At 41.7% G+C, this 137,828-nt stretch overlaps 3 protein-coding genes and 2 long non-coding RNA genes across 8 annotated transcripts; 3 read left to right on the forward strand and 2 right to left on the reverse strand.

Moving 5' to 3' along the window:
• Nucleotides 1-4,971: 4,971 nt before the first annotated feature.
• On the reverse strand, nucleotides 4,972-27,772 carry ZFP62 (ZFP62 zinc finger protein). 4 transcript variants are annotated; one of them, XM_038551663.1, is made up of 3 exons: nucleotides 27,369-27,772; nucleotides 25,388-25,484; nucleotides 4,972-8,815 (listed from the first exon to the last, which is right to left on the reverse strand). In XM_038551663.1, the coding sequence occupies exons 1-3, from the start codon at nucleotides 27,672-27,674 to the stop codon at nucleotides 6,036-6,038; spliced, it is 3,183 nt and encodes a 1,060-aa protein (XP_038407591.1). In that variant the 5' UTR covers nucleotides 27,675-27,772; the 3' UTR covers nucleotides 4,972-6,035. The 4 variants fall into 4 exon arrangements, with proteins under 4 accessions (XP_038407591.1, XP_038407592.1, XP_038407593.1 ...); XM_038551664.1 differs by lacking the exon at nucleotides 25,388-25,484 and having other exon boundaries at nucleotides 27,365-27,771; XM_038551665.1 differs by lacking the exon at nucleotides 25,388-25,484 and having other exon boundaries at nucleotides 27,369-27,501.
• An 11,861-nt stretch (nucleotides 27,773-39,633) lies between these two features.
• On the reverse strand, nucleotides 39,634-45,482 carry LOC111097912. Its single transcript, XR_005366465.1, has 4 exons — nucleotides 45,398-45,482; nucleotides 44,747-44,820; nucleotides 40,731-40,834; nucleotides 39,634-39,859 (listed from the first exon to the last, which is right to left on the reverse strand). It is a non-coding gene; the product is annotated as an uncharacterized LOC111097912 (long non-coding RNA).
• A 179-nt stretch (nucleotides 45,483-45,661) lies between these two features.
• LOC111097973 lies at nucleotides 45,662-52,135 on the forward strand. Its single transcript, XR_005366464.1, has 3 exons — nucleotides 45,662-47,361; nucleotides 48,098-48,184; nucleotides 51,174-52,135. It is a non-coding gene; the product is annotated as an uncharacterized LOC111097973 (long non-coding RNA).
• A 2,145-nt stretch (nucleotides 52,136-54,280) lies between these two features.
• Nucleotides 54,281-55,440, forward strand: LOC100687092 (10 kDa heat shock protein, mitochondrial-like). Its single transcript, XM_038551672.1, has one exon. It carries the CDS (start codon nucleotides 55,045-55,047, stop codon nucleotides 55,351-55,353), a length of 309 nt encoding a protein of 102 aa, XP_038407600.1. The 5' UTR covers nucleotides 54,281-55,044; the 3' UTR covers nucleotides 55,354-55,440.
• Nucleotides 55,441-64,261: 8,821 nt separating this feature from the next.
• BTNL9 (butyrophilin like 9) lies at nucleotides 64,262-103,285 on the forward strand. The gene is made up of 11 exons (XM_038551673.1): nucleotides 64,262-64,478; nucleotides 68,977-69,111; nucleotides 70,653-71,000; nucleotides 72,273-72,554; nucleotides 78,955-79,083; nucleotides 79,302-79,334; nucleotides 79,632-79,652; nucleotides 97,751-97,771; nucleotides 98,004-98,030; nucleotides 100,738-100,764; nucleotides 101,784-103,285. The coding sequence occupies exons 2-11, from the start codon at nucleotides 69,000-69,002 to the stop codon at nucleotides 102,407-102,409; spliced, it is 1,626 nt and encodes a 541-aa protein (XP_038407601.1). The 5' UTR covers nucleotides 64,262-64,478; nucleotides 68,977-68,999; the 3' UTR covers nucleotides 102,410-103,285.
• Nucleotides 103,286-137,828: the final 34,543 nt, after the last annotated feature.

Genomic DNA, 137,828 nt, shown 5'->3' on the forward strand with positions numbered 1-137,828 from the left:
CTTAATGTAATGAATGATTCCCTTTATCTGTAGGAGTACATCTCTTTATGACTTAAAGTATCTATTTCATCTAATATTAGAACTACAATAGTTTCTATTGGTTACTGTTTGCTTCAAATAACTTTCACATTCTTTCACTTTCAAATGTTGAGTATCCTCATATTTGAGGTGAGTCTCCTGTATACAGTATACAGTGGAGTTTTATACTTCTGTCCCATCTCCTACAGTGTGAATGTTTATATTTCCCCTAAACTCACATGTTGGAATCTGAATGCCCAGTGTGGTAGTATTAGGGGGTTGGGCTTTGGGAAATGAAGTCATGAGAGTGGAGCTATGATGAATGAAATCAATGCTATTAAATGAGACCCCAGGGGATCCCTGGGTGGCTCAGGGGTTCAGCATCTGCCTTTGGCCCAGGGCATGATCCTGGAGACCTGGGATCGAGTCCCCATCGGGCTCCGGCATGCAGCCTGCTTCTCCCTCCTCCTGTGTCTCTGCCTCTCTCTCTCTATGTCTATTATGAATAAATAAATAAAATCTTAAAAAAAAAATGAGACCCAAAAGAACTTCCCAGCCCTTTCCACCACATTAGGGTACAATTAGAAATCTGCAATCTAGAAAAGAGAGCCTTCACCCAACCATGCTGATCTCCAACCACTCTGATCTTAAACTTCCAGCCTCCAGAACTATGAGAAATAGTTCAGCTGTTAATAAGCCACCCAGTCTGCGGTATTTGTTATAGTGGCTTGAATAAACGAAGTCATTGTTTGACAATCTTTGTCATTTAAATTAAATGGAAATATTATTTTTGGATTAAGATCTAACACTTTTTTCCTTCTGCCACTCCATCTTTTACTTTTTTAAAAATTCATTTTTTCCTCTACTAGTATTAAAAATATACATTGTATTTTATGATTACCCTAGATTTTACAATATGTAGGAGATTAACCAAAATCTCACTTTATATAATAAATTCTTTTGACTCTCTCCCGACAGATATTATTGTTGTCTGGTATATTGAGTCTATTTTAACAACTCTAAATCTTTATTGTTTTGTATAAAAATGCTCATTTACATTTGCCTACATATCTCTTACTCTTTGCTCTTCCTTTTTGCATCACAGAACATCATCTAGGATCACTTTCTTTCGGTATTAAAATGCATTCCTTAGAATTGCCTTTAGTGAGGGTCAGCAGGGGAAAAAGAAACAAGTTCTGTCCTAAAATGTGTTTATTTTGTCCTCATTCTTTTTTTTTTTTTAACTTTTATTTATTTATTTGATAGTCACACACACAGAGAGAGGCAGAGGGAGAAACAAGCTCCATGCACCGGGAGCCCGACGTGGGATTCGATCCCCGGTCTCCAGGATCATGCCCTGGGCCAAAGGCAGGCGCCAAACCGCTGCACCACCCAGGGTTCCCTTTGTCCTCACTCTTGAAGGATATTTCCACTGGGTGTAAACATCTAGGCTGACAGTTATTTTCTGTCTTTATACTCAGGTTTTCATTCCACTCTTTCGTCTTCTATTGTTGCTGGTAAGTCTGTTGTTCTTTGAAGTAATTTGTCCTTAGCTGTTAAATTTTTCCCCCTTTTTCTACAGTTACACTATGATGTGTCTAGATGTGATTTCTGTAAATGCACTCTTTAGGCTTTTGAATCTGTAGACTTGTTTTTCATCAGCTCTGGAAAATTCACAGCCCCAGTTGTGAATTTTTGGCCCTTTTCTCTGTCTGTCCTTGCCTTCTGAGACTGTGACTTTACATATATGTAAAACTTCCCAGTGAAATCCTACCTTCTCTATTTTACCATATTTTTAAATATATTTTATTGAAGTTCGATTTGCCAACATATAACACCCAGTGCTCATTCCATCAAGTGCCCCCCTCAGTGTCCATCACCCAGTCATTTTTCTAACCCCATGTTGTCTGTGTTCTGGATAATTTCTTCACCTTCATCTTTCAGCTCACCAATTCTACTTCTAACTTTGTCACAATCTGTAGCCAAATACATCTTTAAATATTTTACCAAGATATTTTTACAAAAACCCAATACAAAAACATGTATCTGATAACATGCAAAGCCCATGTGAATCTTTTCTGCTGATTGTGTCATATTGCCTTTTCCCCTCGTGCCTGATTATCTTTGCTTGCTTATTAACTGCTCCTGAAAAATTACCTTTAAAAAGTTTTCCTGAGGTCTAGATTGAAGAAATCCTCTACCAAAGATGCCTTGTGTTTGCTTTAGCCAGGGCTCAGGTTGTGTTTACCTGGATCATAAGGGTTGGTCAGTAACCTACAAGGTGTTAGGGGTATTTTCTTTCCCCCCTTTTTAAAAAGATTTTATTTATTCTTGAGAGACACACACACAGAGGCAGACACAGGCAGAGGGAGAAGCAGGCTCCCCACAGGGTCTGATGCAGACCAATCCCTAGGACCCCAGGATCATACCCTGAGCCAAAGGCAGCCAATTATCTGCTGAGCTACCCAGGCATCCCTCTCTTCCCTTTCTATTGCTCTGTTCAGTTACAAGGCCACTGTCTCTACATTCCCTTGGGTCTGAAGGATGGTTTATCTTGAGGATGTAGCACTTTGGGAAGCCAGCTTAACTTCGGAAAGTTCTCATGTAAGATTCACCTCAGGTGGGCCTGGCCCTGACCTTGTAGTCCTCACTCCCTATGGCTGGTTAAGTGGGACCCAGCTGTGCAAAATCAGCTAACAGTGTAGGACATAAGTTGCTTTGGTGTTCCCTTCTCTGATGACAGGATCTCATTTTTAAACTGTCTTGTTTAAGCGATTTTTTTTATTCTCAATGCTTTCTTGAGGGGAAGGGGCAGCATGCCATCTAGATTTTTTTAAATGCAGCTTTTCATTGTTGTTGGTATGAAATTGAGCCTTTACCAGAAGATACTGTCCTGTCTTTTCAATATTGGTTTTTCTCTTTTCCAGACTTTGAGGTTTTCCAGTCCAGATCTTTAGATACTTGACTTCCATCCTTCTGGTTTGCTCATGCCACTTACCATACATAGTTAACAAAATAAAGAGCTAAGAGCATCCTGACCTCCTCAGAAATAATACAAGCACTTTAGGCCACTTTCATGCAGATCTTCCAGCTTTCAATTTACCTACTATTATCTAATATTTCAATTCTATCTTTAAGTCCTCTGTATTAGACACCGCTTTAAAAAAAGTGTTTAAAAAATAAAATAAAATAAAATAATAGTGTTTTGATTTACCTATATGTTGCAAGTTTAATTCTCTTCTTGCACATCAGGCATTTTCTCTATAGTGGTGGGGGATGGTGTTCACTAAACAAGCACAAGTGAACCTGAACAGGTGCAGCTGCATCAGCTCATTGGATCTGTACCACAAAGTCCACCTGGCACAACTGGAAATTTATTTGAGATCTGCTTGAGCCATATGCTATTTAGCCCTAGGTGGGCTGGAGGCCCATTTCCTGTGGGTCAGAGTCAGTGGAGGTCTCAGTGGGAGCATGTCCCAGTACTCAGCAGACTGGGGCACTCAGAATCCCCATTTAAGTGGTTGCCATCTTCTCCCTTGTTATTTACCATTTCTCTCCCAACTGCAGGTGGTACATTAGGTCCAGGTGGAGCTCAAGTACATGGGGGTGTGTGCATGGAGGGATGTTCAAGCCAATGGTGGCCTCAAGTAAATGAAAGATCGATACCTGGCTACTCCTTGAAATTGATATTCTACAGCCTTCCTTTCTGCTTGTGATGCACCAACCCTGAAACAACCAGCCCCTTTTGAGGATATGTGAGCTTTTCGAATGCCTTTAATCAGACCATCCTACTTCCCACTCCTCCCTTTTTAAAAAGCAACTGTCCCATCACTGCCTCCTCCTTCCCCATTGATGGTGGTCACCTTCCTCTCTACACTCACTTCAGCCTCCATTAGTGTGGTTTTGCTTGTGGACTTTCTCCGTTACCTATTCTTTATTCACTCCTGCTGCCTAGTTGCTAGGACAGGGGATTGTGCCTGGCAGATCATCAACAGAGTATTTGCTGAATCCATTAATCCAAGTCTGTGGAGAGGGTCAGTGTTCCATGTAGAGAAGGAAGTGCTGTTGTGGTGTTCTTAAGTGGAGCTGAATGGCAAAAGTACTCTTTCCCTCTCCCTTTCCTATTTCTGTCCCTCTCCTTCCATCAAAACTTACTGGTGGAAGACAAAGTGAAAGAATTATACCCCTAGAAAGGAGAAAAGATGAGTGGGAAATATCAGAAAGGGAGACAGAACATGAGAGACTCCTAACTCTGGGCAACGATCTAGGGGTGGGGAAGAGGAGGTGGGCAGGGGGTAGAGGTGACTGGGTGACGGGCACTGAGGGGGGCACTTGATAGGATGAGCACTGGGTGTTATTCTATATGTTGGCAAATTGAACACCAATAAAAAATAAATTTATTTTTTTAAAAAAGATTTATACCCCTAAAGAGGAGGCATGGAAACTATGTAGGGCCACACAGCAAGGCAAGAGACAAACCCTAGAAGGCCAGGAAGCTATCTAGCTCTCTCTGGTAAAGAGAGTGGATTTTGGAGCCAAAACACAGGACTAGAATTCAGCCTCTAAAGACAAGCCCCACCCAGAGTATTCTTGGACAGCTTACTTAACTCTCAGAAGACTCTCCTTTTACCCTGTGAGCCACCTAGTTAACAGCTTTACACATAAAACATTTGTTAAATTCTGTTCCGAAGAGAACTATTTCTATGAGGTGACAGATCAGTCCCACAGCATGCCCACTCCCAGGAACTATGATCTAGGTCCAGTATGAGGATCAATCCATTCTTCACTTCTTCTGGTGGAGACACCACCTAATTTCTTGTGAAACCTGAGCTACTAGCCCTGTGGGATAAGCCCCCTTCCTGTTTTGCATCTGGTCTCACTTACTCTACAAAAGATGGGACACACAAACTGTGTTCTATGCATACTGCTCCATCTAAAGTCAGTCAGAGCCTGTTTACTTTTAAGTAATTTTTTTATTGGAGTTGCACCTTACCTCACCACAACTATCTTCCTTTTCATGGCCAAGACAGAGTGAGCCCTGAACAAAGTATTCATAACATTTTATAACAGACAATACACACATGTAGTACATGAAATCTTTACAATAACACATTCCAAAACAATCAAACATTTAACAGGATTATTAAGGAGCATGAATTTCTTCCAATCCCTCAATTGTCAATAGCTACTTAGCTTTCTAGCTCTTCTAGTAAAATGACCTTCTCAGCATTCCTATTCATAGGAATCCCTGAATCAATTATTTTTGTATAAGTGCAAATTCACATTGAAGACATGTTCCATTAGTTATTTAATGTGCTGAATTTCTGTAGAATCTCATAATTGTAGCATAGGTAGGGTTTTCACTCATCACACTTCATCATTCACTGAAGGGGTTCACTTGAAATTTTTTAAAAGTTTTGCCCATTCAACCAGTGTATCACATTACAACCATAGTCCAATCAACTTACGTTTTTTAAATGACTATTTCCTGCTAGATTCATGTCTATACTTTTTACTCTTCCTACAACAAAATCCAATTGTTTCAAATTTTATCATCATCCCTCACAAATAATTCAATTATATCAAATTTATACTTCATGATCACTACTATTAAGTTTATATTCCCTGAAGCCTATCTCTCCCTGAATTTGCCTGTTGGGAAGCCCTTCTTGTATTTTCTCCACTAACCAATGTATAATTAGGATTCAAAGCTATGCCTGAATTTCCCCCATTTCTATTCACAGAATTTACTCAAATATGAACTTTCTGATGGTAACTATATGACTTCTAAGTCCTTTCCTCATCCATGTGTTTTATGTCCAGAAATGTCTGCTTATTTTGAAGGTTTTTAAATCACTCTGTCACTTTCATAGGTTTTAACCCCAGTATAAACTATTTTGTGTTTCATAAAGGTTCAACTACCTTGACACTGGAGGCTTCCTTGCTGGCTATGATGAAGTTCACACCAAAGAGTACTCATAGTTACATATATAAATTACAAGCCATGAACAAAGAGCTCAGATATTCATACACTCATAAGGTTTTTCTTCCATTTGAGTCGAGACTTTGTAAGCTCTGCCTTGTACAGATATGCTCATCTTGGTCCCATCCAGAGCATTGCCTCCCTCATGAGTTCTCTTCTGTGATGTGTCACTGTGACTTCCCACACTTGTCACATTTAAAGATTCCTCTCCAGTATGGGTTCTTTTATGCTTGGTGAGATTTGATCTGATATTAAAAGCCTTCCCACACTCATTACACCGGTATGGCTTCTTTCCAGTGTGGATCCTTTTGTGTTGGTCAAGAACTGATCTATAATTGAAGGATTTCCCACACTCACAATTATAGGGCTGCTGTCCACGGTGGATGCTTTTATGGTTAATAAGACTTGAGTGTGAGATGTATGCCTTCCCACACTCATCACATTCATAGGGTTTCTCGCCTGTGTGAATCCTTTTATGTACTGTGAGACCTGAACTGTTCCTAAATGCCTTTCCACATCTATCACATATGTAAGGTTTTTCCCCTGTGTGGATCCTCTTGTGTTGAGAAAGAAGTGAACTGTAATTGAAAGATTTCCCACACTCAACACATTTGAAGGGTTTCTCCCCAAGATGGACTCTTTTATGGCTTATAAGAGTTCTGCTTGAGAAAAAAGCTTTTCCACATTCATCACAGGTGTAGGGTGTCTTGCCAGGATGGGTACTTTTATGGTTAATAAGGCTTGAGTGTGAGATGTAGGCTTTTCCACACACATCACATTCATAGGGCTTCTCCCCAGTATGGATTCTTTTATGCACTTTAAGGCTTGAGTTGTTTCTGAAGACCTTCTCACACCTGTCGCATTCATAAGGTTTCTCTCTAGTGTGGACCCTTTTGTGTTGAGAAAGGAGTGAGGTGTAATTAAAAGATTTCTCACATACATCACATTTATAGGGCTTCTCCCCAAGATGAATTTTTTTGTGGTTTATAAGGGTTCGATATGTGATGAAGGCTTTTTCACACTCATCACACTTATAGGGCTTTTCCCCAGGGTGTACACTTTTATGATTTATAAGGCTTGAGAGTGAGATGTAGGCTTTCCCACATTCTTCACATTTGTAAGGTCTCTCCCCAGTGTGGATCCGTTTATGTACTTTAAGGCCTGAATTATTTCTGAAGGCTTTTCCACACTCATCACACCCAAAAGGTTTCTCCCTTGTATGAATCCTTTTATGTTGTTCAAGGGCAGAGCTGTAATTGAAAGATTTCTCACAATAGGTACATTTATAGGGCTTCTCCCCAAGATGGATCCCTTTGTGGTTTTTAAGGCTAGAGCGTGAGATATAGGCTTTCCCACACACATCACACTTATATGGTTTTTCCCCAGTATGGAGCCTCCTGTGGACTTTGAGGCCTGAATTGTTCCTGAAAGTTTTCCCACACAAATCACATACATAAGGTCTCTCTCCAGTATGAATGGTTTTATGTTGAAGAAGAAGGGAGTTATAGCTGAAGGATTTTCCACACTCCTTACATTCATGAGCTTTCTTCCCAGGGTGAATGCTTTTATGAACTGCGAGGCCTGAGCTATAGCTGAATGCTTTGCCACATACATCACACTTGTAAGGTTTCTCTCCTGTGTGGATCCTTTTGTGTACTATAAGGCCTGAGCTGTTCCTGAAGGCCTTCCCACATTCATCACATTCATAAGGTTTCTCTCCAGTGTGGATCACTTTATGCTGAGTGAGGAGAGAGCTATAATTAAACGATTTCTCACACTCATCACACTTATAAGGTTTATCTCCAAAGTGGATGCTTTTATGGTTTAGAAGTGTTCTGCAAGTAATGAAGGCCTTCCCACATTCATCGCATTCATAAGGTTTCTCGCCTGTATGGATCCTCTTGTGCACCCTAAGGCCAGAGCTATTACTGAAAGTTTTCCCACAGATGTCACATTCGTAGGGCTTCTCCCCTGTGTGAATCCTTTTGTGGACTCTGAGACCAGAGCTGTTCCTGAAGGCCTTCCCACACTCACCACATTCATAGGGCTTCTCTCCTGTGTGGATCCTCTTATGCTGATCCAAAACAGAGCTATAATTGAAGGATTTCCCACACTCATCACATTTACAGTTCTTCTCCCCAGAATGGGTGCTTTTGTGGTTTATAAGGCTGGAGTAGGACATGTAGGCTTTCCCACATTCTTCACACTTATACGGCTTCTCCCCAGTATGGATCCGTTTGTGGACTCGAAGGCTCGAGCTGCTCCGGAAAGTCCCTCCACAGTCCTCACACTCGTAGCGTTTTTCCCCAGTGTGCATAATTTTATGTTGAACAAGGCGGGAATTATATTTAAATGATTTCCCACACTCATCACATTTGTGTGACTTCTTAACAATACTGGTTTTCTGCTGTAGACCAGGATGAGAGGTTCCATTAATGTTCTCCATACATTTGTCTTGTTCACTACTTATCTGTTCTACAGAGACAGTTTGGTGTATAACATGTTTTGAGCTTGGATGTAGGCTTTCCTCAGATGCCTCGTCTTCCTGTTCTGTCTTTATATTTGCTGCGTTCTTGGCTTTGCCAATCTTTTCCCTCATGCCACTTTTGTCTTCCTTCATTCTTTTTCCCTCAGGATTTTCCAGTTGATTCTCTACCTTGCTATTCCAATCACAAGTTTCACCAACCTTAGATTCCAATATATTATCCTTGTGAAGACCTTCCACTTTTGGCCACATAGATTCTGCATTTCCAACATTTTCATACTTTTCAGTTGATTTCTCATCCTCAGTGCCCCTCGTCTTCAAATGTGACACTAAACCAAGAAAATGAAAATGATACCTGTTCACTTTATTTAGAGGAAACTGGAAGAATTACATCCAAATTTACTCATATACTTGACAAGTGTTTATTGACTGCATGGTGTGTGATTAAGTACCATTTTTAACTGCAGGGGACACAACAGGGGGCATGCCAAAATTTCTGCCCCTGTGGAGCTAAAGTTAAAATGTTAGAGCCCTGGATTTTCAATAGAACAAAGAGTTTTTCTATTCTTACATAACAATTTAGCATGAGGGCAAGTTGAAATGGGTTGAAAAGATGCACAGAATCAAGGACAACACTGATCAGTTTTTGGAAACAATCATTTAGTCATGAAAAAAGAGTAGAAGAAATCTCTGAATAAAAGAAACAGAAAAATTAATAAGTAAGGCAGAACTACATAGGCAAAACTAAAAAAGGGAAGAAGTCAATACCCAAGTTGTACTATTGGGGTGATGGTAATGAAAGCATAAAGACAGTCACGACAGACATGAGAAATAAAGCAAACTGCTGCTTCCTGGAGTTGGTTTGGCTTCCTGGACCTCCCCTCCAAAGAAAACCGGATCCTGGAAAGTGAGTAGTGAGGGAGGAATTCTATATGGAAGAGCATGCTCCAGCATGCCAGGCAAAAATACTTTCTATTCTCACTTTATAAACAGGCTAACTGCAATCAGAGCATATCAAAGATTAGAAACCACAAGCAAAGGAAATACTACTTGGGTTCAAATACCTAGCTGCATGACCTTGAGAAAATTATTTAACTTCTTTGTGCCAGTTTTCTCATCTGAAATGAGGTCAATAGGGTTGACATGAATATAAAATGAGATAATATAAGTGTTGCCTACTACTTGGTGAGTGCTATATGCATAATTATTACTATTTATTATTTGAGGTCTGGTTATTTGATCAAAGTTGGAACCTGGTATAAAGCACAGGACTTAGGAAAGGTAAACTTCTTCCTAAAACAGATTTTAGGGCTCAGGCAGGGATTCTTTGTTTCCTCTGAAAGCACTCCTCTGGTCTCTACTACTTTGGGCAGAGCAGTCCATGTTGCTTAAATGTGAGGGCTACTGGACAGGCAGTGGAATTCCATAACCATCAAGAGTAACATGGCTTTTATCTGTGCTCTGAATCCTGCTCCCATACACATCAGGGACCATGCTCTATTCATTCTCTTTCACCTCGGTCCCTCCACATCTATTCATCCTCCACCCTCAGGAGAGAAAGATGTTCATATTCCTACAGCCATAACAGCAAATCTTCTAAAGTAAACATACGACCTGGTTGGTTTAGCCAGTACAACATGCAACTCTTGGTCTTGGGGTCATGAGTTCAAGCCCCATGCTGGGCATGGAGCCTAATTAAAGTTTAAAAAATAAACACACAAAAATTGCTAGAGAGAAACAGAAAAGGAATGCAGAGACTAGTCACATTAGGTATTAAAATATGCCACAAAGCCTCTGATAACTAAAGCAGGATGGCACCAATGTATAGACAGACAAATGGAATAGAATAGGAAGCCCAGAAATAGTCCTGATTACACACAGAAATCAAGCATATGATAAAGATGACATATCAAATTATTGGTGCAAAGATGGTCTTGAGAATAGTGTTGGAACAACTATAAAGCCATTTGGAAAAATATAAAAATAGATCAGTCTTTATACCATATTTAAGAATAAACTCCAAATGGTGCAGAGTTTTAAATATAAAAAATGTGACACTATATAAATATTAGAAGAAAATACAAGTGAATACTTCCATAACCTAAGTATAGAAAAAGTTTTCAGGGATGCTTGGGTGGCTCAGCAGTTGAGCGTCTGCCTTTGGCTCAGCACATGACACTGGGGTCTGAGATCGAGTCCCACAACAGGCTCCTTGCAGGAAGCCTGCTTTTCCCTCTGCCTGCCTCTCTCTCATGAATAAATAAATTCTTTAAAAAAAAAAAAAAGAAAAGAAAAAGTTTTCAAACTATGACTCACATGCAATAAGAGCAGATGGATAAATTTGACTGTATAAATTACATGGCAAAAATGCTATAAGCAAAATTGAGAAATGACAAAATGAAAGAAAATATTTGCAACGTGCATCATGTATAAGGGCTAATAATCCCTCATATAAAATTTTTTCAGGAGTTGAGAATAAAAAGACTAAAATTCCTATAGAAATTCCAACAATACAAAAAAGTTATGTACACAAAGCTATTCACAGGGGCATTATTTTTAAGTAGAGAATCTGGAAAAATTAGTGTCTAAGCATAGAAGACTGGTTAAATAAACTACGACACATATATACAATGGAGTACTAAGAATGGGGAACAACTCTATTGATTGAGAAGAAACAATTTTCAGGATACATGAAAAGAAAAAATTGTGTGTGTGTGTGTGTGTGTATGTGTGTGTGTGTATATATATATATGTATATATATAATCACTATACATATACACAATCATAAGATATATGATATGCCTTATATAGAGTACATATATGTAAGATATATCTTATATTAAAAAAGTATGTATATACTCTTTATATAGAGTATATATAGATATAGATAAATATACATATATATATCTTTATATAAAAAAGGCACATATAAGAAAACAAGCATGTAACTGCTTATCTTTACAGTAATGAGAGAAATCAGAAATCAGTAAAGTCCCATTATCTCTAAGTGGTGAAATGGGGAGAACAGAGCAAAGGGATAGGGAAGAGAGACACTCTAAGTACAGCTTTTTGCACAGTTTTTTACTTATGGAAGCATGATAATGTTCTACATATTCAAAGATAAATGGGAATTGGAAAAAGGAAAAGCAGCTAAGCCAGAAAAAAAATGGCAAAAAGAGTTCATTTGTGTTTCACATGGATTCTATAACCACAGAAAGAAACAAAAATTTAAAAAGTACAACCCATAATTTAGGCATGTATCACAGAATATGTAATCATATACTATATACTCTCAGTCTTGGGGAGGCTGGAAGAGGATGGTGAAGTCCTAAAAACAACTGTACTCTTTTTAAGCAGGTTTGTTTTTTGCAGAGGTATGGGCAAGGTGATTTTGAAACAATTTTATATGTATTAGGGGACTAAGTAAATGTGTTCATTTAGTTGCAAGCCAGGGCTCTCCTGAAGGAAGAAACAAAAATATGGAGTAAGGGGAAGGCAAGAAAAACCGTGAGGAAGGCAAGAAAAACCCTGTGAGGAATCAGAAGCATTGGTGTGAATTCATGATTTCTAAATTATGTGTGTGCACATATTTGTGTTTGTGTATGTATAAATATTTCCAACCTCTTTCCTGAAAAGCTAAGAAGGAAAAAAAACTTAGTGGTAATAAGCACATCCGGCACCCTGGTCTTGGTCTCTACGCCCACGCCTACTAAAAGGAACCAGAGCTCCTCAGAGAAATGGCAGACTCTAGGCAGGGGCAGAATACACACAAGATGAGCTGGGGCATCTTGTTCCACCAATAAGTAAAAACAACAGGGGCATGTCACAAGACCACAAGACCATAAGCCAGCTTGACCACTCAATTTAGGTTCCATAATAATTATTTATAATATGAATTATAAAGCATTGCAAATAGGATTTCGTGAGTCCATACATATATAAATGGGAGAAAGAGAGGCTGCTTACTTACAGCAGAATGCCAGGGCCAGTTGGTAAATGTGGGGAAAATAGTAGAGTTGAAAAAAAAAAAATCAGCATTTTGTTACTATCTGAGCAGACTGGATTAGGGGAGAATTATCACTGAATTCTAAATGTGGGGAAAATTTTGAGAAGGGGCAGTATATATGCATGATCTTAAAATATTCCCCCCAGAATGAAAGGGAAAAAACAATAACTACACAGTGGAGAAATTAGTGCCTCATTTTAGTGTTCTAAATTAATATCATCAATGGTGGCAGTGGGACATCATATGCTTCCAGAAGTGACATCCTGTGAAAATTCATCACCTGAGCTTCAGAATCACAAGCAAACATCAGGTAAATCCAAAATGAAGACTGTTCTACTCCAAGTACTATTTGTATTCTTCAAAAATAGCATTTTCATGAAAGACAAGAGAGGCTATAGAAATGTTCCGGATTAAAAAGGGCTAAAGAGACTTGAACACTATACCTGTAGTGGGTCTGTACTGGAAGGAAAATTATAAAAAAAGTAATTGTGTCAACTGACAAAACTGGAATATAGATCACATAGTATCAACTTTAAATGTACTGAAGTTGACAGTTGTACTCTACTCATGCAAGAGAACATCCCTTATCCTTAGTAAATACATACTATAGTATTTAGGGGTAGGAGGCCATGATGCATGCATTATTTCCAAATGGTTCAGAAAAAAAAAAAAAAAGTATGTATTATGAAAGAGCAAAAGAGAAGACAAAATGAAGTAAAATGTTAACTATAGGTAAATATGGCTAAAGGCTATCCTTTTACCATTCTTATTCTTGACATTTTCCTATATATTTAAAATGATTTTCAAATAAAAAGTTTTAAAAAGGTCAAAATGTAAATTAAAAATTCCCTCAACTGGGATGCTTGGGTGGCTCAGTAGTTCAGTGTGTCTTTGGCTCATGGTGTGATCCTGGGGTTCCAGGATCAAGTCCTGCATCTGGCTCCCTGCCTGTGCCCGCTTCTCCCTCTGTCTTTGTCTCTGCCTCTCTCTCCGTCTCTCATAAATAAATAAAATCTTAAAAAAAAAAAAAATCCCTCAACTATACCTTCCCCTCCAGATACTGCTTTTGCCATCCTGCCTCCTGCTCAGTTATCTCTTGAAAAAGTCATCTTCACATCTCACTTTCCCTCATGCCTCCTCTACTAAATCTTATTTCTTTCACCCACACCACCCTGCATTAGCTTCTTTGGGGCCAGGAACAAATTCCCCACCTGCTGTCTCTTAGATGTTCCTGGCCATCATGTTCCATGTTAAATCTTTCTTCTTCTGACTCTACATATTCTCCCTGGGCAGTCATTTCTATATATGTGGCTCCTACCACTCTTACAAGCCACCTCTCGGATCATCTCTGGCCCAGACTGCTCTCTTCAATTATAGGCCCTCATGCCCATCCCTGTCCTCCCCTTTACCTAAATCAGAAGTGAGCACTTGTCTTCTCCTCATCCTTCCACATCCAAAAGAGCCCCTAAGACTAGCTGATTCTATTACCTCAATAGTTCTCAAGTCCCTACTCCTAATTTTATTCCTACTGCTAAAGGCCTTAGTTTAAGCCTTCCTAAATTATACTTTGAACTTCTGCCATGGTCTCCTTACCTTAAGTTTTGAAAGATGCACACCTGGTCATTTCCCAATATTAAGTCTTCTCAGGCTTTTAGTATGACACTTGAAGCCTTCTGCATCTGGCCACCTCAAGTGACTTGCTGGACACCAATGCACCATGCTAACCTACCCACTACCCATCACTGCTACTATATTCACTGATCCTTGGCCCAGCTGGACCCTTTTTCCTGACTTTCTCTGATAAGCTAATTCTTCATCTACTTCATACTCTCTGGGATTCCCTGTGTGGCTGCTGACTGGTCTGGTCTGCATGAAATCACAAATATTTCATGTCTAACTCCTGGTGTAGGAGTATCCCTATTTCAGCCTTACTTAAATTAACCTCTTGTTTGGATGGAGGCACAGTGTATTATCACCCCACATAGTTCACCCAACCTCTTGGGTGAAATGACTGAAATCAAAGCAGATTAATATAAATGTGCCTCTTTACTAAAAATTGATGGTTTGCAATGAGATTCGTATGAATCAACACCAGTCTAAGAAAAGATCAGTCAAAACACAGGCAGAAAAGTGCCAAGACATAAAAAGCCAGCAATAGGATAAATGCTGCTGCTATAGTCTGAATGTTTGTGTCCCCTCCTCCCAAATTCATGTTATAATCCTAGTCCTCAAAGATTACAGTACTGGGGCAGAGGTGAGGGAGGTGGGGCTATCAGACATGCTTAGGTCAGGAGAGCAGAATCTTCACGAATGGAATTAGTGTTCTTATTAAAAAAAAAAAAAGTCATCACCTCTGTGATGACCTTCTTTGGTGCCTTGATTTCTTCAGTGCCTTAATATTGGACTTCAGGGAACCCTGGGTGGCGCAGCGGTTTAGCGCCTGCCTTTGGCCTGGGGCGCGATCCTGGAGACCCGGGATCGAATCCCACGTCGGGCTCCCGGTGCACGGAGCCTGCTTCTCCCTCTGCCTGTGTCTCTGCCTCTCTCTCTCTCTCTCTGTGACTATCATAAATAAATAAAAATTTAAAAAAAAATATTGGACTTCATAGCCTTTGGAACTATAAGAAATATATTTCTGCTGTTTATACATCATCCAGTGTATATTTTGTTATAGAAGCCCAGATAGACCAAGACATCTGCTAAAATATAAAGACAATCAAGAGTTTTCTAACAAGGGGATCCCTGGGTGGCGCAGCAGTTTAGCGCCTGCCTTTGGCCCAGGGCGCGATCCTGGAGACCCGGGATCGAATCCCACATTGGGCTCCCGGTGCATAGAGCCTGCTTCTCCCTCTGCCTATGTCTCTGCCTCTCTCTCTCTCTCTCTCTCTCTCTGTGTGACTATCATAAATAAATTAAAAAAAAAAAAAAGAGTTTCTAACAAAATATTAAGTTATCTTTACAAGAAACAAAATGTATTCTAGTATCTATTACCTCTGAGGTTTAATGTTGCCCAAAGAATTTAGATTATGATCCATATCCTGCTTTTTTTCCCCAGGCATTGGGCTGGTCCTGGGGATTGAGAGATAGGTAAGATCTTGTCATCAAGGAGCTGGCAGACTGCAGCTAGTGGATCTGCAGGCAATAAAAATCTGGCAAAAAAAAAACAAACCCGGAACAAAACAAAAAAAACAACACATGATAAAAATAACAGACACAGGACACAGATGAGAGAGGAGAGGGAGAGGACTGACTCTGCTTTGAAGGATTAGAAAAACTTCAGAAACAGAATACTTCCAGCAGAGGGAAGAAGAGGTGCAAAGGAACTAGTTCCCTGCCCTCCCCACTGAGCAGAGTCTGACATGGGGCTCCATCTCATGACCCTGAGAGCATGACTTGTGACAAAAATCAAGAGTCTGATGCTTAACCACCTGAGCCACCCAGGCTCTCCATCCATTTTGAATTTAGTTTTATGTATGGTGTAAGAAAGCGGTCCAGTTTCATTCTTTTGCATGTTGCTGGCCAGCTTTCCCAATACCATTTGTTGAAGAGACTAGACTGTCTTTTTCCCATTGAATATTCCTTCCAGCTTTGTCAAAGATTAATTGAGCATATAACTATGGGTTCACTTCTGGGTTATGTATTCTGTTCCCCTGACCTATGTGTCTTTTTGTTCCAGTACCATACTGTTTTGTTCACCGGAGCTTTTTAATATACCTTTAAATCTGCTCAGTGGACAATCTGCATGAGATTTTCTCTCCCTCTGCCCCTCCCCGCACTTGCGCATGCTCTCTCTAAAATCAGTAAATAAATATTTTTAAGAAATGGATGAAAGACCTAAATATGAGACTTGAGACCATAAAAATCCTAGGAGAACACATGTAGTAATTTCTTTTGACATCCGCCAGAGCAACTTCTTTCTAGGTATGTCTCCTGAGGCAAAGGAAACAAAAGCAAAAAGAAACTATTGGGACTTCATCAAAATAAAGAGCTTCTGCACAGGGACAGAAATAATCAACAAAACTAACAGGCAAACTACAGAATAAGAGAAGATATTTGCAAATGACATACCTGATAAAGGGTAAGTGTCCAAAATCTACAAAGAATTTGTGAAACTCAACACCCAAAAAACAAATAGTCCAATTGAAAAATGGGCAGAAGGCATGAACAGACATTTTCCCAAAGAAGACATACACATGGCCAACAGACACATAAAAAATGCTCAACATCACTCATCATCAGGGAAATACAAATCAACAGTACAATGAGACACCACCTCACACCTGTCAGAATGGCTATAATTACCCATACAAGAAACAACAGGTGTTGGTGAGGATGTGGCAAAAGGGGAACCCTCCTACACTGTTGGTGGGAATGAAAACTGGTGTAGCCACTCCGGAAAACAGTGTGGAGGGTCCTGAAAATGTTAAAAATAGAGCTTCCCTATGACCCAGCAACTGCATTACTAGGTATTTAACCAAAGAATATAAAAATAGTGATTCGAAGGGGCACATACACCCTGATGTTTATAGTAGCATCATTTACAATAGCTAAGATATAGAAACAGCCTAAGTGTCCATCAACTGATGAACAAGAGGTGGTGTACACACACACACACACACACACACACACAGAATATTACTCAGCCACAAAAAAGAATGAAACCTTGCCATTTGCAATGACATAGATGGAGCTAGAGTATTATGCAAAGTGAAATAAGTCAGAGAAAGACAAACTGCCATATGATTTCACTTATAAGTGGTATTTAAGAAACAAAACAAATGAGCAAAGGAGGAAATGAGAGAGAGGCAAACCAAGAAACAGACTGCTAACCTCTTAACTATAGAGAACAAACTGATGGTCACCAGAGGAGAGGTGGGTGGGGGAATGGAGGAAACAGGTGATGGGGATTAAGGAGGGCACTGGTTGTGATGAACACTGGGTGTTGTATGATGTGGTGAATCACTATACTGTGCTCCTGAAACTAGTATTACACTCTGTGTTAACTAACTGGAATTTAAATAACTTACCAAAAAAAGACTGATGACTGATGTTATAGCTAAGTCATATATCCCCTACGACACAAGAAAATAATCATTCCAAAAGCACAACTCCTGCAGAGCAGTCTAGAAAGGTTTAATTTCTTAAAAGTTCTATAAGCTAGATGGGAAACTGATCTCTAACTCTCTAGTTGTCAGCAGGAAGCATGATCCAACAGCCTGGTTACATCAGTCAAAAGTGCCAACTTTAGAATGCCATCCACTCCTTTCAAATTACACATGTCCCACATCTGGACATCTCTGCACTTGCTGTTCATGTTTTACTGTCAATGCCCAAAAAAGCCTGGGTACATAGTAAGACCCTGCCCCTAGTTCTCACTGTCCCTGCCCCAGGAGTCAGGGGCCACTTCTCAAGAGCCTGGATAACTCACAAAAGAATTCTGGCTCACTCCAGCAAAAAAGTCCTGCCTATGAACAGGCTGCAACAAGCAACACATCAGCAGCTACTCTGGATGTCCAGATTACCAAACATAATCAACAAATACGATACCTGGATTTGGTACCTTAATTCCTGGATATTATATTTGAATTGGAAATGACTAGAGAGGGAGGGGCAAAATGGCAGAAGAGTGGGGTCCTCAACTCATGTGGTTCCACAAACTTACTTAGATAACCTTCAAAACATCCTGAACACCTATGAATTCGACCTGAGATTTAAAAAAAGAACAGCTGGAATGCTACAAAGAGAAAAGTTTTTGCTTCTAACAAAGTAGGAAGGCGAAAAATAAAAATAAAAAAAGAATAAAGTGGGGGAGGAGAACTGCAACTAGCAGGGCTAAAGTGGAGGGACAAAAGCCTCTGGGGCAGGAAAGCCAAGGCCGGGAGAAGCGGGAACTTTAAAAATCCACGCCAGAGTTTTCCCTGACTGAAAAGTGTGCAGGGAAATTGGGAAAAATCACAGGAAGGGCAGTGAAGCCTTAAGATTTCTGGAGTCACTATTAGAGCAGGGGGCACCTGGGGGAAAGCTCACAACAAACCGCGGTCCAATCTCAGTAAAGGGCTGGAGCGCCACAACCTTCTAGGGCATTTGGGAGAAGCCAGTCAGTTAGGTGGGACGGCTCCAGAGTGGCCTTTACAGTAGAGACCGGCAACAGACAGAGGTGTTCCCTTCGGGAGAGGCGGTCCCTGGGAGTGTGGGTCCAGTGCCACAAGATCTCAGGGTGCCAAAGCAGACAAAGCAGCAATCCTCTGTTCCCCCTAGGACAGACAGAAGCAGAGAGGGCACAAGAAAGCGAGAACTCTCCTGCCACTGTGCACCCCACAGCTGTACAGATCAGTGCACCTGCCCCTGACCCCAAGCACATCTAGGCCAGTGTGGACCGGGAGACTTCGGTTAGTTACTCCTAGGGAGCTCCACTCCAGAGCTGGAAATCTGGCTGCCACCATTTTTTTTCCTCTTTGTTTCACCTTGTGCCTGGGAGAGGCGGAGCCTCAAGGGAACAAAGGCCTCACAGGATAAACAGGTCATACTGGGCCAGGAACCTGGCCAGGGGTGTAGGGCATCTCTGCCCAGGCACAGACACCTGAGAATCAGCACAGCACACCCCACTCCCAGAAGAATTGCTGGAAGTACAAGGGAAAAGCAAGTTTCCTAACAAGCAGCACTGACAAGCTCCAGGTTGAGGGAAAATAGTATATAGAACTAGAGGGTCCTTTTTTTTCTTATTCCATTAAGACTCGTTTTTATATCAGACTAAAAATTTCCAATATTTTTTCTTTTCCTACCTTATTAACTACAGTATTTTACTAGCTCTTCATTTTTAAGTTTTTTCCTTTTTGACTTTCATATTTCTACAAATACATTTTAGATATATGTTTCACTTCTAGATTCCCTTCAACGTATTCAATTTAATTTTGATAGATACACGAGAATGGAGATTTGTTTTTTCTGCCTTGTTTTGTTCTACAATGGTAGAAGTTAGTACCTTCTAACACACGACCAAATACACCTAGAACCAAGTGGAATACAGTGCTGCTTCATTCTGTGAGATTATAGTCTCTTCCTTCCCATTCTGTCCCCTTCTTTTATCTTGTTTATGTTTTTGTGGTCAATGTTGGGGCTTTACATAAGTATTACTGGTTTATATAAATTTGGAATTGAGCATCTTCTAACATATATAACAAAATGCACTCAGAACCAAGAGGATCACCCTCTAGGACCCCTCAGGTAGACTACATTCTCTTTTCACTACCACTTCCTCACCACCACCATCCTCCTCTTTTCCTTTTTCTCTTTTCTTTACCTTTTTTTTTTTTTTCCGTCTTCTTTCTTTTTGGTTCTTGGCTTGTTATTTTTACTACTTTGTTTTAAAATTTGTTTATCACTTTAGTGGTCCCTTTGTTTTACTTTGTTCTGTTCTTCTTTTTCTTTTATTTTCTGGTCTCTGACCTCTTTGGAATCATCTAGGGTGCATTTTATTTACGTTATGGTTGATATTTTTGACTCAGCCCCTTCATACAGCCACTCTGCAGAACAAAATGACTAGAAGGAAAACTCACCAAAAAGAAAGAACCAGAAGCAATACTCTCTGCCACAGAGCAACAGAATTTGGATTTAAATACGATGTCAGAAATTCAGTTCAGATGTACAATTATAAAGTTACTGGGGGCTCTGGAAAAAAGCATAAAAGACTCTAGAGACTTCATTACTGCAGAACTGAGATCTAAACAGGCCAAAATTACAAATACTTTATTGAGATGCAATCCAAGCTGGATGCTCAAACTGCTAAGGTTAATGAGGTGGAAGAGAGAGTGAGTGACATAGAAGACAAGTTGATGGTAAGGAAGGAAGCTGAGAAAAAAAAAGAGAAAAACAAGAGCCCACAAGGAAAGGCTTAGGGAAATAAATGAGAGCTTGAGAAGGAAGAATATACATCTAATTGGGATTCCAGAAGAGGCTGAGAGAGAGACAGAGAACCACAAGGTATATTTGAACAAATCATACCTTAGAACTTCCCAAATCTGGAGGAGGAAAGAGGCATTCAGATCTAGGAGATAGAGACAACCGCCCAAAAATCAATAAAACCATTCAACAACTTAACACTTAATAGTGAAACTTGCACATTTTGGAGATAAAGAGAAAATGTGTAAAGCAGCGAGAGACAAGAGATTCTTAATTTATATGGAGAGAAATATGAGAAGATTAACAGCAGACTTCACAGAGACCTGGCAGGCCAGAAAGGGTTGGCATGATATATTCAGGGTACTAAATGAGAAGAACATACAGCCAAGAATACTTTATCCAACAAGGCTGTCATTCAGAATGGAAGGAGGAATAAGATCTTCCAGGATATACAATGACACTAATTCCTATCTTTCAATAGTTACGCTGAATGTGAATGGGCTAAATGATCCCATCAAAAGATACGGGGTTTTGGAATGGATAAAAAGGCAAGACCCATCTATTTGCTGTCTACAAGAGACTCATCTGAGACCTAAGGACACCTCCAGCCTGAAAATGGAAGGGGTGGAGAACTATTTACCATTTAAAGAGTCCTCAAAAGAAAGCTGGCATAGCAATCCTCATATCAGATAAATTAGAGTTTATACCAGCAGTAAGAGATGAAGAGAGACACTGCATCATACTTAAAGACTGTATCCAACAAGACTTAACAATAGTGAATATTTATGCCCCTAATGTGACAGCTGACAAGTATATAAATTAATAACCAAAGTAAAGAGACACTTTGATAATAATATACTAATAGTAGGAAACTTCAACAGAGTGGTCTCAGCTAAAGACAGATCTTCTACGCAGAAGATCACCAAAGAAACAAGCGCCTTGAATGATACACTGGACCAAATAGACTTCACATATATACAGAACTTTCCATCTGAATGCAACTAAAATCACATTCTTCTCAAGTGCATATGGCACTCTCTCCAGAATAGACCACATACTGGGTCACAAATCAGGTCTCAACCAATACCAAAATATTGGGACTGTCCCCTACATATATTCAGACTACAATGTTTTGAAACTAGAACTCAACCACAAGAGGAAATTTGGAAGAACCGCAAACACAAGGAGGTTAAAGAACATCCTGCAGAAAGATGAATGGGTCAACCAGGAAATTAGGAAGAACTAAAAAGATTCATGGAAATTAATGAAAATGAAGATACAACCATTCAAAATCTTTGGGATACAGCAAAAACGGTCCTAAGAGGGAAATACATCACAATACAAGCCTCCTTTGAAAAACTGGAAAAACCACAAATACACAAGCTAACCTTAGACCTAAATGAATTGTAGAAAGAACAGCAAGTAAAACATACACCACGCAAAAGAGATATAATAAAGATTCGAGCAGAATTCAATGAAATAGAGACCAGAAGAACTGTAGAATACATCAACAGGGAGGCCTGGGTGGCTCAGTGGTTGGGCATCTGCCTTTGGCTCAGGTCGAGATCCTGGGGTCCTGGGATTGAGTCCCACATCGGTCTCCTTGCATGGAGCCTGCTTCTCCCTCTGTGTCTCTGCCTCTCTCTCAATGTCTCTCATGAATAAATAAGTAAAATCTTACAAAAAACAAAAAACAAAAAAAACAAAACCAGGAGTTGGTTCTTTGAAAGAATAAGATAGATAAACCATTACCCAGCCTTATTAAAAAAAACACAGAAAAATTCAAATTAATAAAATCACAAACAAAAGAGGAGAGATCACAACCAATACCAAGGAAATAAAAACGATTTTAAAAACATTATTAGCAGGTACATGCCAACAAATTGGGCAATCTAGAAGAAATAGATCCATTTATGGAAAACCAGAAACTACCAAAATTGGAACAGGATGATATAGAAAACCTGAACAGAACAATAACCAGGGAGGAATTGAAGCAGTCATCAAAAATCTCCCAAGATACAAAGGTCCAGAGCCAGATGGCCTCCCAGGGAATTCTATCAAACTTTTAAAGAAAAAATAATACCTATTCTACTGACGATGTTCTGAAGGATACAAAGGGACACGATACTTCCAAACTCATTTTATGAGGCCAGCATCTCCAAAACCAAAGACCCCACCAAAAAGGAGAATTATAGACCAATATCCCTGATGAACACAGATGCAAAAATTCTCAGCAAGATACTAGCCAATAGGATCCAACAATACATTAAGAAGATTATTCACCGTTACCAAGTGGGATTTACCCCTGGGATACAAAAGTGGTTCAACACTCCTAAAACAATCAACATGATAGATCACATCAACAAGAGATAAAAACAAGAACCAAAAAAAAAAAACAAGAACCATATGACCCTCTCAATAGATACAGAGAAAGCATTTGACAAAATACGGCATCCGTTCCTGATCAAAACTCTTCAGGGTGTAGGGATAGAGGACGCTAACATTCCTTAGCATCTTAAAAGCCATCTACGAAAAGCCCACAGCAAATATATTCTCAATGGGGAAACACTGGGAGCCTTTCCCCTAAGATCAGGAACAAGACAGGGATGTCCACTCTCACCAATGCTATTCAACATATGACTGGGAAGTCCTAGCCTCAGCAATCAGGCAACAAAAAGAAATAAAAGGCATTCAAATTGGCAAAGAGGAAGTCAAATTCTCCCTCTTCTTAGATATGTTACTCTATATAGAAAACCCAAAAGATTCCACTCCAAGACTGCTAGAACTCATACAGCAATTCAGCAATGTGGCAGGATACAAAATCAATGCCCAGAAGTCAGTGGCATTTCTATACACTAACCAATGAGACTGAAGAAAGAGAAATTAAGGAGTCAATCCCATTTACAATTGTACCCAAAAGCAGAAGATACCTAGGAGTAAACCTAACCAAAAAGGTAAAGGATCTATACCCCAAAAACTACAGAACACTTCTGAAAGAAACTGAGGAAGACACAAAGAGATGGAAAAAAATTCCATGCTCATGGATTGGAAGAAATAATATTGTGAAAATGTCAATGCTACCCGGGGCAATTTACACATTTAATGCAATCCCTATCAAAATACCTTGGACTTTCTTCAGAGAGTTAGAACAAATAATCTTAAGATTTGTGTGGAATCAGAAAAGACCCCGAATAGCCAGGGGAATTTTAAAAAAGAAAACCATAACTGGGGGCACCACAATGCCAGATTTCAGGTTGTACTACAAAGCTGTGATCATCAAGACAGTTGTGGTACTGGCACAAAAACAGACACACAGATCAATGGAACAGAATAGAGAATCCAGAAGTGGACCCTCAATTCTATGGTCAACTAATATTTGACAAAGCAGGAAAGACTATCCACTGGAAAAAGGACAGTCTCTTCAATAAATGGTGCTGGGAAAATTGGACATCCACATGCAGAAGAATGAAACTAGACCATTCTCTTACACCATACACAAAGATAAAATCAAAATGGATGAAAGCTCTAATGTGAGATAAGAATCCATCAAAATCCTAGGGGAGAACAAAGGCAACATCCTTTTTAAACTTGGCTACAGCAACATCTTTTAAGACACATTTATGAAGGCAAAGGAAACAAAAGCAAAAGTGAATTATTGGGACTTGATCAAGATAAAAAGCTTCTGCACAGCAAAAGAAACAGTCAACAAAACTCAAAGACAACCTACAGAATGGGAGAAGATTATTTGCAAATGACGTATCAAGATCTATAAAGAACTTCTTAAACTCAACACCCATGAAACAAACAATCCAATCACAAAATGGGCAGAAGACATGAACAGAAATTTCACTAAAGACATAGACATGACCAACAAGCACATGAGAAAATGCTTCACATCCCTTGCCATCAGGGAAATACACATCAAAACCACAATGAGGTAACCACCCTCACACCAGTGAGAATGACTAAAATTAACAAGACAGGAAACAACAAATGTTGGAGAGGATGCGGAGAAAGGGGAGACCTGTTGCCTTGTTGGTGGGTTGTGAAGTGTTGTCACCACTCTGGAAAACCGTGTGGAGGTTGCTCAAAGAGTTAAAAAAGGAGTTACTCTATGACTCAGCAATTGCACTACTGGGTATTTACCCCAAAGATACAGATGCAGTGAATTGCTGGGACTCCTGCACCCCAATGTTACAGCAGCACTTCCCACAATAGCAAAACTCTGGAAGGAGCCTTGATGTCCTTTGAAAGATGGATACAGAAGATGTGGTCTATATACAGAATGGAATATTACTCAGCCATCAGAAAGGACGAATACCCACCATCTGCTTCAACGTGGATGGAACTGGAGGGTATTATCCTAAGTGAAGTAAGTCAATTGGAGAAGAACAATCATTACATGGTTTCAGTCATGCGGGGAATACATGAATTAGTGAAAGGGATTATAAGAGAAAGGAGGTAAAATTGAGTGGGAAATTTTAGAAAAGTGACACATGAGACTCGTATCTCTGGGAAACGAACAAGAGGTAGTAGAAGGGCAGGCGGGCAGGTGGATGGGATGACTGGGTGAGGGGCACTGGGGGGGGCACTTGATGGGCTGAGCACTGGGTGTTATACTATGTGTTGGTAAGTCGAACCTATAGAAACAAATGTAAAAAAAACAAAAACAAACAAACAAAAACCTTAAAAGACCAAAGAAAGAAAAAGAAAACAACACATGTGAGCACAAAATGCTTACCAATTCAGAATAAAGCATACATAGAAAGTTACAGATGGGATTGGTGAAATATAGAACCAAGGTGAAGTGAGAATGATATACAGATGAAAGGAGAGCATATGGTGTGTGCATTAGTGATTACTGGCATTTAGTTTCTTTATACCCAGAAGTATAAATGATTAACATGAGTTGGTTCTATTGCTTAAAAGTAGAAGTAAGGATTAAAGGTGATTTTTTTCCCTTAAAGTAAAAAATGAAACAGAAAATTCTCATACCTGGTAGCAATGAAGAGTCATCTTGGGGGATAGGTAGTAAAGGACATTCTGAAAGGGAGGCTGAGAGATTTTCTGAAGCTAAAGGGGCAGACAATGGCTGGAAGGGAGTCATTAATAGAATTAGTTTATTAGACTAGTCTGGCCAAGCATCATAAACACAAGATCCAGAAGAGAAAATCTATTTAGTTTTATTTGTTCTTTAAACACTCTATAGGAGCTATTACAATAATGATTGGCATATTTAACAATTTGCCAATAAGTGGCTAAGGTAAGACAAAAATTATATTGGCTGATGCCTTCTTTAAAAACTCTTGATGGGACGCTTGGGTGGCACAGGGTGTGATCCTGGGATCTTGGGACTGAGTCCCACATCAGGCTTCCTGCATGGAGCCCGTTTTTCCCTCTGCCTGTGTCTCTGCCTCTGTGTGTCTCTCATGAATGAATAAATAAAATCTTTAAAACAAAACGAAACCAAAAAAAACTCTTGCTAAAATATGTCCTAGGAGAACATCATTGAGTGCACCACTGCTGAAGTAACAACAAACTGGAAACAACCTGAATGGCTCTGAATAGATCGAAAAAATTAAGGAACATTAAAAACATCCAAACGATATGCGGTGCACTACCACAGTGCTGCTTCTTGTTTTTGTTTTTTTTTTAATTTTTAAAAAAATTTTTATTTATTTATGATAGTCACACAGAGAGAGAGGCAGAGACACAGGCAAAGGGAAAAGCAGGCTCCATGCACCGGGAGCCCGACGTGGGACTCGATCCCGGGTCTCCAGGATCGCGCCCTGGGCCAAAGGCAGGCGCCAAACCGCTGCGCCACCCAGGGGTCCCTGCTTCTTGTTTTTTAAGCTCTCTGTGTGGTGATGATCCTTTACAATACAGGGGAAGAAGGACTAGAGGAGATAGACTTCTGGAGAGTATTCTGCCACCTGTGTGAAAATAGGGGAACTGACTGTATTCAATAGGCCAGTATTTGCATAAAGAACTAGACGGGGAGCCTGGATGATTCAGGGTGTTCAGGGTTAAGTCAGCCTTTGGCTCAGGTCATGATCCCTGGGTCCTGGGGTCCAGGGTCCTAGGATCAAGCTCCACATAAGGCTCTCTGCTCCTCAGGGAGCCGGCCTCTCCCTCCACCTCTCTCCCTCTCTCTCATGAATTAATAAATAAAATCTTAAAAAAACAAAAAACAAACAAAAAAAAGACTGGATGGCTACATTCTCACGAAGGTGATTATCTAGGGGCTTGGGCATGGGAAGGGACTGAGCGGCAGCAAACTCTGTCACTGATACCTGCTTATATCTTAAACACCTGAACCACATGAATATTAACCATATTCTTAAAATGAACAAAACCAAACCTTCGTGTTCTCAAAAAGGAAGCGGCCCGCGGCCGCAGTCCGCACATCTCAGGGCGCTCGGCGCCCACCTTCCGCATCCCGAGGACACCTGCCCCTCCTCCTAGCGCCCCCACCGCAGGTGCACACGCGGCCCGGGAGGGCTCGCCAGGGCTCCATTCGCACCGGGGCAGGAGCCGCTCACATCACCCCTAGGGGTCCCTCTCACGCTCCACACTCTCGAGTCCGGGGGCCAAGTTCACTAGGAGCTCGGGGCACGCTGGGGCAAGGACTGGAGAGCCCGCGAGGCTCGGCTCCCCTTCGGCCCGAGAAAGCAGCGAACAGTACCGAGCGCCGAGAGCCAGGCCTCGGCCTTCGTCCGGACGCTGTGCAGCCCCTACCCGGCCCAGCCGCTCGCGCCTCCAGAGCTGGGGCCCAGACAACCAGCCGGCTGCAGGGCACGCCGCACACCGGCTCCGCTCCCCCGGAACGTGCCTCCCGAAGTGCGGAGGGGGGAGGGGGACGCTTCCCCCAGATCCCGCCCGAGACCCGAGGGGCAGCCAAGACCTGGCCGCCCAGGGAAGGGCGTGGCAGGCGAGGGCCGGGGGCGGGAGCGCGGGCAGCCGCGGACTCACGTACTGGCTGTGGCGCTGGCGCGGAAGCCCGGCCGCCGGCGGGACAAAAGCGCGGACGGCCCGGCCGGAAGGGCCCGCGCCGACTCCCGGGTACTTCCGAGTCCTCTCTGGGAGGCGGGAGGACGGACTCGATGATACTTTCCCGTCCAGGCACGTGACCCGAGGGGCGCTCGGAGGGCTTGGGAGACGGGGAGGCTGGCGTGCGGGCTGGTTGCCGAGCGCCGGGCGGCGAGCGCGCTTGGGCCTGCGGGCGGGAGGGTGCGGACGAAGCTTCCAGTTTCCCTGGACGTTGTTCTCCTGGGTGGGGCATACAGTAAGGCGAATGAGCCCCGAACGACCTGTGTACCTAAACTCGAAGCACTTTTCGGCTGGAGCGTGCGGGGAAGCCCGCGGGCGGGGGGCGGAGCGGAGCTGGGGCCTGCAGGCCGGGTCCGCCCCCGCCCTGGGCCAGCGCGGCGGCCGGGGAGCCCCAGCCCGCGGGGGGCGGCGGGCGGAGCGCAGGGCTGCGGGAGCGCGGGGCGGGGGCGGGAGCGCGGGGCGGGAGCGCGGGGCGGGGGGGGGGGGCGGGGCGCCGCGGGGCGGGGGCCGGAGCGCGGGGCGGGGGGGGGGGGCGGGGCGCCGCGGGGCGGGGGCGGGAGCGCGGGGCGGGGGCGGGAGCGCGGGGCGGGGCGGGAGGGGCGGGGCGCCGCGGGGCGGGGGCCGGAGCGCGGGGCGGGGCCGGGCGGCACCCCCCGGACTCGGCCCCAGCCCTGGCCTGAAAGGATTTTAAAAAGTGACCCCTCTTTTTGAAGGAACATCTAAATGTCTTTCCTCTTAAGTTTAAGTAATTGCAAAGAACATAATTTGGCACATTGTGAATGCTGGCACTTAAAAAACAAAATCGCTCATTTCAGATGTCGACAACGGACTCCAAACCCACGATAATTTAATATTATCGTTAACGTTTAACAAATTTTACATCATTTCGGATTTTTCCTTGAATCTTTTTATTTTATATCTCTCACAAGATTTGTATCTTAACCTGAAATATTTTCATTCTCACTGAATGTTTACCTAACGTAAAATAGTTAATTCTTTAAGTTTTGTTGTTTACTGTAGCATACATCTCTAGTGGAATTCAGTTTATATGTTTTCCTCACTCAAATGTTCTTTTCTCAATTATTAATAGAATTATGTATATTGCTAAATTTTCATGTCAGTTTTTAAGAGGTGAAATGTTTGGAAGTAAACTTTTAATAAGATGAATTTTTAAAAAACAGTCCAAGTTATCAAAGTGTTTGGATGAATTTCACTTCTGGCTGGAATGGACCCTTGTTCGTCAATTCCATGTCTAAGTTTCATTTTTTATATGTGTAGATGCAAGGTAAATACAGGGAATAGAAGGGCTTTCCTTGCAGCAATGGATTATTGATTACATTCAGCTCCATGTCAGAACTGCATGCATCTCAGTGTGAGTCTGAGCCCTTGTGAAGTGTGTGTGTTCTGTGTTGGAGGAGACCCGGGACAGTTAGGAGACACCAGAAAGGAGCAGAGACCCAAGCCCTTCTCAAGCCCTGCCGTTTTAGGCAAAAGCACATGCAGGGATTGGAGGCTGGGAGTGGATCCCTGTAGAGCTACCCCAACAGGTACCCTGGCCAACATGTAGTTGTATGGAGCACTTGAGATGTGACTAGTGCAGCTGAGGATCTAAGTTTTTAATTAAATTGTATTTAAAGAGGCACATGTAAGAGCGCTTGAGTGTCTCAGTCCCTTAAGCATGGGACTCTTGGTTTTTGCTGGGGTCATGATCTCAGGGTTGTGAGCTGGAGCCCTGAGTGATGCTTCCACTCTCCCTCTCACCTGTGTTCCTCCCTGACACTGGTGCTTCCTCTCTCTCTCTCTCTCTCTCTCTCAAATAAATAAGCACATATAGCTACTGCCCTCCATATTGGATAGCACATGTTGCTTCAGGGAGTCCTCGCCATGCTGCCAGAAAAATTCACGTGATTAAAAGTTGTGGTGTTGGCCATGGGCGGCAGGGAAGATGGTTTTTCACTTTAGGCAGCAAAGTGCTTAAAGTTTATGTCCAGGGTGAGAAGTTTTGCTCAATGAAAGGTTGTATGCATGTAGGAGAAATCATTGGGAAGCCACATAAAATCACTAAAGTGATTTTTATTTTAGGTGGTAGTTTTTCCTCCATGAGGTTGGTCATACTTCAGGCACCTTTTGTTTGGCCTTGTGTCTACATACACATGCTAGGTTTTCCAATACCTGTCTTTTCTGGATATCTACAAATCAGAGCAGAGCATCTAGCCTGCCACTGATCAGTATGAAAGCCATTATTTATATATGGGTGTTAAGCATGTGAAATGTGCCTGGTCTAAATTGAGATGTGCTGTGAATATAAAATCCACATCTGATATCTAAGACTTGGTAGGAAAGGAGAATGTAAAATAATATTTTAAAATGTTGATTACATGTCAAATAATATTTTGGTTTTATAGGGTTAAATATAATTTTTTAAAGATTTTATTTATTCATGAGACATAGAGGGAGGGGGGGAGGGGCAGGGACACAGGCAGAGGGAGAAGCAGGCTCCATGAAGAGAGCAGATGTGGGACTCCAGGATCATGCCCTGGGCCGAAGGCAGGCACCAAACTGCTGAGCCACCCAGGGATCCCGAAATAAAATATCATTAAAATGAATTTCACCTGTTTCTTTTTATTTCATTTGCCAAAAAATCAGAAATCATTTATAAGGATCACATTACATTCTATTAGTGCAGCTGTAAGAGTCCACAGGTACAGCAATAACATTGTTCTGAATTTGCTCTTGCTTTGGAGTTCATCTACTTCCTCTAAATTAGTTCAAATACAGATTAATGTAAAGCCCCAAAAGGGCTTAACTCCAACTCCACTTTTAGTCATTGAATTTGGTCATGAATTATTAAAAGTCTCCCTCCCACTATAGCATATATATCAAGCTCAATATGTAAAATTTGGAAAAGAAAGAAAAATTAAAACTAACCACTTTTAATCCTGTTACCTAGTGACAGCTACTGTTAACATTTAAATAAACTTCCTTTTCTATTACCAATTTGCAGATGCTTTTCAGATGGTTGTAATAGCACTATATCTGCAATTTTTATATGCTGTATAAATAAATACTATAATAAATAGGGTATAAAGGCTTTTTCCATGCTTTCCTTGGAACAGTTGGCAAGAAGAATAGAGAATCAGACAAGGATATAACCCATCACTATCATTATTTCCTACTGCAGCTGGATAAAGGAAAAAAAAAGCAGACTATAAATAATGAAAAGCAAGAATATAACCTATTTGTAGGTAAAAGGATTTTATTTATGGAAAGCCGTGACACTCATGAAAAAAAAAAAACTCTAGAATAAACAAAAAAATTCTGTAAGAGGTGTTGGTTTCAAAATTATCATAAATCAATATTTTCCTTTTGTACAAACTATAATTAAAATAATGAAAGGAAAGAATACACTTAGAATAGAAGCAAAAGACCAGGGATCCCTGGGTGGCGCAGCAGTTTGGCGCCTGCCTTTGGCCCAGGGCGCGATCCTGGAGACCCGGGATCGAATCCCACGTCGGGCTTCCGGTGCATGGAGCCTGCTTCTCCCTCTGCCTGTGTCTCTGCCTCTCTCTCTCTCTCACTGTGTGCCTATCATAAATAAATAAAAAAAAAAAAAATTAAAAAAAAAAAGAAGCAAAAGACCAAATGCCAGGAATGAAGAAGACACATCTACGACCTATGTGAAGAAAAGTTAATGCTCTAGGAGTCACAAAAGATAGACTAAACTTATGGAAAGATTCTTGGATGCACTATTTGCATCAATGGAAAGACTTGGTATGAAGAACAATGTTATATCTTTCAAAATTAATCTATAACTGTAATGATCCCAATAAACAATAGCAACAAAATCTTCAACAACATACAATTGATTCCAAAGTTCTCATGGAAAAATAAAGATCATTTGTTTCTAGCTAGAAAATGTCTAAAAATAAAGAAATACAAGTGATGAGGGGGCACTATTATAGCATATTAACCAGCTAGTGTAGTTCTGAGACACAAAGTCTAAAAATAAACCTAGTCAGATATTTTGTATTTGATAAAGGTAGCATTACAAGTTGGAGAGAATAGATGGTGTAAGAACAACTATGAAGTATTAAGGAAAAATAAGGTTGAATTTAAACCTGAGTCTTTATCAGGATAAATTCCAGATGTATCAAAGACATAAAATGTACCCACATTAATGATCCATAAACATAAAAAAAATACTGCTGTTTCTACTACCTTCATAAAAGTATTAGGGGACAAAAAAACCCCACACACATACACAGGAGGTATCTTTGATCATTTTGGAGTGGGGAAGGTTCTGTTTTGTTTTCTCCGCTATAACACAAAATACAGAAATCATAAAAGTAATTCATATACATAAAATTTTTTGTATGGCAAAATCACCATAAGCAAAAAAAAAAAAATACTGGGAAAAAATATTTAGATCTTATATCAAAAAGGGTAAGTTGAAGGGGCTTGGGAAGATGTCAGACTAGGAGGACCCTGAGCTCACCCCATCCCACATTTACAACTAGATACTATCCACATCCAAGTCAATAAACCAGAAAGCAATCTGACTAGTAGAACAAACTCCACAACTAAATATAAAGGAGAAGCTGCAAGGTTAGGAAGTTCAGTAACGTAGAGGGAGGCTGCCTACATGAGAGATGGAACTGTGTGTGTGGAGGAGACAGAGAAATGGCTCCTGTCACCAGGGAGCTCACATGGGTTAAACTAATCCCTATGATGTCTGGCTGCAAAAACCAGAGGGGCTGAATTCCATGAGTTTGTAAAAACAGTGGAACTTGGAGCTGAGTGTGGATTTTTAAAAGCTCACTCAGGACTGGTCAGGCTGGGAGGGTGAGTGACAGCTGGGTCACCGCCCTTACAGAGACAGCAGACTGTGTGGAGAAGCAACATAAAAGTGGAGTTTGCAGAATGGTAGGGGCAAGCAGGAGACAGATCTGTTTATACGAATTTCAGAGAGTGTTGGGAGACTTCTCCAAAAAAAGGGGGGAGCTGGCAGGTGCCATTCTCCTCCCTCAGTCCCCAGCATAAACAGAGCCATCTAAGGGAGGTGGGGCTGCCCAGACACTTGCTACCTGACTTGCTATCAGTGCACCAAGCCCACCAGTTCTAAAGATTCACCCACTCCAAGCCCACTAGCCTCAGCCCTAGGCTTGGGGTACATTGTTTTCAAAGCTGTGCCAGCATCCCAACAGTCACCTAGTGCCCAGCTGCCACAGCACACCCTGCCCAGCCTCCGTGCCACACCCAGCAGAGCCTCCCCAGCCACCATCATGCACTGTGCCCAGCTATTGATGTGTACCACAACCAGTTTCATGCACATGGCTGCCTTGGCACACAGTCCCCACCCACTGTAGTGCTTTGGGGGATCTGGCATAGAACTAGTAGCCCAACTCAAGTTTTGCTAAAACTCTGGCCCCACTCCAAATACTCCCTAAAACTCTGGCCTCCTCAGAGCTAGTCTACCCTGATCCTACTAATACCATAGAAAGCAAGCGCATCCCACAAGAGGAAGACAGCACAGACAATAGTACTGAAAGAAAAAGTGATTCACACATAAGAACAGGGTGTAAGTAACACACATAGGATACTCTGCTGAAGTGCCAAGTTCTGGTGAACAGAGGACATGGCACTCCAGGACCTCTTCTTCATAATGTTATTACTTTCAAGAGCAGAAGACAAACTGACTTTCTTAGCCTACATAAACAGACAGACAAGGAAACAAAAATGAGGAGATAGAGAAATTTTTTCCAAATGAAAGAACAGAACAAGGCCACAGTTAGAAATCTAAATGAAACAAATATAAGTAAAATGCCTGATGGAGAATTTAAAACAATGATTATAAGGAACTCACTGGACTTGAGAAGAAAGTGCAAGACAGAGAGATAAGTAATATCAAAGCAGAGATAAAAGGGCACAATAAACAAAATGAAAACACACTTGTTGGAAGGAACAGCAGGCAGGCAGAAGCAGAGGAATGAATTAATGATGTAGAAAAGAGTAATGAAAAGAAATGAAGTTGAACAAAAGTGAGAAAAAAGAATTATGCAATATGAGAATAGACTTAGGGACCTCAGTGACTGCATCAGTGCTATAACATATATTATGGGAGTCCCAGAAAAAGAAGAAAGAGAGGTCCTGGGTGGCTAAGTCTGTTAAGCATCTGGTCATGATCTTAGGGTCATGAGATTGAGCCCTACATGCTCAGCGGGGATTCTCTCTCTTCCTCTGCCCCTCCCTGCTCTCTTTCTCTCTCTCTCTCAAGTAAATATATTTTTTTAAATGGGCAAAAAACATAAATATGTATTTTTCCAGAGAAGACCTACAAATTGGGATCCCTGGGTGGCGCAGCGGTTTGGCGCCTGCCTTTGGCCCAGGGAGCGATCCTGGAGACCCGGGATCGAGTCCCACATCGGGCTCCCGGTGCATGGAGCCTGCTTCTCCCTCTGCCTGTGTCTCTGCCTCTCTCTCTCTCTGTGACTATCATGAATAAATAAATAAAATCTTTAAAAAAAAAAACAAAAACAAATGACCAACACCCACATGAAAAGATGCTCAACATCACTCCTTATCAGGTAAATGTAAATCAAAATTATGAGTAAGTAGGGCAGGTGATGTGATGAGCACTAGGTATTATACACAACTGATAAATTATTGAACAGTACATTGGAAACTAATTATGTACTATATGTTGGCTAATTGAATTTAAATTAAAAAAACTACAATGAGATATCACCTTACACTTGTCAAAATAGCAAAAATTAACAACACAAGAAACAACAGGTGTTGGTGAGCATGTCAAGAAAAAGGAACACTCTTGCACTGTTGGTGGGAATGGAAACTGGTGCAGCCATTGTGGAAAACAGGACGGAGGTTCCTCAAAAAGTTAAAAATAGAGTGATCTTGGGGCACCTGGGTGGCTCAGTCAATTGGGTGTCTGACTCTTATTTTCAGCCTAGGTCATGCTCTTAGGGTCATGAGATCAAATCCCGCATTGGGCTTCTTGCTGATGCAAGCATGGAGCCTGCTTGGGATTCTCCCTCTCCTTCTCCCCCTCCCCTTTTCATTCTTTCCCTCCCTATCTTAAAAAGAAAGAACTACCTTATGATCCAACAATTGTACTACTGACTACCCAAAGAATATGAGAACACTAATTCGAAGGGATACATGCACTCCTGAGTTTATAGCAGCATTATTTATGATAGCCATGGTATGGAAGCAGCTCAAGTGTCCATCAATTGAGGAGTACATAAAGAAGATATGGTGTGTGTGTGTGTGTGTGTGTGTGTGTGTGTGTGTTTGTGTATGTGTATACATTTATATGGAATGCAATTTTATTCAGCCATAAAAAAAGAATGAAAGCTTGCCATTTGCAATGACACAGATGGAGCTAGAGTATTATGCTAAGCAAAATAAGTCAGAGAAAGACAAATACCATATAATTTCACTCATATGTGGAATTTAAGGCACAAAGCAAACAAGCAAAGTGGGAAACATTAAAGAGAGAGAGAGAGAAATCAAGAAACAGACTATTAATTAAAGAAAACAAACTGATCGTTACCAGAGGGGAGAGGGATGGAGGTGGGAGGATGATGGGGATTAAAGAGTGCATGTCTCATGATGAGCACCAGCTGTGTATGGAATTGTTGTCACTAAATTATACACCTGAAAATAATATAACACTATATGTTAACTAATTGGAATTAAAAAATAAACTTTTTAAAAAGAGTGAATGCCCCTGATACACAAAAAAACTCTTCCAAAACTGATGAGGAAGACCCACAACACAATAGAAAAATAGGCTCACAGAAAGATATTCAAATGACTTATAATAAAAAAATGCAAATTTCAAAGCACAGAGATACCATTTTTCTCTTATCAGGATGGCAAATATCCAAAAGTTTGATAACAAATTGCATCATAAGAGCAGGGGGAAGACTCTCTCCTTGCCCTTGGTGGGACTGCAGACTTTCTCAACCTCCAAGGAGGTACTTGGCCATATGGATCACCACACACACAGCCTTTGCTGCATTAATTCTTTTTTAGAAATTCACCACACTGGTGTATTTACACACCCATGATATGGTGTATGAAAATGTTATTTACTGCAACATGTTTTGAAGTAACAATTGAAAAAATCTCTAAAAGTCTGAACTAAAGAAGTGATAAAAAGAAATGATTATAATTCCATGTGTATCAGTTTTCCAGGGCTGCCATAACAAAGCACCACAGACTGGTGGCTTAACCAATGGAAATGTATTGTCTCAAAGTTTTGGAGGCTAGAAGACTAATATCAGAGTCAAGAGGTCTGGTTTCTCCCAGGGCTGCAAGGAAGAATCTCTTCCACGCTTCTCACCCAGCTCACAGTGGTTTGCTGACAATCTTTGGTGTTCCTTGGCTTGGGTATGTAATGTCCCATCTCCACCTTCGTCTCCATAGAGCATTCTCCCTGTTTGCATGTCTGTGTCCAAATTTTCCCCCTTTATAAGGAAACCAGTCATATTGGATTAGGATTCCAACCCACTCCAAAATGACCTCATCTTAAATAATGGTGACTGCAGTGACACTATTTCCCACTAAGGTCAAATATGAAATTTTGAGGGGAATGATGCAACCTGTAACACCATGCAATAGACTAATATTTGGCCATAAAAAGAAGGAGGAGTCTCTATGAAATGGTGTGGGAAAATCTCTAAGATGCAAAGAAATCAATATTCCAAATTATAATATGCTATACTTTGTGTAAGAAAGGATGAAAAGGATATATACAATTTGTATACATTCATAAAAATATCCCTGCAAGTTTACACCAGAAATCACTAACATGGGTGTCTGTGGGGAGGTACCTGAGTTGCTGGAGGAGGTTGGGAAGGAGAATTTTTAGTGCTTACCTTTTTTTATACTCCTTGCATTTTGAACCATGAGAATGTACTATTTATTCAAAAAATATATTTAAGCGTAATAAAACAAATCGAATCAGACTGCTAACTACTCTCAACAAGAATTATACCAATTTATGAGGTCCCCAACCATGAGTACACAGTGTTTTACCCGCTCATCTCCCCAGGATTGGGTTTTAGCAGGTTTATTTTTTCCTGAATTTGCAGACAAAAGAAAAAAATCATATTTGATTGTTTAACTTGCTTACCATTACAGTGATATCCCCAGGAGCCACCTTCCCTTCTTAGATCAAGCACAGTCTTAACATCTTTTGTGGAATTTTTGTCTGTCATAGGAACACATTCTGTATCAAAGAAATTCATCTTTTGAATTTGCATTAAATGTTGCTCATGTTTTTAACGTCAGTGAGTTCCGTTCACACATGGAAGATTTTTTTAAGGTGTTATTTATTTATTTATGAGAGACACAGAGGCAGAAACACAGGCAGAGGGAGAAGTGAGGTCCCTGTAGGGAGCCGGAAGCAGGACTCAATCCCAGGACCCCAGGGTCACACCCTGAGCCGAAGGCAGATGTTCAACCCTTGAGCCACCCAGGTGCCCCCACACATGAAAGATTTAAAGGGATATGTAAAATCTGTGTGTGACCGGTACACTGTTGAGCTGCCAGAAGACAGGAATGCACTGGGAGATATTTGAATTATCAGTGGTTCGTAAGGATCACTCACAATATCTGGAAAAAGATCTAGAGGGAATAGCAGCCCAACTACCATTCAAATTTTTGGGTCCTGTGTAAAAGGGGATGTATCTTTTTCCCTGAAGTCCTGACTGAAACTGGCATCTATGATGATACTTAACAATAGTGAGCAATTAAAAAAAATTTTATTTATTTATTTATTTGACAGCACACAAGCAGGGAGAGCAGTAAAGGGAGAGGGAGAAACAGGCTCTCCACTCAGCAGGAAGCCCAACATGGGGCTTGATCCCAGGACCCTGGAATCATGACCTGAGCTGAAGACAGATGCTTAACCAACTGAACCACCCAGGTGCCCCAATACTGAGCATTGTTATGGTGCTTATTTTCTGCCAGATTCTATTTGAAGTGGTTGACATATATTGATACATTGCTTCTTAACAACCCTATGATGAAGGCACTGTATATATAACCCCATTCTACAACTGAGGAAACAAAAAAGGTAGGCAATTGCCCAAGGACACACAGTCGGGAAGTTCTTAAGTTGGAATCTTAAACATCTTTCAAGGTGCCTGGGTGGCTCAGTCAGTTAAGTGGCTGACTCTTGATATCAGTTCAGTAATGATCTCAGTGTGGAAAGATGGAGTCCTGTATCAGGCTCCACTCAGCTCGGAGTCTGCTTGAGATTCTCTCCTTCTCCCTCTGCCCCTCCAACACCCCTCCTCTGTCTCTCTAAAACAAACAGACAAATAAACAAGCAAGTAAATAAGTAAGTAAGTAAATAAATAAATCAATCTTTAACATCTTTGGCAACTGCCGGTCCAAGCCCAGCTGCCTGGTCTCTTGGAGATGCCATTCTCCTCTGGTTTTCATTCACAGTCCACAGGGCACCAAGACCAAGGAGGAGGCCACTGAGATGCCATGCAGGCCTCTGACAACTTTGCAGGGGGAGGGAAGTGTTTTTTAAAAAGAGGAACTCCCTGTAGTATACATGGACTAATTCACAGTTATATAAGACCTTGGGGAAGCTGAAAATCAAGGGAACTGTACTTCATTTCCCTAATTTGGAGAGTGAATTCTTGGAAAATGGTATCTGCTCTAAGATATTTCTCTTAAATTAATGTAGGTCTCTGGCCACATTTCTCATGTGGCTAGGTAGCTGTGTAAACCTTAAAATTGGTACTTAACTTCCCTGGGTGTCAGCTTCCTTTTGAGGAAAACAGGTAACAACAGTACCTACTTTATAGGGTTATTGTGAAAATTAGAGTAGTATATATAAAACAGTATATATATACTATAAAGTATTATATATAAAGAACAAGGCCTGTCATACAATAAACACTATCTCAGTATTAACTACCATTGTTACTGTGGTCACACTCCTGCAGACATTGGGTCCTGAGGAGAGTGGATCATCCCCCTATATCCACTGGGGAAGAGACAAGACCCAAAGACTTGGAAGAGAGACTTAATACTGGGACATAGGTTGACTTCTTCTCCCTGGATCTTGTTTTCTTGGAGTCCAGAGAAGCACTTAGGGGAGAAGGCCGGGAGCTATCAGGAGGTACCCTGTTGGGACCCCTTAGGACTGCCCAGGGTCTGTGGGTGTTGAGTATAGCCAGGTTGTTCTCCCAATACTGAAGTCTTATGAAACATCGTAGCCTGGTCTTGGCTATAGAAAATCATGGGCAAGCCTCAGGTCCATATCTGTACCTGTGTGGTGAGCACTACAGTCCCTACAACTATGGTGATAATCTATATATACAAAGAACTGTAACTAAGCTGGAGGGGACAGCAGTATAGACACACACACAACCTGGACTGGCCCTGGGGAGTATATGGAATATATCCCCATGACCCAGAAACAGATACTAAAAAGGCACAGAACTAGAGGCACTCTAAGTACTACTACAGATACTAGAAAGAGGCAATGGTTTCATCAGGATGAGCTAGACTAGGTGGCAGTAACAAACAAACCCTTTATCTCAGGGGCTGAATGCAAGGTCTATTTTTGTTGCTCACATAAAGTTCTACACAGACCAGACTGTCCTCCTCCACCTTGCAGCTATAACATCTGGAACATGTGGACTTCAGTGTTGTTACTGTAGGGGGACAGAAAGCTAGAAGATCCTATGGGATATTTTCAAGGGGGAAGGCCTAGAAGTGCCTTATATCACTAAGGCCCATGTCTCTTGGTCCAGAACCAAGTCACAAAGCTCCATTCTAACTACAAAGGTGTTTGGGAAGTGGAGGAGCTTGTGGATATTTGGTGGACACTAGTAATCATGCCACAGTCAGGAAATATCAACAAGGAAGAAAGAGAGAGGCCCTATCGCCACACTGAACTCTTGCACCCTGAGCTGGCATCATCCAATAAGGTGGTCAGTGAGGCCCCATCTATTACACAGGCTGCTGACACTTACATTCAGGTACTCAGGAATCTTTCATTAGTCTTTAGAGGGTTCTTTCCCCGCCAAGGCCCACTTATGTTGTATTTTATTTTTTTTAATAGTTTGCTGTTTAATCTTTGTATTAGTTGTGTTGGTGTCTAACATACTACTTCTCAAAACTTGATGGCTTAAAACCACAAACATTTATTATCTCACAGTTTCTTTGAGTCAGGATTTGAATGCGTCTTAACTGAGTGGTTCTGACTCAAGTTCTCTCATGAGACTGCAGTCAAGATGTTGGCTGGGGCTGCATCCATTTGAAGGTGTGGATGGAGATCTGCTACCAAGATGGCTCCTCACATGGCTGTTTGCAGGCAGCCTCAGTTCCTCACCATGGATTTCTCTATGGACCTTCTTCAGTGTCCTCCTGGCATGGCAGCAAGTGATCAGAGAGAGAACAGGCAGATGCCATGGTGCTTTTTATGCTCTAGTCTTGGAAGTTGCACTATGTTATTTGTTAGAAGCAAATCACTAAGTCCAGCCCACCCTGAAGAAAAGGGGATTTAAGCTCAATCTCTTGAAAGGAAGAATATAAAAGAATTAATGAGCATATTTCAAAACCACAATAGTCTTCATAGAATTCATTTTAGAATATGAATTTCTCTCCCTTTCAAAGAGCTGATTGCCATATTGTTTATATCCCCTATTGATTTGAAATACTTTTTTATCATATAAATTATTATTGAGAGGGGCACCTGGGTGGTCTAGTTGGTTAAGCATCTGACTCTTGGTTTCAGCTCAGTCATGATCTCAGGGTCATGAGATTGAGCCCTGTATTAGGCCTCATACTCAGTGAAGAGTCTGCTAGAGATTCTCTCTCTTCCTCTGCCCCTCCCCTGCTATAATAAATAAATAAATCTTTAAAAAAAATTATTATTTAGAAAAGAGTCTGTTATGGACATTGACCTGTCTGCCGTTTTCATGTTTAGGTAGTATTAATTATTGCAGCAGTCCTAAAACTAACCCAGACCAAAAATTCCTAGTATTCTAGGCTTTAGACATATAAGTGATTGCAACATACACTACTAAGTGCAACAATGAAGTGGTAGCATGGGGAATTGAGAGAAGTGAATAGTAAAGCCTCCCCAAGGGAGAAAGTTAACACCAACTATCCTTGATGGAGCAACAACTAAAGCAGCCCAGGCAGTGATCATGCCTAGGGTGGGGTGAACTAGACGTGTGTATGTGTGTGTGTGTGTGTGTGTCTGTGTTTTGAAGGAAGAGCTCCACAGACAGACCTTGGTGATAGATCAGACAGACTGTGCGGAAGGTGGCGGGAAGAACTGCAGCTGGACTCCATCTTTCGTTCGAAGTCCTAAACTTCAGGTCCTGGGATTTCATTCTGCAGGTGTGGAGCACCATAAAATATCCAAATCATGAAAGCAGCAATGTCTCATCTGTATCCCACAGAAATGGCCCCTGGTCCAGTCTAAGACAGGGCACTGGGTCCAAAGAGGGGCTGGTAGGGGGAGAGAGGTGGCAAAGGCATCACCTGCAAGCACATCCAGGCCATTTGCCAGAACCAGATGGGAGGTGAGGTCAGAGTCTTCTGACTGCAAGAAAGCAGGGACCTGCTCTGGAAATTAGTGATTTGCCCTGGGATCTGGGAGGATCCACAGAGCCACCAAGACAGATGGTCAGTGGTCAGTGCCAGGACCCCCATCTTCCACTTTGAGAAGTTTTGATTCAACCATGCAAAGGGTCCACAGCAAGACACCCTCACCCAACCCCAAGAGACACAGAAACAGGAGAAAGAAGGCTGCCATAAGGGAATTAAAATATTAAAGTTCAAGCATTATAAAGAGAATCAAGTTTTAGAAATAGGCCAAGAAATTATCTATAAAATGTGATTGAATTTATAGACGTCCCAAACCCTAAAGATGCCAAGAATACAGTCTCAGAGAGGCAGGGCTACATTGGGATTCCTATTTGTGAACTATGTCTGATACTGTTGTATGCCCCACTCCCTCCCTTAGTCATTCCATCTCCTTTCTTGGCTAATAGAGCCCCCAGATTATAAGGGGTAGCAATACACCCAATCCAATGATGATTACTGTAAGATGGCCAAACATAATGGTTCTTACTTGCCTTTTCCTGATATCCAATTTCCCCTCTCCCCCCCCCCCCCTTCTTGCAGCCAAGGGCCAGGTGACTATTTTGGGCCATTGAGGTGTGTGAGGAAGTCTTCTGTGGACTTCAGGAATGGTTTTTCCTTCTTGCTTGCTTGCTTTTTTAATTGAATTAGCCAACCTATAGTCCATCATTCGTTTCAGATGTAGTGAGGAATGGTTTTTCTTAAATTTAAAAAAAGAAAAAGAAAAAAAGAAAACCAGCACAGAAGAGAGCTGGCTAATATTGCCTGTTCTCTCTTTTTCCTGCCTCAAGATACATTTGATGCCTAGAGCTCCTCCTGTCTTCCTGTAACCATAAAGCAGTGAACAGGAGGATCTAAAGACAACTTGCTGGTGATGGGTGTGGTGTAATGGTTAATTTTGTATCAAATTTGTCTAGGCCACAGTGTGCCCAGATATTTGGTCAAACATTAATCACATGAACGTGTGTTTATTGATGAGATTCACATTTTAATTAGTAGACTGAGTAAAGCAGATTATCCTTCCTGATTTGGGTGGGACGCATCCAATTAGTTGAGGTCTGAATCCAACAAAAAGGTGAACCCTTCGGTAAATAAGAGAATTCTTCATGCCTGATGGCCTTCAAATTAAGACATTATCCTTTTCCCCTATTTTGGATTGAACTGAAAGTGTAGCTTTTTCTGGGTTTCAAGGGTGATTTGTGCTACAGGTCTTGGAACTTCCTGGCTTCCATAATTGCATGAGCCAGTTTCTTTCTTTTTTTTTTTTTAATAATAATAATAAATTTATTTTTTACTGGTGTTCAATTTGCCAACATACAGAATAACACCCAGTGCTCATGCCCTCAAGTGCCCCCCTCAGTGCCCGTCACCCATTCACCTCCACCCCCCACCCTCCTCCCCTTCCACCACCCCTAGTTCGTTTCCCAGAGTTAGGAGTCTTTATGTTCTGTCTCCCTTTCTGATATTTCCCACACATTTCTTCTCCTTTCCCTTATATTCCCTTTCACTATTATTTATATTCCCCAAATGAATGAGAACATACACTGTTTGTCCTTCTGCGATTGACTTACTTCACTCAGCATAATACCCTCCAGTTCCATCCATGTTGAAGCAAATCCTGGGTATTTGTCGTTTCTAATGCCTGAGTAATATTCCATTGTATACATAAACCACATCTTCTTTATCCATTCATCTTTCGTTGGACACCGAGGCTCCTTCCACAGTTTGGCTATTGTGGACATTGCTGCTAGAAACATCGGGGTGCAGGTGTCCCAGCGTTTCATTGCATCTGAATCTTTGGGGTAAATCCCCAGCAGTGCAATTGCTGGGTCGTACGGCAGGTCTATTTTTAACTCTTTTGAGGAACCTCCACACAGTTTTCCAGAGGGGCTGCACCAGTTCACATTCCCACCAACAGTGTAAGAGGGTTCCCCTTTCTCCACATCCTCTCCAACATTTGTGGTTTCCTGCCTTGTTAATTTTCCCCATTCTCACTGGTGTGAGGTTGTATCTCATTGTGGTTTCGATTTGTATTTCCCTGATGGCAAGTGATGCAGAGCATTTTCTCATGTGTGTGTTGGCCATGGCTATGTCTTCCTCTGTGAGATTTCTGTTCATGTCTTTTGCCCATTTCATGATTGGATTGTTTGTTTCTTTGCTGTTGAGTTTAAGAAGTTCTTTATAGATCTTGGAAACTAGCCCTTTATCTGATACGTCATTTGCAAATATCTTCTCCCATTCTGTAGGTTGTCTTTGAGTTTTGTTGACTGTATCCTTTGCTGTGCAAAGCTTCTTATCTTGATGAAGTCCCAATAGTTCATTTTTGCTTTTGTTTCTTTTGCCTTCGTGGATGTATCTTGCAAGAAGTTGCTGTGGCCAAGTTCAAAAAGGGTGTTGCCTGTGCTCTCCTCTAGGATTTTGATGGAATCTTGTCTCACATTTAGATCTTTCATCCATTTTGAGTTTATCTTTGTGTCTGGTGCAAGAGAGTGGCCTAGTTTCATTCTTCTGCATGTGTTTGTCCAATTTTCCCAGCACCATCTATTGAAGAGACTGTCTTTCTTCCAATGGATAGTCTTTCCTCCTTTATCGAATATTAGTTGCCCATAAAGTTCAGGGTCCACTTCTGGATTCTCTATTCTGTTCCATTGATCTATGTGTCTGTTTTTGTGCCAGTACCACACTGTCTTGATGACCACAGCTTTGTAGTACAACCTGAAATCTGGCATTGTGATGCCCCCAGATATGGTTTTCTTTTTTAAAATTCCCCTGGCTATTCGGGGTCTTTTCTGATTCCACACAAATCTTAAAATAATTTGTTCTAACTCTCTGAAGAAAGTCCATGGTATTTTGATAGGGTGCATTAAATGTGTAAATTGCCCTGGGTTACATTGACATTTTCACAATATTAATTGTGCCAATTCATGAGCATGGAATATTTTTCCATCTCTTTGTGTCTTCCTCAATTTCTTTCAGAAGTGTTCTATAGTTTTCAGGGTATAGATCCTTTACCTCTTTGGTTAGGTTTATTCCTAGGTATCTTATGCTTTTGGGTGCAATTGTAAATGGGATTGACTCCTTAATTTCTCTTTCTTCAGTCTCATAGTTAGTGTATAGAAATGCCACTGATTTCTGGGCATTGATTTTGTATCCTGCCACGCCGCCAAATTGCTGTATGAGTTCTAGCAATCTTTGGGGGGGGGGGGGGACTTTTGAGTTTTCTACGTAGAGTATCATGTCATCAGGGAAGAGGGAGAGTTTGACTTCTTCTTTGCCAATGTGAATGCCTTTAATGTCTTTTTGTTGTCTGATTGCTGAGGCTAGGACTTCCAGTACTATGTTGAACAGCAGTGGTGAGAGTGGACATCCCTGTCTTGTTCCTGATCTTAGGGGAAAGCATGAGCCAGTTTCTTAACTCTCTGTCCCCCTATTGGTTCTGTTTCTCTGGAGAACTTTAATACATCAGGTAAGCCTGATTCCCCATTGACGCAAAGATAAAAATGTAGGTGGAAATGTGAAAGCCACAGAAATAAGTGTTGGGAGAACAGACCAAAGTTTTCCATGGAAACACAACCCCAGACTTTGCAGATACTAGGGAGCGCTCTAGCATTCTGATGGGATGCATTTGGCCTGTGAGCTTAAAAGGAATTTAGGACTCACTTTGACTTGGTAACTATGGACCACACGTGTCAAGGAGGAAAAACCTTTTCCTTTGTGCTTTTAAGATTTAGCGCCTGGGGAAAAAAAAAAAAAAGATTTAGCGACTGGGAACATGTGAAGTTAACTCACAAAAGACAGACTCATAGGAGAAAACGGCATGAAATCTTATTCAAATTTTACACACAGTGGAATACACAGAAAAGCGAAATCGCATCAAATTAGACTCCGGAACTTCTATATGAGGGAGACTAAGTCTGCTTCCCTCACATAGAAGCACACCTTCAGGGGAGGAAGGTGCACAGTGGAGGTGATCTCAGCACACAGCAGCTTGAACACTCTGCACCGCAAATGTAGGGGGGTCGGGGGCTGCAAGGGCCAACCAAGGGAGAGTTCCATCATCTCTTCTACCTTGTACCTCCCTCCCTTATTTGTTTATTTTTAAAGATTTTATTTATTCATGATAGACACAGAGAGAGAGGCAGAGGGGGACTTGATCCTCCTGTGGGGAGCCCGATGGGGGACTTGATCCCAGGATCCCAGGATAGGGACCTGAGGGAGGGCAGACGCTCAACCACTCAGCCACCCGGGAGCCCCCTCCCCGGTCCCCCTTTAAACGACTCTTCCACTTTCCCGAAGGTAAAATAAACCAACATTCCACCCCGCCACGTGTGAAGTTTCCTCCGACTGGGGCGCCGAGGAGCGGGCACCACAGCTGTGACCTTCAGGACGCTGAGCAGAGGCGCGGAGAGGGCGGGGCAGAGCGCGCCTTCCGGCCACGCCCCCGCCCCCGCCCCCGCCCTCGGGCAGAGCGCGCCTTCCGGCCACGCCCCCGCAGCCCGCCCCCGCCCTCGGGCAGAGCGCGCCTTCCGGCCACGCCCCCGCAGCCCGCCCCCGCCCTGCGTCTGGCCCGCCCAACCCGGAGGCATGTTCCCGCCCGCTGCGCGGCGGCTGGGTCCAGGCCTGCGCGTCGGACCACCGGTGGTCCCTGGCCCGGGTTTGGCGCACGCGGAACTGAGGCAGAGGGGCTGCGGCGGAGCAGCGCTCGTGAGGCCCCCCAGCGCGGTTCCGATTCCGCTCTAGGAGGCCGGGCGGACCCTGTCTCACTGGTTCTGGCCGCCCCGCTGCCCTTTGACCCAGAGAGCTTAGGTTCCTGCGGCGAGCTCTAGCTTAAGATGTCTTACAGCTAAACCTAAAACGGAGGGCAGGGCGGCTGTAATACTGTTAGGAATGGTAACGTAGATGGTGACCACGTGGGGAGCGGGGAGCGAGGAGCACCTGGAGAGACCGTGGAAGCTCCTGCCCTTTCCCCCACACTTGGTCCTGCGGGTCTTGTCCAGCTGGCTGTTCCTGAGTTCTATCCTTTAGTAGTAAAGCGGAGATGTAGCAAAGAGCGTGTGTCTCTGAGGTCGGTGAGCGCTCAAGCAGATTAATGGAAACCATGGAAGCTGGCGTGGGACCCTTTGGTCAGAAGCACAGAGCAAGTATCTAGAACAGTACTAAGTACCTGGGAGCTGTGGAGCCTTTTTGGATGACTCAGTGGATGACCAACACTTGAACACCTGCAGGAAGACCCACCTGGAGACCCATCAGTCTGTGACGTCTTAGTGGACTCCCTTCCTGCCGAGAATTTCATGTTTACTCTTAGCTGTCTGATAAAAGCTGTGCTTGAACATTTCCGAACTCGTCTACCGTCAACTCATCAGAAAGATACCAACTCCTGCAAAAGATACCAACAGACCAGAACTGAGTCTACTTTTCAGAGATGAATGCTGATGGTGTGAATAGCCCAGCCTTCCTTCAGGTGGCTCAGATAGAACTTTCAAAGAAAACAGGCTGTGGATCTGCCGCACAGGATAAAAAAAAAAAGTATCAAGTATCGTATCATTTAATAAATTGAAGATACGAATTGACCACAAAGAGAGCTGCGTAAGGTTTCAGGCTTCATTCTCAGAGAACAGTGTTTGGAATGAAGAAGATGGTGACCAGATTATGTCCTGCAGGCTGGGGCACACCTGTGGGATAGGAATCTGTCATGTGGACAAGGACCTAGACACACTCGAACACACTCAAGAGACATTGACTCTTTGGTAGACTGGAGTAGCTCTCTATCTGTGGTGACACTGAAGGCTCTGAGAATCTTGACCTTGGGAAGAAACTGACTGCAGGAGGTATGATTCCACAAGAAAGACCCCACCTATGGGAGTTGCACAACATCAGAAACGGCATCATGCTTGAAGAGACGCCAGGGCCCTACTCAAGTTCCCTAACATTTGAAAGCCTGGTTTACCTCGTCCGTTGCAAGGGGAGTGACAATGCTTACCTTAAATGGGATTTTATCATCACAATGTCAGAGGACATGCCAAGGAAATTCTGTTTGATCTTTGGGTTGGTTCTCTTACACCTGAATTGAGCAAGGACTCTCTCAGTGCTCAGTATCATCTTTTCATCTTTCTCAAAGAATGACCCAGGGAGGGTTTAACAATGAATCTGAGGAGACAGTGGAAGCTCTGGCCTCATACTTATACTGGGTCTTCTCCTAGCAACTTGTCCAGTGTAGCCATCAAGACAGATGAAGAGGAGATTGCTCCAGAGTCCTACAAACCCTGGTGGAAAATGTTTGTCTAGATTTCTAATTACGGACCCCTGCCTCTCACATTGAAAGGAGCATTTTAGCACTGAATCCTGAAATGGGAGGGATATTGCAAGTCCTAATTATAGCCATTCCTTTGCTTGCAAAGTCAGGGAGAGATAAGGAAAGGTGCCTTTGTGGCAGTATTAGGACTGAAAACCCTGTCCCTTGTCTCCCAGACAATGTTTTTAGTCACTGCACCATCTGCTTCCCTACAGATAGGGGCAAATTAGCTTTCAAAACACTACACCCTGTAGGAAACTGACTTTAGGGTCAATAGTATGCATGCATTGACTTAAGAAGTAGTTAAGCTACAGAAAAGTGTTGATGCTAGTTTTCTTTCCTTGACATATTTATTAATAATTTAGGCTACCAGGAAAATAGGATGCCTTCTGGCATTGATATGAGTTGTACATTTTTCTATGTCGGCTAGAAAAGTGAAATTAAGCCAAGAGATTAAGATGTTAGATCGTGACGTTAAAATAATGTTAGATGTCCCTTAACATAGGCAAATAATGCAAGGTGTGGGGGTAATGAAATACCTGTAAGTCATTTTTGCTTTTTACTGTGGCTTTTGATTATGGTTGGCTTATAGTAGTTATGTTTTTATCGTCTTTAAAAAAAAGTTACCCAACTCCTCTATCCAAATGTACATTTCCTTTCAAAGTAGATAACTTGTAAGGTCCTGTACTTATTCCAGTAATGTTTAAAATGTTCTTTAGGGGCACCTGGATGGCTCATTTGGTTAAACAGCAGCTGCCTTCTGCTTGGTCATGATCCCAGGGGCAAGTTGGGCTCCCTGATCAGTGGTAAGTCTGCTTTTCCTTCTCCCCCACCCCACCCAACCCCACTCATGCTCTCTCTCTCCCTCAAATAAATAAAATCTTTAAAAAATAAAAAAAGAGGGGCAGCCTGGGTGGCTCAGCGGTTTACTGCTGCCACCTTTAGCCCAGGGCCTGATCCTGGAGACCCGGGATCGAGACCCATGTCAGGCTCCCTGCATGGAGCCTGCTTCTCCCTCTGCCTGTGTCTCTGCTTCTCTCTCTCTCTCTCTCTCTCTCTCTCTCTCTCAGTGTCTCTCATGAATAAATAAATCTTTTAAAAAGTTTTTAAAAATTAAAAAAAGGGAATCATAAACAGGAATGGAGAAGTGAAAGGGTTGTACATGAGAATGACTATATAAATTCCATTCTGTGCACAAAGAAACCAGGGGTCTCCCAGAAACATGAGTGCCTGGTACAGGCGAGAGGAATGAGGATCTGCCGGAAGCGGCTCCCTTTGGGCCAACTGATTTGTGCTTTAGCAAGAATTATAAGTGCAGTGGACTAAAACACATCTAATATGTTTAAATCCACCAATTTATAATGGCACTAAAAAAAATACCTGACACCTCATTTTGGTGCCACGTCATTCTTTAGAAAACCAGTAAGTAAAGGGAGAAAAAAATCAAGCATTTATCCTGTACATTAGTATAACCAAATACTTAACCAGAAGTTTCTTTTAGAAATGTTTTCCTAATGATCAGTGGGGTAAGGATGAGGTTAGGATTGTCACTGAACAGTGTCTGCTGCTTGGGGTGCTTCAGCCAGTAGTTCTTAGTTTGAGCAAAAACTTTTATTGCTTGCCACAAGTAAGGAAACAGGGAGATGGTTCTGAAAGCACTGTTTCCCTTTGGGGTTAGTGCAGGGAGCTTTTATTCAGTGTGTTGGGGGGGGTGGGCATGGTGCTTGATACATTATTTTAAGTATTTTGTTACTTAGGCACTTTGATTCACTGTGCAAACTTAGCATGTCAGCATGCTAATATATACACTGTATGTTCAAAAAATAGCAGAAAACCCTACCCATAGAAGGAGATCTTAGTATGATAGGTTCTAAAGGAGCCTTCTGCCCAGGTCCTCAGCTCCAAACTGGCTCAAGTAAGGGTGTATCAGTTGGAACACCTGGTTATATGTCTCCTTGATGGGAGCTTCTTATTCTGCAAAACAGATACATTCTTTCCCTGCTTTTGTCCCTTCTCCCTCCTCCCTTCTGCAGATAGCCTTCTGATCTAAATATCCCTCCATTGCTTCCTAGCTAATAGGATGTCTTTGCCATTGCTAATAAATGGATGGTTGTAGGCCAAACAAAAACAAAACACAAAATAAACCAACAAAAAACAACCAACCAAACAACAACAACAAAAAAACCCTGAATCTTATCAAGGCTCTAGACCAAGTTACCAATTTTCAGGAAGCATAGGGACAGAGAAACATGTTGAAAGTGATTTAGCCAGCAACATACAGCCCAAGAAACTACCAGAAAAAAATGTCATTTTCTTTCAAAAAAAATTGCAAGGAAAAATAAAAGGAGAGAAAACTAACAGAGTAAGAGATACTTAAGAGATAAATCAACTAATTACAATTTATTATAAATTTGGAAATTATTTGCATGCTGATTATGCACACTGACCAAAGACAGTTGTAGAAATCAGAATAATAACTGGATATCTGAAGCTAGAAAGTAGGTATTACTAATTTTTTTAAAGAGACATTTATGGTTACTATCACATTATATCATATCTTTAGAGATAATACTTTTAGAGATAAAAACTTAAATAGGGGATCCCTGGGTGGCGCAGCGGTTTAGCGCCTGCCTTTGGCCCAGGGCGCGATCCTGGAGACCCGGGATCAAATCCCACGTCGGGCTCCCGGTGCATGGAGCCTGCTTCTCCCTCTGCCTGTGTCTCTGCCTCCCTCTCTCTCTCTGTGACTATCATAAATAAATAAAAATTAAAAGAAAAAAAAACTTAAATATTTGTGGGTGAAATGATGTCTGCAATTGGCTTCAAAATTATATGGGAAGTTGAGGGGAATAGATGGGAATTTAGGTGACAGTAGATGACCAGGAATTGGTGATTTTTGAAGCCAGTGGATAGGAATACTAGGGTTCATTATATTTTACTTTGTATGTTCAAACATTTCAAAATTAAAAGTTAAAAAGCAGCAGAGGGAAGGTGTGGTTAGGGGAAGGCACTAGCCTTTGCCCTCACTGCTCAGCAGCCAAGGGAAGCACACAATTCAGGTCATTCTCCGCAGGGGATGATGAAAGTGAAGGCTTTTCCTAAGTTCAAGAGCATCAGAGGGTGTGTTAAATGAGAATGTTCTCAATCACATTTTGGAAAGAGGAAAACAGAAATGAACGTATTTGGTGGATACCTAGGCTCTGCAGCTTCACCCTCCAGGGTGGGCCTCTGGGCCTCTGCTCTCACAGCCCCTTTCAAATCCACAGCAAGGAGTGCTCTTGTCCATGCAAAATGAACACTCCATTTAGATTTCTAAAAATAAAGGAAGAGAGTTTTATAAGATCACAAGCTCAAGTGAGGACAGTGACCAGAAATACACAAATTTCACAGAGAGTGCTCCAGAGAAAGGATGTTTAATCCCGTTTATATATGGGGTTGGGTTTTTTGTTTATTTTTGTTACATCAAGAGTTACAAATCATCATGATGAAGGACCTTTCAGACAATTACAAACTTTATCTTTTGTTTTTAGTATGTGCAAGGTTGCTAGCTTTGGAAGTGTGGGAATAGAATTTAGGGAGATTTTTACTCTTATCTTTAGCTTGGAACATTTCTTTTAGGTTATTGGCTAATGAAGAGATGTATGAGATGTAGGATGTGTGCTCAGAGCGGAAAAGAGCTCATACTTTGAAGTTTGGTGAAGACATCCTGACCTTAGTAAAAGTATAGCTTCCCTGGGAGCCCAGGGGCAGGGCCCACAAACATTAAAACTTGAAAATTTCCTTTATTACTTTCAGGATTCCAGCTGGCAGATGGTGCCACATCTGTGCAGGAAAGGAAAAAACCAAAGAGACGGTGAAGGCCATGAAGGATCGTACAGGGGTTCCCGTGCCCTGGTTCAGAGACCTTAGAACAAGTGACATAGGCAGATCTGATCCAAGGACCCAAAGGGGACACACAGGACCAGCAAAGAGGGTCCTTGACTTCACTCAGGATAGAAATCAAACTTGAGCCAGGAAGAAGTGAAAGTAGGGTTTATTAAATCGTGTAAGTGATACAGTATAGCAGGTGATTGTCTGGGAGACTTGGAAAGGAAGGGAGTGTAAGTCTCTTTGTTGCTTAGGGCTAGGAGTTTATATTGGAAAGGGGTCCGGGGTACATGTTCATTCAGGAATCCAGGGTAGGTTCTGATCAAGGGCAAGTGACAGGTAAAACAACAGGTGTTATTTTATAAATCATTGAAGGAAGTGGGTATTGATGACATTTCCAGCTGAAATTTCTTTGAATGTCCTGGAACATGTTTGGGATCTAGTTTTTAGATGTTACCAGGTGTTTGGGGTCCTCCATGAAACTTAGAAAATGATTTAGCTTTCTTGCTTTGCTTTTGGAGTAGGAACATAGTTTCTTTGGTTTATTCAGATGCAAGGTGAAATATAGAACACGAGTGGGGCCTAGCATAGAAACGACAGAGAGAGAGCCTTTCTAAAAATGGAGTTCCTTCAGTTTCCCTACCGCACAGCAACAGCATTCTTCAATCTATGGCAGCCTTCCTGTTCCCAGAAGGGACACACAACCACAGGAGCATGGCCTTTTCATTCAGATTATGTGCCCCTTCTTGGATTCATGGTGCCATTAGTCTAGTCATGGATCTGAAAATCCTGCAGTAACTAATTTTTTTTTGACTGTCTTCCTCTTTTTTTTTTTTGTATATTTTTTTGTTGGAGTTCAATTTGCCAACATATAGTATAATACCCAGTGCTCATCCCTTCAAGTGCCCTCCTCAGTGCCTGTCACCCAGTCACCCCATCACCCTGCCCACCTCCCCCTCCATTACCCTTTGTTCTCAGAGTTAGGAGTCTCTCATGTTCCGTCACCCTCTCTGGTATTTCCCACTCATTTTCTCTCCTTTCCCCTTTAATCCCTTCTATTTTTTATATTCTCCATATGAATGAAACCATATAATGTTTGTCCTTCTCCAATTGACTTACTTCACTCAGCATAATACCCTCCAGTTCCATCCACATTGAAGCAAATGGTAGGTATTCGTCATTTCTAATGGCTGAGTAATATTCCATTGTGTGTATATATATATATATATCACATCTTCTTTATACATTCATCTTTTGATGGACACTGAGGCCCCTTCCACAGTTTGGCTATTGCTAACAAGCACATGAGAAAATGTTCTGCATCACTTGCCATCAGGGAAATACAAATCAAAACCACAATGAGATACAACCTCACACTAGCGAGAATGGTGAAAAATAAGACAGGAAACAACAAATGTTGGAGAAGATGTGGAGAAAGGGGAACCCTCTTGCACTGTTGGTGGGAATGTGAACTGGTGCAGCCACTCTGGAAAAGTGTGTGGAGGTTCCTCAAAGAGTTAAAAATAGACCTGCCCTACGACCCAGCAATTGCACTGTTGGGGACTTACCCCAAAGATACAGATGCAATGAAACAGCGGGACACCTGCACCCCGATGTTTCTAGCAGCAATGTCCACAATAGCCAAACTGGAAGGAGCCTCAGTGTCCATCGAAAGATCGATAAAGAAGATGTGGTCTAGGTATACAATGGAATATTACTCAGCCATTAGAAGTGACAAATACCCACCATTTGCTTCAACGTGGATGGAACTGGAGGGTATTATGCTGAGTGAAATAAGTCAATCTGAGAAGGACAAACATTTTATGGTCTCATTCATTTGGGGAATATAAAAAGTAGAGAAAGGGAATAAAGGGGAAAGGAGAAAAAATGAGTGGGAAATATCAGAAAGGGAGATAGAACATGAGAGACTTCTAACTCTGGGAAACTAACTAGGGGTGGTGGAAGGGGAGGAGGGCGGGGGTGGGGGTGACTGGATGATGGGCACTGAGGGGGGCACTTGACGGGATGAGCACTGGGTGTTATTCTATATGTTGGCAAATTGAACACCAATAAAAAATAAATTTATAAAAAAATTTTGTCCATCGAAAGATGAATGAACATTTAACTGTTTTCCAATTTTTTTCTCATAGAAACCTCTTTTACATAGAGCACCCATTAATACCTCTTTACCCCTATGGGCATCTTATCTGAATTCACCTCCCCAATCCCCACTCTGCCACAATCCAGCTTGGGACTCTCCTTTAGTTTCTCCTTAACACATATCAACACCTGACATCACATTAGATATTTGTCTTTTTTGCTTTTCCCTAGTCTTCAGGAAACAGCCCTACTGTTGAACCAGTTGGTCAGGTACCAAACATGAGCTGCTTTCTTTCTCTCATACCCCAAGCACAATCTATCAAAACATCCTGTAAAAAGTGTGAGAATAAACTTGCAGCCTAGGTCAAAGCTCCCATTCCATTTCTGTGAAGTGCACTGATACCAGTTTCTGAAACAGCATGTTTCTGTAATCCCCAGGCATTCTGAAGACATTCAAGGTCATGCTAGAACTAAAGGTGGGAACATGAGGTTTACGCATGTATGTATTTTTAAATTTTGTAATAAACAATCTTTTTATTTTGAGGTAATTGTGGATTCATGTGTAGTTATAAAAATAATACAGCAATATCTCATATACACTTTATGTGCTTAACCTAATGGTAACATCTTGCAAATCTATAGTACAATATCATAACTGGATTGTTAATATTGATACAGACAAAACACAGAACAGTTCTATCATTAATAAGGATTCCTCTTGTTGCCCTTTCATAGCTGTAGCCTCTAAAACCCTGACCAGAGCATGTTTCCTAGCAGTCCTCTCTGAGCCAGGGCTTCTCAGGCTTTAACATGCATACAAATCACCTGTGGAGCTAGGTAGAGACGGATTCTGCTTCAACAGGTCAAGCTGGATCCTGAGATTCTACATTTCTAACAAATTCCCGTGTGATGCCAGTATTCCTGGTCCATGGACCATACTTTGAATAGTGAGGACATTTTAACAAAATACCCACATGATTTGCATGAACAGCAAAGTCTGAGAAGCTGTATAGTACAGCTGAAGCTGTAGGCATTAAGGAACTTTTAGGAATATCCTGAGAGCTATGGCATGATAAGCTGTGGGCTAGTTTCTGGGAATAAGTCATTTTCTCAGGGTACAGATGATGCCATTATGTGCATACAAACATCGGTAGTTCCCCAGGGTAGCAGACAAAGGATTATAATATGTGGGAAATATTCAAGATCAGCTATATTTGTTACTTAATCCTCACATTAACTCTGAGGCAGGGACTATTATAATTGCCAACTTCTAGATGAGGCTAATGGTTATGGTCTCAGATTCTACAGCTAGGTTTAAATAAACTTGTTGTGTTCAAAGTTCACAGGTTTAAGCTGTCCTGAATCCCCTGGTTCAGCACTCTGACAACGATGAGAGAAGCAGAGGGGTCTCCATCGTGCAGGATGGCCAATGACCTTGTGCTAGCATTCATGCTGGGCATTTCTGGGTCATCTCTCCCCTGCACTTGAAGCTGAAGAGCTAAGCCTCCCTGCTCCTGCTGTCACAGGCCCAATCCCCTTTCCCCTTCCCTTCCGGTTCTGCTAGACTTGGCTGACACCTGAGCATCAGAGGCTGGAAGGAAAATGCAGGCTACTGAAAACCAAAGAAAGGGACTGCGGGTCTCCTGGCGGCAGCGGCGGCGGCGGCTCCAGAGCGGGTGGGACTGCGGCGGCCAGAGGCATGGCAGGGCAGGCGTTTAGGAAGTTTCTTCCCCTCTTTGACTGGGTTTTAGTCGAAAGGAGTGCAGCTGAAACTGTAACCAAAGGAGGTATCATGCTACCAGAAAAATCTCAAGGGAAAGTGTCGCAAGCAACAGTAGTGGCTGTTGGATCGGGTTCCAAAGGAAAGGGTGGAGAGATTCAACCAGTTAGTGTGAAAGTTGGAGATAAAGTTCTTCTCCCAGAATATGGAGGCACCAAAGTAGTCCTAGATGACAAGGACTATTTCTTATTTAGAGATGGTGACATTCTCGGAAAGTATGTGGACTGAAATCATTCTTAAAACGGGATGAAGCGAAACTGCCCATTCCAGTGAAGTAGTGAAATCTTGCATCATTGTAAATAATTTTCATGTCTCTCTTTTATAATAAACTAATGGTATTCAAACTAATGATAAAAAAAAGTGACCACCTCCCTTCCTGACCCTCACATTCCTGACAACTTGCAAACACCAAAATGTTATGCATCACTTTTGTATTCCAAGAATACAAAAACAATTCAGTTATGTGCATTGTATATAGAAGATAAGTCCTGTACATATTTTGGGAGATTTATATCACGGTATTTCTCTTTTCTTGAGCAGTTGTAAGTGGTACTGTATTTTAAATTTCAGTGCCTACATGCTTATTGAGACATAGCCTAAGAAATCTTGAGAAAGAAGAACAAGACTGGAGATTACCACAATCCCAGATTTCAAGATATACTACAAAGTTATAGTAGTCAAAACATTATGGTACTGGCATAAAATAGAACATAGATCATAGAACAAAATTGAGATCCCAAAAGTAAACCCATGCTTATATGGCCAACTAATTTATAACCAAGGAGGCAAGAATTTTTGTTCCTTTGTTCCTTTGTTAATCTATAACAAAGGACGCAAGAATATACAACAGTCTCTTCAATAAATGGTGTTGCTAAAACTGGACAGCTACATAGAAAAGGATAAAAACTAGGCCACTTTTTTTAAAAACTGGGTCACTTTCTTACATGATACACAAAAATAAACTAAAAAATGGATTAAAGACCTAAATATGAGACCTGAAGCCATAAAAACTCCTAAAACAAGACATAATTTCTTGGACATAAACCTTAGCAATACTTTTCTAGATATGTTTCTTCAAGCAACAAAACAAAAGCAAAAACAGACTATTGGACTACACCAAAATAAAAAGCTTTTGTACAGTGAAGGAAACCATTGACAAAACAAAAAAGTAACCTCTTGAATGGGAGAAAATATTTGCAAATCATATATCTGATGAGGGGTAATACCCCAAATATATAAAGAACTTATACAACTCCACACCAAAAAATAAATACATAAATAACCTGATTTTAAAATGGGCAGAGGACCTGAATAGATATCTTTCCAAAGAGGAAGTACAGATGGTCAACAGACACATGAAAACACTCAATATCACTCATCACTGGGGAAACACAAATCATAACCACAATGAAATATTACCTTACACAAGTCAGAATGATTAGTATCGAAAAGACAAGAAATAGCAAGTGTTGGTGAGGATATGGAGAAAAGGAAACACTCATGCATTGATGGGAATGTAAATTGGCACAGTCACTGTGGAGAAGAGTATAGAAGTTCCCCCCCAAATTAAAAATAGAACTACATATGATCCAATACTTTTACTACTGGGTATTTACCTAAAGAAAATGAAAACACTAAATCAAAAATATTTATGCACCCCTATGTTCATCACAGCATTATTTACAGTAGCCAAGATATGGAGGCAACCTAAATGTCCATCAATAGATGAATGAATAAAGAAGGTGTAACACACACACATGGGCATATACACACATACAGGAATATTACTCAGCCATAAAAAATGCAGTCTTGCCACTTGTGACAACATGGATAGACCTAGAAGTTATTACACTAAATTCAGTGTATAGAATTGTCAAGTCACTATATTGTACACCTGAAACTAATATAACACCATATGTCAATTATATCTCAATAATGATACAAAATGATTTTGGAAACTACTTTTAAGTAGACATAAGTTTTTGTTGAAATAAGGTTTGATAGAATGACTTTATTTAATTAAAGTCAAATTTATAATTTTATAGTCTTATACACTTAACAGATATAATATTTGCTTATCTGCTTAGTAAGTCCAAGTAAAATAAGAATGTATGCCTGTATTTTATGTAATGCTAACAATTAGGAAGACATGGTTGTTTTCTAATGAAACCTACAATATCAAAATAATCTTTATCAAAGATTTACTCAAATCAAGTGAATTTGAAAAATAGTTCTATATTCCCAGGAATTTTAGGAATATTTAATTTATATAAGCACTTACTTTTATCTAAACCAATGAAGATAGAGTTTCTTTAAGGAATTTTATAAATTAATTTGGTAACACCATCTGGAGGTGGGAAAATATCACATATACATACAGATAGACATAAGTAGAGATTCTGTGGTTTTCATTCTAAAATTTTAACCAGGAGTCAGGTATAAATACAGAATACAAAACTCCCTACTGTGTATAAGTGTTTGTCCTTGCCCCTGCCCTTCTTTATATTTTTATCTAAATTGTGTTTCTGATAGATGGAAGAAGTGACAGTTACAGGCTCAATATGGGGGCTAAAACTCTTCACTGTATTTGTGGGAGGAGAGTTTTAAGATTGTCATTGCCCCAATATGTAATCTTACAGAAGCTGTGGAGCTAATCTGGGCTAAGGGATTGAGGAGACACTAGACATTTGGGTGTATCCAAATCCCATATGAGTGGGTAAAATAGCCAGTCTACCTCCAATTAGTTTTTTTCCTTTTCAGCAATAAGTGATTGCTTTTGGGATCCCTGGGTCTTTGAGACCCCTGATGGGGGAGCATAGAGTTTGAGTGATTACAAGGAGTTGAGGAGCTAGAATGGGAAGGGAAGGTCTGTGAGCAGAGGGATGCAGGAGTTAGCGGTATGAAGGGTGACATATCAAAAGATCTAAGGGAGCTGAAGAGAAGATTGGAGGTGATAAAAGGATGAAGGCATGAAGGGATGAGAGAGGATACATCTTGGGACGCCTGGCTGGCTCAGCAGTCGGGCGCCTGCCCTTGGCTCGGGTGGTGATCCCGAGATCCGGGATCAAGTCCCACATCGGGCTCCCTTCGAGGAGCCTGCTTCTCCCTCTGCCACTCTCTCTCTCTCTCTCTCTCTCTCTCTCTCTGTGTCCCTCATGAATAAATAAATAAATCTTTAAAAAAAAAGAGAGAGAGAGGATACATCTTAGATGAGACAGTTTGGGGAGATACTAAGTTTCCCAAAGGAGCCATCGAAATGGCAAATTACCCTTAGTAAAGTAATGCCAACAGAAAAGGAAGTAAATAGAATGAATTGCCATACTGATGAAGCATATAGTTAGTGAGGGTTTGGGAAGGAGAAATTTCAGTTGACTGAAAAGCTGCCATATTCTTAATGGTATCTAGCAAACAAAGAAGCTTGCCTTTAACACAGGCTTTATGTCTTCTGAACAGAGAAGTCTGGGACTCTAACCCAGATTCTAATTCAGCTTCTAGAATACACTCAGAATCTTATGCATAAAAAAAAAATGTTCTCTTACTGGCTTCAATAGACCTATTTTTCAGAGCACTGGATCAGGAGTCAGACTCACCAATATATTCCCAATCAGTAAATCAGGAATGAAGACAAAGCCTTCAAAGTTATGCAGCTGGGGTCACTAGCTAAGTCACTTACACACAAAATCTAACTTCACATCCCAGATCTGGTTGGAAGCAGGAAGCTCCTTTGTATTTTTCTTTGTATTTTAAAAAACTTATTCTAATGAAAGTAAGGCAGGTTCATTTCTGAAGAATGAAACCGGGAAAAAGCACTGTGATAAAAAGCAACAGTCCCCTAACCTCCTTCTCTCCTTCTCTCTTCTACCCATCTCATTCTTTTCGCCCAGAGGGAGAACTTTGTGGCTTTTAATTTTGATTTTTCTGTAGTTACTTCCTTATGTGTGTTGAATGAGAAAAAAGGAAGAGCTGAAATAAAACAAAAGCATTTATTTGAGGTCTCAGAATTACATTTTGGGAAGCACAGATTTGGGAAGCAATACAAATTGTGCCCCCCTAATGAACAAAAGTCAGCGATTTTCAAAAGACAAAGTGAAATGTTTGTATGGGTTGTTTCCAAAGACTCTTGGTTTCTGTTGGCAGCAGAAAACTCATTTTGGTTGGTGAGGCTATCACTAAGCAAAGTCTCTTACTGTAGCAAGTTGCAGGTGTTTGGGCAGAGTCCTTGGAATATTTACAGTTTAGCTCATTTCAAAGTTTATGGTTTCATCTGGTAAGAATGTGCATAAAGCCCAGCTCCTTGGTGACCTCTAGTGGCCTCTCAGGTCTTTTAAAAAACTCCTTAACCTAAGTGACTCCTCCATTTCACTTACCTCTCACATGTCTAAAGTATGTGTTTACATAACCACTCCCTGTCTGTTGACTCTCTGCTCTGAGGGATGAGGATCATCTCCTTTATCCTACCCTGTAACTTCCCACTCCTCTTCCCACTTGACTCTGTTATGATCTCTTTCCTCCCATGGTCACATCTACATTTTTAAGCAATCATCTTCCAATTAAGAGAGTGAAAGAAAATCTTCAGAAATGAAGAGAATCGGAGAAATTATATTTCCAAAAGAAATTTATAGAAATAAAATACTGGCGGATTTTTTGAAACAAAATAAACCCAAGGAAAGATGGACAAGTCATGTAACAGGAAACCAAGATGAACAACAACATTTCCCAAGTGGTGATTGTTACCATAACTGCTGTTAATGTGGCTGTGATTTTTAATGTAATTTCTAGAAAGTAGTTCCTAAAGTAGAAGGTAAATTATATGCAAGAGCACCTGAAATGAAATTTTCAGATGGTTTCCACAAACCTAGGAGTTTGGAGGAAGAAAAGCAGAAAATAAAGGAAGAGAAAGAAAGGCAAGCTCAATATTTTGTCTCATTCAGAAGTTACCATACTTCTAGACATTGAGAAAAAATATATAAATGTATAAATTATTAAGGAGAAGTATTGATAAAAATAGATTATAGAACTTTCAAACCACTAGAAGGGGCAGGAAGAAAGAACTCCATGACCCATCTAGTCAGGAAAGACAATACACAAAAGAAAGCATGTTTCATAGAAACATAAAATAAGGGAGAATAAGTCCAAGAAAATCAGTAACCACAACAAATGTGACAAATTAAGGCACCCTATTAAAAGATAGGCTTTATCTTCCGGAAGAAAAAAATCCCATGTGTCTTATAATAGATCATAATAATGATGAAAAGAACAAACACTGGGATGCCTGGGTGGCTTAGTGGTTGAGTGTCTGCCTTCAGCTCAGGCCCTGGTCCCAGGGTCCTGGGATCAAATCCCATATCAGGCTTCCCACAGGGAGTCTGTTCCTCCCTCTGCCTGTGTCTCTGCCTCTCTCTGTGTGTCTCTCATGAATAAATAAGTAAAATCTTTAAAAAAAGACCAAACACTTATTATGTGCCAGACATTATTCTACATACATTGTATATAGTAACTTATTTAGAGTAATATCTAAAACAAGATCACAGAGAAAGTTTATTTAAAAAAAAAGTAGTGGACATTCAAAAAGTATTCTTCTAAGTAATTCTTGCATTAAAGAGGAAAAGAGGGGCGCCTGGGTGGCTCAGTCAATTAAGCCTCCGACTCTAAGTTTCAGCTCAGGTCATGATCATAGGGTCCTGAGGTCAAGCCCTATGTCAGGCTCCCCACTCAGAAAGGAGTCTGCTTGTTTCTCTCCCTCCTCCTGCTCTCTCTCAAATAAATAAATAAAATCCTTTTTTTATTTTCCTCTTTTTTAAAAAGAGGAAAACAAAACTAAAATTACAGCCTACTTGATAATAAACAACAATGAGTAAACTATATATGGGATGTGGTCTAAGAGATACACAGAGAATAATGACTTGTCTTATGTGTACTTATTAGAAAGCTCTGATACAAAATAAATGAGATCATGGGCATATCAACCAAAATGTCAGAATAAGGATAATAAAATTACTTCCTCCAAAAGAAAGAAAAGAAAAAATCTAAGATGAAAATAGCTATCAGAGAAATAATGAAATAGGCTCAATGAAAACAATAGCTTTTTATCCAAAAAGTGAATAAAGCAAACTTTTAAGCAGGACTTCAAAAGAAAGAAGGAATTTAAAAAGGAACACATTAACATCAGAAACAATAGGTATAGAGGTTTACTCATCATGAGATTACCACACATAGTTTAAACCAATAAATGTGAAAACACTGGCAAAATGAATAATTTTCCAGGAGAATATAAAAGATCCAATATGATTTGTTTGTGTATTCTGTATCTGAATAGACACTATCAGTATACAGTTTTACAATAGTTACACATCTATTGTCCCCAAAGCCCATGTCCAGATGGCTCTGAGTTAATTCTAAACAACAGTTCTGTGGCACATAAAAAAAAGTTCTTAGCAGAGAAGATGGAAAGTTTCCGTACTTGTTCTAAGACAGCTACACATTCCTTTTACTTTTTTTAGGATTTTATTTTTAAGTAACGTCCACACCTGACATAGGGCTCAAACACATGGCACTGAAGTCAAGAGTTGAATCCTCCACCATTTGAGCCAGCCAGGTGCCCCAGCCACACAATCTTTATTCCAAACTGAATGAGAAAAACGCTGGGGGTGGGGAGTGGTGAGAAAGACAAATGAAAGGAAATTATATCCTACCTCACTGATGAATATAAAAGAAAAGCTGATCTTAAATATTAGTATGCAAATAGAGAATATTGTAAAAGTACTGCACTATGACTAAGTAGAATTTATTCTAGGAATACGAGAATGGCTCAGCAATAGTGTAGATGACATAATGAAGCCCATTTGGAGCTGGGGTAGGAAGCACAGATTTGGTGCCCATGGTGTGAAGCACCATCTTTAAGAACAGCCTAATCTTTTTTTTTTTTTCATTACAATCTCTTTATATAATTCACTCTCTGTCCAACTGTAAGCTTGAGCTGGCCCTCTCAAAAAGCATAATCAAGGTATACTAACCGGAGTTCATCCACTTCCCTCCTCCAAATAGAAAGAACTCATGTGAACACTGTTCTCATAGGGCCTACATTCAGCTGGGGGCTTCTTTACAATCAAGTCTCGTTCTACACCGTTCTGCATATTATGATAGGGTGCTGGCTAGCTCTACCACAAAGGAAGTCTTCTGAGGTGGGAGTGCTCAATGCTGATGCCTTTGGGCAGCACACTCCAAATCATCCCAGAAATTCCCATTAACCTTGGACACTTTGCTGGTTGGGCAGTGTGTGCAGCCCTTGTTGCTCCACACCTCACCCCAGGACCCAGCTAAAGATGTGCACCTGCAGCTCTGAGAGCAGACAGTGTACTTCCTTCACTTTCTCAATGCGTGTGTGTGCAATATTTACTGTTAGTGGGACAAAAGTACAATGGTGGGTGTGTGCCAGTTAACAGGCACAGGAGTTTCAGTCTGAGCTTGTTGGAGAACAACAAAGGAAGTTATGTAATGAGGAAGCTCAGAGGACCATGCTTTGGGCTGAGAGGGATGGGGAGAGTGGGTGATGAGAAATTAGCAAATCTGTTCTTTCTGACCGTGAACAGTACAGAGCAAAGTGCATCTATGTGATAACTGTCTCCTCTTTTGTATGTCAATCCATGCAACTGACTAGTCTCCTTTGAAAGCAGTAATTTGCTGGTGTATGAGAAATGCCAAAGGCTAAGGAAACTTGATCCCTAAATTCCAAAATTGTAGATGAAAATACCACCACACAAAGACATTTGCCAAGTATGCCCCTATTAGGTACACAAGTTCAAACTCTAGGGGCAACTTGAAGAATGAGAAAGAAGAGATGTGTACACAAAGAAAGGTGGAGTTCACCCATGCAGACACTGGAAGAAGCAGTTTAAATAAGGATCTTGGGAAAAGAGTATGGATTAGCAGAAAGAAGAGATGGGTAGAATGCCATATGAAAGAGCATGATGGCTGCAGGTGCTGCCTGGTAAAGATCAGGGGTGGGAATAGAGAGAGAAGCACTGAGAAGAGAGGTGGAGATAGGCATGACACACAGTTCTCCATGAAAATTAGGGAAAACAGGTTTTTTCAAACTCAGGAGAGGAGATGACTCCCCAGCCTTCCCAAGCCTGCCTCTGTACTCACAAGTTCATGCTAAGCCCCTCTTACTAACATTTCTTCTGCCATCTTTCCTGGGCAGGGAAGGATTAACTCATCCACTTATTAGTTAAGCATGACTTTTTGCTCCCTCTCCTCTGGGCCCCATGCTGTGTTTGAGGATGATCCTCGTGCTGCAGAGGGGGTTCTCTCACTGCCCCACTCCCAAGCTCCTTTAGACAACCCCCTAGGAAGGGCTAGTGTAAGCCAAGGAGAGTTGCTGTAAATGACACGATGGAGAGGGTTGGATAGAGTAGGTTCTCTACTGTCCAAGGGCAGACAGAAATCCTTCCCTTCCCACTGAGAGCCCCCCGGGAATTCAGACGTCATTCTCTTTTTGGAAAAATCAGGCAATTCTGGGAGTCTTTGAGAGTGTCCTGCATGTGAATGAACTACACTGTGCCGCAGCTCCGACCTGTCCCCTAGGAGAGATATAAGTCTGGGGTTCAACCAGGTGGCTGCACTGTGGCCTGTGGCACTGTGGTGGTGTGAGGTAGTGCTTGCTTCTTTGCTGAGCTCCATTCCATTAGAGAAATCCCACTACAGTGCCCCTACCCTATTTCCAAGTTGTATATGACTAGCTCTTGCAGGTTTTACTTATGGCAATACTCCAAGGCGATCTTCCTTACTTCCCTTACCATGCCGAGAAGGGCATAGCTGGTTAGGAGTTGGGCACCAACCCTTCATGCATAGTCCAGTCTAGTCTCTACATCTTTCACTGTGACACTGAGGAGAGAGGGGCTAGCTGGGGATGGCCATCCTCTCCCTGGGGTCCCAAAGATCCCAGGAAGCCAATTGGAGCATTTTCTCCCGGCTCAGAGTCTCTGCAATTCAGTGTCTTCAAAGCTTCCAGCTACCTTTCCTCTCCTTCTAATACCTTAGGGATATATTGTCCATGGAAATTTAATTCATGACTTCTCTTACAGAGACAGGATGTGACAGAGACTTCCTTGTTTTGTTCTGACCACTTTGGTTTTTATAGCAAAAGGCAGAGCAAGCAGTGTGTGTCTTAAGGTGGGGGGGGGGGTGGATAATTCTGCCACAGATGAGTTGGCTCCCTGAATTCAGTTGCCAGCTCATGTCCAGGGGACCTTAATACCTGGGACCAAGACGTTTTACTACAGCCTTGCCTTTGCAGGGAGTTGAGCTCACCAGGAACCATCTGCCACTTCAGACCCCTTGCTGCTACCTGCCAGGTATGTGGCTCACTCTCAACACCTGTCTAAACCTCCACCTTTCAGGAATGGGAAGCAGAAAATGATGGCTTTGGAGAGAGGACAAGATGGGTTGGCATCACCTCATAGGCTGAACCTGGCTGCAGGATGGGTTGTTTCAAGTGTGGCTAAGGGGAGATATTCATTCAGGCAGGTTCACCCGAGAAGGTAGGATTCTGACATACCCCATTTTCCCTCCAGCCTCCCTGAGGTTCCTTCTTGGGGCAGTTCATCTACCTTTGAGACTAACAGTGGAAATCCTCTTCTGGACCAATAGAAATCAAACCAGAGTAAGCCAGTGAGCATTAACTGAAAGCTTGTGGAGGGCAAAACATTGCAGTGGATACTGGAGGGGGAGAGAGTGGGAGAGTCCTCTGCAGGTGTACAGCTTAGGAAGCAGGAATGGGAGAAGGACAAACGCTCTGCTGTTACACAGCTCAAGGTCACAGAAGTGGAAAGAGCAAAAAAAAAAAAAAAAAAAAAAAAAAAAGCTTTAAAGAGATACCCAAGAGCTCAGGGACTGCAAATTAAGAGAGTGTAGTTCAAGAATTGGAGTTGCGAAAAGAGAAGAGTGGAATGGGGTTAGAGAGATGCCAAGGAGAAAATGTAAAGGAACAGGATTCCCCTGAGTGGAGGGTGGCGGCTTTTCCTCATCATCAGTGTGTATGACCTTTATTGCTCTGTATCTTCAAGGGACATTCCAGAGGCTCCCAGAAGAGTATAGAGAATATGTGTCCCCCGCCCCCCCCCCCCCGCCCCGGAAAGGCTACCTCCAGTCTGAGACCTCTTTCTGGCTGTCCTTCTCCTCCCTGGGTCTCCATCTCCCCCCAGTATCCAGTGGGTCCAGACTCTGTCCCCAGCAAAACCTCTGCAGCAGGTGGGCAGGAGGGGTCCCTATAGGGTACAAAGGAGCACTCAACCCCTCTGAAATCACTTCAGGAAATCATCAGTCTCCTTCCAAGTTAAAAGCTTTTCAATACCTGTGCATTGGAAGCAAGGGGAACACAGCACATGTACGTCCTATCCAAGAAGATGCTGTTGGTAAGGTCTTAGGGAGACTTCAGTTTTAAGTTGTTTTATCAGCAGTAGGAGTTTGGGATTTTTATTCTTTTGCAGGCTGGTTGCTCATGCTTGCTTGTTTGGTCTTGTGGCTGAGACCCAAGCACTCAGTCTGCTTCTTCAGTGCATGTGAGATGCTCTTGGGGTGAGTGCTGTCATCTGTGGTCAGGTGTTCCCTAACTCGAGTCATGTTCTGGAGGATAGGAAAACAGGAGGTGAATCCAGCTCTGACACACAGCACAGCTGGTGAGGAATCTGTATCCGCACAAGTGCAGAGCTTAGGAGAAACCCCTCTCCACCACCTCCTAGCTGTATGTGTGGGCAAATTGCCTAGCTTCCTGTGCCTCAGTTTCCTTGTCTGTGATCTGGACCTGTTAATGATAATAATAATAATAAATACTTCTAGTATAAGTAAGTGCTTGGCAGATACTAAGTGCTCAACACATATTAGTCTTTATTACTGTGGGCATAAGCACATGTAGGCCTGTGTGTATATGTATTCATGACCTCCTTCCCCTGCAACCTCCTCAGTGATAGAATTCACATAGTTGTATCACAATAGAAAACTGAGGTCCCACTAGTAATTCCAGGGTCTGAAATACACGGATTGTCACCCAGGAGCCTCTTAGCCCAGGGAAGTGTGGTGTGTGCTCCTCCTGTGAGACACACCTGCCCCCACCTGTGAGCCTGTCTAATGTTCTGTCACTGTGTGGTAGGAGAACCCAACTTACCATCTAACACAAGTCTTGACTAAATCTTCAAAATCTGACTTATCTAAATGGATTCATAAATGCCCTCTGAGCCCCTCTTGTGTTGAAAAGTACTAGCTGGTGCTGATATACCATCATGGCTTTTGCCTTCATGGGGCTCTATCTTGAAAGTCCAGAAGAAAATACCGAGACATAAAAGAGAAGAGAAGGAAACAGGGAGAAGGAGAAAAAATGCAGAGCCAGGTGGTCTTCCTGCTCTGGAGTCCTTTGCTGCCAGTTTCTTGACATCAGGCAAGAGAGGCTGGACTGTCTTCTCGGAGTCTGGAACTTGATGATACGTCATTTGCAAATATCTTCTCCTATTCTGTTGGTTGTCTTTTAGTTTTGTTGACTGTTTCTTTTGCAGAAGCTTTTGCTCTTGATGAAGTCCCAATAATTCATTTTGGCTTTTGTTTTCCTTGCCTTCATAGATGTATTTTGCAAGAAGTTGCTGTGGCCAAGTTCAAAAAGGGTGTTGCCTGTGCTCTCCTCTAGGATTTTGATGGATTCTTGTCTCACATTTAGATCCTTCATCCATTTTGAGTTGATCTTTGTGTATGGTATAAGAGAATGGTCTAGTTTCATTCTTCTGCACATGGCTGTCCAATTTTCCCAGAACAATTTATTGAAGAGACTGTCCTTTTCCCAGTGGATAATCTTTCCTGCTTTGTCAAATATTAGTTGACCATAGAGTTGAGGGCCCACTTCTGGGTTGTCTATTCTGTTCCATTGATTTACGTGTCTGTTTTTTTTTATTTATAAATTTATTTTTTATTGGTGTTCAATTTGCCAACATTTAGAATAACACCCAGTGCTCATCCTGTCAGTGCCCACCTCAGTGCCGTCACCCAGTCACCCCCACCCCCCGCCCACCTCCCCTTCCACCACCCCTAGTTCGTTTCCCAGAGTTAGGAGTCTTTCATGTTCTGTCTCCCTTTCTGATATTTCCCACTCATTTTTTCTCCTTTCCCCTTTATTCCCTTTCACTATTTTTTATATTTCCCAAATGAATGAGACCATATAATGTTTGTCCTTCTCCGATTGACTTATTTCACTCAGCATAATACCCTCCAGTTCCATCCACATCTGTTTTTAAGATTTGTCTGGAATCAGAAAAGACCCCAAATAGCCAGGGTAATATTAAAAAAGAAAACCATAGCTGGGGGCATCCCAGCAACTTTTAAAGTCTTTCGTCATGGGAAATATCAGAAAGGGAGACAGAACATGAAAGACTCCTAACTCTGGGAAATGAACTAGGGGTGGTGGAAGGGGAGGTGGGCAGGGGGTCGGGGTGACTGGGTGACGGCACTGAGGTGGGCACTGATGGGATGAACACTGGGTGTTATTCTATATGTTGGCAAATTGAACACCAATAAAAAATAAATTAAAAAAATAGAATTATATACATTTTTGAGGTAATAGAGAGCTTGTTCATCTTCACTGAATAAAATAGATTAACCTGAAAAAAAAAGTCTTTCGTCTACACCCTGGCGATGCTGTTGCTGTGTGAATAGGACTTTGCAGCCACAGGACACCAAGAACATGTTTTTAGGAAGAGGAGAATGAAGGAAAAGGGTGAGGTGGCAGAAGAAGGGAGAAGAGGAGACTGGGGGTTGAAGAAATCTGCCTTCCCCCTGTGGGTGCTATGATGGAGAGAAAGGGGAAGTGTGCAGTCTCTAAAAGAAGATGGAAAGCATGTTTGGAAGGTAGAGGCAGAGGCAGAAGGTACTGGTTTTTATTGATTAAAGAGCACCTAGCCAACCTAAGGAAGGCTTAATGACCTCCTGAATTGGAACCAATTTCTTCCATTGCTTGGGCAAAGAAATCAAGGTTCAGTCAGTTATAGAATCTGTCTAAAGTCCCAGTACCAAACAGAGGAGAAATGTGGAGAGGCTTGAATGTACCCCAAGACATATGGGCTGCCCATGCTCACTGGCTATCAGTCTGTGAGATGTCACCACAGGTCCCAAGGGGGTTTCAGGATTGAAAGGGGACGGTCCTTGCCTGTGCCAGGGCTGGGTCAAATGGACCACAAATGGGGATATAGCTAGATGGGACAACTCTGTTAATGTGGCCTAGAAGAAACAGTCTTGCAGGGAGAGGGACAGACCCTAGATGACCTCTTGGAGGCTCCACCTGAGGTTTCAGGCCTAGAGGAAGGTGTTTCAGCTGTGGTTGGAGCTGGCAGGCTGCTGCCAGGCAAGCATCCCCCTTCTGAAAGGTCAGATCTCTGCGTGCGTTCCTCTGTTTGTGAACTTCATGTTCTAGGCCAAAAGGAAGTGGAGCAGGGAGAACAAAAATGCCTCTGAGAGTCCTTATAGATTTCCTTTTGTTTGGGAAAAGTCACTTAATCTCAGCTGAACTCACACACAATTTGTGGATCTATTCCTGGCTCTAAACAATGCAAAGTTAAGAAGTTGCTTCCTCTGGGACCCTTTGGCCTTGTACCCTTGGAGCTCCATGAGTCCAAGCAAGGTCAGACACACCACTAGCAGTGACACCTGGTAAAATTAGATGCAGCTCTCACATCTGGCTATAGTTTAAAAGAAGCCAAGCCCTGGGATTGGTAAGAACTATTATTTTAAAAAATTGAAGCAGCACAGACATTGGGCCTGCTGGGCTGTGTTCCAGCTCTCCTGCATCCACTCCAGCATCTCTCTGTTCCTTTCTAGGTGGCCTCCACCACTGAGAAGAAATGATGTATTTCCCAGTCTTCCTGGACCTCTCCCAGCAAGTTCCTATGCTCAGTGGTGTCTTTTTCCTCACCCATCTGACTCTTCTCCTCCAGCCTGTAGAGCTGAACTCAGGTAGTATGTCAAACCTGTGGCCTAGCCAGCCAGGCCATGAGCACCTCAGCTTCTGCCCACCTGCCTCCCAGGTGCTCCCAAGCTGAGATCCACGGTCTACCAGGCTATGTCAGGTGCTCCACTCCCACATATAAGCTGCAGCTTCTGAAGGGCAGGAAGGATCTCAGGCTTAACTTCTCTCATGAAAGAAGCAACCAACAGAGAGTATAAACTAATTAGGCAAATGCAATTCTCTGATTCCCTGTGCTGGAAACTAGGGAAACCAAAATGACCAGGTACATTCCAGGTCCTCAAAAAGGTCAAGAGAGGGGGACAGAAATGACATAAAAGCTTTTCAGCTGTATGACTGCAAGATAAACATTAACCAGAGATGTGTGATTGCAACTAAGAGAGAAATTTATTTTTTTTCCAAAAAGCCAAGAAGAACCCTAGAGAGGAGGTACTGCTTGAGTAGGCCCCTGAAGGATATTTAATTTCCAAGATGACAGATGGAGGGTAAACTGAGGCAGGCCATACCCCAGGAAGAGGGCCAGGCATCAAGTATAAGGGAAGAAGCAGCTTGAGACAACCTGAAAACAGCTAGTAAGGAGGGTATTGGGGCTATACCCAGTGGGCAATAAGGTATCTCAAATGGAGTGAACAAAAACAAAAGAACCACTATGTTCTATAAGCAAAGTGAAGTATAGGAGGGATCCATGAAGAGGGAGCTTTGGGAATAGGTTTTAGTTGAGCTTCAAAGGAAGAAAAGGAGGTACAAGAAAAGACGAAGCCATAAAGAAAAGTGAGGGCAACTTGAATGGCATGAATAAACAACACATGCAAAGGGACTGCAACAGGAATAGTAACTCATGGGAATTGAAGAAAACAGGGAGTAGAGGAGCCATGGAGCCATGTTTTAAGAGGCACCATTTAAGAGGATTATCAAATAGAAAATTTTAATCAAAATCTTGAAGATAAGATTTGGCCTTCAGATAGGAAAACACATGAAGCAAGGAGCCCCCACAGATTATATTAATACCCTTTATTATTACAGAAGCTATACATGTGCATTATAAAAAAATTAGAAAATCAGACAAGGAAAAAACAAGAAAATATTTATTCCCATCATGCATTCCATCAACCATTTGGTACATCTCATTTTGGACCTTTTTTCCTACATATGTTTTCATGCAAATATGTCATTTTTTAATCAAATAAGAGAACAATAGTATACATATTTTTTAACTTGGTTTTTTTGGTCAAAGACTCCTTTTCATTTAATGTCCTGGCTATATTTACATAACTGTCTCCAAAAGGACATTTGCAGCTGGTTGGTTCAAACTAATTACTAGTCCAGCACCACACATTGTATCTGGTTGTAATATCCTTTGTGTATATTTTAATCTGGCATATTCATGACAACTACTTGAGCCAGTTGTCCTGTAAAGTGTCTTTCATCATTTGAATGGTTTACTGTAGATTCCTGAGCTGTAAAGATATGTTATAAAAACTTACTTTTGAAGAGAGCTGATGTTGGCTGTCATTCTGGTTTCTCATCCTAGAGGAGGTCAAGGTCATAGGCCCTGGGGAACCCATCCTGGCACTTGTAGGGGAAGAGGTGGAGTTCTCATGCTACTTGTCACCATACTTGGATGCCGAGGATATGGAGATCCGCTGGTTCCGGAGTCAGACCTCTGATGTGGTGCACCTGTACCGTGGTGGGCAGGAGCTCCACAGCCAGCAGATGGTGCAGTTCCAGAACAGGACCAAACTCATCAAGGATTTTATCATGGATGGTATGGTAAACCTAAAGCTCCATGGTATCATTCCTGCTGATGAGGGCCTGTATGGATGCCGTTTCCTCTCCACCAACTTCTCCAGGGAAGCGATCTGGGAGCTAGAGGTAGCAGGTATGTGACTTGGCGAAAGTGATAGAGAAAAGTGCCCGTTTGGACACAGCTGCTTTGCTCAATAGTAGACAGAGAAAGGGAAAACACATCTAATTTTTTTTTAATTTAAAAAGGAAAATTTGTTACAAAATGAACAAAATAAATGTTCAAAAAAAGATACACAAATGACCCTTAAACATACAAATAGATGATCATCCTTACCCATCATGAAAGAAAAGCAAATTAAAGCTACACTGAGATGGATTTTTTTTTACCTCTGAGACTGGCAAAAATTCAACAGGTTGAGCATACACACTTGGTAGAGCCGTGGGGAAGAAGAAATCTGTACCCTGGAGCTCAAAGCAAAACTCCAGTGCATGGGAATTTGGCAGCAGCTAACAGCACTGCCTGTACATCTGCTCTTTGAACTGCAACCCCACTTCTAGGAGTTTACCTGAAGATAAGCCTCCTATAGCTCCAATATGAAAAAAGTGTACATATAAGTTTAATCATCACAGCATCATTTGTAATTATACAACAGTGCTTTATCTAAGCAAAAGTGTTGAGTATGGTCCATCACACAATGGACTGATCCACTCTATGAACCTGAAAAAAATGAAGAGGAGCTCTAGGAAGTGATGTAGAGTGATTTCTAGGATATTGGTAAGAGATAAAAGCAAGATACAAAAGAGGTTGTATAGTATGTAACCTTTTGTGTAAGAAAGAAGAAACATTGCACAAAAAGAACACAGGAAGGGATACACTAGGAACTAATGAAATTGGTTACTTAAGGGAGAGGAGGGAGCATTGGATGGACAAAGGTTACATTATGGCTGTTTAAACATATCAATGTTTTGCATATTCAAAATGTGAGGTTAGCTCCACAGGATGGGAAGATGCAGGAGTGTGTATGATACAGGCACCTAAACTATGGTGGGATTCATGAGAGACAGAGGACAATCTATGAAAATTTGGAGTGGGATTTTTCTTTACTTCAGGGGACTGTCTCTTGCATAATATGACTAAATGCCAGTAGCCCTTCTGGCCAAATGGCCCCCCACAGTATTTCCAAATGTCCCTTGGGGTACTGCTGTCCACATGTCCCACATGCCACCACCAATTTAGACTGCCATTTATAGTCCACAGTTGAGGGCTGTGAACCCACATGGGTGTTAAAAGCAGTCACAGTTTGTGATACCTTATAATGACTGCAGACATTGCACAGTGGCATTAACTTCCTGTACAACTTCTGGGAGGGAGCCTGATCTTTCCCACTCTTCCTGCCTCTCTCAGGGCTTGGCTCAGACCCTCACATCTCCCTTGAGGGCTTCAAGGAGGGAGGCATTCAGCTGAGGTGCAGCTCCAGTGGCTGGTACCCAAAACCCCAGGCACAGTGGAAAGATCATAAAGGACAGTGCCTGTCTCCAGAGATGGAAGCCATTGTCCAGGATGCCCAGAGCCTGTTCAATCTGGAAACGTCCGTGGTTGTCCAAGGGGATGCCCACAACAATGTGTCTTGCTCCATCCAGAACTCCTTCCTGATCCAAAAGAAAGAGTTCACCATCCAGATAGCAGGTTAGTGGATACTGACTAACTCTAATTTTCCTGCTCACCATGTGCTCCATGTGCATTGTTCCAAAGGCCATCTAAAGGAGCACAATGGTACTGGGGCCCGGTTGTCTCTGGGGTGGACTGACCTTGATACTTGAAAAGTCAGCCCTTTGGATATCAGGAACCTACTAAGAGTACAACAGCTTACCTCTCACCCAAACAGTATGCTGGGGAAGCCCCAGGGAATCATCATTATGCACCAAAGGTTTTGCCCTAAAACCCAGGAACTACTCATTAGAGATCATAATGAGAGCTCATATGCTCCTAATTTCATCCCTCAAATGATAGGTGTAAATATCTACAATGTGCCCCAAACTCTTGCCTTAAGGTTCACATTCCTGTGGTGAAAATACAAACAAAAGAGTGAATTATAAGGTTAGAAGACATTAGTTGCTGTACAGAAAAACGAAGCAGGGAACGGTGCTAAGGTGTTGTGCGGTGCGCGTGTAGATTTAAAAGTAGTAGGTTAGGGAAGAAGATAGGCAGTGAATTGAAGGGTGAGGCCATTATCTAGGACCAAAGTCTTATTTTGAGGGTTTAATGATTTAAAACCAGTTGTTTTAAGTCTTGAGGAAAAACCTAACCTATGGGCCATACTTCACATTGGTAAAAATCAATAACTTTATTACAATTGACCTTTGAACAATTCAGGGGGTTAAGAGTGCTGACCAACCTCAGCCCTGCATGTTTGAAAATCCACATATAACTTTTGACTCCCCAAAATTTAACTACTAATAAATAATATACGTTGACTGTTAATATAAGTAGAAGCTTAACACAGATTGTGTATGTTATATGTATTACATGCTGTATTCTTACAATCAGGTAAACTAGAGATAAGAGAATGTTATTAAAAAGAAAAAAAACAGGGATGCCTGGGTGGCTCAGTGGTTAAGCGCCCAGGATTGAGTCCCACATCAGGCTCCCTGCATGGAGCCTGCTTCTCTCTCTGCCTATGTCTCTGCCTTTCTCTCCCTCTCTCTCATGAATAAGTAAATAAAAATCTTTAAAAAAGAAAAAGAAAAAACATAAGGAGCTTGAGGAAATGGTGAAGTAGGAAGATCCTAAGCTCACCTTGTCCCATGTTCACAGCTAGATATCATCCACATCCAGAAAGGCAGTGGGACGATGCATACATGGAGAAGGCAGAAAAATGGGCCCTCACACCAAGGAGTTTCCACCGGGAAGACTATTTCCCATAATGTTTGTCATTAAAAACTAAATAGAGTGCATTCTGTGAGTTTGTAAAAATAATAGGATTTGGAGCCTGGAGCTTTATTTTTTTATCTTTTATTTTTAAAAAGATTTTATTTATTTATTCATGAGAGACACAGAGAAAGAGGCAGAGACACAGGCGGAGAGAGAAGCAAGCTCCTCACAGGAAGCCCAATGAGGGACTCGATCCCAGGACTCCAGGATCATGTCCTGAGCCAAAGGTAGATGCTCAACCACTGAGGCACCCAGGTGCCCCTGGAGCCTAGAGCTTTAAAAGTCAGCTGACTCAGCACTGGGTAAGTTGGCAGTGCAAGTGACAGGTGGGTCGCTGCCTTTAAAGAGACAGTAGCCTGCACAGAGAGGCAACATAGAAAAGGCACTGAGGGGGGCACTTGACGGGATGAGCACTGGGTGTTATTCTGTATGTTTCCAAATTGAACACCAATAAAAAATAAATTTATTATTAATAAAAGAAAGAAAAGGCAGTTTAACAAAGCTGGGGTAAATGGGAGTCATATCTATTTATACTGATTTCAGAGGGTGTTGGGGGACTTCTCTAAAAATAAGGGAGCTGGCAGGCACTATTTCCCACCCCCAATCCCAGCATAAACACAGAGACAGGTGCTGGAGTAAGACTGCACAGACACACAGTCTCAACCCAGAGCTCAGGGCAAATTTTGTTAAAGCTGAACATGCACCCTGCCCAGCCAACAGATGCATAACTGCCACAAGACACCATGCCAGGCTGCAGTGCAGTGCCCAGCCATGCATCACCAGCCATCATCACATGCCAGGCCCAGCTGCACCCAGCCATCATTGAGCATTGTCACCAGCCTTATACTCCCAACCAGTCTGGCAAGAGCCCCCAGCCACCATAGTGCTTTAGGGGATCTGGCATTGGACTAGTGGCCCAATGCAAATATTGCTAATACCACCACCACTCCCATGTTCCCCAGTGGGTACATCCGCTCAGAACTAGCATGCCTGGGTTCCACTAACATCACAGAGAGCAAGCACAACCACAACAGGAAGAGAGTGAGGGTAGAGAACTACATTGAAAAGATAGTGATTCAAACACAACAGCAAGACATAAGTGAAGCACGTAGTATGTTTCCCTGAAGTGCCAGTTCCTGGGAAATGGGGGACACTCTATTGCAGGGCACTCTAGGACCTACTCTTCACAAAGCACTATTTTCAATAGCAGAAAACTTTCTTAACAGACAGAAATAGACACAAAGAGGGAGATAAAATGAAGAGACAGAAATTTATCACAATGAAAGAATGAGATAAGGCCAGGGAAGAGATCTAAGTGAAACAGATAAAAGTAACATGCATGATACAGAATTTAAAGCAATGATCATAAGGGTACTTACTGGACTTCAGAAAAGACTGGAGGACATGAATGAAGCACTTAACACAGAGATAAGGAAAAACATAGCAGAGGGCACAATAAATGAAACCAAAACATGCTTGATGAAAACAGCAAGCATGAAGGAGCAGAGGAATGAAGTAGTGACCTAGAACATAGAGTAATGGAAAGCAACAAGGTGAACACAAGAGAAGAAAAAAGAATGAGAAAAAAAATGGAAAAAAATGAGAATAGACTTACGGAACTCAATGACTCCATCAAACTTAGTAACTTCATATTATAGGAGTCTCAGAAGAAGAGAGAGAAAAAAGGTGGCACAAAATTTATTTGAAGAAATAATTCCTGAAAACGTCCCTAAGCTGGGAAAATAAACAGATATCCAGACCCAGGAGGTACAGAGGACTCCATCAAAATCAACAAAAGGAGACCCACATTAAGAAATACTGTAATTATTTTTTTAAATTTATTTACTCATGATAGACCGAGAAAGAGAGAGAGGGAGAGGCAGAGACACAGGAGGAGGTAGAAGCAGGCTCCATGCTGGGAGCCCGACGTGGGATCGCGCCCTGGGCCAAAGGCAGGCGGTAAACCGCTGAGCCACCCAGAGATCCCCAAAATACTGTAATTAAATTCCAAAATATAGTGATAAAGAAAAAAATCTTTAAGGCAACAAGATAAAAGTAGTCAGTAACTTACAAAGGAGCCATTAGGTTAGCAAGAGATTTTTCAACAGAAACTTTATAAGCCAGAATGGAATGACATGATATATTCAAAGTGCTGAATGGGAAAAATCTTCAGGAAAGAATACACTATCTAGCAAAGCTACATTCAGAATAGGAGAGATAAGGAGTTTCCCAGGCAAACAAAAACTAGAGGAGTTCATGACCATTAAACTGGCCTTGCAAGAAATATTAAAAGGGTCTTTACATGGAAAGAAGAGACCAAAAGTCACAGTACAAAGATAGGGGGGAATGCAGCAAAAATAATCTATAAGGAAACTTACAAAAAAAGGACATATGTGAAATGTTTTCTTTTCCTTACTTTTATTTATTTATTTATTTTTATTGCAGTTTGATTTGCCAACATATAGTGCTCATCCCATCAAGTGCCCTCTTCAGCGCCCGTCACCCAGTCACCCCATCTGCCCGCCTACCTCCCTTTCCACTACCCTTTGTTCGTTTCCCAGAGTTAGGAGTCTCTCATGCTTTGTCACCCTCTCTGATTTTTCCCACTCATTTTCCCTCCTTTCCCCTATAATCCCTTTCACTATTTTTTATATCCCTCCTATGAGTGAAGCTATATGATTATTGTCCTTCTCCAATTAACTTATTTCACTCAGCATAATACCCTCCAGTTCCATCCACGTTGAAGCAAATGGTGGGTATTCGTCCTTTCTGATGGCTGAATAATATTCCATTGTATATATAAACCACATCTTCTTTATCTATTCATTTTTCGATGGATTCCGAGGCTCCTTCCACAGCTTGGCTATTGTGGACATTGCTGCTATAAACATTGGGGTGCAGGTGTCCCGGCATTTCACTACATCTGTATCTTTGGGGTAAATCCCCAGCAGTGCAATTACTGGTTTATAGGGAAGCTCTGTTGTAAACTTCTTGAGGAATCTCCACGCAGTTTTCCAAAGTGGCTGCATCAGTTTTCATTCCCACCAACAGTGCAAGAAGGTTCCCCTTTCTCCACATCCTCTCCAACATTTGTTGTTTCTTGTATTGTTAATTTTCACCATTCTCACTGGTGTGAGGTGGTATATCATTGTGGTTTTGACTTGTATTTCCCTGATGGCAAGTGATGTGGAGCATTTTCTCATGTACTTGACTTATAGGTCTGAGCTTTGCAAATCATGTGTAGTGAGGGACATTGGCCCTGTGGCCCAATACTTTTTGTACAAGACAATAAAAATGCACTACCAGAAAAACTAATTTGAAAAGCACAAAAACATATAAAGCTAAGTGAAATTAGCCATACACCAAAGGGCAAATATTGTTTGATTCACTTACAGGGAGGTACCTAGAGTATTCAAATTCATGAAGATGGAAAGTAGACTGGAAGTTGCCAGTTGCCAGAGAGTGGAGGGGGTGGGCAGGAAATGAGGAGTTAGTGTTCATTTCAGTTTGGGAAGACCAAAAGAGTTCTGGATATGGATGGTGATGATAATCCACAACAATGTGAAAGCAACTTAATGCCACTGAATTGTACCTTTAAAAATGGTTAAGATGGTGAATTTTGTCAAATATTTTACTGCAGTTAAAGAAGAAAAATGTATTTCTAAAAAGACCACCAAGATAAAGCTGAGATAAAAATTATTTTTTAAATAATTATCTCCAACAGACACCAAATTATTGTTAAATTTCCACAAGATTTTCTAAAGGGTTACTGTCTCTTTTTTTATAACTTATTTTATTTTTTTAATTTAAATTCAATTTGCCAACATATAGTATAACATCCAGTGCTCCTCACATCATGTACCCTCCTTAATGACCGGCACCCAGCTACCCATTCCCCACCCTTCCAAAACCCTGTGTTTGTTTCCCAGAGTCCCAGGTCTCTCATGGTTTTCCTCTCTAATTTTTCCCCTACTCAGTTTCCCTCCTTTCCTTTATGGTCCCTTTCACTATTTCTTATATTCCACATATGAGTGAAACCATATGATAATTGTCTTTCTCTGATGGACTTATTTCAAAACTTAGCATAATACTCTCCAGTTCTATCCACATCGAAGCAAATGGTGGGTATTCGTCCTTTCCGATGGCTGAATAATATTCCATTGTATATATCCATTGTACATATAGATCATATCTTCTTTATCCATTCATCTGTTGAAGGACATCGAGGCTCCTTCCACAGTTTGGCTATTGTTGTCATTGCTGCTATAAACATTGGGGTGCAGGTGTCCTGGGGTTTCACTGCATCTGTATCTTTGAGGTAAATACCCAGTAGTGCAATTGCTGGGTCATAGGGTAGCTCTATTTTTAACTTCTTGAGGAGCTGCCATACTATTTTCCAGAGTAGCTGCACCAGCTTGCATTTCCACCAGGGTAAAAGTGTTCCCCTTTCTCCACATCCTCACCACATTTGTTACTTCCTGTCTTGTTAATTTTAGCCATTCTCACCGGTGTAAAGTGGTTTTGATTTGTATTTCTACAGGGTTACTTTCCATCTTGCATGTATCTCTTTGCCTACTGCCCCTGGCAGAGGTGGCCTGGGCCACTGCCTGCCTGAGGGCAAAGTCTCCCCAGCGAGTCTGGAGAGGACAAGAGGGAACTGGCAGTTAGGGTATGGGTGGTTTCTGCTAACAATTCTTCCAAAGGGTGATGAGAAGTAGAAGCAAATGTCTGCAAGAACAATGACTTGTGGGTTTGACCGTGGAGATAGCAATAATTCACTGGCTTTTGGATACCAACACCTTGGACCTCCTGTTCTTCAGAAATAGGGCAATTATAGAGAGAAGTTTAGGGCCGGCAGGGCCATGGTCAAAAGCTGGGGGAGAGGGTGGGGGTTCCTTCCATGTCCTTCAGTTTGCATTTTCCATTTCTGCTAAGCGAGTTCAAGTCCCCTACCATTCCTCAGGCTCTCCTACCTGGGAAGGGCGCCCAGTGAGGCCGCTCTCATGCCCATTTTACGGATTGCTATGGTGCTGCCCAGGAGGCTTAACGCCTGCCACCTTGGAATGATTTCCGGGACGCTGGGTCCAGAATAGGCTTATCACTTAGTGTTTAGTGGCGCCTAAAGTGAAGCAACTCCCTGTGAGGTATTTTCCAGACGTATTTTTACCCGGAAACTCCCCTTGGAAGAGGGCTTTCCTCGGGATTCTGGTGGGCCTGTCGCTCCTCCTGGCTCTCCTCGTGACTCTGGCGCTGTACTTCTTTCAGAAGCAACGGAGGTCCCAAGGTACAGGGCCAGCTGGGGGTGGGAGGTGGGAGGTGGGAGGTGGGAGGTGGGAGGTGGTCTCCCGCCTGGCGCCGGCTTTGCTTGGAGGAAGGCGCTGGAGGCGGGCGGTGGGGGTAGCTCGGGGGCGACCTCCTGCGGGAACGCGGAGCTGGGTGGGACACGGAGAGGAAAGGCTAGCGCTTACCGTCACGCACGGTCCCCTTCCTCCGTTCTTCCAGAAAAACTGAAGGAGCAGGCTGACAAGGACAAAGGTAAGCTGGGAAAAAGGCACACTCTTTGCCCGCTTCCCCAAGTAGCAGAAAGTGGTGCGGGGAGGAGAACTTTGCTGGGTGCTTCAGACCCGGGCGCTTGGAAGCGGGACAGAAACTCCGTGTGCTGATTTGCTTTGCCGCTTCCCCTGCCACCGAGCGCTCTCGGTAAGCACCAATGCATGCGGTCCGTCCAGGTTCCCCAGAGCGCACGAGGGCCCAGTCTGTGCACTTCGGAGGAAGTGAGGCCTCAGTGTTCATCAACTGAGATTTTTCCTTTTTTCTTCGTTTCTTTTCCAGAGATACTCACAGCGAACTTGGGTAAGTTCTGGGTGCCACGCCCACAGTTCTGGCTGCGGACTAGCGGGGTAACCAGATGAGTGAGCTGTGGAAGGTGTTCAGTAGGTTTAGGCTCCCAGTGGAGAGGATGGCAACAATCTAATTCTAGAGCCATCCGTGTGCACTTCCCATCTCTCCACTCCCACATGACTCATCTGCAGCTGAGGACTGACTTCAGACCCTCAGACGAACCCTGCCTGCCCCTTTCCTGCAAATTATACAATTTGTTTGCAGTTCCACCATTAAACGTTTTACTCCCACTGGTTCATCTTCCTAGGTATCTTTCTCTCTTTCTAAAACGATTTTATTTGAGAGAGAGAGAGAGAGCACAAGCAGGGATAGTGGCAGAGGGAGAGGGAGAAGCAGGCTCCCCACTGAGCAGGAAGCCCACTGTCCCAGGGCTCCATCCCAGGACCCTGGGAGCATGACTTGAGCCTAAGGCAGGCACTTAACCCACTGAGCCACCCAGGAGCCCCCGACTTTCTCTTTTTAATTCAAATGCCACTGCGAAGGAAGGTACCTTTAATTTGCACCAAAGTGTGACTAATTTTTCAGGTTCACTTTTCCTCCAGGGGACTCAAGACCTTGAAACCATGGGCTGTGTGTGTCTGTACAGAGGAGGGGACAGTAAATCCAAAGGAAGAGTAGCATGGAGGAAAAGGCTACCAAGGGGGCAGGTGGGGTGGGGAAGACCTCAAGAACCACTTCGTATGTCCCAGTAAACGTCCAGAAGAAATTATGAGATTAGAGAAGCTTGGTTTGTAGTCCCCTTAATCTTGTGGAAGGCCAACTATAATGAGTAATTAACACCATAGTCTGAATTAGTGTACAGCATTGCCTTTCCCAGGAGACAGTACCTTTTTAAAAAGTGTTTAATTCCAGTTAGTTGACATACAGTGTTATTTTAGTTTCAGGTGTACAATAGAGTGATTCAACACTTCCATATATCACCCTATGCTCATACAGACAAGTGCTCTCCTTAATCCCCATCACATCTTTAACCCACACACCCACTGGTAACCATCACTTTGTTCTTGATAATTAAGCCTTTTTCTTGGTTTGTCGTTTTTTTTTTCTGCGCAAACCTAGATATTATTTTTATTTATTTTTAATTAAAAAATTTTATTGGAATTAAATTTGCCAACATATAGCATATCACCTAGTGCTCATCCTGTCAAGCGCCCCCCTCAGTGCCTGCCACCCAGCCTCCCCAACCCCCCGCCCACCTCCCCTTCCACTACCCCTTGTTCGTTTCTCAGAATTAGGAGTCTCTCATGTTTTGTCATCCTCACTGATATTTTCACTCATTTTCTCTCCTTTCCCCTTTATTCCCTTTCACTATTTTTTATATTCCCCAAATGAATAAGACCATATAATGTTTGTGATTGACTTATTTCACTTATTTCACTCAGAATAATACCCTTGGTGTGTCTTTCTATTTCCCCTCGCTTGTTTTGTTTCTTAAATTCCACATATGAGAGAAATCATATGATATTTGTCTTTCTCTGACTTATGTTGCTTCTTGTGTTGTCGATTTTAGCCATTCTGACAGGTATGAGATATCTCATTGTAGATTTGAGATATCTCATTGTAGATTTGCACTTCCTGGATGATAAGTGATGATGAGCATCTTTTCATGTGTCTGTTGGCCATTTGTATGTCTTCTTTGGAAAAATGGGGGATTTTTTTCTTCTGCCCATTTTTAAATTGAATTATTTGTTTTTTGGGTATTGAATTTTTAAAAAATATTTTATTTATTTATTCATGAGAGACACAGACTGAGAGAGAGAGACAGAGACAGAGACACAGGCAGAGGGAGAAGCAGGCTCCATGCAGGGAGCCCAATGTGGGACTTGATCCCGGGACTCCAGGATCACACCCTGGACCGAAGGCAGGCGCTAAACCACTGAGCCACCCAGGGATCCTCTGGGTGTTGAATTTTTTAAGTACTTTCTGGATTTTGGATACTAACCCTTTATCAGATATGTCATTTGCAAATATCTTCTCCCATTCTGTCATCTTTTAGTTTTGTTTATTGTCTCCTTTGCTGTGCAGATGCTTTTAATTTGATGAAGTCCAAACAGTTTGTTTTTCCTTTGTTTACTTTGACTCAGGAGACATATCTAGAAGAAGTTGCTACGGCCAATGTCAAAGAAGTTATTGGTGTGTTCTCCTCAAATGTTTCTATGGTTTCCTGACTCACTTTTAGTCTCTCATCCATTTTGAATTTATTTTTGTGTGTGACTTAAGAAAGTGGTCCAGTTTCATTCTTTTGCGTGTTACTGTCCAGTTTTTGCAACACTATTTGTTGAAAAGATTATCTTTTTTCCCATTGGATATTTTTTCCTGCTTTGTCAAAAATTAATAGACCATATAGGTGTAGGTTCATTTCTAGGCTCTCTATTGATTTCTGCGCCAGTACCATACTGTTTTGATTACTCGAGCTTTGCTTTTCTGTTTCAAGATAGCGTTGCCTATTCACGGTCTTTTCTGTCTTTTTTTTATACTTTCAATATCTGAATTTATTTATCTATAAACTGGGAATCATACATTTTCTTATAGTTTTTTTTTAAAATTCAAATGTATGAGGTTGTGTTTTATTTTTATTTTTATTTAATAAATTAATTTTTTATTGGTGTTCAATTTACCAACATACAGAATAACACCCAGTGCTCATCCCGTCAAGTGCCCCCCTCAGTGCCCGTCACCCATTCACGCCCACCCCCAGCCCTCCTACCCTTCCCCCACCCCTAGTTCGTTTCCCAGAGATAGGAGTCTTTATGTTCTGTCTCCCTTTCTGATATTTCCCACACATTTCTTCTCCCTTCTCTTATATTCCCTTTCACTATTATTTATATTCCCCAAATGAATGAGAACATACACTGTTTGTCCTTCTCCGATTGACTTACTTCACTCAGCATAATACCTTCCAGTTCCATCCATGTTGAAGCAAATGGTGGGTATTTGTCTTTTCTAATGGTTGAGTAATATTCCATTGTATACATAAACCACATATTCTTTATCCATTCATCTTTCGATGGACACCGAGGCTCCTTCCACAGTTTGGCTATTGTGGACATTGCTGCTAGAAACATCGGGGTGCAGGTGTCCCGGCGTTTGATTGCATCTGCACCTTTGAGATAAATCCCCAACAGTGCAATTGCTGGGTCGTAGGGCAGGTCTATTTTTAACTCTTTGAGGAACCTCCACACAGTTTTCCAGAGTGGCTGCACCAGTTCACATTCCCACCAACAGTGCAAGAGGGTTCCCTTTTCTCCGCATCCTCTCCAACATTTGTGGTTTCCTGCCTTGTTAATTTTCCCCAATCTCACGGGTGTGAGGTGGTATCTCATTGTGGTTTTGATTTGTATTTCCCTGATGGCAAGTGATGCAGAGCATTTTCTCATGCGCATGTTGGCCATGTCTATGTCTTCCTCTGTGAGATTTCTCTTCATGTCTTTTGCCCATTTCATGATTGGATTGTTTGTTTCTTTGGTGTTGAGTTTAAGAAGTTCTTTATAGGGAACCCTGGGTGGCGCAGCGGTTTAGCGCCTGCCTTTGGCCCAGGGCGCGATCCTGCAGACCTGGGATCGAATCCCACGTGGGGGCTCCCGGTGCATGGACCCTGCTTCTCCCTCTGCCTGTGTCTCTGCCTCTCTCTCTCTGTGTGACTATCATAAAATGAATAAAAATTTAAAAAAGTTCTTTATAGATCTTGGAAACTAGCCCTTTATCTGATACGTCATTTGCAAATATCTTCTCCCATTCTGCAGGTTGTCTTTTAGTTTTGTTGACTGTATCCTTTGCTGTGCAAAAGCTTCTTATCTTGATGAACTCCCAATAGTTCATTTTTGCTTTTGTTTCTCTTGCCTTCGTGGATGTACCTTGCAAGAAGTTACGGTGGCCAAGTTCAAAAAGGGTGTTGCCTGTGTTCTCCTCTAGGATTTTGATGGACTCTTGTCTCACATTTAGATCTTTCATCCATTTTGAGTTCATCTTTGTGTATGGTGCAAGGGAGTGGTCTAGTTTCATTCTTCTGCATGTGGATGCCCAATTTTCCCAGCACCATTTATTGAAGAGACTGTCTTTCTTCCAGTGGATAGTCTTTCCTCCTTTATCTAGTATTAGTTTACCATAAAGTTCAGGGTCCACTTCTGGGTTCTCTATTCTGTTCCATTGATCTATGTGTCTGTTTTGGGCCAGTACCACACTGTCTTGATGACCACAGCTTTGTAGTACAACCTGAAATCTGCATTGTGATGCCCCCAGATATGGTTTTTGTTTTTAAAATTCCCCTAACTATTCGGGGTCTTTTCTGATTCCACACAAATCTTAAAATAATTTGTTCTAACTCTCTGAAAAAAAAGTCCATGGTATTTTGATAGGGATTGCATTAAACGTGTAAATTGCCCTGGGTCACATTGACATTTTCACAGTATTAATTCTGCCAATCCATAAGCATGGAATATTTTTCCATCTCTTTGTGTCTTCCTCAATTTCTTTCAGAAGCGTTCTATAGTTTTTAGGGTATAGATCCTTTACCTCTTTGGTTAGGTTTATTCCTAGGTATCTTATGCTTTTGGGTGCAATTGTAAATGGCCTTGACTCCTTAATTTCTCTTTCTTCAGTCTCATTGTTAGTGTAGAGAAATGCCATTGATTTCTGGGCATTGATTTTGTATCCTGCCACGCTGCCAAATTGCTGTATGAGTTCTAGCAATCGTGGGGTGGAGGCTTTTGGGTTTTCTAGGTAGAGTATCATGTCATCAGCGAAGAGGGAGAGTTTGACTTCTTCTTTGCCAATTTGAATGCCCTGAATATTTTTTGTTGTCTGATTGCTGAGGCTAGGACTTCGAGTCTATGTTGAATAGCAGTGGTGAGAGTGGACATCCCTGTCTTGTTCCTGATCTTAGGGGAAAGGCTCCCAGTGCTTCCCCATTGAGAATGATATTTGCTGTAGGCTTTTCATAGATGGCTTTTAAGATGTCGAGGTATGTTCCTTCTATCCCTACACTCTGAAGAGTTTTGATCAGGAATGGATGCTGTATTTTGTCAAATGCTTTCTGTGCATCTAATGAGAGGATCATATGGTTCTTGGTTTTTCTCTTGCTGATATGATGAATCATTGATTGTTTTACAAGTGTTGAACCAGCCTTGTGTCCCGGGGATAAATCCTACTTGGTCATGGTGAATAATTTTCTTAATGTACTGTTGGATCCTATTGGCTAGTAATTTGTGGAGAATTTTTGCATCCATGTTCATCAGGGATATTGGTCTGTAATTCTCCTTTTTGGTGGGGTCTTTGTCTGGTTTTGGAATTAAGGTGATGCTGGCCTCATAGAACGAATTTGGAAGTACTCCATCTCTTTCTATCTTTCCAAACAGCTTTAGTAGAATAGGTATGGTTTCTTCTTCAAACGTTTGATAGAATTCCCCTGGGAAGCCATCTGGCCCTGGACTCTTGTGTCTTGGGAGGTTTTTGATGACTGCTTCAATTTCCTCCCTGGTTATTGGCCTGTTCAGGTTTTGTATTTCTTCCTGTTCCAGTTTTGGCGGTTTGTGGCTTTCCAGGAATGCATCCATTTCTTCTAGATTGCCTAATTTATTGGCGTATAGCTGTTCATAATATGTTTTTAAAATCGTTTGTATTTCCTTGGTGTTGGTAGTGATCTCTCCTTTCTCATTCTCATTTTATTAATTTGAGTCTTCTCTCTCTTCTTTTTAATAACGCTGGCTAATGGTTTATCTATCTTATTAATTCTTTCAAAGTACCAACTCCTGGTTTTGTTGATCTGTTCCACAGTTCTTCTGGTCTCGATTTCGTTGAGTTCTGCTCGAATCTTTATTAACTCCCTTCTTCTCTTGGGTGTAGGATCTATTTGCTGTTTTTTCTCTAGCTCCTTTATGTGTAAGGTTAGCTTTTGTATTTGAGTTCTTTCCAGTTTTTGAATGGATGCTTGTATTGCGATGTATTTCCCCCTTAGGACTGCTTTTGCTGCATCCCAAAGATTTTGAATGGTAGTATCTTCATTCTCATTAGTTTCCATGAATCTTTTTAATTCTTCCTTAATTTCCTGGTTGACCCTTTTATCTTTTAGCAGGATGGTCCTTAACCTCCACGTGTTTGAGGTCCTTCCAAACTTCTTGTTGTGATTTAGTTCTAATTTCAAGGCATTATGGTCTGAGAATATGCAGGGGACGATCCCAATCTTTTGGTATTGGTTCAGACCCTATTTGTGACCCAGTATGTGGTCTATTCTGGAGAAAGTTCCATGTGCACTTGAGAAGAATGTGTATTCAGTTGAGTTTGGATGTAAGTTCTATAGATATCTGCAAAATCCATCTGGTCTAGTGTATCATTAGTGTATATTTAAAGCTCTCGTTTCTTTGGAGATGTTGTGCTTAGAAGAACTATGGAGGGTAGAAAGAGCTAGATTGAAGTCACCAAGTATAAGTGTATTATTATCTAAGTGTTTCTTCACTTTGGTTATTAATTGGTTTAAATATTTGGCAGCTCCCACAGTTGGGGCATATATATTGAGGATTGTTAAGTCCTCTTGTTGGATAGATCCTTTAAGTATGAGATAGTGTCCCTCTTCATCTCTCACTACAGTCTTCGGGGTAAATTTTAGTTTATCTGATATAAGGATGGCTACCCCTGCTTTCTTTTGAGGACCATTTGAATGGTAAATGGTCCTCCAACCTTTTATTTTCAGGTTGTAGGTGTCCTTCTTTCTGTCTAAAATGAGTCTCTTGTAGACAGCAAATAGATGGGTCCTGCTTTTTTATCCAGTCAGTCTGAAACCCTGCGCCTTTTGATGGGGTCATTAAGCCCGTTCACGTTCAGAGTTACTATCGAAGGATATGAGTTTAGGGTCATCATGATATCTATTCAGTCCTTGTTTTTGTGGATTGTTGCACTGAACTTCTTCTTAAAGGGGAATTTTAAGAGTCCCCCTTAAAATTTCTTGCAGAGCTGGTTTGGAGGTCACATATTCTTTCAGTTCCTGCCTGTTGGAAGCTCTTTATCTCTCCTTCTGTTTTGAATGAGAGCCTTGCTGGATAAAGTATTCTTGGTTGCATGTTCTTCTCATTTAGGACGCTGAATATATCCTGCCAGCCCTTTCTGGCCTGCCAGGTCTCTGTGGAGAGGTCTGCTGTTACCCTAATACTCCTCCCCATAAAGGTCAGGGATTTCTTGTCTCTTGCAGCTTTAAGGATCTTCTCTTTATCTTTGGAATTTGAACGCTTAACTATTAAATGTCGAGGTGTTGAACGGTTTTTACTGATTTTAGGGGGGGATCTCTCTATTTCCTGGATCTGAATGCCTGTTTCCCTTCCCAGATTAGGGAAGTTTCCAGATAGGATTTGTTCAAGTACATATTCTGGCCCTCTGGCCCTTTTGGCGCCCTCAGGAACCCCAATTGAACGTAGGTTTTTCTTCCTCAGGCTGTCGTTTATTTCCCTTAATCTGTCTTCATGGTGTTTTAATTGTTTGTCTCTTTTTTCCTCAGTTTCCCTCTTTGCCATCAACTTGTCTTCTATGTCACTCACTCGTTCTTGCACCTTGTTAACCCTCGTCATTAGGACTTCTAGTTTGGATTGTATCTCATTCAATTGATTTTTAATTTCTGCCTGATTGGATCTAAATTCTGTAGTCATGGGATCCCTGGGTGGCGCAGCGGTTTGGCGCCTGCCTTTGGCCCAGGGCGTGGTCCTGGAGACCCAGGATCGAATCCCACATCGGGCTGCTGGTGCATGGAGCCTGCTTCTCCCTCTGCCTGTGTCTCAGCCTCTCTCTCTCTCTCTCTCTCTCTCTCTGTGACTATCATAAATAAAAATAAATAAATAAATAAATAAATAAATAAATAAATAAATAAATTCTGCAGTCATGACGTCTCTTGAGTCCTTTATGCTTTTTTCTAGAGCCACCAGTAGCTGTATAATAGTGCTTCTGAATTGGCTTTCTGACATTGAATTGTAATCCAGATTTTGTAATTTTGTGGGAGAGAAGACTGTTTCTGATTCTTTCTTTTGAGGTGAGGTTTTCCTTCTAGTCCTTTGGCTCAGTGCAGAGTGGCCAAAAACAAGTTGTATTGGGAAAAGGAGAAGAGAGGGAAAAAGAAGGAAAGAAAAGGGAAAAAGAAAAAAGGAAGAAAAAAAGAGAAGAAAAAGAGAAAGAAAAAGAAAAAAAAGGAAAAAAGGGTGGGGGAAGCAAACAGAAATCAAAATGAAAAAAAAAAAAAAAACACGGGGGAGTATCTTCTGATTCTGTGTACTTTAAGTCCCTTGGCTTCTCCTGGAAGTTGTCAGTCCAGCTGGTCTTCTGGGGGAGGGGCCTGTTGTGCTCATTTTCAGGTGTTAGCACTTGGGGGAGCTGCTCTGCCCCCTGTCTGGTGCAGGGCTCAGTGGGGGTTGTTTACCCCGTGAGGTCCCAGGAGGAACAACCCCAGTGGCGGCGGCAGCTCTGCAGCCCTGGATTCAGCTCCCGCAGTGACTACTGAGCTCTGCCTCTGCAGGGCCTGGAGGCTCTGGGCGGGGCCGCTGATCTGCTCAGCTCGGGGCAGGAGCGTCCTCGCGGTCCTGGGCCCTCCCGGCCTCTGCCTGTCCCGGGGGAGGCCGGATCCTGGGCTGTGTCCCGGTGCCCTGTGCTCCGGGGCCTGCGCTGTTGGATTCGCGCTCCCGCCCCGCAGCCCCCTCCGCGGAGCCTCCCCCGAGCCCCCCGAGCTGCTCCCGCCCCGCAGCCCCCTCCGCGGAGCCTCCCCCGAGCCCCCCGAGCTGCTCCCGCCCCGCAGCCCCCTCCGCTGAGCCGCCCCCGAGCCCCTCCGAGCTGCTCCGGGTCCCGCCGTGCGCGCTGCAGCCCTTAGGGAGCTCGGCGCACTCTCCCGGGGCGCAGGTGTCTGTTAGTGTCCCCGGGAGCCCGAGGGCATCCCCGCCCTCCTGGGTCCTGCTCCAACCCCCTGCGAGCCCCTTTCCGCCCGGGAAGGTCGGTGCAGCTCCTGCTCCTCCGGGACGGGGCTCTCCTGTCCTGGGGACACTCGCCCCGGCCTCAGCCTGGCTCCTCGCGGGCCCCTCCCCCTCAGAGGCCTTTTGTTTCTTTATTTCTTTTTCCCCGTCTTCCTACCTGATAGAAGCGCGAACTCTTCTCACTGTAGCATTCCAGCTGGTCTCTCTTTAAATCTCAGGCCGAATTCGTAGATTTTCAGGATGATTGGAAGGTTATCTAGGTAATTTGGTGGGGACAGGTGACTCGGGGACCCTACTCCTCCGCCATCCTGCCCCTCCTCTATTTTAACAATTCTTAAAGCACTTGTTTAGTGGTCATGAGGTCCTTTAATTGTTGTTGGGTAAGTCTTTATCTCTCCTTCTAGTCTGAACAATAGTCAGAGTTCAGAGTTCTGGATAGAGTATCTTGGTTGCATATCTTACCCACTCAGCACTTCAAAAAAAAGAAAAAAGGCTACTTTCTTTTGGCTTGCAAAGCTTCTGTTGAAAATGTTCTGAGACTCGTATTTATTTTCACTTACAAGTTATTGATTTCTTTTGTTTGCTCCTTTTAAAATTTTTCCTCCAGGGATCCGTGGGGGGCCCAGCGGTTTGGCGCCTGCCTTTGGCCCAGGGCACGATCCTGGAGACCCGGAATCGAATCCCACGTCGGGCTCCCGGTGCATGGGGCCTGCTTCTCCCTCTGCCTGTGTCTCTGCCTCTCTCTCTCTCTCTCTCTCTCTGACTATATAAATAAATAAAAATTAAAAAAAAATAAAATTTTTCCTCCATATATTTTTGGAATATTTTTTCTTTTTTCCTATGTTAGGTTTTTTTAAAGATTTTATTTATTTATTTATTTGTTTGTTTGTTTAAAACACACAGAGAGAGGCAGAGAAATAGGGAGAGGCAGGCTCCCCGTGAGGAGCCTGGTGTGGGACTTTTTTTTGATGTTGAAATTCTATTTTCTTTTTTTTTTAAATTTTTTATTGGAGTTCAATTTGCCAACATACAGCATAACACCCAGTGCTCATCCCACCAAGTGCCCATCACCCAGTCACCCCAGCCCCCTGCCCACCTCCCCTTCCACTACCTCTTGTTCATTTCCCAGAGTTAGGTGTCTCTCATGTTTTGTGACCCTCACTCATATTTTCACTCATTTTCTCTCCTTTCCCTTTATTCCCTTTCACTAATTTTTATGTTCCCCAAATGAATGAGACCATATAATGTTTGTCCCTTTCCGATTGACTTATTTCACTCAGCATAATACCCTCCAGGTTTGTTTGTTTGTTTGTTTGTTTGTTTGTTTGTTTATGACACACAGAGAAAGGCAGAGACATAGGCAGAGGGAGAGGCAGGCTCCCAATGAGGATCTTGATGTGGGATTTTATCCCACATAGTAAATAGGATCAATTCCTTAACTTCTCTTTCTTCTGTCTCATTTTTGGTGTATAGAAATGCAACTGATTTCTGTGCATTTATTTTAAATCTTGCCAAGTTGCTGAATTGCTTTATGAGTTCTCGCAATTTGGGGGCAGAGTCTTTGGGTTCTACATATACAGTATCATATCATCTGTGAAGAGAGTTTTTCTTTGCCAAATTAAATGCCTTTTGTTTCTTTTTTCTGTCTTATTGTTGAGGCTAGGAATTCCAGTACTATGTTGAACAACAGCAGTGAGAGTGTGAGTGGGCATCCCTGCTGTGTTTCTAAGTATAGGGGTGAAAGTTCTCAGTTTTTCCCCTTTGAGAATGATATTCACTGTGGGATTTTTGTAGATGGCTTTTATGATATTGAGGTATGTTCCTTCTTTCCCTATACTGTGGAGAGTTTTTGGCAAGAAAAGATACTGTATTTTGTCAAGTGCTTTTTATTTTTTTAAGATTTTATTCATTTATTCATGAGAGACACAGGGGGAAAGAGAGGCAGAGACATAGGCAGAGGGAGAAGCAGGCTCCATGCAGGAAGGCGATGTGGGACTCAGGCAGGGACTCCAGGATCACACCCTGGGCTGAAGGCAGGCCCTAAACCACTGAGCCACCTAGGCATCCCTCAAGTTCTTTTTCTACATCAATTGAGAGGGTCTTATGTTTCTTATCTTTTCTTTTATTAATGTGATCTGTCACAATTGATTTGGGGATGTTGAACCACCCTCCGTCCCAGGAATATATCACACTTGGTTGTGGTTAATAAACCTTTTAATGTACTATTGGATCCTATTGGCTCATTTCTTGGTAAGTTCATCAGGAATATTTGTCTGTAACTCTCCTTTTTGATGGGGTCTTTGGTTTGGGGACAAGATAATGCTGGCTTTATAGAATGGCTGTAGATATTTTCTATTTCTATCTTTTGAAACAGCTTCAGTAGAATAGGTATTATTTCTTTAAATGTTTGACAAAATTCCCCTGGGAAGCCATCTGGTCTTGAACTCTTGTTTCTTGGGAGGTTTTTGATGACTGCTCCAATTTCCTTGCTGGTTATGGGTCTGTTCAGGTTTTCTATTTTTTCTTGTTTCTGTTTTAGTAGTTTATAATTTTCTAGGAATGCATCCATTTCTCCCAGATTGCCCTAATTCATTGGCATATACTTGCTCATAATATGTTCTTAAAATCATTTACATTTACTTGGTGGTGTTTGTGATCTTTCCCTTTTCATTCATGATTTCCTAATTTGAGTCCTTTCTCTTTCATTTTTAATAAGTCTGGCCAAGGGTTTATTGATCTTATTAATTTTTTCAAAGAACCACCTCCTACTTTAGTTGATCTGTTCTACTGTTATTTTGGTTTCTATTTCATTGATTTCTGCTTTAATCTTTAATATTTCTATTCTCCTGCTTGATTTAGGCTTTATTTGCTATTCTTCTCTAATTTCTTTAGTTGGAAGTTTAGCTTGTGTTTTTGAGATTTTTCTAGTTTTTTTGAGAGAGGCTTCTGTTGAAATGTACTTCTCTCTTAAGACCACCTTTATTATATCCTAAAGGTTTTGAACAGTTGTACTTTCATTTTCAATACTTGCATAAATCTTTTTAGTTCTTTAATTTCCTGATTGACTCATTCATTTTTTAGTAGGATTCTCTTTAACCTTCAAGTGTTTGAATTCCTTCCAGTTTTCCTCTTCTGAATGAGTGCAAGTTTCAAAGCACTGTGGTTGAAAATATGCAGGGAATAATCCCAGTCTTTTGGTATTGGTTGAGACTTGATTTATGACCCAGTATGTTGTCTATTCTGGAGAATGTTCCATGTGCAATTGAGAAGAATGTCTATTCTGTTGCTTTAGGATGGAATGTTCTCTATGTATCTGTGAAGTCCATCTGGTCCAGTATGTAATTCAAAGTCCTTGTTTCTTTGGTGATCTTCTGTTTAGTAGATTATATGTCCATTGCTATGAGTGGGATGTTGAAGTCCCTTACTACCAATGCCTTATCATCTATGTGTTTTCTTTTTAATTTGGTTATTAATTGGTTTATATAATTGGCTGCTCCTAGATTGGGAGATCTAACAATTATAAATATTTTAAATATTTATATTATTTATATTTTTAATATCTTACTGTTGGATAGACCCTTTAAGTATGATATAGTGTCTCTCTTCATCTCCTACTACAGTCTTTGGTTTAAAATCTAATTTATCTGATATGAGAATTGCTATTCCAGCTTTCTTTTGAGGTCTATTTGCATGGTAAATCATTCTCCACACCCTCATTTTCAGTTTTAAGGTATCTTTAGGTTTAAAGAGTCTCTTGTAGACAGCATATGGATGGGTCTTGCTCTTTTATTCAATCTGATACCCTGTGTCTTTTGAGTGGAGTATTTAGCCCACTCACATTCAGAGTAAATAATGCAAGATATGAATTTAGTGTCGTTGTACAGTCTCTGTTTCTGCAAGTTGTCTCTGTTTATTTCTGGCCTATGTTGCTCTTGGGCTCCCTCTTTGCTTACAGGATCCTCTTTAGTATTTCTTGGAGGGCTGGCTTGGTGGTCACATATTCTTTCAGTTTCTGTCTGTCCTGGAAGCTCTTTATCTTGCCTTCCATTCTGAATGATGGCCTTGTTGGATAAAGTATTTTTGATGTCGTTTTTTCCTCATGTAGTACCTTGAATATGTTATGCCAGCCCTTTCTGGCCTGCCAGGTCTCTGTGGATAGGTCTAATGCCAGTCTACTGTTCCTGCCCTTATAGGTTAAGAACCTCTTGTCTCAACCTGCTTTCATATTTTCTCTTATCTGATTTCTCTTTATCTCTGAAATTTTCAAGCTTCAGAGATATGCCAGAGTGTCGATCTATTTTTATTGAGTTTGGGAGGGGGTCCTCTCTACCACTTGGACTTGAATGCCTGTTTCTTTCCCCAGATTAGGGAAGTTCTCAGCTCTGATTTGCTCAAATATACTCTGCCCTCCTCTCCCCCTGGGTCATTTTTTTTAAATAAATTTATTTTTTAATTTTTTTATAATAAATTTATTTTTTATTGGTGTTCACTTTGCCAACATACAGAATAACACCAAGTGCTCATGCCCTCAAGTGCCCCCCTCAGTGCCCGTCACCCATTCACCTCCACCCCCCACCCTCCTCCCCTTCCACCACCCTTAGTTCGTTTCCCAGAGTTAGGAGTCTCTATGTTCTGTCTCCCTTTCTGATATTTCCCACACATTTCTTCTCCCTTCCCTTATATTCCCTTTCACTATTATTTATATTCCCCAAAGGAAGGAGAACATATAATGTTTGTCCTTCTCCGATTAACTTACTTCACTCAGCATAATACTCTGCAGTTCCATCCACATTGAAGCAAATGGTGGGTATTTGTCGTTTCTAATGGCTGAGTAATATTCCATTGTATACATAAACCACATCTTCTTTATCCATTCATCTTTTGATGGACACCGAGGCTCCTTCCACAGTTTGGCTATTGTGGACTTTTTAAATAAATTTATTTTTTATTGGTGTTCAATTTACCAACATACAGAATAACACCCAGTGCTCATCCCGTCAAGTGCCCCCCTCAGTGCCCGCCACCCATTCACCCCCACCCCCCACCCTCCTCCCCTTCCACCACCCCCAGTTCGCTTCCCAGAGTTAGGAGTCTTTATGTTCTGTCTCCCTTTCTGATATTTCCCACACATTTCTTCTCCCTTCCCTTATATTCCCTTTCACTATTATTTATATTCCCCAAATGAATGAGAACATATAATGTTTGTCCTTCTCTGATTGACTCACTTCACTCAGGATAATACCCTCCATTTCCATCCACGTTGAAGCAAATGGTGGGTATTTATTCCTCTTCAGGGACACCAATAATTCTAATATTTTTTCATATTTTGAAATCGTTGATTTCTGAAAATTCCCCCTCATGATCCATTAGTTGTTTTTATCTCTTTTCCTCAACTTCCTTCTTTTCCATCAATTTATCTACTATGTCACTGACTCTCTCTTCTGCCTCATTTACCCTAGCTGGTAGAGCATCCAAATTAGACTGTATCTCATTTGGAGCATTTTAAATTTGGGCCTGATTAGTTCATTTCTGTACTAAGATTCTCTAGAGTCTTTTATGCTTTCTTTAAGTTCAGCCAGTAACTTTATAACTGTTATCCTGAATTCCAGCTCTGACATTTTACTTATATCCATATCTATTAGGTCTGTGATAGAGAGTATTGGCTCTGTTTCTTTTTTTAGCATCCTTTTTAAAATTTAAATTCAATTAGCTAACATATCATACATCATTAGTTTCAAATGTAGTTTACAATAATTCATTAGTTGTGTATAATGCCCAGTGCTCATAATCACATGATGTGATGGTTCTTTCTTTGTTTTGAATTCCTCCTTCTAGTCATTTTGCCCAAAGAAGAATAGATGAATGAGTGAACAAAGTCAAAAATATCAATCATGACCCAAGTGAAATACACACTAGACAAATCCAAAGAGATCAGAAACAAACAAAAAGGAAAGAAAGAAAGAAAGAAAAAAGACAAAGAAAAGGGAAAAGGGGTTAAAAAAAAGAGAGAAAACATTGGGGGAGGGAGAGTGAATGTAATCTCACAAGTGGACAAAACGGTGATTCACTTGGTCCTGAATATAGTTTGGTCTATGCGTTAGAAGACTCTAAGTCCCAAAATTTTAAAGAAAGCAAAAGTCACACATATATACAAAATTCAATTGAAGAGTGAAAGGAAGCCAAAAATGAAGAATATATCTAGAAAATGTAAATGTAAAACATAGAAGTTTTAAAAAGACTTAAAATAAGAGTTGATAAAACAAGAAACTAGTTGAAAAAAGATAAAAAGGAAAATTTTAAACCGAAAGATAAATGAATTATGAGAAAATACCACAAATTCTTTATACTGTTTTCCCCTAATGCTGGAGTTTTGCACTCCTTCGAGGTCCATAAACCTGCTATTCAGGCCTGTTGTTCCAGCTAACCTCCTGATACGTGCCTGCTATGGTGATTTTTCTGGGCAGAGTTGCACACTCCCTTTTGTTGGATGATTGGTCTCAGTGTAAGCTCTTTTTGGTTGATCTGTGTGGCTTTTTGTTCCCTGAGGGCTTTATACACCCCTTTAGAGGACCAAAACAAAAATGGCTGTGCCCTGATCTCTAGCCCCAGAGCAGAAAGATCACAGTCCCCTCTCTTCAGTAAACCATTTGCTTTCACTTTTGTGTATGCCAAATCCTGCAGACTCCTGTGGTGCGCACCCACACTGATCCTCCTGGGGAAGGCAGAAGGTCCCCTGTTTCTGCACTTTGTAGTGACTTGGTCCTTAGAACAGTTGCCTGATCATTTGCATACCCGCTTCACCCCACCTGGGGGAAGGGGGGGGTTGCCCCATCACTGTCCTTTACAGGGTCCCCACACTGAGAGCTATTGCCTAGTCATGTGCCCATCCAGTCCACCCTTCCCAGGGGAAGGTGGAGGGTTCCTGTATTCCTGTCCTTTGCAGAATCCTCACATGGAGAGTGGTCACCCAATCAGCCCATGGCTTGTGGTTTATGGTAAACTGAGTTGAGAGCCCCTTCCCTGGCTCGCTGACAATAACCAGTTTCCCCACTCCAATGCTTGGGAACTCACCAGCTCAGGAACCCCTGTTCTTTCTGTGACTCCAAGGGTCCTGAGACCACACTGTCTCAACCAAGATTCTTCCCTATTTCACCACCAGAGCACCTTTCAGGCAGGGAAGTCTCTCACTAGAGCAGACTTCTAAGGGTTCTGATTTTGTGCTCTGGGGCTGTATTACTTTCCAGTAGTTGGCTTATGGAGGCTCCCTCCCCCCACCATTAATCTTCCAATATATTGCTTTGGATTCATTTCTCTGCACCTCCTATCATGCAGAAAGTGGTCGCTTTTCTACTTGTCAAGTTCCAGCAATTCATTTCTTACATCTCAGGTTGAATTCATGGGTATTCATACTGATTTGATAGTTATCTAGCTAAATTCAGGGGACCAGATGAAATGAGTTCCCCTACTCTTCCACCATCTTACCTCCTCTATGACTGTATTTTGTGAATTTAATTACTGTAAGTCTTAGTTCGATCTGCTCTTGTTGGTTTTGATGGGAATTCTCTGTACTTCCTAGGCTGGATATTTGTTCCCTCCTCCAGTTTAGGGAGGTTTTCAGTTATTATTTCTTCAGATAAATTTTCTGTCCCCCTTTCTCTCTCTCTCTTGTTCTGGGACTCCTATAATACAAACGTTATTATGTTTGATGCAGTTACTGAGTTCCCTAGGTCTATTCTTGTTTTGCATAATTCTTCTCTCTCTCTTTTGTTCAGCTTGTTGGTTCTCTGTTACTCTGTCTTCTGGTCACTAATTCATTCCTTTGCTTTTTCCAGCCTGCTGTTTGCTCCATCAAGCATGTTTTCATTTCATTTGCCCTCTGCTGTTTCTTCTTATTTCTGTGCTAAGGAACTCAGTCATGTCTTCCAGTCTTTTCTCAAATCCAGTGAGTTCCTTAGGATCATTGCTTTAAATTCTCTATCAGACATGTTACTTCTATCTGTTTTGTTTAGTTCTCTGCCTTGTCCTTGTCCTGTTCTTTCACTTGTGATAAACAAAAACAAAACCCAAACAAACAATAACAAAAAAATGCTCCAGCTTCCAAATCCCACTGGTTTTATAAACTCACATAACTCAACCCCTCTGGTTTTTAAAACCAAATGTTATGAGGATCAGTCCTCCTTGTGTGAGGACCCTTTTCCCTACTCTCTCCATGTGTGCAGGGAGCATCCCTCCATCTTTCTGACCATCTTAATCTTTCAGATAAAGCTTTGTCTCTATATTTAGTTGTGAATTTTTTTTCTGCCAGTCTTCAGATCTCTTTGCCAGTCTTTGGATATGGATGATATCTAGTTGAAAACATGTGAAGGAGTGAGCTCAGAGTCCTCCTACTTCACTAACTTCCCAAGCTCCTAGGCAGAATGATTTACTTTTAAAACAAGGCATTGAGTGGAGAAGTCAAAGCAATGCATTCCTAGTGACAAAATATCCAAGTCTTAATATCTGGCCAGGGGAGATAATTGACTATGATATCTTCTCAGTCCTTTATTGTTTTTATTTAAATTCAATTTTCCAACATATATTATCACACTCAGTGCTCATCCCATCAAGGCCCTCCTCAGTGCCTGTCACCCAGTTACCCCACCCCCCCACCTCCCCTTCCACAACCCTTTGTTTGTTACCCAGGGTTAGGAGCCTCATGGTTTGTTTCCCTTTATAATTTTCCCAGTCCTTTAAGTAATGGACACAGTAAGTGACCCTGAGGATCACAGAGGCTGTGCTCAGTGCCTGAATTAATGAAAGACCTCCTCCCCAGGAAAAGTTTCTGAATCCAGGGTAAATGAACTGTAGCCTCTCAAACTAGACATTACCCCTGGGAAGAGACCCCTCAGTACCAGGATCTGTTTTCCTTTTCTAGCCCCAGGCAGATTTCTGCCTTAGAACAAAGAATAGGATGAGTCATAAGAATCATGCAGATGAGTGGTACAGAGACTAAGATGGGATTGAGATGAGCAGTGGTTTAAGAATAAGAAATCTCCTCCTAGTGGCCTAACTGCCCTGGGAAGGTGGTTTCCCTCACCCAAAGACTGACATTTTCTCTGTGTATTTTGCTTACAGAGAGGCTTCAGACAGAGCTTGGTAAGTGACCCCTCTTCAGGTTATTTCTTCCTGTCTACCTTTTAGCATCTGATTTTCCATATATATCCATCTCATTTCCTAACCAGGTATGATAGCCAGGTTGGAACACTGCTAGCCATGTGGGTGGCAGGAGAAAGGGGAGAAGGGCGGGGGGAGTGCAAAATGCAATGTGTGAGCAGGGAAGCAGCATTGACCTGGTGTTTTTAATTCTGTTTTTCCATGGCTGCTTCAGACTGGAGAAGGGCTGAAGGCCAGGCTGGTGAGTGAAGTCCATCTCCTTCCCACTGTCCACTTTACATCCAACATCCCAGTCACTCACTCTGACTAACCAACTTTATTCTAGTTTCTTCCACAGGCACATGGCATGTATTAAAATATGTCACTTAGTAGAGGCTATATTCAAGTTTTACTTTCCTATTTACTTTACATTTGTCCTGAGATGTAAGCATATTAAAACCATTGGTGCCAATTCTGATTGCACATCAGAATCACCTGGATCTTTGTGCCCACCCTCAAAGACTCTGACCTGTGGGGCTAGAGTGGGCATGTTAGTCTCTCTGCAAATATTTTCCCCTGTCCTTTCCTCCATTCCCCACATAAAGCAAATAGTCTAATGCACATCTTTATTTTGTATGCTTGCAAAGGGTGAATTTCTGCTTCATGCACAAGCATTTCAGTTTTTTAAATGATGTTTACCATCTTGTGCTAGTCCTTGCTTTTCTTACTCATCCCTGTTTTAATATACACCCCTGTTACCATATCTGGTCTGTGTCTTCTTGCTGCAGTATACTCCATTTTAGTCAGCTACCTTCTTGGAATAGATATCCAGCCTGCCTCCAACTCCACATCACTGCACACAATGCTGAATGAATGGCCTCAAATTTGTCACCTTCTGGCCTTATGTGGCGATTTCTCTGGGATGTATACCCAGGAAGGCAATTGCTGGCCAATGGGAAATATGTCACTAAGTGGGATAGAGGGATCCCCCGAAGGTAGTGTTATCATCTTGCCATTGGTAGTGCATGGAGGCTCCATGTGTCCACATCCCATATAAGCCAGATTTCTTAGTTAGCCAGTCAATGGGGATGAGTGATTGCTCATTGTTCTTTCAGTCTGCATTCCTCTGAATACTAAGAAGTTTGGGCATCCCTTCATATGCTATTTGACTTTTGGGGCTTCCTCTTTTGAACGTTGACAGTTCCTGTCCTTTGGCCATTTTTTTAAAAGTACACTCTATGCCCAATGTGGAGCCCAACGTGGGGCTCAAACTCATGACTCTGAAATGAAGACCTGAGCTGAAATCAAGGATCAGAAGTTTAACTGAGCCACTCAGTGTCCCCTTTGCTGTTTTTAGTATGAGTTTGCTATCTTTTATTGATTCAAGGGAACCTGATACTTATGTATATCACATATATCACACATACACTAGCACACACACATACATATATGTATATGTTTATGTGTGTGTGTGTGTGTCCATGGTTTTCCATTGAAAAGAAACCATTAATTTTGATAAAATCTAAGTCATCAAATTTTTACCTAATGACTTGTGGTTTTGAAACTTTGTTGATGTGTATATATGTATGTGTATGAGGTTGCTATCTTTCTTTTATTGAATCAATAAGACATATATGTGTGTGTGTACACACATATATCTTTATACAGATATATATTCATCAAATTTGTACCTTATGGCATGTCTTTTTTGAAGTTTTGTGGAAGAAAGCCTTCCTCACACTTAGGTCATAAAGATACTCTCTTCCACTTTCTTCTATTCACTTTACATGTGTTATATGTATGTCTTTAATCCACCTGAAATTTGCCATTTTATTTGGTGCTATGTGAGGATATAGCTGATATAGCTATTTTTCTTTACATGGTGAGTGAGTTTTCCTAGTAACGTCTACCACACCATCCATGATTTTCCTATTGATGTAGGTACTGCCTTTAGTTCATATTTGGTTCCCATATGTAGATGAGTCTATCTCTTGACCACCTATTACTTCATTGTTTTTACTGTTATAATACCCAAAAGTACAAGTTTTCCTCCTTTATGCTTCCTTTTGAAAATGAATGGACCTTTTTAGGTCCATTTCAAATTTTAGGATTAATTTACAAAATTCCTTTAAAAATCCCAAGGCAGTTTTATATGGGATTGCTTTAAATTTTATTTTATTCTTTTAATAATAAATTTATTTTTTATTGGTGTTCAATTTGCCAACATACAGAATAACACCCAGTGCTCATCCCGTCAAGTGCCCCCCTCAGTGCCTGTCACCCATTCACCTCCTTTTTAGATAAATTTAGAAAGAATAAACATCTTTATAGAATTGAGTTATACTATGCAAGAGCTATATGTTTTGAAAAGTCTACTAATGATTCTGATGTAAAACCAGGATTTAAAGCCCCTGCTGTAAATTTATGGAGCTCTGAAAACTTAATAGAAGCAATAAACTTTTGCTATTTTGTGACTTGTTGATCGCTCTGTTGTAAATAGAATAAGATAAAATAAAACAGAAATCCACTCAGGATGGTTCATGTTATGAAAGGAGGCAAATCAGGATATCTAAAGGACATTTTAGGACAGAAGCCATGTTCAGCCAGACTTCCTTGGACTTATTCTGCTGATCAGAGATTAAAACATCTTGTGTAACCTTCAGGGCATCCTAGCCACCTGTATTGGTTCTCTTTGCCCACATGCTTTGTTTTCTTGCCTTTTTTCAGTACAAGATCAGACTGCCTGCAGATCTGGCATAACCCAGCACTGACATCTGCCACCTACTTAATCCTAAATTCCTAGAGAAATGCTATTGTGAACCCAGACCAGTCTGGACTCCAATTAGCTGTCATGGTGGGAATGAGATCATTAGGTTTGTGGCACCCCCTCATGCATTTTGAGCCTCCCTTCAAGGTTCCAGAGTTCTGAATCAGATCTTTGAGTCTTTTCCCTTTCTGTTTGCTTTCAGAGTGGAGAGCGGCCCAACAATATGCAGGTAACTGAAGTCAAGGGACTGTGACTTGTGACTTGGGTTGGTTGGATCTTAAACAGAAGGGAAGAGGAGACAACTGAGATTGGAGGAAGGCTGTGTCCAGGAGCCAAGTATGGAGCCTACACACACAAACACATAAGCCTACTTTTGCACATACACAACATGACACATGTGCCTGCATGCTTGCATGCATACATCTGATTACATTCACACACGCGCTTTTTTATGTGCACATATATTGTCCTAAAAGCACATTACTTTCTGGGTTTTACTAGATTTGTTTCCATCTGGCAGGAAGGCTGCTAGTGCCAGTTTGTAGGAACCCCTCGTTAGATAGAAGAGATCCTTAGGGCTCCCATCTATCAAATGGGTGTGCTTTGAGGGATGGAGTATTTGAGTGGAAGGCACTGGACTGGATGATCTCAGAGGCCCCTTTCAGTTTTAAAATCATAACATTGCTATAAAACTGAGGCTCAGGGATGCCTGGGTGGCTCAGTGGTTGAGCATCTGCCTTTGGCTCAGAGCATGATCCCATGGTCCCGGGATCGAGTCCCACATCAGGCTCCCTGCACAGAGCCTACTTCTCCCTCTGCCTATATCTCTGCCTGCCTCTCTCAGTGTGGGTCTCTTATGAATAAATAAATAAAATCTTCTAAAAAAACTGAGGCTCAGAGCTCACATGATGATCTCAAGGTCACACAGAATGGTGTGTCAGTGAGGAATTGAACCAGCCCAGAGTCCCTTTCCCTTGAGGAATTGGGAGAGACTAGAAACTTTTCTATCTCCCGATCTCCATGGCACCTGGTATGGCATTCAGGAAACTTCCAGTTTAGGAAAGAAATATGATTCTTATTATGGCTTTCAGGTGCTCAGAAGTGCCTTGCAAGCTGCTTCAGTACACAGGGGTGGTTTCAGGGGTGGGAGTGACCACCAGGAGCACTAGGAGGTTTACCTGTCAGAAAAGGGGACAGACAAGGCCCAGAACCACCCTTCACAGGTACTAACCATGTGCCTTTGCACAGTGGATGTAACCCTTGATCCAGCCTCCGCCCACCACAGCCTGGAAGTCTCCGAGGATGGCAAGAGTGTGTCCTCCTGCACAGCAGTGCCTGGCCCTGTGATGGGAGACCCCCAGCGGTTCTCTGAGCAGACGTGTGTGCTGAGCTGTCAGCATTTTTCTGGTGGCCGCCACTACTGGGAAGTGCATGTTGGCAGGCGCAGCCGCTGGTTCCTGGGTGTGTGTTTGGCCACAGTGCCACGCATGGGGCCAGCACAACTAAGCCCGGCCAGTGGCTACTGGGTGATGGGGCTGTGGAACCACAGTGAGTATTTTGTCCTGGACCCGCACCGCATCGCGCTCACCCTGCGTGTGCCACCACGGCGTGTGGGTATCTTCCTGGACTGGGAGGCAGGAAAACTGTCCTTCTTCAATGTGTCAGACGGCTCCCATATCTTCACCTTCACCGACACCTTCTCAGGGACACTCTGTGCGTATTTCAGGCCCAGAGCTCACGACGGTGGTGAACACCCAGATCCCCTCACCATCTGCCCATTGCCTGTTAGAAGAACATGCATCCTTGAAGAGGATGAGAGAGATGCCTGGTTACAGCCCTATGGGCCCTCGGATCCCACCCTGGGCCTGTGGTGAGGCACTCTCTTGCCTACAGGTTTGAGTCCTTGGCAGCTTCCTAGATACCTGGCTGGGATTTGCTCTCCCACTTCCTCTAGAGTGGAGGAAACATCACCAAAATGTTGGCAAAGGCTAAGGACTCACCACGGAGAAGAGGAACAAAAAGAGGAACCTTTGTCTATAGATGTATGCATATATGTATGTGATTTTCTTTAATGAAAAGAGTGAATTCCAAAGCTCCTTTGTGTATATGGTAGGACTAAGCAAAGGAGGAACAATAAATTTATGTTGTTGGGAGCCATGGCGTGCACTGGAGATCAGAAAGAAACAGGACTGGGGGAAAGGTAGAGGGAAACTTTACTGGATTGGATAAGAGGTATCAATTAACATATTTTTAAAAAATACTTTTTGTATGTGTTTTCTAGCTCTAAAATGTCTAGAAGCAATGATACCTCATAAACAGTGATTTTACCTGGGGCTTAGATCCCAGTTTTAAATGACATTTCCCACTGAAATGAACTTGGAGAAACGGCTGATTCCAGGGTTGGAACAGAGAAGGTACAGGTGAATCTGGAATATCTTGTATTCAAATGTGCTCAGAAAGTGATAAAGCCATAAGAACCAGGGTGAAGAGGCTCCACTGATCAGTTATGGGATGATTTGAACTTTCAAATGAATCATGACAAGGATGAATAATGACAAGAATTGCTCAACAAGATATTTCACAAATAAGAAAATGCCTTATGTGTGCTGAGAGGTTTTTCAGTCAGAGATGAAATACAGAGATATGAAAGAGGAAAGAAGAAAATGTAAGAGTAGATCTGTGAACTCATGGTTTTTATAATGTACAGTTAGATGGAGCACACATACACACACAATAAATAGGTAAATAGATTTGTGTGTGCATGCATATGGTTCCTAGCTCTGTCAGTTTTGACAGCTTTGGAACAATAACATTCCAGTACCAATGAACACACCTAGCATCCAGAACTTAGTTTTTAGTACTATGTTCCAATAAAAAGAACCAAGTCTCCTTAGATAAGGGGTGAACTTCAAGGCTAAGGCAGGGAGAACACAAGATAGGTGTGATATTATGATTAATAAGAAATATATGGTCTTCCACCTAGATTCTGGCACAAAACTCCTAAAACTCTTAGAATTTCCTAAGCGATAAGAGCTATCAAGATGTCTCTTGATAGTCATAACAAGGACTTTTCAACCACATCTCATTTGTGTTAATAAGATGACTTCTGGAAAGCCCTCTAAGGGTGGAGCTGGTTTTCAGGAGAACCAAGTACATGATTAAAAAGGTTGAAATTTAGTCTTCCCCTACCTCTCATCCATCCCTAAACTCAGGGAGAGAAGAGAGGCTGGACCCACACATATGTGGTCAGTTATTTTTCCATAAAGCAATAAAGAATATCTAATGGAAAAAAGACAGTCCCTTCAACATAAGGGGTTGAGAAAACTGGACAACATTAAAAAATGAAACTGAATGATTTTCTTAAACCATACACAAAAATAAACTCAAAATGAATGAGAGACCTAAATTTGAGACAGGAAACCATCAAAATCCTAGAGGAGAACACAGGCAGTAACCTCTTTGACATTGGCCATGGCAACTTCTTACTAGACATGCGTCTGGAGGCAAGGGAAACAAGAAAAAGAAACTACTGGGACTTCAAGATAAAAAGCTTCTGCATAGCAAGGAATACAGTGAACAAAACTAAAAAGGAAACCTATGGAATGGGAGAAGATATTTGCAGATGACATACCTGATAAAGGGGTTAGTATACAAAAATCTAGAAAGAACTTATCAAACTCAACACCCAAGAAACGAATAATCTAGTTAGGAAATGGGCAGAAGACAGGAAGAGACATTTTTCCAAAGGAGACATACAGATGGCTAACAGACAAATGAAAAGATGCTCAACATCAATCATCATCAGGGAAATGCAAGTCAAAACTACAGTGAGATATCACTTCACACCTAACAGAATGGCTAAAATGAACACAGGAAACAACAGGTGTTGGTGAGGATGTTGAGAAAAAGGAATCCTTTTACACTCGGGGGGAATGCAAACTGATGCAGCCACCCTGAAAAATAGTATGAAGTTTCCTCAAAAAGTTAAAAATACGACTATCTTATCCAGCAATGGCACTACTGGGTATTTACCCAAATAATACAAGAACACTAATTCAAAGGGTTACATGCATCTCCATGTTTATTGCAGCATTATTTACAATAGCCAAGATATGGAAGCAGCCCAAATGTCCATCAATTGATGAATGGATAAATCAGAGGGTGTATATATGTACAAGGAATATTACTAAGCCATGAAAAAATGAAATCTTGCCATTTGCAATGACATGGATAGAGCTAGAGAGTATAATGCTAAGGGAAATAAGTCAGAGAAGGAAAAATACCATACAATTTCATTCTTATGAGGAATTTCATTTGTTTTAATGAGCAAAGGGAAAAAAGAGAGACAAACCAAGGAAGAGGCTCTTAATTATAGAGAACAAACTGATGGTTACCAGACGATGGGAGAATGGGTTAAACAGGTGATGGGGATTAAGAAGGGCATTTGCTGTAATGAGTACTGCTATTGTATGGAAGTATTGAATCACTATATTATTGTACACCTGAATCTAATATTATCCTTTATGTTAACTAGAATGTAAATAAAAACTTTAAAAAAATTTAAAAATAATAAAATAATTTTACAAATGTTAAGTGAAATACATCAGAGAAAAACATATGATTTCACTCATATGTGGAATTTAAGAAACAAATGAGCAAAAGGGGAATAAAGAGATACAAGCAAAAAGAGAGACCTTAATTATAGAGAAAAAAACTGATGGTTACCAGAGTGGAAAGAGTTGGTGGGATGGGTGAAAAAGGTGATGGGGATTATGGAGGAAACATGTCATAATGAGTACCTGTTGATGTATAAATTGTTGAATCACTGTATTGTACACCTTAAACTAACTCAACACTATGTTACAACTGGAATTAAAACAAAAACTAAAAAAAAAATTATAGCCTTGTTAACATACTATGCATGATATTCAGAGAAAGCTGGTTTTCTATAATCATTTGCATTGATGTGCAAACATTTTGGGGTTCTACTCACAAATGTTATATGATAACATTAAAAATACATTCCTTGACTGTATACAATGATTATATATTCCTTTAAGATTGTTTTATGCATTAAATAAGAAAAACAAACATATAGCTGATACAAAAAGCAAGTTAAATTCTTTTTAAATAGCTGATAGCTGTACTTGTGCATTTTAAATAATGGGGAAGCCCAGCTTTAATGCTGGAAGGATCTTAGACTTTCGGTTACATGTTTTGTGAACCATAATGGCCATGCTGGAGGCCACTCAAAGGGCCAGAATATTCAGAGTAGAAACCCAAGCCTCCATCCAAACCTCATTACTCTCTTAAAAGTTTCTAAAAATAGGACACCATATGTTCATTTCTCCCCACTGTTTACATTTTCCATAGAGCTATTCTTCAAAACTGGGAAATGGTGAACATGGCACTTATGTGTGTATCCCAATCCAGTGTACAGAATACAACGTGAAGTGAGGATGCGCTTGCTTGAGGCAGCTTAGGGTGGCTTACTCACAGGGGCAGGCAGAGCTGAGAGAGGACCTTAACTACAACAGTGGGTGGGAATCAAGTTATTATGGGCCCCATGGGAATCTTACATGGGGAGACAAATGTTCCCATGAATTGAATACTTCCATACATATTTGGTGAGCTTATAAATTGGCACATTTTGAGGTCAATTTTGCTAATGTCTGCCAATTTCTAAATGTGAGCATCCTCTGACCCAGTAGTTCCAAATTCAGGAATCTGATATATAGAAATATTCATACCAACACCTGAAAATATAAGAAGATATTCATTAAGCAGTGAAAGCAAGGGTGGAATACCATCCACTTGCTATTAGGAGAATAAATAAAATATAGTCCATTTATACTATGGCTACTGTGGCACCAAAAATTTTTACACAGAATGTGTGTTATTGCTTTTGTAATTTAAAAAGGAAGCAAAATAAAGGAAGCCAAAGGACAGTCTCTTTAATAAATTGTTCTGGAAAATTGGACAGCCACATGCAGAAGAATGAAACTAGACCATTCTCTTACACCATACACAAAGACAAACTCAAAATGGATGAAAGATCTAAATGTGAGACAAGATTCCATCAAAATCCTAGAGGAGAACACAGGCAACACCCTTTTTGAACTTGGCCACAGCAACTTTTTGCAAGATACATCCACGAAGGCAAGAGAAACAAAAGCAAAATGAATTATTGGGACTTCCTCAAGATAAGAAGCTTCTGCAAAGCAAAAGAAACAGTCAACAAAACTAAGAGACAACCTACAGAATGGGAGAAGATATTTGCAAATGACATATCAGATAAAGGGCTAGTATCCAAGATCTATAAAGAACTTATTAAACTCAACAGCAAAGAAACAAACAATCCAATCCATCAAATGGGCAAAAGACATGAACAGAAATTTCACCAAAGAAGACCTACACATGGCCAACAAGCACATGAGAAAATGCTCCGCATCACTTGCCATCAGTGAAATACAAATCAAAAAAACCACAATGGGATGCCACCTCACACCAGTGAGAATGGGGAAAATTAACAAGGCAGGAAACAACAAATGTTGGAGAGGATGCTGAGAAAAGGGAACCCTCTTGCATTGTTGGTGGGAATGTGAACTCTTGTAGCCGCTCTGGAAAACTGTTTGGAGGTTCCTCAAGCAGTTAAAAATAGAACTGCCCTACCACCCAGCAGCACTGCTGGGGATTTACCCCAAAGATACAGAAGCAATGAAATGGCAGGACACCTGCACCCCGATGTTTCTAGCAGCAATGTCCACAATAGCCAAACTGTGAAGGGAGCCTCGGTGTCCATCAAAAGATGGATGAATGGATAAAGAAGATGTGGTTTATGTATACAATGGAATATTATTCAGCCATTATAAGTGACAAATACCCACCATTTGCTTCAATGTGGATGGTACTGGAGGGTATTATACTGAGTGAAGTAAATCAATCAGAGAAGGACAAACATTATATGGTCTCATTTGGGGAATATAAAAAACAGTGAAAGGGGATAAAGGGAAAAGGAGAGGAAATGAGTGGTAATATCAGTGAGAGTGACAGAACATGAGAGACTCCTAACTCTGAGAAACAAACAAGGGGTGGTGGAAAGGGAGGTGGGCGGGGGGTTGGGATGACTGAGTGACGGGCACTGAGGGAGGCACTTGACGGGATGAGCACTGGGTGTTATGCTATATTTTGGCAAATTGAGCTTTAATAAAAAATATACAAAAAAATAAAAAATAAAAAAGGAAGCCAATGTTTTTTCCTTCTGCCTCATGCCAATGAGAAACAATCACAAGAAAATATTTTAAAAATATATAATTGAAAATCAAAACCATCTGATTGAACACTACAAGGCAGTAACATGTTTCATGTCTTTCATAGTTTTTAAATCACTGCCTTTGATTGCCTACATGGATCCTTCTTTCTTATTTCTCAGTAACAGATTCCACATAACTTTAATTACTAAGTGATCTGTCCAGTTTGCAAACTCTGGTCTCATATATAATTTTGGCACCTGGCAGCCTATGTGCTTGCTATGGGGAGGGTTTTTTCTGCCCCTAGAAGCCTCCACTTCCTCCCTCACAAGACTTTTGCTATTCTTGCAACACGAAGACAAGAAGGAGAGATGAAGGAAGCAGTGCAGGTACAATCTTCCCTGAGTCCTCCCCATTCTTCAGCTTCCCCAGCTTTAGCTGAATCCCTAACCTCTGCTCCATTTATTCATGCCAGAACACTCCAATGCTCCTGTGATGTTGGTCCCCTCACTTGGCAGACTACATTCTTGGGAAGGATGGTGTGGCAAAGTGGCTCAATTTAGATAGCTTCTGAGATATTCTTTTGACAGAGGAAACTCACACCTTGTGTGTTGGCTATGTTAAGCAGGAATTAGGCAGGCTACCTCCAAGGACTAAACCTTCAATTTTCTCTTTCTCTGGGTAAATCAATAGTCATATCAAACAAGATGTCAAACATTTTTGGGAGGACATCCCTCCAAATTATATATAATTCTTTTAGAGTTGGCTTAGGAGAATAGCAAGTACCCCAATCCTCCTCTCCATGGAGGACAGGGAATTGTCTCTCAACATGAACATTCCACTCTCAAGATTTGATGACCCATTCACCACACCCAGTGTCTTTCCCGTTCTCTGCACCCCCACAAAGCAAATGAGTTCCTTTTTTAGCCCACCTACTTATTTCACACTTTTGAATTTACAGTTTATGATCAATGCAAATCAATTCTATAAGAAATTATGAAGAATTAAAGCATAATCATGCAAATTCAAAATAAATACTCAACACAAAAATTTCAAGCATAAAAGCAGACTCATTCATACATACACAGTAACAAGAGACCCAGTAGATGTTGTTTCAAAGGACAATGCAGAGTCAAGACAAGATGGTGGAAGAGTAAGGTCCTCAACTCATCTAGCCCCACAAATTGACCTAGAAAACTTTCAAAATATCCTGAACACCTATGAATTTGACCTGAGATGTAAAGAGAGAACAGCTGGAAGGTAGGAAGGTGAAATAAATAAATAAATAAATAAATAAATAAATAAATAAATAAATAAATAAAGTGTGGGAAGGGAGCCATGACAAGCCAGGCAAAAGTTGAGCTGTGAAAGCCTTCAGGGCACAAAAGCTCAGCCTTGGACAAGGGGGAACTTTAAAAATTTGTGCCTGAGTTTTCCCTGACAGAAAATGGCTTAGCAGGGAAATTAGGCAGAATCCCAGGAGGGGCAGTGAAGCATCAAGATTCCCAGAGACACTATAAGACTAGGGGTGCCTGGGAGAAAGCTCACCACAAACCATGGTCCAATCTCAGTAAATGGGCTACAGCACCACACCCCTCCAGGGCATTTGGGAGAAGCCAGTCAGTTAGGTGGACTGGCTCCAGAGCTCTCCTCACCCTAGAGTACAGCAACGGATGGAGGCAACTGCCCTCTATTCCTTCGGGAGAGGCAGCATGGGAGCTGCCTGGGAGCATGGGTCTAGTGGCACAAGGCCACAGATTCGAGGTCACTGAAGTGGACAAAGCCAGAGATACTCCATTCACCCTGGAACAGTTGGAAGTAGGAGAGCAAAGGAAACCGAGAACTCTTCTTCCACTGGGTGCCCTGCAAACTGTGCAGGCCAGTGCACCCGCACCTGCCTCCAGGAGCAACTAGGCCAGGGTGGACTGGGAGACTGCAGCTAGATACTCCTGGGGAGCTACACTCCAGAGCTGGAAATCTGGCCACCGCCATTTTTTTCTCTTTTCACTTTGCACCTAGGAGAGGATGGGCCTGTAGGGAACAAAGACCTCACAGGATAAACAGCTCCCACTGAGACCGGCACCTGGCAGAGGGCAGAACCATTTCCCCAAGGCACACACAGCTGAGATCAGGGCAGCAGGCCCCTACCCCAGAAGACCAGCTGGAAGTAGAAGGGAAAAGCAAGTTTACTGAACAAGCAGCACTGCAAAGCTCCAGGACTGAGGGAAAATAGTATATGGAACTAGAGGGTCTTTTCCTTTCTTTCCTTTTTTCTTTTTTTTTCTTTCCATTACAACTCATTTTTATATTGGGTTAAAATTTTCCAATATTTTTTCTCTTTCCTACCTTAACTACATATAATATTTTACCAACTCTTCGTTTTTAAGTTGTTTCGTTTTTCACTTTCATATTTCTACAATTACATGTCTTAGATATATTTTTCACTTTTGGATTCCTTCAACATATTCATTTTAATTTTTGTAGATATATGAGATATGTGTTTTTGTTTTTTGCTTTTTGTTTTTTCTGTCTCATATTGTTTTACAATTGTGGAGGTTAGTACCTTCTAACAAACAACCAAAATACACCCAGGACCAAGTGAAACACCATGTTGGTTCATTCTGTGAAACTATATTTTCTTTTCCTTCCCATTTTGCCCACTTTATCTTTTTATATTTTTGTGGTCAATGTTGGGTCTTAATGTAAGTACTGCTGGATTATATAAATTTGAAAATGAGCATCTTCTTAACATAAAGAACAAAATACACTCAGAACCAAGAGGATCAACCTCTCTAGGTGCTCTCAGGGAGATTACATTCTCTCTCCACCATCACTCCTCACCACCACCATGCTCCCCCCTTTATTTTTTTTCTTTTTTTTTCTTCTTTGTTTTGGTTTATTTTTACTATTTTGTTTTAAAGTTTGTTTTTCACTTTAGTGGTCCTTTTCTTTTGTGCTACTTTTGTTTTTATTTTCTGGTCTCTGACCTCTTTGGAATCATCTAGGGTGTAATTTACTTATATCATGGTTGATATTTTTGACTCAGATCACTCATACAGCCACTCTGCACTGGACAAAATGACTAGAAGGAAGGATTCACCACAAAAGAAAGAACCAGAAGCAATACTCTGCCACAGAGTTACAGAATGTGGATTTATATATGACATCAGAAATTCAATTCAGATGTACAATTAAAAAGTCACAGGTGACTCTGGAAAAAAGCATAAAGGACTCTAGAGACTTAATTACTGCAGAATTAAAATCTAATCAGGCTGAAATTAAAAATACTTTATCTGAGATGCAATCCAAACTGGATGCTCTAACTGTTAGGTTTGATAAGGTGGAAGAGAGAGTGAGTGACATAGAAGACAAGTTGAGGGATCCCTGGGTGGCGCAGCGGTTTAGCGCCTGCCTTTGGCCCAGGGTGCAATCCTGGAGACCCAGGATCGAATCCCACGTTGGGCTCCGGGAGACTCAGGATCGAATCCCACGTCGGGCTCCCGGTGCATGGAGCCTGCTTCTCCCTCTGCCTATGTCTCTGCCTCTCTCTCTCTCTCTGTGTGACTATCATAAATAAATAAATAAAAATTTTAAAAAAATTATAAGACAAGTTGATGGAAAGGATGGAAGCTGAGAAAAAAAGAGAAAAACAATTAAGAACCCATGAGGAAAGGCTTAAGGAAATAAATGATAGCTTGAGAAGGAAGAATATATGTCTAATTGGGGTTCCAGAGAAGGCTGAGAGAGAAAGAGAGGCACCACAAGGTATATTTGAACAAATGATGGCTGTGAGTGTCCCTAACCTTGGGAAGGAAATAGGCATTCAGGTCCAAGAGAAAGAAAGGACCACCCCCAAAATCAATAAAAACCATTCAGCACGTCAACATTTATTTATTTTTTTTTGCACGTCAACATTTAATAGTGAAACTTGCACAATACAAAGATAAAGAGAAAATTTGTAAAGCAGCTTGAGACAAGATTCTTAACTTGTAGAGGGAGAAATATCTGATTAACATCAGACCACTTCACAGCGACATGGCAGGTCAGAAAGGGCAGGCATGATATATACAGTCTATGAAATGAGAAAAACATACTGCTAAGATCCTTTATCAAGTAAGGCTGTCATTCAGAATTAAAGGAGGGATAGGAGCTTCAAACAGAGACAGAAACTTAAAGAATATGTGACCACCAAGCCACCTATGCAAGAAATATTAAGAGGGATCCTGTAAAAGAAAGAGGGAGCCCATAGAAACAATCCACAAGCACAGGGGCTGGATAGATAATACAATGTCACTAAATTCATAACTTTCAATAGTTGCGCTGAATGTGAATGAACTAAATAATACCATCAAAAGATGCAGGGTATTGGACTGGAAAAAAAAGCAAGACCCATCCGTATGCTGTCTAAAAGAGACTTATTTTAGACATAAGGACACCTCCAGCCAGAAAATGAATGGGTGGAGAATGATTTACCATTCAAATGGTACTCAAAAGAAAGCTGGTATAGCAATCCTCATATCAGATAAATTAGAGTTCAAACCAAAGACTGTACTAAGAGATGAGTAGGGACACTATATAATACTTAAAGAATCTATCCAACAAGAAGACCTAACAATCATGAATATTTATCCTGCTAATGTGGGAGCCACCAAGTATATCAATCCATTAATAACCAAAGTAAAGAGATACTTTGATAATACACTAATCGTAGGAAACTTCAACACAGCATTGTCAGCCAATGACAGATCTCCTAAGCAGAACATCACTAAAGAAACAAGGCCCCACACATACAGAAGAATGAAACTAGACCACTGTCTTACACCATATACAAAGACAAACTCAAAATGGATGAAAGATCTAAATGTGAGACAAGATTCCATCAAAATCCTAGAGGAGAACACAGACAACACCCTCTTTGAACTTAACCACAGCAACTTCTTGCAAGATACATCCATGAAGGCAAAAGAAACAAAAGCAAAATGCATTATTGGGACTTCATCAAGATAAGAAGCTTCTGCAAAGCAAGAGAAAGAGTCAACAAAACTAAAAGACAACCTACAGAATGGGAGAAGATATTTGCAAATGACATATCAGATAAAGGGCTAGTTTCCAAGGTCTATAAAGAACTTATTAAACTCAACAGCAAAGAAACAAACAATCCAATCCATCAAATGGGCAAAAGACATGAACAGAAATTTCACCAAAGGGGGAGGGGCAAGATGGCGGAAGAGCAGGGTCCCCAAATCACCTGTCTCCACCAAATACCTAGAAAACCTTCAAATTATCCTGAAAATCTATGAATTCGGCCTGAGAATTTAAGAGAGAACAGCTGGAATGCTACAGTGAGAAGAGTTCGCGCTTCTATCAAGGCAGGAAGATGGGGGAAAAGAAATAAAGAAACAAAGGCCTCCAAGGGGGAGGGGCCCGCGAGGAGCCGGGCTGAGGCCGGGGCGAGTGTCCCCAGGACAGGAGAGCCCCGTCCCGGAGGAGCAGGAGCTGCACCGACCTTCCCCGGCGGAAAGGGGCTCGCGGGGAGTTGGAGCAGGACCCAGGAGGGCGGGGATGCCCTCGGGCTCCCCGGGACAGTAACAGCAACTGCGCACCCAGGAGAGTGCGCCGAGCTCCCTAAGGGCTGCAGCGCGCACGGGGGACCCGGAGCAGCTGGGGGGGGCTCGGGGGCGGCTCCGAGGAGGGGGCTGCGCGGCCCCGGGAGCAGTTCGGAGGGGCTCGGGCAGAGGAAGAGGCTCCGTGCGGAGGGGGCTGCGCGGTTCCAGGAGCAGCTCGGAGGGGCTCGGGCGGCAGCTCCGCGGAGGGGGCTGCGGGGCGGGAGCGCGAATCCACCAGCGCAGGTCCCGGAGCACAGGGCGCCGGGACACAGCCCAGGATCCGGCCTCCCCCGGGACAGGCAGAGGCCGGGAGGGCCCAAGACAGCAAGGACGCTCCTGCCCCAGCTGAGCAGATCAGCGGCCCCGCCCCGGAGCCTCCAGGCCCTGCAGACGGAGACCTCCGGAGTTCCTGCGGGGGCTGAATCCAGGTTTCCAGAGCGGCCCCGCCACTAGGGCTGTTGCTCCCGGGGCCTCACTCAGTAAACAACCCCCACTGAGCCCTGCACCAGGCAGGGCCACAGCAGCTCCCCCAACTGCTAACACCTGAAAATCAGCACAGCAGGCCCCTCCCCCAGAAGACCAGCTAGACTGACTGACAACTTCCAGGGGAAGCCGAGGGACTTAAAGTACACAGAATCAGAAGAAACTCCCCCGTGGTTCTTTTTTTTCTTTTTTTGTTTTGTTTTCCTTTTTGATTTGTTTCCTTCCCCCACCATCCTTTTTTCTCCTTTCTTTCTTTTTCTTTCTCTTTTTCTTTTTTTTCGTTTTTTTTTCTTCCTTTTTTTTTCTCTTTTTCTTTTCTTTCCTTCTTTCTCTCCTCTCTTTTTCTCCTTTTCCGAGTACAACTTGCTTTTGGCCACTCTGCACTGAGCAAAATGACTAGAAGGAAAACCTCACCTCAAAAGAAAGAATCAGAAACAGTCCTCTCTCCCACAGAGTTACAAAATCTGGATTACAATTCAATGTCAGAAAGCCAATTCAGAAGCACTATTATACAGCTACTGGTGGCTCTAGAAAAAAGAATAAAGGACTCAAGAGACTTCATGACTGCAGAATTTAGAGCTAATCAGGCAGAAATTAAAAATCAATTCAATGAGATGCAATCCAAACTAGAAGTCCTAACGACGAGGGTTAACGAGGTGGAAGAACGAGTGAGTGACATAGAAGACAAGTTGATAGCAAAGAGGGAAACTGAGGAAAAAAGAGACAAACAATTAAAAGACCATGAAGATAGATTAAGGGAAATAAACGACAGCCTGAGAAAGAAAAACCTACGTTTAATTGGGGTTCCCGAGGGCGCCGAAAGGGACAGAGGGCCAGAATATGTATTTGAACAAATTCTAGCTGAAAACTTTCCTAATCTGGGAAGGGAAACAGGCATTCAGATCCAGGAAATAGAGAGATCCCCCCCCCCTAAAATCAATAAAAACCGTTCAACACCTCGATATTTAATAGTGAAGCTTGCAAATACCAAAGATAAAGAGAAGATCCTTAAAGCAGCAAGAGACAAGAAATCCCTGACCTTTATGGGGAGGAGTATTAGGGTAACAGCAGACCTCTCCACAGAGACCTGGCAGGCCAGAAAGGGCTGGCAGGATATATTCAGGGTCCTAAATGAGAAGAACATGCAACCAAGAATACTTTATCCAGCAAGGCTCTCATTCAAAATGGAAGGAGAGATAAAGAGCTTCCAAGACAGGCAGGAACTGAAAGAATATGTGACCTCCAAACCAGCTCTGCAAGAAATTTTAAGGGGGACTCTTAAAATTCCCCTTTAAGAAGAAGTTCAGTGGAACAGTCCACAAAAACAAGGACTGACTAGATATCATGATGACAGTAAACTCATATCTCTCAATAGTAACTCTGAATGTAAACAAGCTTAATGACCCCATCAAAAGGCGCAGGGTTTCAGACTGGATAAAAAAGCAGGACCCATCTATTTGCTGTCTACAAGAGACTCATTTTAGACAGAAGGACACCTACAGCCTGAAAATAAAAGGTTGGAGAACCATTTACCATTCGAATGGTCCTCAAAAGAAAGCAGGGGTAGCCATCCTTATATCAGATAAACTAAAATTTACCCCAAAGACTGTAGTGAGAGATGAAGAGGGACACTATATCATACTTAAAGGATCTATTCAACAAGAGGACTTAACAATCCTCAATATATATGCCCCGAATGTGGGAGCTGCCAAATATATAAATCAATTATTAACCAAAGTGAAGAAATACTTAGATAATAATACACTTATACTTGGTGACTTCAATCTAGCTCTTTCTATACTCGATAGGTCTTCTAAGCACAACATCTCCAAAGAAACGAGAGCTTTAAATGATACACTGGACCAGATGGATTTCACAGATATCTACAGAACTTTACATCCAAACTCAACTGAATACACATTCTTCTCAAGCGCACATGGAACTTTCTCCAGAATAGACCACATATTGGGTCACAAATAGGGTCTGAACCGATACCAAAAGATTCGGATTGTCCCCTGCATATTCTCAGACCATAATGCCTTGAAATTAGAACTAAATCACAACAAGAAGTTTGGAAGGACCTCAAACACGTGGAGGTTAAGGACCATCCTGCTAAAAGATAAAAGGGTCAACCAGGAAATTAAGGAAGAATTAAAAAGATTCATGGAAACTAATGAGAATGAAGATACAACCATTCAAAATCTTTGGGATGCAGCAAAAGCAGTCCTGAGGGGGAAATACATCGCAATACAAGCATCCATTCAAAAACTGGAAAGAACTCAAATACAAAAGCTAACCTTACACATAAAGGAGCTAGAGAAAAAACAGCAAATAGATCCTACACCCAAGAAAAGAAGGGAGTTAATAAAGATTCGAGCAGAACTCAACGAAATCGAGACCAGAAGAACTGTGGAACAGATCAACAGAACCAGGAGTTGGTTCTTTGAAAGAATTAATAAGATAGATAAACCATTAGCCAGCGTTATTAAAAAGAAGAGAGAGAAGATTCAAATTAATAAAATCATGAATGAGAAAGGAGAGATCACTACCAACACCAAGGAAATACAAACGATTTTAAAAACATATTATGAACAGCTATACGCCAATAAATTAGGCAATCTAGAAGAAATGGACGCATTCCTGGAAAGCCACAAACTACCAAAACTGGAACAGGAAGAAATACAAAACCTGAACAGGCCAATAACCAGGGAGGAAATTGAAGCAGTCATCAAAAACCTCCCAAGACACAAGAGTCCAGGGCCAGATGGCTTCCCAGGGGAATTTTATCAAACGTTTAAAGAAGAAACCATACCTATTCTCCTAAAGCTGTTTGGAAAGATAGAAAGAGATGGAGTACTTCCAAATTCGTTCTGAGGCCAGCATCACCTTAATTCCAAAACCAGACAAAGACCCCACCAAAAAGGAGAATTACAGACCAATATCCCTGATGAACATGGATGCAAAAATTCTCAACAAGATACTGGCCAATAGGATCCAACAATACATTAAGAAAATTATTCACCATGACCAAGTAGGATTTATCCCTGGGACACAAGGCGGGTTCAACACCCGTAAACACACCCGTAAAACAATCAATGTGATTCATCATATCAGCAAGAGAAAAACCAAGAACCATATGATCCTCTCATTGGATGCAGAGAAAGCATTTGACAAAATACAGCATCCATTCCTGATCAAAACTCTTCAGAGTGTAGGGATAGAGGGAATATTCCTCGACATCTTAAAAGCCATCTATGAAAAGCCCACAGCAAATATCATTTTCAATGGGGAAGCACTGGGAGCCTTTCCCCTAAGATCAGGAACAAGACAGGGATGTCCACTCTCACCACTGCTGTTCAACATAGTACTCGAAGTCCTAGCCTCAGCAATCAGACAACAAAAAGACATTAAAGGCATTCACATTGGCAAAGAAGAAGTCAGACTCTCCCTCTTGGCCGATGACATGATACTCTACATAGAAAACCCAAAAGTCTCCACCCCAAGATTGCTAGAACTCATACAGCAATTCAGTAGCGTGGCAGGATACAAAATCAATGCCCAGAAGTCAGTGGCATTTCTATACACTAACAATGAGACTGAAGAAAGAGAAATTAAGGAGTCAATCCCATTTACAATTGCACCCAAAAGCATAAGATAGCTAGGAATAAGCCTAACCAATCCCATTTACAATTGCACCCAAAAGCATAAGATACCTAGGAATAAGCCTAACCAAGGAGGTAAAGTATCTATACCCTAAAAACTATAGAACACTTCTGAAAGAAATTGAGGAAGACACAAAGAGATGGAAAAATATTCCATGCTCATGGATTGGCAGAATTAATATTGTGAAAATGTCAATGTTACCCAGGGAAATTTACACGTTTATTACAATCCCTATCAAAATACCATGGACTTTCTTCAGAGAGTTAGAACAAATTATTTTAAGATTTGTGTGGAATCAGAAAAGACCCCGAATAGCCAGGGGAATTTTAAAAATGAAAACCATATCTGGGGGCATCACAATGCCAGATTTCAGGTTGTATTACAAAGCTCAGGTCATCAAGACAGTGTGGTACTGGCACAAAAACAGACACATAGATCAATGGAATAGAAAAGAGAACCCAGAAGTGGACCCTCAACTTTATGGTCAACTAATATTCGATAAAGGAGGAAAGACTATCCACTGGAAGAAAGACAGTCTCTTCAATAGATGGTGCTGGGAAAATTGGACATCCAAATGCAGATGAATGAAACTACACCACTCTCTTTCACCATACACAAAGATGAACTCAAAATGGATGAAAGATCTAAATGTGAGACAAGATTCCATCAAAATCCTAGAGGAGAACACAGGCAACACCCTTTTGAAACTCAGCCACCATAACTTCTTGCAAGATACACCCACGAAGGCAAAAGAAACAAAAGCAAAAAATGAACTATTGGGACTTCATCAAGATAAGCTTTTGCACAGCAGAGGATACAGTCAACAAAACTAAAAGACAACCTACAGAATGGAAGAAGATATTTGCAAATGACGTATCAGATAAAGGGCTAGTTTCCAAGATCTATAAAGAACTTATTAAACTCAACACCAAAGAAACAAACAATCCAATCATGAAATGGGCAAAAGACATGAAGAGAAATCTCACAGAGGAAGACATAGACACGGCCAACATGCACATGATAAAATGTTCTGCATCACTTGCCATCAGGAAAATACAAATCAAAACCACAATGAGATACCACCACACACCAGTGAGAAGGGGGAAAATTAATAAGGCAGGAAACTACCAATGTTGGAGAGGATGCGGAGAAAAGGGAACCCTCTTACAATGTTGGTGGGAATGTGAACTGGTGCAGCCACTCTGGAAAACTGTGTGGAGGTTCCTCAAAGAGTTAAAAATAGACCTGCCCTATAACCCAGCAATTGCACTGTTGGGGATTTACCCCAAATATTCAGATGCACTGAAACACCGGGACACCTGCACCCCGATGTTTCTAGTAGCAATGTCCACAATAGCCAAACTGTGGAAGGAACCTCGGTGTCCATCGAAAGATGAATGGATAAAGAAGATGTGGTTTGTGTATACAATGGAATATTACTCAGCCATTAGAAACGACAAATGCCCACCATTTGCTTCAACGTGGATGGAACTGGAGGGTATTATGCTGAGTGAAGTAAGTCAATCGGAGAATGACAAACATTGTATGTTCCCATTCATTTGCGGAATATAAATAATAGTGAAAGGGAATATAAGGGAAGGGAGAAGAAATGTGTTGGAAATATCAGAAAGAGAGACAGAACATGAATACTCCTAACTCTGTGAAACTAACTAGGAGTGCTGGAAGAGGAGGAGGATGGGGGGTGGGGGTGAAAGGGTGATGGGAACTGAGGGGGGCACTTGACGGGATGAGCACTGGGTGTTAATTCTGTATGTTGGTAAATTAAACACCAATAAAAAATAAATTTATTATTAAAAAAAAGAAATATCTAACCTAATGGGAAGAAGTATTAGGTTAACAGTAGACTTCTCACAGAGACCTGGCAGGCCAGAAAGGGAGGGCAGTATATATTCAGGGTCCTTAATGAGAAGAAGATGCAGCCAAAAATACTCTATCCAGCAAGGCTCTCATTCAGAATAGAAGGAGAGATAAAGAGCTTCCAAGATAGACAAAAACTAAAAGAATATGTGACCACCAAACCAGCTCTACAGGAAATATTAAGGGGGACTCTGTAAAAGAGAGGAAGTCCAAGGAAACAATCTGCAGAACAGGGACTGAATAGGTATTATAATGACACTAAATTCATATCATAGATAGTAACTCTGAACGTGAATAGGCTTAATGATTCCCTCAAAAGGCACAGGATTTTAGGATGGATAAAAAAGCAAGACCCATCAATTTGCTGTCTACAAGAGACCCATTTTATCTATTTTTTAAATAATAAATTTATTTTTTATTGGTGCTCAACTTGCCAACATACAGAATAACACCCAGTGCTCAACCCGTCCAGTGCCCCCCTCAGTGCTCATCACCCATTCACTCCCAGCCCCCCACTCCTCCCCTTCCACGACCCCTAATTCGTTTCCCACAGTTAGGAGTCTTCATGTTCTGTCTCCCATTCTGATATGTCCTACCCATTTCTTCTCCCTTCCCTTCTATTACCTTTCACTATTATTTATATTCCGCAAATGAATGAGAAGTTATAATGTTGGTCTTTCTGTGATTGGCTTACTTCACTCAGCATAATACCCTCCAGTACCATCCACATTGAGGCAAATGGTGGGTATTTGTCATTTCTAATGGCTGAGTTATATTCCATTGTATACACAAACCACATCTTCTTTATCCATTCATCTTTCAATGGACATGGAGGCTCCTTCCACAGTTTGGCTATTGTGGACATTGCTGCTATACACAGAGGGGTACAGGTGTCCCGGCGTTTCACTGCATCTGTATCTTTGGGCTAAATCCCCATCAGTGCAATTTCTGGGTCATAGGGCAGGTCTATTTTTAACTCTTTGAGAAACCGGCACACAGTTTTCCAGAGTGGCTGCACCAGTTCACATTCCCACCAACATTGTAAGAGGGTTCCCTTTTCTCCACATCCTCTCCAACATTGGTGGTTTCCTGCCTTGTTAATTTTCCCCATTCTTACTGGAGTGAGGTGGTATCTCATTGTGGTTTTGATTTGTATTTCCCTGATGGCAAGTGATGCAGAGCATTTTCTCATGTGTGTGGTGGACATATCTATGTCTTCCTCTGTGAGATTTCTGTTCATGTCTTTTGCCCATTTCATGATTGGATTGTTTCTTTGCTGTTGAGTTTTAGAAGTTCTTTATAGATCTGGAAACTAGCCCTTTATCTGATACATCATTTGCAAATATCTTCTTCCATTCTGTAGGTTGTCTTTTAGTTTTGTTGACTGTATCCTTTGCTGTGCAAAAGATTCTTATCTTGATGAAGTCCTAATAGTTCATTTTTGCTTTTCTTTCTTTTGCCTTCGTGGATGTATCTTGCAAGAAGTTAAGGTGGCTGAGTTTCAAAAGGGTGTTGCCTGTGTTCTCCTCTAGGATTTTGATGGAATCTTGTCTCACATTTAGGTCTTTCATCCATTTTTGGTTTACCTTTGTGTATGGTGAAAGAGAGTGGTGTAGTTTCATTCTTCTGCATGTGGATGTCCAATTTTCCCAGCACCATTTATTGAAGGGACCGTATTTCCTCCAGTGAATAGTCTTTCCTCCTTTATCGAATATTAGTTGACCATAAAGTTGAGGGTCCACTTCTGGGTTCTCTATTCTGTTCCATTGATCTATGTGTCTGTTTTTTTTTAACTTTTATTTATTTATGATAGTCACAGAGAGAGAGAGAGGCAGAGACATAGGCAGAGGGAGAAGCAGGCTCCATGCACCGGGAGCCCGATGTGGGATTCGATCCCGGGTCTCCAGGATGGCGCCTTGGGCCAAAGGCAGGTGCCAAACCGCTGCGCCACCCAGGGATCCCTATGTGTCTGTTTTTGTGCCATTACCTCACTGTCTTGATGACCACAGCTTGGTAGTACAACCTGAAAACTGGTATTGTGATGCCGCCAGCTATGGTTTTCTTTTTGAAAATTCCCTTGGCTATTCAGGGTCTTTTCTGATTCCACACAAATCTTAAAATAATTTGTTCTAACTCTCTGAAAAAAAGTCCATGGTATTTTGATAGGGATTGTATTAAACGTGTAAATTGCCCTGGGTAACATTGATATTTTCACAAGATTAATTCTGCCAATCCATGAGCATGGAATATTTTTCCACCTCTCTGTGTCTTCCTCAATTTCTTTCAGAAGTGTTCTATAGTTTTTAGGGTATAGATCCTTTACCTCTTTGGTAGGCTTATTCCTAGGTATCTTATGCTTTTGGGTGCAATTGTAAATGGGATTGACTCCTTAATTTCTCTTTTTTCAGTCTCATTGTTAGTGTATAGAAATGCCACTGACTTCTGGGCATTGATTTTGTATCCTGCCACATTGCCAAATTGCTGAATGAGTTCTAGCAATCTTGTGGTGGAGACTTTTGGGTTTTCTACATAGAGTATCATGTCATCGGCGAAGAGGGAGAGTTTGACTTTTTCTTTTCCAAATTGAATGCCTTTAATTTCTTTTTGTTGTCTGATTGCTGAGGCTAGGACTTCCAGCACTATGTTGAATAGTAGTGGTGAGAGTGGTCATCCCTGTCTTGTTCCTGATCTTAGGGGAAAGGCTCCCAGTGCTTCCCCATTGAGAATGATATTTGCTGTGGGCTTTTCATAGATGGCTTTTAAGATGTCGAGGAATGTTCCCTCTATCCCTACACTCTGAAGAGTTTTGATCAGGAATGGATGCTGTATTTTGTCAAATGCTTTCTCTGCATCTAATGAGAGGATCATATGGTTCTTGATTTTTCTCTTGCTGATATAATGAATCACATTGATTGTTTTATGAGCCTTGTGCCCCGGGAATAAATCCTACTTGGTCATGATGAATAATTTTCTTAATGTGTTGTTGGATTCTATTGGCTAGTATCTTGTTGAGATTTTTTGCATCCATATTCATCAGGGATATTGGTCTATAATTCTCCTTTTTCATGGGGTCTTTGTCTGGTTTTGGAACAAACATGATGCTGGCCTCATAGAACGAGTTTGGAAGTACTCCATCTCTTTCTATCTTTCCAACAGCTTTAGTAGAATAGGTATGGTTTCTTCTTCAAACGTTTGATAGAATTCCCCTGGGAAGCCATCTGGCCCTGGACTCGTGTCTTGGGAGGTTTTTGATGACTGCTTCTATTTCCTCCCTGGTTATTGGCCTGTTCAGGTTTTCTATTTCTTCCTGTTCCAGTTTTGGCAGTTTGTGGGTCCATTTCTTCCAAGAATGCGTCCATTTCTTCTAGATTGCCTAATTTATTGGCATATAGCTGTTCTTACTATGTTTTTAAAATCTTTTGTATTTCCTTGGTGTTGGTAGTGATCTCTCCTTTCTCATTCATGATTTCATAAATTTGAGTCTTCTCTCTCTTCTTTTTAATAAGACTGGCTAATGGTTTATCTATCTTATTAATTCTTTCAGACAACCAACTCCTGGTTTGTTGATCTGTTCCACAGTTCTTCTGGTCTCAATTTCGTTGAGTTCTGCTCGAATCTTTATTAACTCTCTTCTTCTGCTGGGTGTAGGATCTCTTTGCTTTTTTTTTTTTTTTCTCTAGCTCCTTTAGGTGTAAGGTTAGCTTTTGTATTTGAGTTCTTTCCAGTTTTTGGATGGATGCTTGTATTGTGATGTATTTCCCCCTCAGGACTGCTTTTGCTGCATCCCAAAGATTTTGAACGGTTATATCTTCATTCTCATTAGTTTCCATGAATGTTTAAATTCTTCCTTAATTTCCTGGTTGACCCTTTCATCTTTTAGCAGGATGGTCCTTAACCTCCACGTGTTTGAGGTCCTTCCAAACTTCTTGTTGTGATTTAGTTCTAATTTCAAGGCATTATGGTCTGAGAATATTCAGGGGACGATCCCAATCTTTTGGTATCGGTTCAGACCTGATTTATGTCCCAGTATGTGGTGTATTCTGGGGAAAGTTCCATGTGCACTTGAGAAGAATATGTATTCAGTTGAGTTTGATGTAAAGTTCTGTAGATATCTGTGAAATCCATGTGGTCCAGTGTATGATTTAAAGCTCTCGTTTCTTTGGAGATGTTGTGTTTAGAAGACCTATTTAGTGTAGAAAGCGCTAGATTGAAGTCACCAAGTAAAAGTGTATTATTATCTATGTATGTCTTAACTTTGGTTATTGATTGATAACTGATTGATATGTCGATATTGATATTGATTGATAATTGATTGATATGTTTGGCAGCTCCCACATTCGAGGCATATATATTGAGGATTCTTAAGCTCTCTTGTTGGATAGATCCTTTGATTATGATATAGTGTCCCTCTTCATCTCTCACTACAGTCTTCGGGGTAAATTTTAGTTTATCTTCTATAAGGATGGCTACCCCTGCTTTCTTTTGAGGAACATTCGAATGGTAAATGGTTCTCCAACCTTTTATTTTCAGGCTGTAGGTGTCCTTCTGTCTAAAATGAGTCTCTTGTAGACAGCAAATAGATGGGTCCTGCTTTTTTATCCAGTCTGAAACCCTGCGCCTTTTGATGGGGTTATTAAGCCCTCTTCACGTTCAGAGTTACTATTGACAGATATGAGTTTAGGGTCATCATGATATCTATTCAGTTCTTGTTTTTGTGGATTGTTCCACTGAACTTCTTCTTAAAGGGGAATTTTAAGAGTCCCCCTTAAAATTTCTTGCAGAGCTGGTTTGGAGGTCACATATTCTTTCAGTTCCTGCCTGTCTTGGAAGCTCTTTATCTCTCCTTCCATTTTGAATGAGAGCCTTGCTGGATAAAGTATTCTTGGTTGCATGTTCTTCTCATTTAGGACGCTGAATATATCCTGCCAGTCCTTTCTGGCCTGCCAGGTCTCTGTGGAGAGGTCTGCTGTTACCCTAATACTCCTCCCCTTAAAGGTCAGGGATTTCTTGTCTCTTGCTGCTTTAAGGATCTTCTCTTTATCTTTGGAATTTGCAAGCTTCACTATTAAATGTCGAGGTGTTGAACGGTTTTTATTGATTTTAGGGGGGGATCTCTCTATTTCCTGGATCTGAATGCCCGTTTCCCTTCCCAGATTAGGAAAGTTTCCAGCTATGATTGTTCAAATACATATTCTGGCCCTCTGTCCCTTTCGGCGCCCTCGGGAACCCCAATTAAACGTAGGTTTTTCTTCCTCAGGCTGTCGTTTATTTCCCTTAATCTGTCTTCATGGTCTTTTAATTGTCTGTCTCTTTTTTCCTCAGCTTCCCTCTTTGCCATCAACTTGTCTTCTATGTCACTCACTCATTCTTCCACCTCGTTAACCCTTGTCGTTAGGACATCTAGTTTGGATTGCATTTCATTCAATTGATTTTTAATTTCTGCCTGATTGGATCTAAATTCTGCAGTCATGAAGTCTCTTGAGTCCTTTATACTTTTATCTAGAGCCACCAGTAGCTGTATAATAGTGCTTCTGAATTGGCTTTCTTACATTGAATTGTAATCCAGATTTTGTAACTCTGTGCGAGAGAGGACTGTTTCTGATTCTTTCTTTTGAGGTGAGGTTTTCCTTCTAGTCATTTTGCTCAGTGCAGAGTGGCCAAAAACAAGTTGTACTGGGAAAAGGAGAAAAAGAGAGAAGAGAGAGAAGGAAAGAAAAGAAAAAAGGGGTGTGGGAAGCAAACAGAAATCAAAAAGCAAATAAAAACAAAACAAAACAAAACAAAACAAAAACAAAAAAGAACAAGGGGATGTATCCTCTGATTATACTGATTATACTGTAAGTCCCTTGACTTCCCTTGGAACTTCCACCCAGCTGGTCTTTTGGGGGAGGGGCCTGTTGTGCTATTTTCAGGTGTTAGCACTTGGGGGAGCTACTCTGCCCCCTGCCTGGTGCAGGGCTCAGTGAGTGATGTTTATCCTGTTTATCTGGTGAGGCCACTATGAGGCTCAGTGGGGGTTGTTTACCCTGTGAGGTCCCAGGAGGAACAACCACAGTGGCGGTGGCCAGCTCTGGGGCCTTGGATTCAGCTCCCACAGTAACTACGGAGCTCTCTGTCTGCAGGGTCCTGGATGCTCCGGGGGCGGGCGGCTGATCTGCTCAGCTTGGGGCAGCAGCATCCTTGCTGTCCTGTGTCCTCTTGGCCTCTGCCTGTCTCGGGGGGGAGGCCGGATCCTGGGCTGTGTCCCCGGTGCCCTGTGCTCCCCAGCAGAGCTGTTGGATTCGAGCTCCTGGCTGGGCAGCCCTCTCCGCGCGGAGCCTCTTCCTCTGCGGGAGCCACCTCTGAGCTGCTCCCGGGGCACGCAGACCCCTCCACGTGGAGCCTTCGCCCAAGCCCCTCCGAGTTGTTCCCGGTCCAGCTGTTCGCCGGCTGCAGCCCTTTAGGGAGCTCGGCTGCGGCGTGTGGCACACTCTCCCCGGGGCACAGGTGCTCTGTTAGTGACCCTGGGAACCTGAGGGCATCCCCGTCCTCCTGGGGTCCTGCTCTAACTCCCTGCGAGCGCCTTTCTGCCCTGGAAGATTGGTGAAGCTCCTGCTTCTCCGGGGCGGTGCTTTCCTCTCCTGGGGGCACTCGCCCCAGCCTTAGCCTGGCCCCTCGCGGGGCCCCTCCCCTTGGATGCCTTTTGTTTCTTTATTTCTTTTTCCCCGTCTTCCTAACTTGATAGAAGCGTGAACTCTTCTCACTGTAGCATTCCAGCTGTTCTCTCTTAAAATCTCAGGCCAAATTCATAGATTTTCAGGATGATTTGAAGGTTATCTAGGTAATTTGGTGGGGACAGGTGACTTGGAGACCCTACTCTTCCGCCATCTTTCGAGACCCATTTTAGACCTAAGGACACCTCAAGGCTGAAAATGAAAGGTTGGAGAACCATTTACGATTCAAAAGGTCCTCAAAAGAAAGGAGAGGTAGCAATCCTCATATCAGATAAATTTATGTTTATCCCAAAGTCTGTAGTAAGAGATGAAGAGGGACACTATACCATACTTAAAGGATCTAACAATCATGAATATTTATGCACCAAATGTGGGAGCTGCCAAGGATATCAATTGATAACCAAAGTTAAGACATAGATAATAATACACTTATACTGGGAGACTTAAACACGGCACTTTCTGTAAATGACAGATTTTCTAAGGACAACATTTCCAGAGAAACAAGAGAACTGGACCAGATGGATTTCACAGATATTTACATAATTTCACATCCACCTGCAACTGAATACACATTCTTCTCAAGTGCACATGAAACTTTCCCCAGAATAGAACACGTATTGGTCACAAATCAGGTCTCAACCAATACCAAAAGATTGGGATCGTCCCCTGCATATTTTCAGACCATAATGCCTTGAAATTAGAACTAAATCACAACAAGAAGTTTGGAAGGATTTCAAACACGTGGAGGTTAAGGACCATCCTGCTAAAAGATGAAAGGGTCAACCAGGAAATTAAGGAAGAATTTAAAAGATTCATGGAAACTAATGAGAATGAAGATACAACCGTTCAAAATCTTTGGGATACAGCAAAAGCAGTCCTGAGGGGGAAATACATCGCAATACAAGCATCCATCCAAAAACTGGAAAGAACTCAAATACAAAAGCTAACCTTACACATAAAGGAGCTAGAGAAAAAACAGCAAATAGATCCTACACCCAGCAGAAGAAGAGCGTTAATAAAGATTTGAGCAGAACTCAATGAAATAGAGACCAGAACTGTGGAACAGATCAACAAAACCAGGAGTTGGTTCTTTGAAAGAATTAATAAGAGAGATAAGCCATTAGCCAGCCTTATTAAAAAGATGAAAAGACTCAAATTATAAAATCATGAATGAAAAGGGCGAGATCACCACCAATACCAAGGAAATACAAAAGATTTTAAAAATATAATATGAGCAGCTATATGCCAATAAATTAGGCAATCTAGAAGAAATGGAGGCAATTCTGGAATACCACAAACTACCAAAACTGGAACTGGAAGAAATAGAAAACCTGAACAGGCCAATAACCAGGAAGGAAATTGAAACAGTCATCAGAAACCTCCCAAGACACAAAATCCAGGGCCACATGGCTTCCCAGCAGGAACTCTATCAAACATTTAAAGAAGAAACAATTACCTATTCTACCTAAACTGTTCCAAAAGATAGAAAGGAATGGAATATTTCCAAACTCGTTCTATGAGGCCAGCTTAATTCCGAAACCAGACAAAGACTCCACCAAAAAGGAGAATTAGAGACCAATGTCCCTGATGAACACAGATGAAAAAATTCTCAACAAGATACTAGCCAATGGGATTCAACAGTACATTCAGAAGATTATTCACAATGACCAAGTGGGATTTTTATCCCTGGGAAGCAAGGCTATTTCAACATTCATAAAGCAATCAACGTAATAGATCATATCAACTAGAGAAAAAACAAGAACCATATGATCCTCTCAATAGATGCAGACAAAGCATTTGACAAAATACAGCATCCATTCCTGATCAAAACTCTTCAGAGTGTAGTGTAGATGGAACACTCCTCAGCATCTTGAAAGCCATCTATGAAAAGCCCACAGCAAATATCATCCTGAATGGGGAACACTGAGAGCCTTTCCCCTAAGATCAGGAACAAGACAGGGATGTCCATCTCACCACAGCTCTTCAACATAGTACTAGAAGTCCTAGCCTCAGCAATCAGACAACAAAAAGAAATAAAAGGCATTCAAATTGGCATAGAACATTAGAAACAACAAATACCCCCCATTTGCTTTGACGTGGATGGAACTGGACGGTATTATGTTGAGTGAAATAAGTCAATTGGAGAAGGACAAACATTATATGGTCTCATTCATTTGGGGAATATAAAAAATAGTGAAAGGGAATAAAGGGGAAAGGAAAGAAAATGAGTGGGAAATATCAGAGAGGGAGACAGAATATGAGAGACTCCTAACATTGGGAAACAAACAAGGGGTGGTGGAGAGGGAGGTGGGCGGAGGGTGGAGGTGACTGGGTGACGGACACTGAGGTGGGCACTTGACAGGATGAGCACTGGGTGTTATGCTATATGTTGGCAAGTTGAACTAAAATAAAATAGAAGAAAATAAATAAAATTGACAAAGGAGAAGCCAAACTCTTCCTCTTTGCCGATGACATGATACTGTACATAGAAAAACCAAAAGACACCACCCCAAGATTGTTAGGCCTCATACAACAATTCAGCAATATGTCACGATATGAAATTAATGCCCAGAAATCAGTGGCATTTCTATACACTAACAATGAGACTGAAGAAAGGGAAATTAAGAAGTCAATCCCATTTGCAATTGCACCCAAAATCATAAGATGCCTAAGAATAAACCTAACCAAAGAGGTAAAGGATTTATACCCTAAAAACTATAGAACACTCTGAAAGCAATTGAGGAAGACACAAAGTGATGGAAAAATATTTTATGCTCATGAACTGGAAGAACCAATATTGTGAAAATGTCTCTGCTACCCAGGGAAATTTACACATTCAATGCAATCCTAATCAAAATACCATGGACTTTCGTCAGAGAGTTGGAAGAAATAATCTTAAGGTTTCTGCGGAATCAGAAAAGACCCCTAATTTAGATCTTTGATCCATTTTGAGTTTATCTTTGTGTATGGTGAAAGAGAGTTGTCTAGTTTCATTCTTCTGCATGTGGATGTCCAATTTTCCCAGCATCATTTATTGAAGAGACTGTCTTTCTTCCAATGGATAGTCTTTCCTCCTTTATCTAATATTAGTTGACCAAATAGCCAGGGGAATATTAAAAAAGAAAACCATAGCGGGGTGCATCACAATGCCAGATTTCAGGTTGTACTACAAAGCTGTGGTCATCAAAACAGTGTGGTAATGGCACAAAAAGAGACACATAGATCAATGGAACAGAATAGAGAATCCAGGAAAGGCCCCTCAACTCTTTGGTCAACTAATATTCAACAAAGGAGGAAAGACTATCCACTCTAAAAAAAGATAGTCTCTTCAATAAATGGTGCTGGGAAAATTGGACAGCCACATGCAGAAGCATGAAACTAGACCATTCTCTTACACCATACACAAAGATCAACGCAAAATGGATTAAAGATCTAAATGTGATACAGAATCCATCAAAATCCTAGAGGAGAACACAGGCAACACCCTTTTTCAACTTGGCCACAGCACTTCTTGCAAGATACATCTATGAAGGCAAGGGAAACAAAAGCAAAATGAACTATTGGGATTTCATCAAGATAAGAAGCTTTTGCACAACAAAATATACCGTCAACAAAGCTAAAAGGCAACCTACAGAATGGGAGAAGATATTTGCAAATGATTAATCAGATAAAGGGCTAGTATCTAAGATATATAAAGAATTTATTAATCTCAACAGCAAAGAAACAAACAATCCAATCATGAAATGGGCAAAAGACGTAAACAGAAATCTCACAGAGGAAGACATAGCCATGGCCAACAAAACAAGCACATGAGAAAATTCTCTGCATCAGTTGCCATCAGGGAAATACAAATCAACACCACAATGAGAATGGGGAAAATTAACAAGGCAGGAAACAACAAATGTTGGAGAGGATGTGGAGAAAGAAGAAACCTCTTGCACTGTTGGTGGGAATGTGAACTGGTGCAGCCACTCTGGAAAACTGTGTGGAGGTTCCTCAAAGAGTTAAAAATAGACCTGCCCTATGACCCAGCAATTGCACTGCTGGGGATTTACCCCAAAGATACAGATGCAATGAAATGCCGGGACACCTGCACCCCGATATTTATAGCAGCAATGTCCACAATAGCCAAACTGTGGAAGGAGCCTTGGTGTCCATCGAAAGATAAATGGATAAAGAAGATGTGGTCTATGTATACAATGAAATATTACTCAACCATTAGAAACGACAAATGCCCACCATTTGCTTCGACGTGGATGGAACTGGAGGGTATTATTATGAGTGAAAAAGTCAATTGGAGAAAGACAAACATTATATGGTCTCATTCATTTGGGGAATATAAAAAATAGTGAAAGGGAATAAAGGGGAAAGGAGAAAAAATGAGTGAGAAATATCAGAAAGGGAGACAGAACATGAGAGACTCCTAACTCTGGGAAACGAACTAGGGGTGGTAAAAAGGGAGGTGGGCGGGGGGTGGGGGTGACTGGGTGAGGGGGGCACTTGACGGAATGAGCACTGGGTGTTATTCTGTATGTTGGCAAATTGAACACCAGTAAAACATAAATTTATAAAAAACAAGAAAATAAAAACAATAAAAAATAAACAATTCCAAAATTTGTATGGAACCAGAAAAGACCCTGAATAGCCAAAGGAATGTTGAAAAATAAAACCAAAGCTGGACGCATCAGAATTTCAACTTTAACTATTACAGCCCTAATCCCGACGGTATGGAACGAGCCAAAAAACAGACACATAGGTCAATGGAACAGAAGAGAGAACCCATAAATGGACCCTCAACCCTATTGTCAACTAATCTTCCACAAAGCAAAAAAGAATATCCAGTGAAAAAAAGACAGTCTCTTCAACAAATTGTGTTGGGAAAGTTGTATATGTTTTTAAAGAAAAAGATTGATTACTGAAGCACTTGGGCATTTTAATAAAAGAAGCTAACAAAGAGCGCAGAGTGCCAAGCAAGTTAAATGTAATTTCTCATTTTATCCTTCATAAAGTTTTGTGAACTAAAAATATCTTCAACTCCAGTAAAGTAGAAAATTCTATGGGCTTCACCTTCAAAATGTATCTGAAAACTGTCACCCTCTGCCACCTCCTTGAAGTCTACCCTGGTCCAAGTGCCATTATTTCTCATCTGACTTACTATGTCAGCATCACTATGAACCTTACACAACAGCCACAGTGGTTCTATGAAAATTTAGGGTGGATTATATCTCCCCTCTGCTCAAAGTCTGACCATCTTACACTGACCTACTGGGCCCTAGGCAGTGTGGGCCCCATTCCCTCTGGCAAGCTCTCTCTAGCTTTATCCCTGGCTCTCTCTTCCCAAGAATACTGTCCCCTCTGCCCAAAACACTTTATATCTGTGGCCAGAATCCCACAGGGCTGGATGATGCCCTTTCCCTCAACAATTCAGTGTGCACCCCCATATAGTGCTTGACATTTCTGGGGACTCTCAGGAAATGAATGTAGGTCTCTTGGGAGCAGTGTGAATGAGTGATAGAAGGATGGAGGGGAGATTTTAGGTCCAGTGTGTTAAAAAAGATCTTCGTATAAGACATATTTCAAGAGATTATTTCACAAACCCCTCCAGAACCCCTGTGATAGAAACTATAGAAGCCAGTTCCTGCCAAGGTCTTCTCACACCTTACTCCCATTTCATCTTTAGTCTCAATGATCAAGAATCAATCTGATCCCCAAATTCCTTCATTACATAGAGTGACAAGTTTGTATCCTCTGTACTTTCTGCAGTGTGATGCTGTCAGCATAATGTCCTGGCCATTTTTCTTTGAGATTTTACACTTTGATACTTGTATGCAAAGTACAATGGCAAGAAGGCAAAAAAAGTCTTATGTTCTTAATAACATAAGATACACAGAAATGGAGTTTGTGTTCCAGTGAGTAATTAGTGCCAGAAATGTTGAACTTACTTTACTGGTAGCTCTGAGGGTACAGATAATAAAGCGAACTCCAGAGAGAGAAAAAATCTTGCCCAAGGTAGCACAGTTCCTGTATGCCAGACTCTGCCATCATGCTCCACATTTCAGTGCACAAATGAGTTCTGAATTGGTTCCTCTTCCTCACTCATTTTCAACATGCAACTCAAAATAAAGACTGTCCTTATCAACCCTGGTGAGAGTATAACTAATGCATCTGTCGGCCTTCGTTCCATGGAAACTGTGGAATTGAGGGGAAAGATTCATCATGCAACTGGTCATGTAGCATCTATTACCCTGGCATTTTCCATCCAAATAATTTTCTGATTACTCAACTCACATCCTTGCCCCAACCAGTCAGAGAGGCCCAATGAGTACACAGGAAGAGGATGAACCACAGAAGAGCCTGAGCTTGCAGAGGAAGGGGAAGATCAAGACAGGAAGCCTCAGAAGTATAGGCATGCCTATACTGCCTATCTCCCCAGCACCTTCCTGAGGGCACTTGTTACCTCCCTGTTCCTCAGACTGTAAATGAGTGGGTTGAGCATTGGAGTGAGGATTGTGTAGAAGATGGAAGTGGCTCAGTCACTCACTGGTGTCCTACTGGAGGTCCTCTGTATGTAGCTAAACATGGCTACTCCATAGTACAGGCCCCCCCACAGCCACAGGGGAAGAGCAAGTGGTCAGAGCCTTCTGTTTACCATCTGTGGAAGGCAACCTAATGACAGCTGTGAGGACTCAGGCATAGGAAACCGCAAGGACCTCAAGGGGCAGCAGCAGCATGACTACACAGCAAGCATACATGAGATCATCAAAGAGCAAGGTGTCAGCGCAGGAGAGACTCAGCAGAGCAGGGACCTAACAGAAGAAGTGATCCATTTCCAGAGAACCACAGTAGGGGCTGATCATGTCATCTGCGAAGGGGAGAGCTTGACTTCCTCTTTGACAATTTGAATGCCTTTTATTTCTTTTTGTTGTCTGATTTCAGAGCTAGGACATCTAGTACTATGTTGAACAGCAGTGGTGAGAGTGGACATCCCTGTCGTGTTCCTGATCTTAGGGGAAAGGCTCCCAGTGTTTCCCACTGAGAATGATATTTGCTGTGGGCTTTTCGTAGATGGCTTTTAAGATGCTGAGGAATGTTCCCTCTATCCCTGCACTCTGAAGAGTTTTGATCAGGAATGGATGCTGTATTTTGTCAAAGCTTTCTCTGAATCTATTGAGAGGATCATATGGTTCTTGTTTTTACTCTTGTTGATATGATCTATCATGTTGATTGCTTTATGAGTGTTGAACCAGCCTTGCATCCCGGGGATAAATCCCACTTGGTCATGGTGAATAATCTGCTTAGTGTACTGTTGGATCCCATTGGCTAGTATCTTGTTGAGAATTTTTGCATCTGTGTTAATCAGGGATATTGGTCTATAATTCTCCTTTTTGGTGGAGTCTTTGTCTGGTTTTGGAATAAAGGTGATGCTGGCCTCACAGAACGAGTATTCCATCCCTTTCTATCTTTCGGAACAGCTTTAGTAGAATAGATATTATTTCTTCTTTAAACGTTTGCTGGAATTCTCTGGGAAGCCATCTGGCCCTGGACTCTTGTGTCTTGGAGGTTTTTGATGACTGCATCAATTTCCTCCCTTGTTATTGGCCTGTTCATGTTTTCTGTTTCTTCCTGTTCCAGTTTTGGTAGTTCGTGGTATTCCAGAAATGTGTCCATTTCTTCTAGATTGCCCGATTTATTGGTGCATAGCTGCTCATAATATATTTTCTAAATCATTTGTATTTCCTTGGTATTCGTGATCTCTCTTTCATTCGTGATTTTATTGATTTGAGTCTTTGCTCTTTTCTTTTTAATAATGCTGGTGAATGGTTTATCTATCTTATTAATTCTTTCAAAGAACCAACTCCTGGGTTTTTTTCATCTTTTCTACAGTTCTTCTGGTCTCTCTTTCATTGAGTTCTGCTCGAATCTTTATCAACTCTCTTCTTCTGCTTGGTGTAGGTTTTATTTGCTGTTCCTTCTTTGTTCCGTAGGTGCGAGGTTAGCTTGTGTATTTAAGTTTTTTCCAATTTTTTGAGGGAGGCCTGTATTGTGTTGTACTTCCCTCTTAGGACTGCTTTTGCTCTATCCCAAAGATTTCAAATGGTTGTGTATTCATTTTCATTAGTTTCCATGAATCTTTTTAATTCTTCTCTAATTTCTTGGTTGACCCATTCATCTTTTATCAGAATGCTCTTTAACCTCCACATGTTTGAGTTTCTTCCAAATTTCTTCTTGTGATTGAGTTCAAGTTTCAAAGCATTATGGTCTGAAAATATGCAAGGGACAATACCAGTCTTTTGGTATTGGTTGAGACCTGATTTGTGACCCAGTATGTAGTCCATTCTGAAGAAGGTTCCGTGTGCACTTGAGAAGAATGTGTAGATGGGTTCGGATGCTAAGTTCTGTCTATATCTGTGAAATCCACCTGGTCCAGGGAATCATTTAAAGCTCTTGTTTCTTTGATTTTGTGCTTAGAAGTTCTGTCATTTGCAGAAAGCGCCATGTTGAAGTCTCCTACTATTAGGGTACTATTATCTAACTATGTCTTTACTTTAGTTATTAATTGATTGGTATACTTGGCCGCTTCCACAGTATGGGCATATATATTCATGATTGTTAGGTCCTCTTGTTGGATAGACCCTTTAAGTATGATATACTGTCCCTCTTCATCTCTTACTACAGTTTTTGGGATAACCTTTATCTGATATGAGGATTGCTACCCCTCCTTTCTTTTGAGGACCATTTGAATGGTAAATGTTCTACAACCTTTCATTTTCAGGCTGGAGGTGTCCTTAAGTCTAAAATGAATCTCTTGTAGACAGCAAATAGATGGGTCTTGCTTTTTTATCTAGTCTGAAACCCTGCATGTTTTGAACCGATCATTTAGCCCAGTCACCTTCAGAGTTACAATAGAAAGATATGAATTCAGTGTCATCCTAATATCTATTCAGTCCCCGTTTTTTGTGTTTTTTTGTGTATTATTTCTTTGGGCTTCCTCTTTTTTTTTAACATGGTCCCCTTTATATTTCCTTCAGAGCTAGTTTGGTGATCACATATTCTTTAACTTTCTGCATATCTTGGAAGCTCTTTATCTCTCCTATTCTGAATAAGATCCTTGCTGGATAAAGGTTGCATGTTCTTCTCATTTAGGACCCTGAATATATCCTGCCAGCCTTTTCTGGCCTGCCAGGTCTCTGTGGAGAGGTCTGCTATTAATCTAATGTTTCTCCCCATATAAGTTTGGGATTTCTTGTCTCTTGCTGCTTTAAGAATTTTCTCTTTATCTTTGGAATTTGCAAGTTTCACTATTAAATGTCAGGGTGTTGAATGGTTTTTAATGATTTTAGGGAGGGATCTCTCTATCTCCTGGATCTGAATGCCTGTTTCCCTCCCCAAATTAGGGAAGTTCTCAGCTAAGATTTCTTCAAATATGTTTTCTCGTCCTCTGTCCCTCTCGGCATCCTCTGGAACCTCAATTAAATGTAAATTTTTCCTTCTGAGGCTGTCATTTATTTCCTTTAACCTTTCCTCATGGTCTTTTAGCTGTTTTTCTCTTTTTTCCTCAGCTTCCTTCCTTGCCATCAACTTGTCTTCTATGTCACTTACTCTTTCTTCTCCCTCATTAACATTTGCCGTTAGGACCTCCAGTTTGGATTGCATCTCATTTAATTGATTTTTAATTTTAGCCTGATTAGATCTAAATTCTGCAGTCATGAAGTCTCTTGAGTCCTTTATGCTTTTTTCCAGAGCCACCAGTAGCTTTATAATTGTGCTTCTGAATTGGCTTTCTAACATTGAATTGTAATCCAAATTCTGTAACTCTGTGGCAGAGACTACTGTTTCTGCTTCTTTCTTTTGTGGTGAGTTCTTCGTTCTAGTCATTTTGTTCAGTGCAGAGTGGCTGTATGAGTGGGAAGAGTCAAGAATATCAACCATGATCTACGTGAATTTCGCCCTAGATGATTCTGATGAGTTCAGAGACTATAAAATGAAAACAAAGATTAGAACAAAATAAAACAAAAGGACCACTAAAGTGAAAAACAAAATTTAAAACCGAGTAGTAAAAAATAAAAGGCCAAGAATCCCAAAGAAGAGAGAAAAAAAGGAGAAGAAATAAAAGGGGAGGACTGGGAGTTGGTGGTGGTGACAAAGCATAGTGGAGGGAGAATGTAGCCTACCTGAGTGGTTCTAGAGGGTGAGTATGGTTCTGCGTATAGTAAGTTCTATATGTTAGAAGATGCTCAGTCTGAAATTTATATAAACCAGAAATACTTGTAGAAGGCCCCAACATTGACCACCAAAACATAAATGAAATAAAAGCAGGGGCAGAATGGGATTGAGCAATGTCACAGAATAAACCAGCATGGTATACCACTTGGTTCCAGGTACATGTTGGTCATGTTTTAGAATGTATTAACTTTCGCCACTGTAGAACTGCTTCATTTGCAGAGAAAACAAAACAAGAACAAAACAAAACAAAACAAAACAAAAAACATATCTTGTATATCTCCCAAAATTAAGTTGAGTATGTTGAAGGGAATCTAGAAGTGGAACATATATCTAGAACCTGTAATTGTAGAAATATGAGAGTCAAAAAGGGAGAATGTTGAAAATGAAGAGGTGGTAAAATATTGTAGTTAAGGTGGGAAAAGAGAAAAAAATTTGAAATTTACAGTCTGATATAAAAACGAGTTATAATGGAAAAAGGAAGAAAAAATAGGAGGGGTACCCTCTGGTTCTATATACTGTAAATCCCTCAACTTCCCCTGGAAGTTTCCAGCTCTTCTTGGTCAAGATCTTGCTCTTCCCCTGTCCTCCCAGCTGGTCTTCTGGGGGGAAGGGCCTGTTTTGCTGATTCTCAGGTGTGTGCACCTGGGAGAGCTGCCCCGCCCCCTCCTGGGCTCAGTGGGAGCTGTTTACCCCGTGAGGCCCCTGTTCCCTGACAGCCCTGCCCCCCACCCACTAGGCACAAGGTGAAACAAGGAGGAACAACAACACTGAGGGTGGCCAGGTCTCCAGCTCTGGAGTAAGCTCCCCACAGTAACTACCACAGTCCCCCAGTTCGCACTGGCCTAGGTGCTCCAGGGGCAGGGGGCACTGATCTGCACAGATTGGGGGTGCCCAGTGGCAGGAGAGTCCTCGCTATCCTGTGCCCTCCCCTCCTCCACCTGTCCCGGGGAGAGTGCAGGATCATGGGCTGTGTCCACTGGCACCCTGGGATCCAGGGTCTGCACTGCTGGAATTGCGCTCCGGGGGCGTGGTTCCCAAAGGCACCAGGGGACAGACACCTCCACCTGGATCCCCCGCCTGACCAACAGGCTTCTCCCGGGTTCCCTGTTGGGCCCGGGTGTGTGGCTTGCTCTCCCCTGGGGTGCACTTCCTCTGTTAGTGACTCCGGGAAACTGGAGGCTCCACTGCCTTCTCCTGCGATTCTGCTGGATTTCCCTGCCAGGTGCCTTTCCATCCAGGAAGAATCCTATGCAGACTTTTTAAAGTTCCTGCTTCTCTGGGGCTGGGCTTTCCTGTCTCGGAGCTTTTGCTGCCTGGCTTTAGCCTGATTCCTCACGGGGCCCCTCCCCCACTTGATTCTTTTTTATTTTTTTTCCACCTTCTTACCTTGTTAGAAGTGAAAACCCTTCTCTCTGTAGCATTCCAGCTGTTCTCTCTTCAAATCTCATGTCGAATTCATAGGTTTTCAGGATGGTT

Source organism: Canis lupus, chromosome 11 (assembly GCF_011100685.1).
Source record: "Canis lupus familiaris isolate Mischka breed German Shepherd chromosome 11, alternate assembly UU_Cfam_GSD_1.0, whole genome shotgun sequence".
Classification (NCBI taxonomy): Eukaryota; Metazoa; Chordata; class Mammalia; order Carnivora; family Canidae; genus Canis; species Canis lupus.

Coding starts and splice junctions, on each gene's coding strand:
- ZFP62 (XM_038551663.1), bottom strand. CDS start 27,674: ATGCCCCACCCAGGAGAACAACGTCCAGGGAAACTGGAAGCTTCGTCC. Junction 25,485..27,368: donor CCGCGCCAGCGCCACAGCCA/GTACGTGAGTCC, acceptor ACTCCCTTCCAG/CCATTGTCTGCCCCTTTAGC. Junction 8,816..25,387: donor TGACTCTTCATTGCTACCAG/GTATGAGAATTT, acceptor TTCTTGGTTTAG/TGTCACATTTGAAGACGAGG.
- LOC100687092 (XM_038551672.1), top strand. CDS start 55,045: ATGGCAGGGCAGGCGTTTAGGAAGTTTCTTCCCCTCTTTGACTGGGTT.
- BTNL9 (XM_038551673.1), top strand. CDS start 69,000: ATGATGTATTTCCCAGTCTTCCTGGACCTCTCCCAGCAAGTTCCTATG. Junction 79,335..79,631: donor GCAGGCTGACAAGGACAAAG/GTAAGCTGGGAA, acceptor TTTCTTTTCCAG/AGATACTCACAGCGAACTTG. Junction 98,031..100,737: donor AAGGGCTGAAGGCCAGGCTG/GTGAGTGAAGTC, acceptor GTTTGCTTTCAG/AGTGGAGAGCGGCCCAACAA.